A 144,179-nucleotide genomic window follows, 5' to 3' on the forward strand; every position below is an offset into this window, starting at 1 on the left:
GACAAAGATGTTCCAGAGAATTGGCACAGAGTATAGATTTACTGAGATGATTTCTGTATGTTATTGTATCTTGCCGATGCCATTAATTAAACTGAATGTTCTTGGCTAAGGACTATAAGGAGGAGATGTATGATGGATCCTCCTGTCAGAAAGCAGATCTTGAAATCATTTCTGGGAATGGGAGTAACTTCCTGCTATTACTTCGTTGGAAATATACTGATAAGCAGAAAAAAGGGATCCGCGATAACTTTATGATTTGCAGGGCTAGAAAAAAAATGTTTTGGATTTAGGAAAACCAACAACACACCAAAGCCTTCATCTTGTTTGAATGGGTCTTCTTATCTGCTCTCTTTAGGCAGTTCTAACATGTGAAATTATATTTAAAAAGTAGTTTTATTTATTATTCCCCCAACCTTTCTCCTTAATGGTTATTTTAATTAACTTTTTGGTGTCTGATTTCTTAAATAGAAGAACCAACATATCTTCATTGATTGCGTCATCCACTATAGTTTTAGCATAAGATAACAGAAAACAATTGTTGTCTTGGATTTTTTTTAAAAAAAATACTGTGCCAAATTTAAGTTCTTGGTTTGGAGATATTAAAGGGACATTGACAAAGAGCAATAATCAAATAATCATTTCCACTAGAGAAAAATGCTCATACTTTTTAGAACATTTACCAAGAAGCATGGGTATTGAGGAAGCAGTAGGGTTTTTCCTCTGATTTGAAGATATGTTTTAGTTATTATTTTTAGATGGCTTTGATTACTTGATTCTAGTAAAATTGAACAGTTAACCTGATTTAAAATTTAAATAAGAACATATTTATATATGTTTGATTTAGTGGTTGCTACATTTAAGATTTCATGACAGGGTCACATGTCAGTTAGGGTGCTATATATATCTATAATTAAAATTAACTATTTTTTTGTTATTGTAGGCTTTAAAATTGGAATTTTTATGGCTTCTCCAGGTTTTTTTCCAATGTTGTAAAAAAAATTCTCATGATGAGATGTCTATTTGTTTTCTTGCCTCCTCAAGATTCTTTTTTATCCATTCTTTGTTTAAAGTATCTATAAGCTGCTTCAGATAAATTGCTATCCCAACTTCCACAATTATTTCAAATTTATAATTACTTTATTTTAATTGAGTTTCCTTTTATTTTGAAGAAAGTTGTTTGGTTAATTCATGTTATTTCCATATTGTTTTGGTACATTTCAGTTGATGTCTCTTTTGTTGTCATATTTGAATTTTATTTAATTATTTTAAGTATTTTAAGTTTATTTATGTATTCTCATTTATTTTCATTTTGTTCTCCATTTTTAATACTCCATATACCCCACCACCTGTCCTGGCAGCGATATTCCAAAGGATCTTTGTCCTCTGTACAGGCCCGGTGAATGGGAAGATCTTGCCTCTGAGAAGGACACCAATCCTTTCAGTAAATTTAAATCCATGAACAAAGAAAAGAAGCAACAGAAACCAGACAGTTCTGTTGCTCCTAATTCCAGACCAATAAAATATTCAGACAAAGAAGAGGCTTCAGACTTCAAAGTCCTGATGCCTTCTGAAAGTCCTCCCCTACTCACATCTGGATCTGTAGAAACACCAAAGGACTCTGTTACTCCTGAGTCTTTAGAACAGGTGAAAACTTATACTGCAGAATGTTCTGCATCAAATATAACTTTGGAGTTAACCAAAGACAATTCCCTTCTGGAAGAAGATGGCTTTATTGAGGTAGACAAGACTTCATTGCAGATTGATAGTAAAGTAGATTGCAGAGATGCTGGATCAGTTGATCTTCACATGGATCATTGCAAAACAATAAAGGAGGTTCAGTTGCAAGCAAGTAACAAAGACAATTATGAGCAACCAGTGACAGATTCATCTGGGGTAAAACATAAGCTCTCTAAGAATGATCTACATCTAGACACCTGTGAAAAGCTGGATGCGATGCCTGAAGTGAACAAGGGTGGAAGTTCACCAGCCAATAATATAGAGATTAACTTGGATGCAAGCAAAGAAGTGAATAAAGACAAGCTGATTGAATTTTATCTCAATCATGATAAAGATGAACCATCACCTATTGATTACTTGTCTAAGGATGAAGCCAAGGAAGAAATGAACAATATGCCTGTGGGCATAGACCTCAGGCTTAGCTCTTCAAAATCCCAATCTACTGAAGTTCTTACTGACAAAAAGGAAGGACTTGAATCCTGCTCTGTTGTAAGAAATGAGCCTTTGTTGGAAGCTGGCCCAGTAGCAGCAGAGAAAAAAACATGTGAAGGTTTAGATACTCCTTTTTTGACAACTCACCTAGATAAGAACTCTGAAGTCAGACTGTGGTTGTTGAAGAGAGTCCAAGTACCCATTGAAGGTAAGCCCTTTTGCCATATTTGTTAATATTTCTTTTAATCTAAATTCCAGTTTTTACTTTGTATGCCTTCCTTATAAAGTGAATATTTTTTGATTCAGCCTGATATCCATTCTGTACATATAAATCTTTTGCTGCATCATTAATTAATCAAAATTGGGCCTGGGGACGATTCAACACTAAACTTGCTTAGCATTCAAAAACTTCTATTATATCGCACAATCATGTTTTTCTTATGTTAAACTCTAATTCTCTCTGTCTTAAGGCTAACCAAGTACCCAGAAGATAACTGTTCAGTTATTCAGGCTTTGAAATGTTCCTTAAAAGACTGATTCTGCTATTTCAAATTGTTTACTTTTATTGTTAGACCTATGGATAATGGCCAAAACAGTTGTTGAATGTAAAGTTTGTTGCAAAATCAAAATCAGAAGCACACACAGGTGACTAATTCAGCTAGATTCAATAACTTCCTTATAAACATTATATGTATATAGACAGCAGAGAACAGTTAGTTTCATTTCAGCAAATTTCAGAGTGGAGAGTACAGATTTCAGAGTGCATAGAGTGCAGAGTGGGCTGAATCATGCCTAGCCTTAAGCTAAAGTTACGATTTCGATTCTCTGCACTATGTAACACAAATTTTGTTCCCAGCTTTTAAATATTATATTCCAGTTGCTTATGTCTAAAAAAATTAAAAATTGCTTGCATTCATCATAAACTTCGCTTTTGAGACCACGGCAGCGAAAATTATGCATTTTTACTATAGAAACAGACAATTTTGCATCTTCTCATTCATCTAATAAGTTCCATTGCTTGAGTCTTGATGTCAGAAGATCAGTGTTGGACTTGGTGAGACCAAGGTCTCTGATCAGATCATTGAGGTCTTTTTGATTAGGGTAGTATGGCTTCCGCTCCTCCTCTGCATATGAAGAGAAATCGTGGTCTTCAACGTCTTCCTCGGTGTCTGACCTGCTGCTTTCTTTGGAAGGTGGTGTAGCTCTGTCTGGAGGTGTTGGTACGGGAAGTTCAGGGCAGTGTGGTACTGGGGCAATAGATGAAGGAATGTCAGGATACGTTACAGGCGATGCATTTTTGCCAGTGCGACGTTTGGAAGGGTCCACCATGCAGAAGTAGCAATTTGTTGAGTGATCAGTCGGTTCATGCCAAATTCTTGGGATAGCAAAATGCATGGCTCTCTTCTCTCCCCCGTACCAACCTATAAGCAAACAAAATAAAATTTGGATTGAGAATTTGATTTAGACCTATTTCACACTAATGACTATGATATTTACAATATTAACACAGTTAATCTGCTATTTAAGAGAGTAGGATTTATCCACTTACCTTCAAGAGTTTTCTTGCAGTGCTCACATGTGAAATGAGGAGCCCATGGTTTGTCTTGGTCACCAACAGGCATGCTGAAGTATACTTTGTAGGCCTCACACATCTTAGCAGATGTTTCCACAGAGTACTTTTTTGCTCTTGTCTTTATAAACTGGCCACATATGTAGTAAAATGTGTCTGCTGGATGTATGCAACCTCATGATGCCATCTAAATTGACTCAGTTGCTGTGTACTGTAAGGAAAAAGGATGTCTCTCCAAACTTGATAAAAATGGTCTTTATTCCATGCAGTATTAAAGTACAAGAGTGTACTGAGGATTCAGCAGAGCAAGATTGATCACCCAGTACCAGAGTAACATACAATACTGTATATACATTTACATTCCTAAGCTCCTCCTGTAATGGGTGTGGTGTGAAGTATGAATACTGTCCTTATCAGAATCTGAATAGATATTGAATTCACACCTGTCTGTCTAGGTCAATTCCCCTTTGTCTGTGATGGCCATTGCCCACTTACTATGCAATCCCAATCAATTAGATCCTGTCTCTCCATCTCTCAAGAAGGGCTATAGTGGCCCTATATAACTTGTAGTTATACGGCTACCTACAATTCGGTACAGTCCCAGAAAGTTCTAGATAATTCTGGACAGTTCTAGAAACTTCTTGATAGTTCTCACAATTACAGAAGCTTCTTAAGTATCTTGAAATATTGCGAATATCCTTAAAAACAGAGCAATTTCAAAATATCATTATGCTGATCACAAAAGCAAAGTTTACAGGGAATAATAACTTTTTTCTATTCATTTAAGGTACAAGCAATCAGGAAAACACACTTAACAACTGGGAACAATTTTTTTTTTGAAAATTGTTACATACTCAGAAGTGTTCAAATTTCCATTGGCTGACTTAGTTGCTATGCCTATTCATTGGTTTACCTTGTTACCACTAGCTCTCCCAGTTCATGTATATCTTAACAGAATGTGTTACTGCTTGCTTATTTCTCTGACTATACCGTGTTCCCTTGATTTTCGTGGGGGCTGCGTCCCGAGACTGCCCGCGAAAGTTGAATTTCCATGAAGTAGAGATGCGGAAGTAAATACACTATTTTTGGCTATGAACAGTGTCACAAGCCTTCCCTTAACACTTTAAACCCCTAAATTGCAATTTCCAATTCCCCTAGAAACTGTTTAGATTATTACTCACCATGTTTATTTATTAATGTTTACTAAAAATAAATATTTATTAAAGGCAGACGAATGTTTGGCGATGACACATGACAGGAAAAACCGTGATATAGGGGAAAAACCTGCGAAGTATTTTTTAATTAATATTTTTGAAAAAACGTGGTATAGACTTTTCGCAAAGTTCGAAACCGCGAAAATTGAGGGAATACTGTACAGTATACCTATGATGAGTTCTTAGTGCTCTAATTTCTAGGCTTGTCATGACAATACCTTTTTCCAAGATCTTGCTGTGAAACACAAATATATGATCAATGGTGGGTTGCTCCTGGTTTGGCCTAGTGTTTAAAACCGGTAACAGAAAACTCGGTCATTAAAATGTGCTAAGTAAAACATCAACAGTATGAAATAAAGAATAGCATATGGCAGATTAAAGCTTAATGATCTAACTGCCAAAAGTTTTTTAAGTATAAAAACTTTCATAACAAAAGAGCAAAGATAGAATTCAACTAATTTCTCTCAACAGGGAGCTAAGACTTAAAATATTGACCATTGAGATAGCATTTATATTTTCTATTATTTTTTTAAAAAATTAGAAATTTTTGCAGTTTTATTGATTAGCAACATAATGTTATGCAGGAGAACTGGGTAATATGATTTATTATCAAACTTATTGGTATTTCTATGTAAGTATTTGTTATTAATCTGTTGTCTTGGTTATTTTGTGACTGGACAATCTCTTGAATTCAGATATGCTTCCTTCAAAAGAGGAAAAAAGCAAGACCCCACCAATGTTTTTGTGCATCAAAGTGGGCACACCTATGAGAAAGACTTTCATTTCTCAGTCAGCTGTGATGGATCAACAATATCATAAAAGACGAAAGCAACCGGAATATTGGTTTGCTGTCCCTCGAGAAAGGTATGTTCAAGGTCTTTATGAAATGCTTCTTGGATCCTTTTCAAAGTGTGTATGAGTGTGTGTGTTTTCAGAAACCTAGTGACCATCTATCAAATACATGCTTCTTCAGATGAAGTCATCTAAAATAAACTTGAATAGTCATTTGTCCTTGGGAAAAAAATGATAATTTCCCCCTTCTTGAGAACATTCAGGCTAAAGAGCTGTGGTGGTGCAGTGGTTAGAATGCAGTAATACAGGGCCGACTCACTGCCCATTCCAGGAATTCGATTCTGAGCAGCTTATGGTTGACTCAGTCTTCCATCCTTCCAAGGTCGATAAAATGAAGACCCAGATTATTGGTGGCAATATTCTGACTCTGTAAACAGCTTATATCAGGGTTGTCAATCTCAATTTCATTGAGTGCTATATCAGGATTGTGTAGGATCTCTGGGACGGGGCATGGCCAAGGGGGCATGGCCAGTTTGACATCACTCGTGTCGGGGGTACCCAAGCATTCTGCCAATAAAAACGGGCTCCTGAGGTCTGTTTTTGGCTGTGATGGCTTCCTGCAACCCTCTGCCAGTGAAAATGGAGCTTGGGAGGGCCTCTACAGCCCTTGTGAGGTCCGTTTTTGGCTACAACAGCATCCTGCAACCCTCTGCTAGTGAAAACGGAGCTCAACTTCCACTGGTAGAGGCACCGTAGGCTGATCCTTCACTGTTTCCAGGGTGGCCCTGTGGACTTGATCTAAGTACCTCATGGGCCAGATCTGTCCCACGGGCCTTGAGTTTGACACTACTGGCTTACAGAGAGCTGTAACGCGCTGTGAAGTCTAAATGCTATTGCTATTACCATTTCTGTAATGCTGTCCAACATTTCCATTGATGTGTTTCATATTTCAATTGTCATCGAAGAATTATTCAAAAGTGTTATTTGGTAATACAGTGGTATCGCTACTTAAGAACTTAATTTGTTCCGTGACCAGATTCTTAAGTAAGTTTGTAAGTAGAAGCAATTTTTCCCATAGGAATCAATGTAAAAGTAAATAATGCATGCAAACCCATTAGGAAAGAAATAAAAGCTCGGAATTTGGGTGGGAGGAAGAGAAGGAAGAAGAGGAGGACAGTCACTGCCAAAGGAAGTGAGGTGAGGGGAATCAAAAAAATCCAAAACTTTGAGACTTAAAAAAAAAAGATGGACTCTGAGGTGGCAAGGAGGAGCACGCGCCTCCCATACACCCGGCGCTAGGCTGCCTCCCATACATTATGCCAGGGAGAGAAACCCAGGCGGGCGAGAGGCAGAACCTCCCGCTCCTTTGACTGAAAGGCGACTGCTGCTGCTGCTACCTGCTTCCTCTTCCTTCCCATGCTAAAGTGCTTCCCACTCCTTTCGCTCGCTCGCTTTGTAGCCGGCACCTTTCCTTCACTGTAGTGACTCCATGGGTTGGCTGAAGCCGAGTTGATCCGGCTGGGGAAAAGTGCCCCCTTTTGCCTTTCCGCACCCAGATGCTCCGGCAGGCAACCTCGCGCCAGGTGTGTGGGAGGCAGCGCGAGGGAGTCACCACAGCAAAGTGGTTTATTCCCTCTCCAAGCGCCCAGAGAAAGGAAAACGCTCCTTTTGCTCTGGGCTGCTCAGAGCGAAGGGAGCATCTCTTTTCTCTGTCCGCTGGTAGAGGTTTATTCCCGCTCCAAGAATCCAGAGAAAGGAACATGCTTTGTTTGCTCAGGAGTCCGAAAGCCTCTCTAAGTGCCACCAAAAGGCTCCTCTGACAGTCCAGAAAAGCCTGAGATGACCGGGATTAAAGGGGGGATGGCAAAAACCTGGCCGGGCCTTCGTGCCGCTCTCAAATTTCCTGGGAAATTTTTCTAGGCTCAGGTTCTTAAGTAGAAAATGGTTCTTAAGAAGAGGCAAAAAAATCTTGAACACCCGGTTCTTATCTAGAAACGTTCTTACATAGAGGCGTTCTTAGGTAGAGGTACCACTGTATATGTCATCTCTTAGTGTGTTACATTAAACATGTCTTGTGTTACATGTCAGAATACCCACTTGATGAAATCCTGCAAATGGACTTTTCATAATGAACGTTCGTTTGTTAGTCTTTAGGAGGTTTCCTGAGCGTTGTCATTTTTTTCTTCAGTATAGCTTGTACTCTGGAAATGTCTTAGTTAGCTGACAAGTTTGCAGGTTAGATGACTTACGTTGCAATGACGTGCAGTATGTCCTAACTGCCTGCTGGATGTTTTTGCCCTGTTTGTGACTTTAGACATGTAGCACAATAGTACTGCATCAGCTCAGGTCATGAAACTGCATTGAACAGTGGCTTGACCACTCTTGAACCGTGATTGTGAAATAGGCATCCTTATGAAGGAATGTTCCTTATCTGTTTGCACGTACCTTGAGGGGTAGTAATCGTTAAAGACTTATGCTTTATAAGGGCTTGTGTTCAAATATTTCTGTTGACCCAGTTATACAGCTGAGTGAAGATCCTTCATTGTGTTTCTTGTAATGGGAAATGTTAACAGCATTGCAGAGTGAGTATAAATATTTTGCTTTATGCTATATTTGCATGTGCTTGCGGTAAAGTGGTTTATGGTTCTTCTTTGGTTATCACTCTGTATGAAGCTTTAAAAGTATTGAAACATAGAAATTGCTACAAATGCTTTTAAAGGGTGGAGTAATATTTATTTTTGTACCTTCAAGCCAGTCTTAGCTTCTGGTGGTTGCCTGGACAAGTCCTTGCAGTTTTCTTGACAAGATTTCAGAAGTGATTTGCCATTGCCTTTTGCTTCCTAGGGCTGAGAGAGAGTGACTGGCCCAAGCTAGCTTTGTGTCTAAGGTGGAATTAGGAACCTCTAGGACAGTGATTTTCAACCTTTTTTGAGCCGCGGCACATTTTTTACATTTACGAAACCCTGGGGCACATTGAGCGGGGGGAGGGTGGGCTCATTCTCTTCCTCCCTTTTGCTCTATTTCTCACTCCCTCTTTCTCTCCCTTCCTACTTTCTCTCTCCATCCCTCTTTCTTTCTCTTCCTTCCTTCCCCTCTTTTTTGCTCTCTTTCTCTCTCCCTCCCTACCTCCCTCTATGTCTTTCTCTCCTTCCCTCCCTCTCTTTCTCTCTCTATTGCTTTCTTTCTTCCTCTTTCTCTCTCTTGCTTTCTTTCTCTTGTTCTCTTTCTCTCTCTCTTGCTTTCTCTCTCTCTCTTGTTCTCTTTCTCTCTCTCTCTTGCTTTCTTTCTCTCTCTGAGCTTCGCGGCACACCTGACCATGTCTCACGGCACACTAGTGTGCCACTGCACACTGGTTGAAAAACACTGCTCTAGGAACCTTCCCTATTTCCCTAGTTCATCTCAGAAATAAAACGTACACCGTATCCAAGCTCCATAAATATTACTTTAGGCGCCAATTTGATGTGCCTTAACTACCACATCAAATTGGCGCCTAAAGTAATATTTATGGAGCTTAGATACGGTGTACATTTTATTTCTGAGATGAACTAATGCATTTTATTTAAAAGTTGCAGTTTTCAGCCTGTGCCAATTTTCTTTCGATCATGCAGTTTATATATTCTCAACAAGGAATACAGCCTTTCTTTTATGCTCCTGGTTGAACATTAGAACATTCTGTTAAAGAGTGGGCTAAACAAAAATAGGATAAACTAAACTAAACACATTTGCATAGGGGTGGTATATGGAAAATACCGGTATATAGCGACATGAAGATATAATAGAGATATAATAGAGATTAAAGAGTGGGCAAATATCAAAGATTAAAACTACAGATGAGCTAATTTATAAATGTGAACTATATCAACTATAATATAAAATTACTTAAAATTAACAATCTTTATCAATATGATAAAATTACAATATGCCAAATGATAAGGTCGTAAACATTTATACGATACGATATGGACCACTGAACAAAATATAGTAAGATTACAGCAAGAATAAGATAGTGAAGAGAGAACAAGGATATCTATCTTGTTTTTAAACTGTTTGTAAGTTTCTCTTCTTTCTGTTTCTTTTCTTATGAAATGACTCTATATGTATATCTGTAACGATACTATAAACTTTTGTATTTCTTTTCTAAATAAAAAAATTAAAAAGAAATTAAATCAAGTGTGGGACAATGTGCATTGCTGAAACCCTTAGAGTAGTATGGAACAGCACAAGCGCAGAGATCTTCAGACTTGGCAAGTTTAAGATTTGTGGACTTCCAACACCCAGAATTCTCCAGCCAGCTATTGAGTCAAAATCCACAAGTCTTAAAATTGCCAAGATTGGGAGTCCTTTAGTCATTGCAGTTTCATTAATGTAATATATGACCTGATAAGGATGACCTTGCAGGGTCTTTTAAAGTTACTGGTAATATCAGGGCATTTTAAAGTACGCATCCATGTACACTTGTGCTTTAAACATGTGCCTAAGAGAAAAGTTGTATCAGAATTATCCTCTTACTTTTCATTATAATTTTAATTACATTTATTATATCAATTTCTATTATTTCTGCCGCATGAATCCCAGCGACCAGTTAGGTCCCACAGAGTTGGCCTTCTCCAGGTCCCGTCGACTAAACAATGTCGTCTGGCAGGACCCAGGGGAAGAGCCTTCTCTGTGGCAGCCCCGACCCTCTGGAACCAACTCCCCCCGGATATCAGAGTTGCCCCACCCTCCTTGCCTTTTGTAAGCTCCTCAAAACCCACCTCTGTCATCAGGCACGGGGGAATTGAAATTTTCCCTTCCCCCTAGGCTTATAGAATTTATACATGGTATGTTTGTATGTATGATTGGTTCTTTAAATGGGGGGGGGGGGGGTTAGATTATTTTTAATATTAGATTTGTTTACATTGTCTTTTTATTGTTGTTAGGCGCCCCGAGTCTGCGGAGAGGGGCGGCATACAAATCTGATTAATAAATAAATCATGTGTTGTTTTTTTTAAGCAAAACAAGTACAACAGTGCTCAACTATTACAACACCTAACAGGAATTAAAACAACTGTAAAATAAAACTCTTATAGAAACGGTATTACAAAAACAGAAGCCAATTAAAGGCTGGCGGTTCAGAAAAACACCACAATTGATAAGAAAATTAGTTAATAAGATAATATTAAGGAATGTCTTAGTAGCAGTTGGCTGCATTTTTATCACTCTCATTCTTTTGGGTTTATAACTGCAGGGGTCAAGGCTAACTGCCCCAAACATTGAAACTAAATCCATATTTTTGGGAGATGTCTCGTTGCTGACTGTTTCATGCAAAAGTGATATCCTGCTGGGTTTACATTGGCTATTTTGTGTTGCTGGGCAAAACAAGGCCCTGTGCTTTCTTATCGCCTGGCATAAGCCTTGGTGAAGCTTATTTGTGTACAAATATTAGTGTTAGGAGAGAGTCTGTGTAAAGGTTGGCAGTCCAGGTCATTTGGTTGTTTTGACTGCTTAGTATTTCTAACCTGAAAGCCTTTGATCATGATAATCATGTTAAGTTAAGCTTTGGGAATTGAATGAGGGATAAAGTTTCATCTTGGGCCAATCTAAAGCACAATGTCACTCTATTACAAAACTTTATTGGAAATTGGTTTTTGTGTTTCTATTGCTTTCATGTAGGATTTTAGCTCCCCTTATTCACTGCTATCAAATTTAGTTAGCAGCTCAGTTAAGGAGTGTGCAGAACGGCCCTTGAGTTATCAAGGACGTATAAATATAAACAAACAAACAAACAAATAAATAAATTAGTGTTTATTTTAAAAATAGCACAGTCGAATTAAACAATCCAGTCATACGCATTCAAATCAGTCAATATCTCTCAATATAATAACAATATTACAAGCCTGTTTTTGTCTTACATATCAAATATACATTACAGTTTACATAGTGACATACATCAACTAGCACAGAGTTTACTGCATCAGTTATGGTGAATCAGCAGAAAGAACAGAGAGCAGAGAGAGAAAATCATGCTTTCTGGCTTCCTCATGGAACTTGCAACATTACCTCTTAAAGCTGTAGTACTTCAATATATATAAACATTGTTAGCTTGTTTATATATTGCAAACCCAACTGTCTTGCACATAGTACTAACAACAGCTGCAAAGAATTACAATATTTATAGTTGGTCAACTTTACCGGTTGTCTTTCCCACAATCTCTCTGGGCTGATAGTTTTCTTTTCCAGAAAATCTGTCCTTTAAATGGGCTGACCACTGTCTGTCAAACTTAAGTTATTCATTCTTTAGATATACTGTAGTGTTATTTCTGCAAAACTGCATGGCTTTAATTGATGAAGAAATTAGTAGAAATTACATTATCAGAATATATTAGTTTACTTGTGCGCTAATATGGCACTTCACTATTGATGTTTATAGAGATGATATTTTCTGTACCAAAACCCACAACTCCTAGCCTTGAGTAACCACTATTCATAGGAGAGACCAAAATGTACTTGGAGGAGGGAAGAGATATACTGTATGTTTGCTTGTTGGCTGATGGCTGGAGCTAGGATGCTCTATCCCGAATATGATTTCATCTTGTATTGCAAGAAACCAGGAACTGTCATTTCTCAGCAGCTGTTGGTCATCAGCCAATAAAAAAGACTAGCTTTAAAGCTCATGAATAAAATTCCAAATGATGGCTCTGGTAGCATTATCTTCTTTAGACAGATGCTAAACTTCATAAGCAATTAAGTAAATATGCATCCTCAGATTATTGTTTTTAAAGCTCTTAACTTTTTATTTTGACAGGGTAGATCATCTGTATACCTTTTTTGTACAGTGGTCTCCAGATGTATACGGCAAAGATGCTAAGGATCAGGGTTTTGTGGTGGTGGAAAAGGAGGAGCTTGACATGATAGACAATTTCTTCAGTGAACCTTCAACAAAAAGCTGGGAGGTGAGTGTTTTGTTACTTGAATTTGGAATCATCTGAGACTGCACAGTAGATTAAAAGCCACTTTTTCGTTCCAACGTTCAAAATGTTAATTAATCTCCATTTTACAAGATTACTGAAATATCTTTTGCTTAGTGGATGAATATTCCCAGAGCCAAAAGTAAGAGTTCCCTGTCACATATTGTTCAATTTAAAGACAGGAGTTTATCAAATAAAGGAGTTTATCAAATGAAACTAATATTATGGTAGTTTCATTTGGGAAAATGTTCTCCTGCCCCACCAAATTTCCTCAGTTTTCTTTCAAACTTATTATTCTTGCTCTTTGATCAGTTACCATGTTTCCCTGAAAACAATAGGTTTTTGTAGCTCCAAGACCATAATTTATTTTACCTTTTATTATATAAATCTCTAAACCTCCTGCATCCTAGTCATATAACATAGGTATATCTAAGACTGGATATCTACTTTCCTCTTTGTTTTTTCTTATTAATAAAGCATTATATTGAAACTTTGATTGACCCAAAGCATGATGGGTAGCAAAGGAAAATGCCCATTAGCACATCTGGTGACAGTATACAGTGGTACCTCAAGATACGAACCCCCTCATCTTACGAACAACTCGAGATACGAACCCGGGGTTCAGAAAAAAATTGCCTCTTCTTACGAACTTTTTTCGTGTTACGAACGCCAAACCCGAACTTCCGGGTTCGGCGTTCGGGAGGCTGCTGGGAAGCCCCCCGGCTGTTTTAAAAGGTGACAGCTGGGCGGCGGGGCGGGGTTTGGCGTTCGTAACATGAAAAAAGTTCGTAAGAAGAGGCAAATTTTTTCTGAACCGTTCGGAGGCTGCTGGGAAGCTGCCCGGCTGTTTTAAAAGGTCACAGCCGGGCTGGGGGGCTTCCCAGCAACCTCCCGAACCCCGAACATTTGCCGAACTTCCAGGTTCGGGGTTCGGGAAGTTGCTGGGAAGCCCCCCAGCACGGCTGTCACCTTTTAAAACAGCCGCACGGCTTCCCAGCAGCCTCCCGAACCCCGAACCTGGAAGTTCGGCAAAAGTTCGGGGTTCGGGAGGTTGCTGGGAAGCCCCCCAGCCCGGCTGTGACCTTTTAAAACAGCCGGGCGGCTTCCCAGCAGCTTCCCAAAGCCGAACGCCAAAGCCGAACTTCCGCATTCGGCGTTCGGAGGCTGCTGGGAAGCCACACGGCTGTTTTAAAAGGTCACAGCCGGGCTGGGGGGCTTCCCAGCAACCTCCCGAACCCCGAACACGGAAGTTCGGCCCCCCAGCCCGGCTGTCACCTTTTAAAACAGCCGGGCGGCTTCCCAGCAGCCTCCCGAAGCCGAACGCCAAACCCGAACTTCCGCGTTCGGCGGCTGCTGGGAAACCCCGCCGCCCGGCTGTCACCTTTTAAAACAGCCTGGGGGCTTCTCGGTGGCCTCCCGAACGCCGAACCCGGAAGTTCGGGTTTGGCGTTCGGGAGGTCCCTGAGAAGCCCCCAGGCTGTTTTAAAAGGTGACAGCCGGGCGGCAGCGTTTTTTTTGTGGGGTTTTTTTTGGTTGCACGGATTAATTGACTTTACATTGTTTCCTATGGGAAACAATGTTTCGTCTTACGAACCTTTCGTCTTACGAACCTCCCCCTGGAACCAATTAGGTTCGTAAGATGAGGTATGACTGTAGTTGTATGAAAGCTTGTGACATATGAAAAGTAGACAACATAAATTAACAAGTGAATTGAAAGAAAAATAGGTATCTCTTCAACTGATGAATATAAGAGCAAGAGGAAATAGAATGTAATGAAAGTTTTCTGATTTGCAGAGTGGTGATTGCACATGAATGGAAGTGAAATTTAATTATGAATTAACAGGTAATAGGAAAGTATGGTGTTACCTAGGTTGTATATGATTATGAAAATAGCATAGTTAGTGGTAGTTGTATGTTACGCTCTAACGAATTAAAAAGAAATAGTGAAAACAAACATGAGATTGGAAAAACTGTTCAACTTTCTTAATGAATGTGATCTGAGAGAGAGCACAATATTTTATTAGATGATATGAATTGTTGAGTGAGAATGAGATGAGAAAGTATGGAAAAAGTTATTCAGAAGCTGAAACATGAATGTAGGTTGCTAAGCTCTCTCCTTTGCTCATTCTGTTGGGTAGAATTAAGTCATAACTTTAGTATCATAACTTTGATCAGTTACTCTAAACGGTATAAACCATCATCAAAATCCAGGCAGATTTTTCTTCTTTTTTGTGTATAATTGCTGTCTGATTTAGAGTTGTTTTAGTTTAAGGCAGGAGTGTCAAACTCGATTTCATTGAGGGCCACATCAGGGTTGTGTTCGACCTCATGGTGATGGTGGGGACATGGCCAGGGGGGCGTGGCCAGATTGACATCACTCATGTAGGGAGTGCCTGTGATAGCTTGAATATTCTGCCAATGAAAATGGGCTCTCGAGGTCTGTTTCCAGGTGTGACTCCCGAGTTCTATTTTCAGCTGCCTCCTGGAACTCTCTGCCAGCAAAAACAAAACTTAGGAGGGCTGCACACGGACCTCCCAAGCTCCATTTTCGCTGATAGAGACACCACAGGCAAGTCCCTTGCTGTTTCCAGGGCAGTCGCACAGACCACATCCAAAGACCCTGAGGGCTGCCTCCAGCCTGCGGGCCTTGAGTTTGACACCCCTGGTTTAAGGTATTAGAATTAACTTATATTTGCTAAGAATAGATGGGGTTAGTTTTGCATGTAGATACTGTACTTGGATGTTGTCATAAATAGGTATATGGACAAATTAGGAAAAGAGGAACCTTTTCACATGCCCTCTAGTTGTGTTGGCCCCCAACCAACATCCCTAACCTGAAAATATATTTTAAGGTACTTAGTATAACTAGTAATGTTGCAAAGCTGAAACTTACAAGGTTTTCTTGCATCTTCCAGACACTTAAAATATAGTTTTTCTGTCAACATATTGCAAACAAGGTATAATCCTTTCTCCAGGATGGAGCCTAGCAACAATCAAAGTTAGCAAATACAAAGTAGGGTGGTTAAAATTACATAGAGCAATAAAAGCAATATGTGCCTTTATATTTTTATGGCCACAACAAAGTCCTACATTATAAAATTCTAAAATGTAGGCTTGATATCTCTGCTGTCTTAATTTTGCTAATAAGATTTACAATAAAACTATTGTTTTTTTAACTTTACTATCTTCCATTCTCACAACCACTTTTATAATCAGTTATTCTTATCAAGAAAACCATATGGATTATTCATGAAGTTACCTGGAGTTAAGTATATAAGGAGATTCTCAGTCATGTAGGTTGATGTTATCCTTGAATACTTTTGTTTCTCATCCAAGAACCTTCTTCACTTCAGAACTTAAGAAGCTTCTTGGATGGTAAGTGAAACGTGTTCAAAGAAAAAAAAAAGAAAGTCTAATTATGTCTTGAAAAATCACCTTTGGGACACACGGAGTTAAGTTTGACTCAAATGAAAATTGACTCAACAACAACAAAATTACATTGATTGCCCATATATAAGAGCTCCAGTTGAACAAAAAAGCCATACTTTTTGTTTTATAAAATCTAAATTCCTGATGAAGGTCTTAGCCAGGCAGATGCTGATTGTTATATTATTGATAGCAACTAAAGTTTGTGGAACAAAGCCCCAATTCTTGGGGAAAAACCCTTCTTTATGTGTATGAAGAATGTTGAAAATTAACTTAGTACAGTATCTTTTATCACTTTGTGTTATTGTTTTATTATTGTTTCCTATAGGAGTAGTAGAGTACATTAGTTAATTTTAAGCCAGGTATTTTATTCAGAATACTGTAAAATTTGTGGGGAAAATGTAGTTTAAACAAACCTCAACATAGCCTGATTTGTGAACTAGAAACATTGGTTTATTTCTTTGCAAATAAGGCTGTTTCAGCTGAAGAAGCAATGGTTTCTAATTTTGACCTATTAAATTACAAACTACTGCACCTATAATAAGCCACAGCCAAGGCTATTAACTGGTTTGAAGAAAACAGCCAAAAATCAAGCAACATATAGCAGCATACCGATCAATTATGATTAAGTTTAATTACTTTGATGTCTGGATACAATCTGCAATTTTGTAGGGATTTTTATATTGTAGGGAAGTTCATAAATGTGATCAAGAACATTTCTGTAGTTGTCAAGAAAATAATTTATCTTAAATACTGCTAGGTTTCCTTCAATATACCTAAATTTTATTGTACTTCTATTGTCAACTGGTGAACCCACCACCAATTGTAATGGTTTATCTTATTTTGTTTTTACTTTATTTTAATGTTTTTGTTTGGTCAGTCACCATAATAAAAAATATTCATACAGTAACCAGTACATTAATCAGTACAGTAATCATATAGCCTGTTCAAGTAGATGGTTTTGAAGAGTAATATCAGTAATAAATCAATGAGACACTATTATATTACATATTCCCATTGTAGCTTCTTGGAATGGTAATAAGTATGCCTGGTCTTCACAAATCAGAGGATGAAAATAAATTTCAAAATAATAATCAAGATATGATCCGTAAATTAGCTGCAACAGCTGCCTTAGTACCTTTCTATGGCAGTTCTGTTGAATTTAAGGTTGCCAGGTTACTCTTTCTGATATGCGGGGGAAAACGAAAGTTATTTCTTCAAGGAAGTATAGATTGCATGCTTTCATTCTTTCTCCAAGCAAGTAGCAGCAGTTTCTTTTTGTGAGCAGAGGTTGAAACTAGGAAAGGAACGAAAGCTAAAAAAATGAGAGTGAAGGGAATGGCTTTGGATTTTCAAATTCTGTATTGTGCTAGGCCTGAGGAGGAACAGGAACCTTTTGTGCAGGTATGAAAATCTGCTGAAACCTTTCTGACTTTTCCCCTAGTTCTTTTGTTCATTAGCAACAAACACCGGACTAAAGGCACTGGAAAGAGTTGTAAGTTCAAGTGCAGAAAGGAAAGGCAATTTCAGAAGATGTTTACTGACTTGTTTAGCACGTGCTTGAGAATGTTAAGTTGATTTGCATATCACATTTTTCAGGAAAGGCAGCTTATTTGGGTTCATGCTACATGCTTCTTGATTTCTTTCTTTTGAATGTTTGAATCAATCCTGTTGGGATTAGTAGAATTTAAAGTTTTGTCATTGAGTATACAGCCAGTTTCAAAATGTATTCCTAATCCCGATTATTTTCATTCTTTAATTTTCCTATTTTTACCTAATTATGAAGTATTTTTTATGTATGTTCTTTTGATCATTGTTTTATTTTTAGTTGAGGACTAGAATTACCTTTAACCTAAAATCGATTCTGTCTTTGAAATGCAATTGCTTAAAATTGGTTCATATTTTTTCCAGAAGATATATTAACTCCCTTTTTGTTCTTATATCCTGCTTTTCTAATTATTTTATATTAATATTTTGATCACTATAGTTGATTATAACTGATGTTATTACTCATATAATTCATTGTGAGAAAAACACTGCAGTTCCCCAATATTGAGAAACTTTAATGATAAATTAAAACAATTGATTAAAAATAATGACAGTTTATGTTTCAAACTTGAAATGAAACTTACATTGTAGAATAGAATACAGTACTTTATTGGCCAAGTGTGATTGGACACAGAAGGAATTTGTCTTGGTACATATGCTTTCAGTGTTGGATGACAGTATAGAATAAATTAGCATCTGATCTAATTATATGAATGGAATACATGTTGATTAATACCACAACCTTACCTTTTAAGGCATCTTATTCTGGATTAGTCTCATCTAGTAATTCAAAAAAGCTTTACAGCATTGTCAAGAAATGATACCATGACAATCAGATACTCGCATGTCAATTGACAATATTTGGTGATATTAGACAGTGTCCTTGTTTAGTTCACATCCTATGTCTTGTATTCAATGGCAAAAATTGATCTAGTAATGTTATAAAGCTAATAAAGCTAACAATATTTTATTTAAATATTTTAAATTTAGAAACGTGCCTGAATGTTCTCTTCATAGCCATATTTGAAATGAAGTACTGTATTTTAAATGGCACATGCATAGTACAATTTTAAAATATTAACCTTAAATATTTCTTTTAAATGTTTGTTTGTGTAAACTGGTTCCCTTATTCACGGAATTACTTGTTCACTGCTTACATAATTGTTTAGTTCAAACTAAACTAAACATAATTGTTTAGTTCAGGTAAAACTGCTGTTGCTAAAAAGAAAGAAAATTGTCTAAAGAGATGAACAATTTAAATTATTTTATAGAAGTTCTTATGTTTAATTATATCACGTAAACACAATTAAAGATATGGATGCTCTCTATGGCTGAAAATCGAGTTACTGTATTTCCTTTCCTTAGCTCAAAGTTTTTGATACTTGCAGGCTTCCTGATTTCCTTTTTTTTGATACTTGCAGGCTTCCTGAATTTCTTTACATGTTTACAGAACTACTGGGGTTAGCAAGCCATTGTGCCAACTGACAGCTTGTTACAACTTCATTAAATTTTGTCATAATTTATTTCTAAAGGTTTTTATGAGTGCTGTCAGGATCTCTACAACAAAACAATCCTTTGTGCTTCAGCAGTGGCACATTTGAGGTTATTTTTCTTAATACTGTGTAGCAGTATTTCCCAACCTCAGCACATGAATAGGTATGGGCTTGAACTCCCAAAATTCCAATACCAGCCTGTTTCCGAGAGCTCAAGTCCATGCCTGTTCAATTTACTGAAGTGGAGAAGTTGAGAAACCCTGCTGCCTAGAATATATTTTCTCCTTTATCAACTTTTCACCAACCATTATGAAAGCTGTAAAAATGTTTTCATCTGTCTAGATTATAACTGTAGAAGAGGCAAAACGCCGACAGAGTGTCTGCAGCTACTGTGAAGATGATGTTGAAGATGATGCTTTGCCTACCTTAAAAAATGAAAGCGCACTTTTAGAAAACATGCATGTGGAACAGGTAAAACGCTGACCATGGAGTTGGAGTTGTTATTGTCTTTTTCATGGCAGTTTGAAATTCAAGATGGGGTAGCTTTGTTAGTTTGGGCTTCAAGGGTCTTCTTTAAAAGCAACTTGTTTATTATGGCACATGGTTTTAAGATAGCCTCTAAAATGGAGTGTAGCCCACAAATAAATAATACGTTTGTTAGTTTTAAAATGCCTCCAGCTTTAAAAAAAAAAACTCCAAATAGAGCTTGAACACTTGTTGTTTTTGCTGCCCCAACACTGTACCTATAACAATACTTTGAATCCAGGATGTATAATCAGGTCACCCGAAGATGTTAAAAAAGTCCCTTTATTCACAGAAAGACAACTGAATATATATAGCAAGTAAACTATAGAAAGAAAATAACAAGAGTCATCCCTGAAAGAGATGCCACCAATATATAACAAATTATTTTTTATTAAGGATAGCTATCTAGCAAAGACATCTGTTAACTAATCAGTCCTCTTAAAGGTAAAAAAAAAGAGATCATAGGCCATATCCTCCCTTCAGTGCCTCACTGTAAAGCAACTAGATTTGCTGTCTTACCGTATATTAAAATGGACTTCCTGCATGCTTTGTGCCTAATCCAAATTTTTTGAGGCTTTCTATATTAACTTCAGATGCAATTTTAGTCACTGCTGTAGCTTTAATCTCACCTAAGATTCCTCCAGTTTTGAGACTCCCTGGCATAAGATCAAGGCCTCTTTCTCTTTTCTAGAAGCCAGAATTCTGTTTCAAGGATAATGGGGTAGACAGTTTTTCTAAATTCATGATTGCCTTTTGTTTGAAAATGCAGCATCAAATCCAAGGTGTCATATTTTAAATGAAAAAAATTGGACTTTTTGATCCAGTAGGAAGGTTATACTCTATACTGCACTGCACTGCACTGCACTACACATTTGTTTGTTCACTCACTCACTCACTCACTCACTCACTCACTCATTCATTCATTCGATTTCTATGCTGCCCTTCTCCTGAGACTCAGGGTGGCTTACAACATGTTAGAAATCTATATCAAACTATATGGTAAAACCCCACAGTTAAAACTAAACAAACAGACTCACACACCACATATCTGACCTTCATTCATTGGGCGGGGTAAGATGTCAAAGTTTCAATGACCCAAAGCCGGCTGGCAGAGATGGGTCTTCAAAGCTTTGCAGAAAGTAAGGAGAGTGGGGGCAGTACAAATCTCTAGGGGAGAGCTCGTTCCAAAGAGCCAGGGCAGCCACAGAGAAGGCCCTTCCTCTAGGCCCCGCCAAACAAAATTGTCTGGCTGACGGGACCAGGAGAAGGCCGACCCTGTGGGCCCTGACAAGTTGCTGGGATGTATGAGACAGAAAACGGTCCTGTAAGTAACCTGGTACTATGCCATGTAGTACTAGTAATCCTTACTGCCTAATTCAACACCAGATGATGTTATCCCTCACTCGTGATAGTTATTACATGTTGTCCTTACTGTGCATCAGTGAATATAAGGTAGACTATTTACAACAAATTTACTCATAAATACCTGACAAATTTTCAAGAACAGCATTTTATTTTCTGTTCTAGCTTGCTCAGTCCCTCCCAGCTCGAGTGCAGGGATATCCATGGAAGCTTGTCTACAGTACACAAGAGCATGGAACCAGCTTGAAAACTCTGTACCGTAAATTATCTTCTCTTGATAGTCCAGTTTTATTAGTCATCAGAGACATGGACAACCAGGTAGCTCCTTTGCTCTCTTCCCAGAATTTTCTTTTATATTGCTGCATATCTCCCTCCCTCCCCCCCCTCTTATTTTATATGTATCAGATTTTGTATTTTTTAAAAAGATTTCGGCTATTAGAAGGCTGGATTTATCTAATTTAGCCCTTTTAGCCAAAATCTTTAAAACAAATTGTTATATGAAAATCCTGTAAGTTTCTCACTGTAAAAACTATTTACATTGATTTATTGGTAGGTTTCTTTTGCTACTGCAGGCTCCATACTGTTACTTTGTGTCTATGCTAATTGGGAATGATGTAATTTTAAAAGTTGCCAAGTCTGATTCACAAGGTGACATGAAAAATTCTGGTGTAATTTACATGTAAAAATACAGAGAGATGAAGCTAACAATTTACAAGCTCTTGGTTTCTGATAGTTTAGTATTCATATCTACTATATTTAGTATTCAAACTGCGGCCATGTGACATACAGTATAATTTTTTATTTGTGCACTTAGTATAATGGCCATAAATATGTTCTTATTTCAACAATAAAATTATATTGTTTTACATATTATTTTGGCAGATATTTGGAGCATACGCAACTCATGCTTTCAAACTTAGTGATCACTATTATGGTACCGGAGAAACTTTTCTATACACATTCAATCCTGTTTTCAAGGTATGTTTCTGGATACAGAAAGCTTTTATATGTTAACAATGTGATTTACTTGTGCTAAAAGTTTGAAGGTGTGTGTGCATATGTGTTTCTGTATGTTTAGTTTTAATTTGGCAAGCTCTTTGAATATAATATTAGTTTGTGAGCAAAGAGTGCTGGGCTGATTCAGGATTAGTCAAACACTTGTTTGTTTACTTGCATATTAAACTTCTATAGCTGCCTATCTCAGAAACTGACTCTAGGTAATAAACAATCATAAACCAATTAAAAGCAATTAAAGTACAGTACAAAAGCAAAATATATGGCAGCGAAGAATAATGATCATTATGGAGGAAATGGGTCCTTCACACATTTGTGTTCCTAGGCCGATGCATACATCTAGGTCTTCTATGCCTTGTGAAATGCCAGCAGGGATGGGGTTATGGGGACCTGGTATACCCAGCAGCTGTCTTGCACACAACCAAGTATATATATCTTGTAAACTATGGGGGAGGAGGGGGAAGACACTCAGCTGGGTGTGGCAGATCCTATGGAGTGCAGAGCAGCGAGGGAAGTGGAACTTTAGCAATACCATTTAGATTTATATACCGCTTTACAGGGCTTTTACTGCCCTCTCTAAGCGGTGTACAGAGTCAGCATATTTCCCCCAACAATCTGGATCTTTATTTTACCCACATCAGAAGGCTGGAAGGCTTAGTGAAGCTTGAGCCTGGTGAGATTCAAACTGCCAAATTGCAGGCATCCAGCAGTCAGCAGAAGTATGCTGTAGTACTGCATTCTAACCACTGCACCACCATGGCTCTACATCTTTACATAATTTATTTATTTATTTAAAAAATTTTTAATGCCGCCTTTCTTCTTAGACTCAGGGCGGCTTACAACATGTTAGCAATAGCACTTTTTAAAAAATAGAGCCAGCATATTGCCCCCACAATCCGGGTCCTCATTTTACCCACCTCGGAAGGATGGAAGGGTGGGTCAACCTTGAGCCGGTGATGAGATTTGAACCACTGACCTGCAGATATAGCAGTCAGCTTTAGTGGCCTGCAGTACTGCACTCTACCCACTGTGCCACCTCGGCTCTAAATGTTGCTGACATGGTTGGCCATGGTGTGAGTGATGAGATGCATTTCTCAGTGGCAGTGGAAATGTTGGGGCTGAAGTTGAGCGCTGTGGACAGGGAGCCAAAAGGCTATATATTGTGTGGAAATTGATGGATAGGAAAGATTGCAGTACCTCTGTGGTTGTAAGTGCTTGTGAGCTGCCAAGCACCCAGATTTTGATGACGTGACTATAGGAACATTGCAGTGGCTGTAATTTCAGGCACAGGTTGTAAATTCTTTTTTTCCAGCATCGTTGTAATTTTGAACTGTTGCTGGATGAATGGTCATAGGGTTGAGGATTATCTATAGAATTAGTTCATCTGTTGGGTTTCTTCTTTTATCTCTAAACATGCTAACATGTTACCACAGAGGTGCTGCAACTTGCTGGAACTTTGAACATCATTTGTAATACCACTAGTTGAGCAACGTTGTAACTTTGAATGGTTGCTGAATGAGTGGTTGTAAGCCGAGGACTATGTGTAAGTTCTCTTTCTTGTTTTGTTCGTCTTGATCTAATCAAACAATGTGCACATTGCTTTGCCAGCACAATCTCCCGGATGTTAATATTAATGCCTTATTTCCCATAGGATTTTAAGTGGAGTGGAGAAAACACCTATTTTATCAATGGAGATGTCACTTATTTAGAACTTGGTGGTGGAGAGTAAGTTATTTACATTTCTGAAATTATGAATCGTATTGGTGAGAACTGTGTGTTTCCAGCCAACTATGCTTCAAAAATGATTTTTTTTCTAAGAGACCAATTAATAAAGCTTTGGTTGGGTGCATATGTATAGCTTTTGGTTAACAACAGTAATATGTATTGGGATTTCCTTTGGTAAGCAATGTGGTCATAAAGCACAATGCATTGCTTGGTGATAACAATCCCAGCAATCCGTGTTGCCCTCATTAACTAAATTCCACCTGCCATTAAATGAAGATTCACCCTTATCCAAGCCATTCTAAGCTTGATTCCTCCCAGCCCAAAACCTTGGCAAGGAAAAGGACTGCTTCTTGTTTAAGTCTCCCACCTGCCTATTTAACCTGCCATCTTTGCCTTTTTACAAATAGAAATAGAATTCTTTATTGGCCAAGTGTGATTGGACACACAAGGGATTTGTCTCCAGCTCATAAGCTCTCAGTGTACCTACAAGCAATAATGCATAAATCATGATCATAGTCATCGTAAAAATACATTCATCATAAATCATTACACACAACACTTAGTGATAGTCATAGGATACTAAATAATAAGTGTAAATCATACTGGGATACAATATAAATTGTAAGATACAAGCAACAAAGATATCGCCATAAGAAGATGAGATAGATTATAGGAAACATTACTATTGGTAAGATAGAAAAATGATAGCAAGATAGAAAAATGTGGGTTAGACAACATCGCCACCAGATGGATTTGTGATACTAGTATCTCAGTATTCTTTGTGATATCTCAATATCACAAAGAAGAGGGAGTCAAGCTATTCTCCAAAGCACCTGAGGCAGGAAAAGAAGCAATGGGTGGAAACTAATCAAAGAGAGAAACAACCTGGAACTAAGAAAAAAAATTCCTGACAATTAGAACAATTAATCAGTAGAACAGCTTGCCTCCAAAAGTTGTAAATTCTCCAATATTGGAAGCTTTTAATAAAAGATTGGACAACCATTTGTCTGAAATGGTATAGGGCTTTCTGCCTTAATAGGTGGTTGGAGTAGAAGACCTCCAACTCTGTTATTCTATTATATACTAAATATGAGAAGAAGAATATAATACAGCCTTACTAGATAGTTTGACAGTGTTGTGGGAACTAGTTGTTTAGCTGAGTGATGGCATGTGGCGGAAAAACTCTCTGTGTCTAGTTGTTCTGGTGTGCAATTCCCTATAGCAGTGATAGTGAACCTATGGCACACATGCCACAGGCGGCACGTGGAGCCATATCTGAGGGCACATGAGGTGTTGCCCTAAGTCAGCTCATGTGTGCGCTGGCCAGCTGGTTTTCTGCCTTCTTTTCGGCTGTTTTTTCTGCCCTATCTCTGCCCTATAATATCATCTTGAGGGCAGAAGTTGAAACAGTTTATGTCCAGGATGTGAAGGGTCTGTAGATATTTTCACAGCCCTCTTTTTGGCTCTATATTGCAATACAGGTCCTCAATGGAAGGCAGGTTGGTAGCAATTGTTTTTCCTGTAGTTCTAATTCTGCATTGAAGTCTGCGTCTGTCTTCTTCGGTGGCCGTGCCAAACCAGACAGTTATAGAGGTGCAAAGGACAGACTCAACAATTCCTCTGTAGAACTGAATCAGTAGCTCTTTGGGCAGTTTGAGCTTTCTGAATTAGCTCAAGAAGAACATTCTTGTGCTTTTTTTTTGATGATGTTTCTAATTTTAACTGTTTTTTTAAAAAAACACGTTGCTTAGCAGCATTCCTCAAAGAAGCATTTATAGAAGTGAAGTAAATGCCTGGGGCCTTCAGTAGTCTTCGGGTGATCGTCCCCGGGCCTCTATTTCAGTCCCATTGCCGCTGCCACCAAGTCTGACTTCCAACTCTATCAAAGCTAGCTACTCCAGCATCACATAGCAAAGTCCCACTAGGTCCCTTCTCCCTGCACTCTGCAGGACCTACCACACCAGAGGAACTGCAGAGAAGGGTGGCATAGAAATCCAACCAACCAAATAAATAAATAACTCCCAGAATTCCCCAGCCAGCAAGCTGGGGGTGGGTGGGTTCTGGGAGTTGAAGCCCACCAGTCTTAAAGTTGCCAAGGTTGGCGATCAAAGGAGGCCTGGTGCAGTGGTGCCTGGCTGAAACTGCTGAATTCTAATTCAGTCCCAGCATTACTGTTGCTACAGAGGAGATCTGCTGCAGGGTGGGGAATAAAGCAGAGATGGAGGAGAGATACGTGCCTGGGAAGTTGAAATGCCCTTGCATTTGTAACTATGGGCAGGCTGCCGCAATGACCTGCATTTTGATCACAGAATGCATGCCTGTAATTTTGGGGAATGGGAGAGTACCATTCATACAATCCTGCCTTAACTTCAAATAGTTGCTTTGTTAACAGTTAATAGTTGTTAATAGTTTGTTAATAGTTGCTTTGTTCCCGAACACCATCACTCTACTAAACAAATAATTCCCTCAACACTGTCAGACTTTTTACTGAATCTGCACTTCTATTTCTACTAGTTTCTCTCATCATTCCTATCATCCTTTTCCTCCCACTTAGGACTGTATGACTGTAACTTGTTGCTTGTATCCTAAGATTTTTATTAATCTGGATTGTTTCTTCATTGCTTATTTGACTGCTATGACAATCATTAAGTGTTGTACCACATGATTCTTGATAAATGTATCTTTTTCTTTTATGTACACTGAGAGCATATGCACCAAGCCAAATTCCTTGGCCAATAAAATTATATTCTATTCTAAACAAGGACTAGCTGCAGTTCCTGCTTTTCATTGACAGATAAATACCCAATGGATTCAGATTCTGTTCTTTTGATTAAGTAGTCCAGACATTCGAATAAAAAAATCAAATATGCTTGCCTCGTTCTATTGACATTAGAAGTCTATTTGGCTTATTGATAGGGTTCCATATGTTTACATATAGAACAATATTTTAAAGTTTACATATTATTCCTTTAAAAAAAATAATGCTTGCTTTCAAAGAAAACTTGTTTTTGGTTAAAAATTAACAGCAGAAATCATCAAATGTATTTTTGTGCTCATTCTACTTGAAGAAGTTTAGTGCTTATTGGTCTTACTAACATAACTGAAACATTAAAATGCAAAACAAATGTTTTTTGATGCACTTTTGCCTATAACAAATGAAACTTTCTAGTTAATTTTATTTTCTTTTACAGTGGCAAATTTGGATTATGGTTAGATGCTGATTTATATCATGGTCGGAGCAACTCTTGCAACACATTCAACAATGATATCCTGTCTAAAAAAGAAGACTTTGTTGTACAGGATCTGGAAGTATGGGGTTTTGAATGATCTTGTTGCCTTAAACAAATGGACTTTGTTTTCCTGAGCACCCAGTGGACATCAAAAAGTGGAATGTAATTGCTTTGCCATAGAATAGCCTTGGAAGATAGGCTGGTCCAATGGTTATACAAGATTGAGGAACAAAAGGGAGAGATTGGTTTATACTAAAGAAGGCAACTTAGTTAATAACTTATTCTTGTCCTGCTACCATTTCTGCAGTATGGATGCAAGATGTTTATGGAAGACAATTGTGATGTGTGTGTGTATATATGAGCTTGTTTAAAACAGTATCATTTTTTTTGTAATTGTGAAAGAATACTGTGGAAAAACATAGAGCTGTATAGTATATTCTCTGCGTATTTTTATTCAGTGAAAGTGAAAACCAAAAAGAGAGAATAGTTGCATTACCAAATTCTACAGTGGTAGTTTACTTGACAAAGTAGTAATTGTGTATGCAGCACTTAAAGATATTTTTAAGTATATTTATTGGTTGTAAAGTATATTACTAGGCCCATTTTCCTTTTAGTATTTCAAATGTCAGAATTCCTAGAAAGATTTATCATTTGAAGTAATATTTTAAAACTGGTGGAAAAAAATGATTTCTTAAGTGTTTTTATATTTTGTTTTTTAATTTTGTAAAAACATCTTAGTCATTAGTTGCAAGGATCTTGTTTTTTGACAGAACACATTATTCTGGATTATTTAATACAGGTGCATCGCTAGTGCCCTTTGTTATTCTTTCAATTGGAGGATATGTTGAGAGAGAAAGATAGGGAAATCCTGTTTTTTAATTGGTTGCCAGGATAGATATGACTTTGGATAATGAAGTCTAGTTTAAAGCACAAAGTGAACTTTTGAGTAATTGCTTGCAAATTACTTAAAACCTTTGCTAGAAAAAACATTAGTACCATGTAGTCCTTGCTTTCACTTTTCAAATGAAAAATTGGATTACCTGAATATGTTCAATATTTTGTTTTTTAAGCAAAAGAATTATATTTTTTTCTAGTTAAAAAACCCTATTTGGACCACATTTACATATAACTGAACATGTAGTTGGAGACATAGCTGAGAATATTCATTCCTTTGATAGAATTGGGCTACAAATTAATCCAAAATGTTTTTCTGTTCATTTGCTTCTCTCTATTGTAAATTCTATTTCTAAAGTGTACAGGTATAGCAGAAGATTTGGGGTTGTTAACATTTCTTTTTAAAAAAGTCAAATTGAGTTGTCATATGAGTAGGGATTTTTTTTAAAAAAAGTGTACTTCTGTACTAGTGTTGATCCTACTCTTTGTGATGTTTTAGATACTTTCACCAAGCATCTGTGTAAAATCAATCTAGTCTGTCAGCTTGTTATTAAAGCTTGGTGCTCTTCAGCAATGTTGCAACATTCACAACATTATTTTCAGCTAACGTGGGAATAATCAGGAGTAGACATAAATATATTAGAATCGGTCTAAGATTGATGAAATTGTGTTTTCATTTTCACTTTATATGAACTGAGTAGATTGCAAAAAATAATTGTACTTTTCTGTTACCTTTTATGTGCAGAAATTAAAAGGAATTTAGCAATTGAATCTTAAGCTTACTGTATAATTTACTACCTGATACAGTAAAGTGTTTACAAAATTGTGTACATAATCACCTAGGGCAAAGACACATTGGTTTTGGAGTATGTAGTTGCAAAGGAAAATATGTTGGTAACAGAAGCTTGCTGCAGCATGTACATGTAGCAGAGTAAATTGCATCTATCACAGGTACTGTACAAACTTAATTCCGGCACAGAAATAATAGCCTTGGATTTTAGCCTTATGATATATGCTATGACCTGGGACAATAGCTTTTTGCATTTCTTTCCAATAGGTATTCTAACCATCCATTTTACTGATAGATCACAACTATTACAATGAGCTGCTATTACCTAACACATTGAAACACTTTAGGATGATCGAAAGATGGTTTTACTAAAAGATGGGGCATTTGCACATTTCAAGCAAAAGATTTTTCATACTTCAACTATCCCAGTCACATTACTTGCAATTTATTCACTATAGTTGTCAGAAACATGTTATATATTCCAAACTGTTGTCCTATCAAAATTCTACGATCCTTCAAAAACTATGGATATTGAATATATGTAATGCAGTGCTACCGCAACATTTTCAAATAAAGGAATTAAGCATTTCTGTGTATTTATCTTGAACTTTTTTCTCTCCTCTCCCTAGATATTTAAACATCTCCACAAAATCCCACATTCTACCTTGTTTCTTCCAAAAATGTGGATTGAAGGTGTATTTTGTGGATGTACAGGGTGCGTTCCAAAAGTAATGCATTTTTTTAAAAAAAAGTAATTTATTGAACATATTTGTACAGACACTTAAAATTCTTCAAAGTACTGTCCTTGGGCCTCTACACATTTTTTCCAGTGACTCTGCCATGTCCGGTACGCGCCCTGGAAGGCGTCTTCGGGGACCTCTCCCGAGGTCTTCGTCACAGCTGATTGGATCTCTTCTATGGATGAAAAACAGGTTCCTTTCAGGGCTGGGAACAAAAAGAAGTCTGCTGGGGTGACGTCAGGACTATAGTGGGGGGCAATGTTCCCTCTAATTTTTTTCCGGTGTGGGTGGAAAATTATAGTGTCTGAGCGGCAGTCCCTTTGGGACTGGGCGGCATAGAAGTATAAATAAACAAACAAACAAACAAACAAATAAATAAATAAGAAAAAAATTCCCTTCTTTTTTATTAAAAGAAATTAATAATAAAACAAAACCAAAATCTATTACAGTACTATTATTACTATCTTCTCTTTTTCCATCCCTGTCTCCTCCCCCCCTTGTGTGTGTGAGCTATTGGAAATGGTTCAAGAGTTCACACACACACACACACACACACACACACACACACAAACGGCTGAGTTTTTTTTTCTTTGTTATTATTTGGGTGTTTTTTACCATATGCTTTAAATCAAGAGTCATTTCTCTCTCTTTCTCATTCTCTCTCCCCCTCTTGCGCTCTCTCTCTTTTTCTCACTTTCTCTGTCCCTCTCTTTCTATCTCTCTCCCCCTCTTTCTCTCTCTTTCTGTTTTCTTTCTCTCTTCCTCTCGCTCTTTCTATCTCTCTTGCTTTCTTTCTCTTCTCTCTCTTGCTATCTCTCTCTCCCCCCTCTTTCTTTCTTTCTCTCTCACTTCTCCCGCGGCGGTGGCTGCAGCTTCTCCTCCTCCACTTCTGCGCTCCCAGCCAGGGGGCTGCGAGAGGGTTTTCTCCGCGCGCTTCAGGAATGCCCCGCCCCACCCCCTTTCGCAGCCCCTTCGCTGGGAGCGCTTTCCTCCTGAGCTTTCAGCAAGGGGGCTGCAGTAGAGGCAGGGCAGGCGTTCCCGAAGAACTCAGAGAAAGCGCTCCGAGAGAGAGAGGGAGAAGGAGATTTCTCTCTCCCTCTCTCTCTTTCAGCGAGGGGGCTGCGAGAGCGCTTTCTCCGAGTTCTTCGGGAACGCCTGCCCTGCCTCTACTGCAGCCCCCTTGCTGAAAGCTCGGGAGGAAAGCGCTCCCAGCGAAGGGGCTGCGAGAGGAGTGGGGCGGGCATTCCTGAAGCGCGCAGAGAAAACTCTCTGTCGTAGCCCCCTGGCTGGGAGCGCAGGAGGCGGAGGAGGAGGAGAGGGGGTGGATCAGGTGGGCGGGGGGCAGGGCCGAGAGGCCAGGGGCGCGAGGGGGCCAGAGACATGGTGGGGAGGCAGGGGCGGCCGCGGCTCCCTTTCCTTTTACTGCCGGCGCCTCCTCCCCCCGCGGGCTGGCAGGGGGATGGGGAGCGTGCGCCCGTGGAAAAGAGCGTGCATGGGGGTATTTGGGGGTGCGCGCCTGCTCACGGGCGCAGCTTATGGGGAACGGTGGGGGGGGGTGGCAGTATTGGCACCTGGTTTGGCCAGGAACTCGCGGACTCATAGTGCGCTGTGGCAAGGCACGTTTTTCGTCCATAGAAGGGATCTAAGGGAATCTTTATGCTCCATGCTCCAGTGAGGGTTCCCTCTGGCACAATTGCCAGGCTCTGTACAGGTGAATGTGACTTCAATTTGACATTGGTAATGCGTAATGAATGGGGGACTGGTCAACAGAAGATCTATCTGTATGTTTGAACCATATGAATTACATTAAAGTTAGATTTGGTGGACCTGTAGGTACACCTATGTACAATTTAAGATTTTACAAACTACAGGTAGTCCTCGATTTACAACACTTTGTTTAGTGACTGTACAAAGTTACAATGGAAGAAGGTGACTTATGACCATTTTTCAGTTAGGACCTTTCCAGTATCACCATAATCATGTGATCAAAATTCAGATGCTTGACTCATATTTATATCCCAAGGTCACAACCTTCAACCTGATAAGCAAAGTCAATGGGAAAGCCAGATTCACTTAACAACCAGGTTATCAACTGCAGTGATTCACTTAACAATTGAGGCAAGAAAGGTTGTAAAATAGAGCAAAATTCACTTAAACAGATGTCTCACTTAACAACAGAAATTTTGGGCTGAATTGTGAGTTGATCCCAAAGTTGAGAACTACTTGTATAGCTAGCTTTTTCTTGGACTCTTGGGTTTCAGCAGGTTCTGACCAGTTCTGGAGAACTGGTAGTGGAAATTTTGAATACTTCAGAGAACTGGTAAATACCACCTCTAACTGGCCTGTCCCCATCTATTCTCTGCCTCCTAAGTCCCAGCTGATCAGGAGGAAATGGAGAATTTGCAGTAACCTTCCCCTGGATTGGGGAGAGAATGGAGATTTTACAGTATCCTTCCCTTGCCTGCTCACCAATCCACACCACGCCTACGTTTGAATCCCACCATCTACCCTAGCTGGTTTATCAAATCTAGTCTGAAGGCGGTAATAATTGATTAATTTGAAGATGTTGATTGGCTGATAAATAAGCTAAGAAAATGCATTTTGCAAAATAAGGCCACTTGTATCATGTCAAAGTTACCAGGATATATATCCTTACCAATGATGATCAAGGTTAATATGGCCCCTTGGCATAGCAAGACACCCTACCTTCTTAGTTATCCTCTTCAAGCAAAAGTGAGAAAATTTCATTTATATCTTGAACTGGAGAGAACGTAAAGCCAGAGGATTCAACAGAACTTGGGCTGCAAGCTTACAATGTTCAGCTATTTCTGTACATTGTAAATGAAGACAGGTGACTGCTGGAATTCCTCCTCAATCTGTTTATTCTTTTCATGCTGTTCAATGTCTTTAAATATATTTAACCTCGCAAATTTAACTAACCCAAATACACGCATTTATAGATCAGAGCTCCTTTCATGAGTTGCTGGATGTATTTACCCAATTAAAGTAAAACGCCACAAGTATCTTTTAGCGGTACTTGGAAGTAATTGAATGCTCTTGCAGCAGCTTCACCAGCTGTCAAAATATAAATCGGGGGCAGAAGAATTGTGAATTGTTCCAGCACACATGAGAAATAAAGAAAAAATCCTTCCTTCCTTCCTTCCTTCCTTCCTTCCTTCCCTCCCTCCCTCCTTCCTTTGTCAAAACGTGTACAAGATAACAAAAAACGTGTACAAGATAACACAAAAACGTGTACAAGATAAACAAAAATTAGGTATAGGTAAATCTGGACAATAGAACAGTATAGGGATGGTAGGCACGATGATGCGCTTATGCATACCCTTTACAGACCTCTTAGGAATGGGGCGAAGTTGACTGTAGACAGTCTAAGGTTAAAGTTTTTGAGGTTTAGGGTAGAAATCAGAGTCAGGTAGTGCATTCCAGGCATTGACATTTTGTTGCTGAAGTCATATTTTCTGCAGACGAGTTTCGAGCAGTTTACTTTTAAGTTTGAAATTTTGAAACTATTGTGTGCACGTGTGTTGTTGTGGTTGAAGCTGAAGTATTAATTGATAGGTAGGACATTGTGGTAGATGATTTTATGAACTACATTTAGATCAGACAGAAGGTGACGTAGCTCTAAGTTATCTAAGTCCAAAATTTCAAGTATGGTGGAATAAGGTATTCTGTTGCGAGGAAGAGGAATGGAGGATTCTTCTTGTGCAGTATTTCTGGACTCTCTCAATTGTATTAATGTTCCAGACAGGTGAGCTGTATTCAAGAATTGGTCAGGCAAATGTTTTGTATGCTCTGGTTAGCAGTGGAATTTCTTTCTTTCTTTCTTTCTTTCTTTCTTTCTTTCTTTCTTTCTTTCTTTCTTTCTTTCTTTCTTTCTTTCTTTCTTCCTTCCTTCCTTCCTTCCTTCCGTCTTTCTTTCCCCAACTCCAGTGGATTTGGGAAGGAATGACATTTGGGGAGGAGGGGAAGTGAAGGGAAGATTCTGGTTCTGAGCGGTTCTGTCAAAAGTAAAACCAGCAGCTGAAGCACCAGCGGGCTTACGGTCCCTGTCACTCTACACTCTTTACAGGGGTCGCGTCTAGCTGAAAAAGACTCACACCCAAATATTGATGATAGACTCACAACCAATTAGTCAATATTGCATAATCAAATTAATTAATCTACCAATAATTGATAGTAATGCATAATGACAGCAAACATTAATCCTAATGTTTCTCTATTATTAGTACAAATATCATGTATACAAACATTGTTATAGAAACATAGAAGATTGATGGCAGAAAAAGACCTCATGGTCCATCTAATCTGCCCTTATGCTATTTCCTGTATTTTATCTTAGGGTGGATATGTTTATCCCAGGCATGTTTAAATTTAGTTACTGTGGATTTACCAACCAGGTCTGCTGGAAGTTTGTTCCAAGCATCTACTACTGTTTCGGTAAAATAATAATTATATATATATACTATATTTATAATAGATATATATTCGTATAATGGTTATATCTTTGTATACTACCAATACGTACTTGAGAAAACAAATAAAATAAAGTACACTGCTCAAAAAAATAAAAGGAACACTTAAACAACTCCAAGTAAATCAAACTTGTGTGAAATCAAACTGTCCACTTAGGAAGCAACACTGATTGACAATCAATTCCACATGCTGTTGTGCACATTCAACTTTGTGCAGAACGAAGTATTCAATGAGAATATTTCATTCATTCAGATATAGTGTTCCCTTTATTTTTTTTGAGCAGTATCATAAAAATATAAATTCAGCAAAGCGGGGTTTTTGATCGCTGCCTCAGGTTCGCAGGCCCAATCAAGCGCAGCTTCCAGGGGCCGCCTCTTTGCCTTCCTTTCATAGGCCGGCGAGGCGTCGCCGCGTTGACGGAGGGCGGAGGCAGGGAACTGGGTTTGCCGCTGACCGGCCACGGGCTCCGCTTAGAGCCTCCTTCTATTTTTTTTGCCCCCGGGTCGCTGACCGAACGGCTGGCCCTGCTCGAAACAAGGCGCTCAGAATGGCCGGGGAGCAAGGAGGGAGTTCGGGCTCGTCTCCCGCCGTGACGCCGATAGCCGGCTCCGGCGGGGCGGGAGAAGACGACGGAGGCGGCGGCGGCGGCGGCGGCTACGACAGCAAGTGCATTTTCTGCCGAATCACTCACGGGGAGGAAACCGGCACTGAGCTGCTGCCTTGCGAGGTGAGGAGAAGCGGGAGGAGGTGCCGCAACCTCCCCTTCCGTCCGTGTGGAGAGTCACAGGGCACCGGCTGCCTTTTGACCGCTTAGGTCACCTTGCGCTGAGGGAGTGAGGAGGGGGCGCTGCTTGCCGGCGGCTCCCCTTGGAAGGCAGAAACCGCACCCAGGGGGAGCAACCGAAAGGGACCGTCTCCCCTCCGCTCCTGGTTTTTCCTTGCCACAGAAGGGGAGACTCCAGGCAAAGGAGAGCGGTAGCCCCCCCCCCCTCCGCCCATTAAGGGAACCACAGGACACTTCCCCCCTTTTTCCCCACCCATAGTCCACCGGTGGGGAACTTGCCGGAGATCAGAGGGCGCGGCAGTGTCTGTCATCGTCCCCTGACCTGGACATTGTGGTGGGAAATGGAGCTTTTAGTGGACCTGGAATTAGCTGTCTGAAGTCATGGGCATCGGCAGACCGGCTGGATCGTTTTAAAGGGAGGATTACAGATCTCTGGCTACTGCATGGACGGCCTGTTCGCTATTTCCTGAGTCCATAGGCAGCATGCCTGAAATAGAAGTAGAATAGGAATGCGAATAGGAATAGAATTAGGAATAGAAATACCCTCCACAACTAGAGAGAATACCCTATGACAGTGTTTCCCAATCTTGGCAACTTGAAGATATCTGGACCAACTCCCAGAATTCCCCAGCCAGCGAATGCTGGCTGGGGAATTCTGGGAGTTAAAGTCCAAATATCTTCAAGTTGCCAAGGTTGGGAAACACTACCATACGTAACTAGAGAGAATACCCTACGCAACTAGACACAATACCCTACCAAACTTACAATCCTAACTTTAGAATGCTTAGAACTACGCCGTCTTAAACACGACCTAAGCATAGCCCATAAAATCATCTGCTACAATGTTCTTCCTGTCAATGACCATTTCGGCTTCAACCACAGGAACGCACGAGCTCACAACAGATACAAACGTAAAGTAAACCACTCTAAACCCGACTGCAGGAAATACGACTTTAGTAGCCGAGTAGTTGATGCATGGAACTCACTACCAGACTCTGTAGTATCATCACCTAACCTCCAAAACTTTATCCTTAGATTATCCATTGTTGACCTCCTAAGAGGTCAGTAAGGGGCGTGCATCAGTGCACCAGAGTGCCTTCCGTCTCCTGTCCTAATATTTCTCTTTTACTAGTAACATGTATATAAATATTATATCTTTGTGTGTCATCAATATGTATGTGACAAGACAAATAAAACAAGTAAATAAATAAATAAATAATAAAATAGAAATAGGAAAGGAATAGAATTAGGAATAGAATTAGGACAAATTAGGACTAGGCTAGAATAGAATAGAATAGAATAATTTATTGGCCAAGTGTGATTGGACACACAAGCAATTTGGTGCATATGCTCTCAGTGTACATAAAAGAAAATTATACATTTGTCAAGAATCATGAGGTACAACACTTAATTATTGTCACAGGGGTCAAATAAGCAATCAGGAAACAACATTAATCATAAGGATACAAGCAACAAGTTACAATCATAAGTGGGAGGAGATGGGTGATAGGAACCATGAGAAGACTAATTAGTAATAGTAATGCAGCCTTAGTGAATAGTTTGACAATGTTGAGGGAAAATATTTGTTTAGCAGAGTGATGGCGTTGGGGGGGGAAAACTGTTCTTGTGTCTACTTGTCTTGGTATGCAGTGCTCTATAGCAACATTTTGAGGGTAGGAGTTGAAACAATTTATGTCCAGGATGTGAGTGGATCCATAATCTTACCATAAGTCTGTAAGTGTTGGGAAACCGCAGCGAAGGGGTTGCTGCCTTCCAGCCCATGCATTTGGACGCTTTCCAAATGCATCCTAATGACTACTGTGGGGCACACAAAATATTGAACCAAATAGCCCTGTGTTTGGCCTGGACCTGATCCATTTGGAATCTTTCAATGCACTTCGCTTCTGCCCGCCCGCCTACCTGTCTGCTCTCTTGTTGGATAGTGCAACAATTACAGGACTGGCCATAGAAAACATTCAACTATTATCTCCTCGCTCCAGAAATAAACACTATTTTGGGCAGAGGGTATGGGAAGTGGTTTGCCATTGCCTGCTTCCCAGAGCTGAGAGAGAGTGGCTGGCTCAAGGTATCCAAGCTGACTTTGTGCCTAAAGCAGAAGCTAAAACTCATGGCTGTCCTGTTTCTTAGCCCGATGTATTCACACCACTACAATGAACTATCCCTAGGAGAAAATTTTGGAGGTTTATAAAAATGTGTTGTTTGAATCCCAACCAAAGTTACACAAACGAGCGGGATGTTTATAAAACCTTGGTTTGGAAGCACCCAGCATAGTGATGGCAAACTATTTTTGGTTTGGGTGATAAAAGAGTACATGCGTGCGTTATAGTGGTCACACGGGTACCTACACCCATAATGCAATGCCCTCTCCCGTACATACACACTGTCCCTGCGCTCCCCCAACGCATGTGCCCAACCTCTACTCAGCTTCCGGTAGGCTTGTTGGGCAGTTTTTCACTTTCTCCAGGATTCAGAAAAGCTTCCTGAAGCCTGGGAAGGGTGAAAAATGGCTCAATGGGCCAATTGGAAGTTCAGAAACAAAGCAGAAGTACAGCTGCCCTACTACTTACCAAGCTTTGCACACCTTGGCCCATTTCTTTTCCAGCTGGCAATGGTTTCCTGAAGGCCTCTAGCTGATAACATAACTCCGGATTAATCCGGAGCTCTGTTATCAGCTACAGACAGGGGTGGGCTGCTGCCCGGATGGTGGGGGGGATGCAGTGAGGTAGAGTGAGGAGAGCTGTAGAGGCCTTTCCTGAAGGTGTCTCTAGCCAATAACAGAGCTCCGGAGTGATCTGGAGCTCTTTTATTGGCTACAGACAGGGGTGGGCTGTGCCTGGATAGTGTTCTGTCTGGGTTCCCCCAGACCTCAACACCAACTGGAAAAAACAGCCAGACACTCTGGTAAAAGCCAAAAGTATTTTATAACTGGAAAAAATAAGCACAGAGGAAAACCTGTTCTTCCCAACAGACAGGATATAATACGGTACAGCAGGGTCCTGATGTCCAGTCAATACAGCAAGCTTCTTGCTGGCACCCCCCCCCCCCAAGGTTTCAATAGTCAAAGGCACAAACCAGGATTCCAAGACGCCAAAGTTCACAGTCAGGTCCCACGACTCTCAAAGATAAAACTCCACAAGCCAGGAAGGGTGGGTCTGCCTTTTAGCCTTTCCCAAGAGCACCACACCCAAACCCAGCTGTTGCCACTTTAATGCTGAAAGTATTTAGCCAATTGATTCCGTCTCTGAGTAGCTCTTCGTTGTCGCAGATCAATTATGGCTTGTGCACTTTCCTCTAAGGAATCCAGGCTGCTTGCTGGGGAGAGCTCCCCCTGGTGGGACTCTGGCTGTCCTCCCTCTTCTTCAGCCTGGGATTCCTCCTCCTCGTCTGTCTGCACCTCCTGTTCCTCAGCCTCTCCCTCTGAGCTGGAAACCGACAGAAGGTCAGCCGTTCCCGGAGGGGCCTCAGACGGAACCACAACAGATAGTGGGGGGAATGCAGTGAGGTAGAGTGAGGAGAGCTGTAGAGGCCTTTCCTGAAGGCCTTTCCTGAAGGCCTCTCTAGCTGATAACAGAGTTCCGGAGTGATCTGGAGCTCTTTTATTGGCTACAGACGGGGTGGGCTGTGCCTGGATGGTGGGGGGAATGCAGTGAGGTAGAGTGAGGAGAGCTGTAGAGGCCTTTCCTGAAGGCCTTTCCTGAAGGCCTCTCTAGCCGATAACAGAGTTCCGGAGTGATCTGGAGCTCTTTTATTGGCTACAGACGGGGTGGGCTGTGCCTGGATGGTGGGGGGAATGCAGTGAGGTAGAGTGAGGAGAGCTGTAGAGGCCTTTCCTGAAGGCCTTTCCTGAAGGCCTCTCTAGCCGATAACAGAGTTCCGGAGTGATCTGGAGCTCTTTTATTGGCTACAGACAGGGGTGGGCTGCTGCCCGGATGGTGGGGGGGATGCAGTGAGGTAGGGAAAATGGAGCTGCACCCCAGAGCACCCAATTTGCATTGAAAGATGTTGAAAGAAAATGCAGGGCATTCTGCATAAGCCACGCCCACAGTGTGGTAGTAAAAATTTTGGTAGCCCTTCACTGACTACAGAGACTTCAGGAAAGCATTGCCAGCTGCATTAGAAATGGGCCAAAGTGTGGGAGGCCTGGCTGCAACTGTCCAAAGGCAAAGAAGTTTCTGAAGACCTCTGACAGTGAAAAGGAGGCTGGGGATGAGCACGCAAGTGAACTACCAGTTGGCCCATTGGCCGTTTTAACCATCCCCAGGCTTCAAGAGGCTTTCCTGAAACCTGGAGAGAGTGAAAACAGCCGAAAAGAAGGCTGGCCAGTATGCACATCCGCGCTGGAGCGGACATAAGGCAAACCTTGTGTGCCCTCATATGGCTGTACTACCATGTAGGTGGCACATGGAGGTTCGTCATCACTGACTTAGCATCTCTCAGCTTTAAACAATAGTCCAGATTTAGTGGTGGATTTTGTATTTCATGACTACAGTAGACACTGAATTTTATATTTCATGGTTACAGAATATATGTACACATACCACATATCCACATACACATATCCACATACACATATGCTGAGAAAGATTAAGAGCATTGGAGAATGCTAGGGCTTATTTATACAGTATTAGAGTTTCACACAATATTGGCATAGGGTGGTTGATTTCCTCAAAAAGGTGAAATTTAGGAGTGAAAACATGATTCATTTGTGTTAACAAATTTCTGTCTTGTCATTTCTTCCTATTTTTTGACATCAGCTGACTTGCAACTTAGAAATGTGTTGTCCTAATTCCCTTATATTTCTTAATGCAGCCATCTGTCACTGGTTTTGACTTGTGTCTTTTTCTTTTGTGCCTGTCTGCTTATCTAGGGTAAATGGATATTAATAATTAAGCTTGATGTGGTGATACAGTTCAAAATGTAAGCTTTTACTGGAATCTTTGGTGCTCTCTGAGCTTGATGATTTGCAGAAGATTCTTTACCTAAGTACAGTATGTAGCATCAATAATTACTCCTTAGAAGGAGGAAATTACATCTTCACCCAAACTTGCAGGACAATCTACTGCATATAAACAAATCCAATACTAAACAACTAAAAACCCTTATTGTAAAAACCAAACATCCCTACAAACAAACATAACATGCATAAATTGTAAAGGCCTAGGGGGAAAGAATATCTCTGTTCCCCCATGCCTGACGGCAGAGATGGGTTTTAAGGAGCTTAAAAAAGGCAAGGAGGGTGGGGACAATTCTAATCTCCGGGGGGAGTTGGTTCCAGAGGGCCGGGGCCGCCACAGAGAAGGCTTTTCCCCTGGGCCCTGCCAAACGACATTATTTTGTTGATGGGACCCGGAGAAGGCCCACTTTGTGGGACCTAACCGGTCGCTGGGATTCATGCGGCAGAAGGTGGCCTGGTAGATACCCTGGTCCGGTGCCATGAAGGGCTTTATAGGTGATGACCAACACTTTGAATTGTGTACGGAAACTGATCAGCAACCAATGCAGATTGCGGAGTGTTGGTGTTACATGGGTATTTTTAGGAAAGCCCATGATAGCTCTCGCAGCTGCATTCTGCACGATCTGAAGTTACTTAAAGTTAAAGATGTACTACTTTAATCAATAAAGTAGTTGCATCCAAATGGGAGTGCCTGTGCTATGCTAAAACCGTAGCTGTTGGTTTGCTTGAGAATCAATTTAAGGAAACATTCTTCATGAATATTGCAAATGGGAAATAAGACAAAGTACGTATTTGATCAACACTTGCATTTTCTCAGGAAGAATGATATTTCCAGCAGCTCCAGATGAAGCTGTTTCTTTCACGACTTGCAGTTTGTCGGCAAGGCAATTTCAATAACACAATTTTTTTTTTCAAATATTCCATTAGTATGAAGATTTGGTATGCTTCCGAGATATCAGACCAGGAGCGCCTCATCATTATTTAGTGTTACCAAAGAACCACATTGGAAATTGCAAGACTCTTAAGAGTGAGCATATACCATTAGGTAAGTGGAAAATCTATTAATATTGGCACGAAAAAAAGGAGAAAATCTATATAGCTATAAGTCAACATTGAGTTGATAGTACATAATCAATCTCAAATTCTTATTATTAGTTTACAGCTCTCCACATACAGTATATGAGTGGGCTAAGAGCAAGATTAGATCTCAGTATTACGAGATCTCAAAAGCTGAATGTATTACCAAATATTAAAAATTATCCATTGTAACCAAGACCACCTGCACCATCTCCATTGTGGTATGGGTGTGTGGTGGATTGTAGTCTGGATTCCCAGGAGGGAAGGGCTTCATTCTAGAGGACCAAAGAGGCAGTAAAGTATGGAAAGTTTAATCAGGGGAAAAAGAATTAAAACAGTTGCTCCCCAGTGATTCCCACAGTGTATCTTTAGTGATGCAAATACCATATTTTTGGACTATAAGACACACCCTTTTCCTCCCTAAAAGAGGCTGATAATTTGCATGTGTCTTATACTCTGAGTGTAGCTTTTTTTTTTAGCCCTAACTAGCTGCTAACAATTTTCCCAGCTCTTACCTTGTAGGCTCTTTCACTGTTTCTCTCTGCGAAGAATGTTTTCCAAGCCCTAAGTCTTTGCAGGGTTTTTTCATTGCTCTAACTTGCTCCAAATAAATTTCTTTCCAGCCCTAACCAGGTGCTAACGATGCTCCCAGCTCTTACTGGCTTGCAAGATCTTTCATTGTTACTCTCTGTGAATAATGTTTTCCAAACTCTGTCTTTGTAGGGGTTTTTTCCCCATTCTCTACTTGCTCCAAATGTTTCTTTTCAGCCCTAACCAGATGCTCACAATGTTCCCAGCTCTAACAGGCTTGCAAGCTCTTTCATTGTTACTTTCTGCAAAGATATTTTTCAAAGCCCTAAGACTTTTCAGGGTTTTTTTTCATTGCTTCTAACTTGCTCTGAATAAGTTTCTTCCCAGCCCTGACCAGGTGCTAACAATGTTCCCAGCTCTTACCAGCTTGCAAGCTCTTTCATTGTTACTCTCTGCAAAGAATGTTTTCAAAACCCTACGTCTTTGCAGGTTTTTTGCCCATTGGTCTAACTTGCTCCAAATGTTTCTTTCCAGCCCTAACCAGGTGCTAACAATGTTCCTAACTCTTACCTGCTTGCAAGTTCTTTTATTGTTACTCTCTGTGAAGACTGTTTTCCAAGCCCTAAGTCTTTGCAAGGTTTTTTCCATTGCTGTACTTGCTCTGAATGTTTCTTTCCAGGTACTAATGATGTTACCAGCTTTTATTAGCTTGCAAGCTCTTTCATTGTTACTGTCTCCGAATAAAGTTTTTTTTTAAGCCCTAACCAGGAGATAAAATAATGTACTGGCTAAGGATGCTAGCCAGATGAATACCTGGTGAGCAGATTCTTTTCCCTATTTTCCTCCCCCAAAACTAAGGGGTGTCTTATATTCAGGTGCGTCTTATACTCCAAAAAATACGGCAGTTGCTTAGTTTGGCACGATTTCTGTCTGTAGAGGAACAATAAAGGAATTGCTCAGAAATAACTTCATGTGTGTTTTTTTTAATTTTGGTAGCCTGACGGGTTTAGAAATTGAGAATATTGCAAACATGTCTTTTGGAGCTGGAGACACGTTTGAACAGATGGCAGCATATGGTAGCTTTATTCATAGAATTGCTGCTATGCGAGGAATAGAAATCACAAATTATTCATTTATTATGAGCTAAAATGATTTCTCTACATATTCTAAAATGATTTCTCTACATATTCTAAAATGATTTCTCTACATATTCTAAAATGATTTCTCTAGATTTCAGTGGTACTATTGTGAGATCCAAAAGCGTCTGTATAAATAAATAGGCAAGTACTTTGCAGAATGCTGTCTTTTTACTCAATTTTTGAATTAAATTCATCTTTTAAAATGCATAGAAAGTCAGGTGGGATAAGAAGCCTAGTTGGCATCAGTGGAATCTGATTTGAGTCACCATATGCCCATTTCTTTTGCAGAATCAGGCTGGGCTCACACTTGTTAATAAATGATGTTGTGTTGAATAATATATGGGTGCATGTATGTTTTTAGAAGTATGACATCTCCCCCCCCCCCTCGATACTCACATTTAAGCATGCTTCTTACCCTTACTGCAAGGATAAATTAATGTTGCTTTGCACTTTTTCTACGCCTCACTAAAAATACACTTTGTTCCACACTCCAATCTGCTTTTATTCTACTTGAATGGATTTCATGATTCTGTTGTTTCTTGATGCATATTGGTATGCATAGTTTTATTTAACCTGGTAATTTTTAAAATAAATAATTTGTCCTTTTTAAAATGAGGGTTGGTTAACGTGTACTTGGATACAAACATATATAAATAAATTAATTTGTGAAATGTTAAAAACATAACCCAGTTGTTTAAGGTGGCCTCAGAATGGGGAGGGGGAGTGTTATTTAAAAATAATTTCCAGATAAGTTAAACAGGAGTTAGCGATACATATCTGAAGCAGTGGTTGAACGTCAGAAATCTAATTTTTCTCCTGTTCTCTATCTTATTTTGACAGTGGAAAGAATGATAGCAGTTGGAAAAGCTATCCTTCAGTGGAGTAAATGCACTGACTTGGACGATATAAGGTATACCTTCAGAATGATATATATATATATATATATTATGCTGTGCTATTACATAAATGGCAAGATAAACATAAAAGTAATCATCATTTTACAACTCTAATGGAGCCTGTTTTAAACTTGTGATGGTCATAAACCAGATCAGTTCTGGTTTTGTGACCTCTTTTGTGGTGGCTGCTAAGTGAACAGGACAGTCGTAAAGTGATTATTAAGTGAGCCCAATATTTGTTATGGCATGATTTTGCCAAAAACTGGGTGCTGGATTTTAACAAACCATTGTAAAATGTAGTTGCGTAACCAGATTATAAACGTGTTTGGGTTGCTGAGTACCCAGTTTGGTCAAGTGAACTTCGAATCTGGTTGTAAGCAGTCTAAAAGTAGATATGTCATAACTTACCAGTCATAAGTGGAGGACTCTATGTATGCTGTATGATTGCATTATAGGAATTACTATTGGAGCTAAACGTCTATAGAGATTCTCAGTCATCCAGGTCATGGTTGTTAGGAAGCAACTGGACTTTCTTGTTTTTTCTTTCGAAGATGTTTCGCTTCTCATATAAAAAGCTTCTTCATCTCTAATGGAAGGATTTATATTCCATTCAGACAGCTGGTGATCTGCATTCTTTTAGAGCAGGGGTTTCAAACTCAAGGCCTGCGGGCCGGATCTGGCCTGCGGGGGGCTTAGATAGGGCTGCTCTGGAAAGGACCAGCCTGCGGTGCATCTGCCAGTGAAAACGGAGTTTGGGAGGGCTGCACCCCTGACACGAGTGACATTGAGCTGGCTACACCCACCGTGGCCACGCCCCCGAGGTCAAACACAACTCTGCTGTGGCCTTGAATTGATACGAGTTTGACACCTCTCTTTTAGAGGGTTTTTAAATCTCCGAAGTGCTTCAGCGAGCCTCAGAATGGATGCAGATTACCAGCTGTCTTCAAGGAAAATATAAATTATTCCATTCCCTACCATCCTGCAAGAGCTGAAAAAAACCTCTTGGAAGCGAAGCGAAACATCTTAATAATAATAATAATAATAATAATAATAATAATAATAATAATAATAATAATTTATTAGATTTGTATGCCGCCTCTCTCCGAAGACTCGGGGCGGCTCACAACAATAATAAAAACAATATTATAGCAAAACAAATCTAATATTAAAAAAGAAGCATATAAAACCCTATCATATTTAAAAACCAAACAACACATACATACCAAACATAAAATATAAAGAGCCTGGGGGAAAGGTGTCTCAACTCCCCCATGCCTGGTGGTATAGATGGGCCTTGAGTAGTTTACGAAAGACAAGGAGGGTGGGGGAAGTTCTAATCTCTGGGGGGAGTTGATTCCAGGGGGCTGGGGCCGCCACAGAGAAGGCTCTTGCTCCGGGGCCCGCCAAACGACATTGTTTAGTCGACGAGACCCGGAGAAGGCCAACTCTGTGGGACCTTATCGGTCACTGGGATGCGTGCGGTACCAGGCGGTTCTGGAGATACTCTGATCCAATGCCATGTCCAATGCCAAGAAAAAGAAAGTCCAACTGCCTCCAGGAAAAGCACCTTTGACATTGCTTTTGGAATTTGGAATAAAGAATTTGGTATTGGGGGAGTACAGATACGCCCCATGATAATCCAGTTTACAAAACTTTATTTCCAAATGTACACTGCTCAAAAAAATAAAGGGAACACTTAAACAACACAAGAGGGGCGGCATACAAATCTAATAAATTAATAAAATAAATAAATAATTCCAAATAAATCAAACTTCTGTGAAATCAAACTGTCCACTTAGGAAGCAACACTGATTGACAATCAATTCCACATGCTGTTGTGCAAATTCAACTTTGTACAGAACTAAGTATTCAATGAGAATATTTCATTGTTTCAGATCTAGGTTGTGTTATTTGAGTGTTCCCTTTATTTTTTTGAGCAGTATATATATTTTAGGCACTTTCAAAAGCTTTGCTTTAAAGTTTAATTGAAAACACGAGAAAAGCTAGTGCTAATTGCGTATCTTATCCCAGACGTCAAGTGCACTGAGACAGCAACTACTTTATGGATTTGTGTTTAAGCATCTGCCAGGTAGTAATGGGAACTCATGAAGTACAAAAGAAAAAACACAGTTCTGACTCAACCATAAAAACCAATAGAGTAAATCAAATTAAAGATGCTATTTTCTGTTTGCCGAGTGCATAAAGGTGCCCTGAGTGTCCTTGCTAAGTTGTAATCTTTTCTTCACCGACATTTGGTCAGCAAAACCGAAACAGTTTTCCAGTGCAATTCCAAATGAAAATAAATTGAGCAATTATTAGTATGAACAATATCCGTAAAGTGCTGTAGATTATAAAAAGTTTGGAAAGAACTAGTTTGTTGCTTGGAATAAGCTAAACAATTTAGCCTTTGTGGAAAACATGAGGAGCTGCATGGAATTTCCTACTGATTCTGTCACATTGCTGCAAAGATTCAAATGCTTAGTTTGCCTTGATTATGGATCCTTGTTTTATGCATCTAAATTGTTGCTGCCACATCTGTTTTTCTAGGATGGGCTTTCACTGGCCTCCCTTCTGCTCCATAGCTCACTTGCACCTTCATGTCTTGGCTCCAGCTAGTCAGCTGGGATTCTTGTCCCGGATGATATACCGAATCAATTCCTATTGGTTCATCACAGTAAGTTAATTTCACTATTAATTCAGTGACTTTTATTGCTGCTGTTAGAAAAGCTGTTGAATAATTTCATGATAAATCTGCAGGTTTGTCCTCACACTGTTGATTAATGGATACTTGAAGATACAGTGATACCTCGTCTTACAAACTCCTCGTCATACAAACTTTTCGAGATACAAACCCGGGGTTTAAGATTTTTTTGCCTCTTCTTCCAAACTATTTTCACCTTACCCAAGCCGCCGCCACTGAGATGCCCCGCTTCCGGACTTCTGTTGCCAGCGAAGCGCCCATTTTTGCACTGCTGGGATTCCCCTGCAGCATCACAAAAATACGGAAGTCCGGAGGTGGGGTTTCCCATGGAAGGAAGCCTCAGGGGAATCCCAGCAGTGTAAAAATGGGTGCTTTGGCTGGGTTTTGGGCTTGCACGCATTAATCACTTTCCCATTGATTCCTATGGGAAACATTGTTTCATCTTACAAACTTTTCACCTTACAAACCTCATCCCGGAACCAATTAAGTTCGTAAGCTCTCACTGGAAATGAATTGCCATCCTTTATGGGCCCAGTGCTATTCCTGATTTATACTTCTCAGGAATATTGTAAATTTATCCTAATCTTGTACCTCATAGGCCTTTGCATTATTTTGAAGGTAAAATGTGTTTTGAAATACATGGTGTTCATGTAGCCCTTATCTTTAAAGCAGCTGTACCTTTTCCTGAGTTAACAAGACTACTGTCCACAATTGCCCCTGATCCTGTAGAAAAGAACTGCTGACAACTGCAACATGTGCATTGGGAAGCACCTTCTTCAATTTCCACACTGTAGACAGCAGAGGAGTTAAACCCACGTTGTCACGTCACGTATCACAACTTTTCCCCCCTTCGCTAAACTGGGGGTGGACGAGACGCATCCAGCCCAGGGGCGATGAGTTTGGGACCCCTGCTGTAGAGCCCTATTAATTATAATTCCATTTGATTTTATACTTCCCATTGAATTACATCACAAGTATCCCTCTTAGTTTATCAATAGCTATTTGACAATTGCTTGTATTCGCTAGCATATTTTTAACCTCAGCGATTCAAACTTGTCCATGGATTGAGTCATTTGGAGAAAACTTTAATAGTCTCTAATTTGGACAACAAATGGTCTGTTGCATCCAAAGATTGATAATTACTGAATTTGGTACTGAAATTATCCCCATCCTTCTTTTAGAGCCTGCTATCATTATAACTGAGTCAGTGTCAGAATATACCTGACTCCATGAGGTTAAGCCAGGGTGTTCAATAAAATATCCTTAATTTATATTTTTGGGGTACGATGGCTCAGTGGTTAAAGACACTGACCTTGTTAGCTGGAAAGCTGACAGCCCAGGTTCAAGACAGGACTGCTGTGAACTCCTGTTACTTTCCCACACTCCTGCCCATCTAGCAGTTCAAAAACATACACATGCAAGTAGATAAATAGGTACCATTTTGATGGGAAGGGAACAGAGGTTTATATGCCTTGACATATAGTAATACTGGTCACATAACCACAGAAATGTCTTCAGACAATGTTGGCTCCCTCAGTTAAGAAAAAGAAATAAGCATGACTTCCTAGTTGAACATGACTGGGCATGTTTACATTTAATTTACATTTAAGTATATTATTCTAGTCAAATATCCGTTACAGACCAATTAGTAAACAAAGATATAAATACTGTATTAACAAATGACTAAAATAAATCTTAATTGGTTTGATTAATATACTACTCAAAATGTAACCAGAATAATGGGGAGCAATCCATTTGACTGACTTAGGGTATAATCAAATTTTTAATTCATGTTGCAAGGTGCTAAATTATTTTTCCTAAACTATTGTGATATTTTGGGAAATAGATGCTTTTCGTTCATTTCAGTAGGAGTAAATCAGGCACAAGAGTCAGTTTGGTGTAATGGTTAAGACACGAGGCTAGAAACCAGAAGACTGGGAGTTCTAGTCCCCCCTTAGGTGCAAAGCCTCCTAAGTGACCTTGGAGCGGTCATCCTCTCAGTCCTTGGAAGGAGGCAGTGGGAAACCACTTCTGAAGAACCCTTTCAGGAAAACTGTAGGAACTTGCCCTGGCAGCCTCTGAAAATTGTACATGATTGAACAGAAGGGGAAAAAAGGCACATGATATCTTAGTTCAGAAGATTTTACTTAACAACTGAAATAGCAAAAGGAAAACAAATCTCACAAGACAGGAGTGTGAAAAAGAAAATTAAGCATCCAAACCAGCTCAATTGCATTAGAGAAGCTAAACTTTTCAAAATACGACTCTCAAGTATAAATTTAATGTGAAATAAACATAATCATACCGTATCAGCATATTCCACAAAATACATTTCTTTAAAAATGTACCAATACTGAACTTGATCAGTTAGCTATCTGCGGTTTTTACTGAAGAAGTCTCGTTCAGAAAAATTATCCTAAAAACCTGGAGGAAGAAGCTGCTAGCTGCAGTTCAGCAGTTCGAATCTCACCAGGCTCAAGGTTGACTCAGCCTTCCATCCTTCTGAGGTCGGTTAAAATGAGGACCCAGATTGTTGAGGGTGATATGCTGACCCTGTAAACTGTTTAGAGAAGGTTGTAAAAGCACTGAAGCGGTATATAAGTCTAGGTTCTATTGCTATGTTTTTTTTAGATCCATACTTGTTTCCATTAAAAAGAAAGAGAACTTTCATTTACAAAAGGCTTTTGATTCAGTAGAACGTTTTCATCAGCGAAATAGGGAAAATGTAATTTTCCCTGTATAGACAGATGACTTTCTAAGGGAACATAGAAAATGACTCTAGGCAATGGAGAGAACAGTGTAATCAGCTATATTTTTGCTAGAGAAGCAGAAATACGCATTGCGTGCTTCCAATAGCAGTACTACATTCTAACTTTTAATTTTTTATTCATACTATTGGAGTTCATATTGTTTTTCATCTACCCTAGAATCTGAAACAAATTCCTAATTTCATTTAAGTTTTTCAAGTTCTTTCAAAGAAAGATGATGATGATGCATGAAGTCTGTAACCTGATTACCCTTAACAAGGTTAATAAAGTAATACATGTGGAATACATTATCCAAACCAGACTCTTGGAAAATGCCAAAGTTAAATGTTTTTTAAAGGCAACATTTGCAAGGTCACCACCTCCTTATGTTTTATATTTTTCAAAAGATTCAGTAATCTCATAAGGATCCCTTGACTAAGTAAAAGAGGAGACAAGCTGAAAACAGGGTGTCTAGAGGGAAAGCATTTTGAAATTTCCTGACATTTCCATGTAACGTGCGATCTAATTAAGGCGCGTCTTAGATGACGTCATACTTTTATTTTACTGAAAGAGTAGTAAATCCTTGGAACAAACTTCCAGCAGAAACGGCTGGTAAATCCACAGTAACTGAATTTAAACATGCCTGGGATAAACATATATCCATTGTAAGATAAAATACAGGAAATAGTATAAGGGCAGACTAGATGGACCATGAGGTCTTTTTCTGCCGTCAGTCTTCTATGTTTCTATACTAAACAGCTAAACTATGGAGAAATATCAGTAGCTGAGGAAGCAAGTTGTTGCCACAGTTATGCTCATTTTTGCTTGACTCTGCCAGGCAGCGCAATCTGTTGGGTTTTAACATGATTTCCCCCCCTGACTTTTAAACATTTTAATAGTTTGTTTCCCCCCACTGATTTATTCCATTTGTTTCACAAATTCCCCGATGATTCCGATATTTCCCAAACCACCAATTTCCCTGATAATTCCCCGATTTCCCTGTTTTCTATATTTGCTGGACACCCTGTGAAAAGGGTTAGTGAAAAGGGTTATATGTATGCTCCGTCACCCACTGGGTAGGAATCTGGATTAAGGCCAGTAGGTGCTGCTTAATTATATGAATTAGTTCCTTCCTGGCTGTCTCAATAGATCTGCTTTGTAAATGTGTTTGGGAACAATCTTATGTTCTTTGACAAAATACTGTATAATTTCTGGAAGGTATTAATAAGCCATGTGTTTTTCTTCTTGAACAGGCTGAGCAGCTAATGGAACGGCTGAAAGCTGAAAGCACTACAAGTTGAGGGAAGCCTGCCTCTGAATTGTACCATCTTTCTGACCTTTGAATAAAGATTAAAGGATTGGATGTAGTTGATAACATGCTAGACAACTACTGAATTTGCTGCTATATAGTATTTGAACTAATTGTTAACCAACACTACATTAAATTTCTCAGGCAAATATCTGAATGCAAGAACGAATAAGAACACAAATACCTATCTGTTCAAACGAACCCTTGAAAACTTATGAGATGCCATTAAAATCTGATAACTGTATCTGACTGACTGTTTTTGTCTTAATGCAAGGTTTGTGCCTATACAATACATTCCTGATCTTTTTAGTATTGTCTTGGTGCTATGCTCTTATCACTTCAAGTGTACATGATTATAGGCACAGGGTGGCTAACAAGCCATTGTCCAGAGTATGATTTACTCTGTACTTTCAATGTAAAACTTTAGTTGGCACATTGGATTAGAATAAGAATATGTGTTTGAATGTGAAGAGTTTTAAATAATTTTAGTATTTAAATGCATGTATTAAGATAGTTAGGGAGTAATAAAGCATTTTAAAATCATGCAATAGTTCGTTTGGACTTGGGGGTCTACCATAAAATATCAAATTATTCAATGTGGGTCTTGGATTAACATTTATGTTTGTCAAGGATGCAGAAACCGTAGATTCTGTTGAATCTAGCATGAAATGACTTCCAAACATTTACTTTTTAAATGATATAGGCAGGTATTCACATAGATCTGTTACAGAAAAATGATTTTAAGTACGCACTGACATTGTGTGTTTTAAAAGCATGCAGTAGACTAGTATTCAGAGAATGCCAAAAGTAATCCATGTCCTGTTTTTTTATGGTTTTGTTATTCGAAAGGTAGCATGCATTAATTTTATGACGACTCCTAACTGCTTATAAAAGCTATTGAAAAGATTTATTCAATTTATTGTTGAGGGTGATGGATAAACATGTTTAATCATGTTCAAATGTTAATGTGCTAAAAATAAAGAGAGACTGCTCTGGTTAATTTATGTGATGGAACTGTGAAACATATAACTTAATATGTTATGAAAAGGAAACCTTTAATAAAATTTGTTACCCATAGATCTCTTGAATATTTTTGTTGAACAGTTGAATTTAAAAATATTGATTTACATGTGTTATTAGATTTCTTCAAAAAATATGCATTTTGTTTAACATCAGGGTCATAGTCATACCAGTATTTATCATCTGAATGCTAGTACTGTATATATACTACTAAAGCAAAGATTTGTATTCAGCATATATGTTTCAGGCTACCAGCTCTTAAATATGGTATTTGTAATGAAGAGGAATTATTACTATTTTCAAACAAGTCTTAATTACCCTCTTACACAACAAGGGGACACAATCTGAAGTTAGTTGGGGGAAAGATCAAAAGCAACATGAGAAAATATTATTTTACTGAAAGAGTAGTAGATCCTTGGAACAAACTTCCAGCAGATGTGGTAGATAAATCCACAGTAACTGAATATAAACATGCCTGGGATAAACATATATCCATCCTAAGATAAAATACAGAAAACAGTATAAGGGCAGACTAGATGGATCATGAGGTCTTTTTCTGCCGTCAGACTTCTATGTTTCTATCTGTGTGATAATCACTTCTAGGTTTTTTTTCATTTGCAGTTTGAACAACACATCTCATAAAATGTACTAAATTGTTTTCAACCATATATTGGACGAAATTCCTTTAATAAGTACATATTTCTTGTTGTGAAATGACCAAGTCTTTGAAAACATAATTTCATTTTATGACAATTGCTTCCCTATGTTCTAAGCCAGGCAGTTGTTTTGATGTTTCAAGAGCATTAACAGATTTCTGAATTCATCATGAAGTAGCTGGATAATCTTTATCTTGCTCAAACAAGGTAATAACTACACTATCATCTTTTCCTTGCCAAAGCATTTCACCTTCAAAGTCAACCAGGCCATGCTTCCTTGCTCTTAAGAGGACACCTACTAGTTTATTGGATATAGTCACATACCTATCAAAGAGCTGTTTAAATGTTATTCTCACTTGCCCATCCTGTTCCCTCTTTCCAGTGTTACGTATAATTAAGCATAGTTCTTCCACTTCTTTGCCTATATGTACACATGCATCTTTTCCTCTCTGCTCAGTTTTGGAGCCTTCAGGTGGTCTTCCATAAGTGGGATCCCCTTTCTCAGTGCGTAAGGTTACTTGGTTGCCATCGCTAAATGGGTTTCGTTCCTGATAAGCCACACGATCCTTGGACCAGGTCTGCCAGTTTCTTGCAAGTTGTCCAACAATGCCGTGACAACTTCTTGCTTCTATGGTATTTTGCTTTTTGCTTTCTTCCATAAAACAGCTTTTAGGGCATATAAAGAGGAGGATGGAATCTGGATTTGAAAAAGCAAATGGTAAAAAAAAACTTATTACAATAGATACTACCAAAAGTATTTTGCAGGATATTCTATAAAAATATTTTTTTAAAAAATCTTTCAAAAGCCCTAACTTTTTACTATTGTTAAATCTAAGGAATCACAATGCTTGATCAGAAAGAACATAATGTATGCTAGATTGTATACAGTGATTCATCAGTCCAAATTATTTTATAAATGTATGTTTTATGATGTGAAAAACAAAATTAGATAACTTGTATACGGTTGGATTGAATGATTTATATTTAAAAAAAATAAATCCTGTTTGAGTTTGAGAGAGAGAGAGAGACAGAGACAGAGAGAGAGACAGAGACATCATGGTGACCGATGAGCCATAATACTTTTTAAAGATTTAAAACAGCATCTAGCTTCACAAACCTTGTGATTCCATCTCTAGACTTTCCATTGTATTTATTCGTTCAATTTCTATAGTAACCCAACTGAAACAAGTGACTCTGGGTGGCTTACAATTCTAAAATTGTAAAACAATTAAAAAAATACCCAATAAGAGTAAAAACATCCACAAAATAAATTGTTCATAATTTCAGGCATATCATTTAACCCAAAGAAGTATAAATCAGCTAAACCCTAAGCTGCAATATCAGTTACTGTATTCCCACAGTGGCTTTTTCAGGAGGCAACCAGACTTTCTGATTTTTCTTTGAAGATTTGTTTGACTTCTCATCTAGAAGCTTCCTTAAATCTGAAGAAGCTTCTTAGATGAGAAGCAAAAGGGTTTTTTTTGAAGAAAAACCAGAAAGCCCTGTTGCTTCTTAAAAAGAAGCATCAGTGGGATAAACATTGACCCGGATGCCTGAGAATCTCCATAGACATGTAAAATCAGTTCCATGGAAGTGACACTATGTTTGAGAGAAATGATAGCAAGGCTACTTCAATTTTCTGAAATTTAGGTTACTGTGTTTTCCCAAAAATAAAACCCTGTCTTATATATTGCTCCAAAAAATAAAAATAAAATAAAGGGAACACTTAAACAACACAATATAAATCAAATCAAACTTCTATGTAAATCAAACTTCTATGAAATCAAACTGTCCACTTAGAAAGCAACACTGATTGACAATCAATTTCAAATGTTGTCAGCACATTCAACTTTGTACAGAACAAAATATTCAATAAGAATATTTCATTCATTCAGATCTAGGATGTGTTATTTGAGTGGTTCCCTTTAATTTTTTGAGCAGTATATATTTTTTTGAACCCTGAAATAAGCATTTGGCCTTATTGCCATGCACCCAAAAGCCCGATTGGGCTTATTTTATAGAAACAGAGAAGATTGACTTCAGAAAAAGACCTCATGGTCCATCTAGTCTGTCCTTATGCTATTTCCTGTATTTTATCTTAGGATGGATATATGTTTATCCCAGGCATGTTAGATAGGTCAGTCGATGACAGAGATAGATAGATAGATAGATAGATAGATAGATAGATAGATAGATAGATAGATAAGGGGCGTACATAAGTGCACCAGAGTGCCTACCGTCCCCTGTCCTATTGTCTCTCCTATATCTCATATATTTTCTCTTCTATACCTATATCTTTTTCTGCTATTCACTCATAGTTATATTTCACTCCTTTATTTTCTCCTCTACTCCCCCTTTAATAGTTTAGAACTAAATTTAAAAGTTTAGAACTAAGACGCCTTAAACAAGATCTAAGTATTGCCCACAAGCTCATATGCTGCAACTTCCTGCCTGTCGGCGACTACTTCAGCTTCAACCACAACAACACAAGAGCACACAACAGATTTAAACTTAATATTAACCGCTCCAAACTTGACTGTAAAAAATATGACTTCAGTAACCGAGTTGTCGATTACCGGACTCCATAGTGTCATCCCCAAACCCCCAACACTTTACCCTTAGATTATCTACGGTTGAGCTATCCAGATTCCTAAGAGGTCAGTAAGGGGCGAGTACAAGTGCAATAGAGTGCCTTCCGTCCCCTGTCCTATTGCTCTCCTATATCTCCTATTCCTTTCTTCTATTCCTATATCTCTTCTTCTATTCTTTCATTGATATGTTCTATTACTATACCTTCTTTTCTATTATTTCTTAGATATATTTTACTATGAGTATCTCCTCTATAACCTTCATCATGTATTTTACAATGTGTATATAGATATATACCCACTAAAACCCTCACTGTGTATTGGACAAAATAAATAAATAAATAAATAAATTACATACATACATACATACATACATACATACATACATACATACATACATACATTCTACCTGATTATATCCTCTATAACCCTCATTGTGTATTATTGTGTATTGGACAAAACAAATTAAAAAAATAGATAGATAGATAGATAGATAGATAGATAGATAGATAGATAGATAGATAGATAGATAGGGACGGATGGATGGATAGATAGATAGAAGGATGGATGGAGAGAGAGAGAAATTCTTTAGTACTTACTTATCCCGCTGGGGAACTTCTCTTCCAGAAAGGAATCAATTCTTGCCTTTGAAGCACTGCAATATTTGACTTCAAGCTACAAACATCCTGCTTGGACTGAAAATAGTTGACCAATCAGAGAAGATCCATCCCATTATTTCTTGCTACAGGGCGGCGCTCCCATCCCGCTGCCTAACGCCTTCTTAAGGTGGAGCGAATGCTCAACATTTTAATTGTGTTATTATCCTATTATATCCGGCTACTAGCATCCTAAAGAAAATGTGTGGGGTTTTGGGGGAGGCGGGGGGAACCTCCGGCTCATCTACGGGCCCCCGATTTTCTAAGTAGATCTTGTTCACCGATCCGCCCATCCCGAGGGAACAATTTTCACCGAACGGGACAAAGAAGCTAGTCCTCTCGTTCCTCAGCAAAAGCTACAAGCCTCCATCGGTTCACCATAAATATTTGCAGATCGCGAAGACCCCTTTTCCTACCGGCGCTTGTTTCTTTATTCGTCCTGCTACAGCCGAACCTATTGGAAAAAAAATGCAAGTACTAGTTAGTTAGTTAGTCAGTTAGTTGGTTGGTTTATTGATTGGATTTATATGTCGCCCCTCTCCGGAGTTATCCTCACCGTCATTGCCTTTGCTCAGAATAGAATAGAATAGAATAGAATAGAATAGAAACTAGAACAGAATAAATAGTAGCAATTCGCTGTATGCAACGAGATTTCATTTTAATGTATGCCTATTACAGTATTGTACATACAATGTGACAGTAAAGTTAGTCTAAGCCTTCCCCACCATTCCCATCGGTAAAAAACCTGCACTTCTCTTCCCCAAGTCCGGCCGCTTCCATCACCCCGCTTTCCTCCTTTTCCCCCCCGCCTTGACTCCGCCCCTCCTGCTCCACGCGCGCGCGTACGGCCGCCTCTAAGAAGCGCGAGCCGGGGGACCATGGCGGCCTATAGGCAGTATTTGCTGCTCTTAGCGCAGCAGAACGTAGAATTTCGGTTGCCGGTGAGTCCGAGGTGCGGGGCGCGCGCGCGGCCTTTCTGCGCCCCCTTGGAATTGCCCCGGGACTGAGCGCGCGCCAGGCTCGCGCGCCCGCGGATCTATGGCAAACCCTGCCTCGGTTTCGGCGCCGTAATGAATTGTTTTTGCGTTTACCCCGGCGCTGCACAAGGGAATCGGGGGGGGGGGGGGACTCGCAACCTTGGGTTGTTGTTGGCTCCCCCCCCCCCCCCCCAAACGAATAAAATGGGGTCGTGTAGACCTTTGCTAGTCCTACCCTGGCACGGTGACGCTCCAGGCTGCGGGTTTCCTACTACCGGTAGGAGCCGTGTGAGCATTTCCCTAAGCTGCCAAAACAACAACAACATTCACTTCAAAGAAGAGAGACGTCCAAGCAATCGTAAAAGAGAGAATTATTATGAGAATTTGTGAGAATTCTCATAATAGGAGAATTTTTGTTATGAGGTTATGACAATTGTTCTAAGAATTTGTGATGAGTATTTATGTTTGCTCAAAGTTATAGTGTAGCCCATAGCATTTGAGCATAGCTTCAGTTTTAAGGGGGATTTTTATTAATGTTGTTATAGAATAGAGTAGAATAGAATAGAATTCTTTATTGGCCAAGTGTGTTTGGAAACACAAGGAATTTGTCTTTGGTGTACAGTATATGCTCTCAATGTACATAGAAGAAAAGATACATTTGTCAAGAATCATGTTATTTATTAGTGTGTACTTTCCAGGGGTCAACAATTACCTATCACAACAATCTGTCCCTACCCTGGCCTTTCAGATTTTACTAGGCAGGATGCCTGTTTGCTGTAACATATCAATACAAAAGTATACTTTGGAAAGGGAGAGAAAGGAAGAGTTGGATAGAATTTCAAGGAAGGCACATACGCTTTACAACTTCTTTTGTGCAGATTTCAATAATAATAATAATAATAATAATAATAATAATAATAATAATAATAGGGAGATTGTGATCCCGCTATATAGAGCGCTGGTGAGACCACATTTGGAATACTGTGTTCAGTTCTGGAGACCTCACTTACGAAAAGATATTGACAAAATTGAACGGGTCCAAAGACGAGCTACAAGAATGGTGGAAGGTCTTAAGCATAAAACGTATCAGGAAAGACTTAATGAACTCAATCTGTATAGTCTGGAGGACAGAAGGAAAAGGGGAGACATGATCGAAACATTTAAATATGTCAAAGGGTAAATAAGGTTCAGGAGGGAAGTGTTTTTAATAGGAAAGTGAACACAAGAACAAGGGGACACAATCTGAAGTTAGTTGGGGGAAAGCAACGTGAGAAAATATTATTTGACTGAAACATTAGTAGATCCTTGGAACAAACTTCCAGCAGACGTGGTTGGTAAATCCACAGTAACTGAATTTAAACATGCCTGGGATAAACATATATCCATCCTAAGATAAAATACAAAAAATAGTATAAGGGCAGACTAGATGGATCATGAGGTCTTTTTCTGCCGTCAGTCTTCTATGTTTCTATGTTTCTAATAATAATAATAATTTATTAGATTTGTATGCCGCCCCTCTCCGAAGACTCGGGGCGGCTCATAACTTGAGGACAAGAACCTCCATCCCATCTGATTCACTTTTCTGGTCCGTGTAAAAGACTGATCCATACTTGAGAACCAGTTTGATGTAATTGTTAAAAGAGATCAGATCATGGAGTCTCTAAGATCTACTCCTGCCTTAGGCACAGAATCAATGACCTTGGGCCAATCATTCTTTAAGAAAGGGGCAGTGGTAAACACCCAGGAAAAATCTTGCCAAGAAAACTGCTGGTACATGTCTAGGCAGAATGCTTTCTGCTTAGGTTGGGCCAATTACCATATTGGGAGGGGAGAATAGATGTGGAAGTGTAAATGCTACCTGTTGAGAAAGCAATAAATTTTCTTACCACCGCATCCACTGTGTCTTTCCCATCAGCACGGCATGGGAAACATTCTACTCCCCGTGCTTCACTTCATTCTCATTCACTCAAATGCTTCTTTCCCTGCTCCACTTGACTTAATGTCAGGTTCGGAGACTTGAAATACGGCCTTGCCTTCTCTTCTTTTTCCTGCCAAGGTGCCACTTATAAACCCAAGTGGTTGGGTTTGTTGTTTTCAGTTCTCAAAAGTCATGCTCATAGAAAGGGAAACAGTTGTCTATTTTGCTTCTGTGTGTTTATACTACCAGGGGATAAGATGTAAATATTTTAAGGGGCCTCCTTTATTCCCATCCTTACAATGAAAGGAAGTACCGATAATATTTGGCTGTACTTACTCTGGAAGGGATGGGAGTAGAAAGCAATTGTGACAACTAGCATTTTGAGTTTTCCAGTATGACTGACTGACTGACTGACTGACTGACTGACTGACTGACTTACTTACTTACTTACTTACTTACTTACTAACTAATTAATTAATTAGATTTGTATGTCGCCCCTCTCCGTAGACTCAGGGCGGCTCACAACACAATAAAACAGTTCATGACAAATCTAATAATTTACAATTTAAAATATTTAAAAAACCCCATTATTAAGCAGACATACATACAAGCATACCATTCCAGGCTTGGAAAGGTTCCTGCAATTTTCTGGGCAAGATTTCAGACTTCCCATTTCTACCTTCCTAGGCAAGGGAGAAAGTGACTGGCACAAAGGCACCCCGTTGATTTTGTGCCTAAGGTGGGTCTAAAACTCACGATCTCCTAATTTCTAGTGGTACCTTCATTGTTACACCAAACTGGCTCTCCTGACTTCTTAAAGAAGTCAGCCATAAGTTGTATTTTTTACAGGATAAAGAATACTATTAAAATATTTTAGGGTGTTTATTAAAATGTTATTTTAAAAATGATTTATTGTATCTTACTTTCTTCTAGGAAATAAAGTCTTTGCTTTCCCTCTGTGATGGAAGGTTCAGCAGTTCACAAGAACTAAGATTAAAGGTAAGAATGGATCGAAGATGAAATGTATTTTTCATGAGATTGTTTTGTGAAATGAATATTTTATTTTGCAGATCAAGCATTTATTTCAAAAAGCTTCATTTTGTTAAGTTGTCTAGAAAAATAATAAAGCAGTCTTAAAAAAAAAAAGTCTTATAAATAGAACATTCTATAGATATTTATAGTTATTCTTACCTCCTTGCATCCAGATTCAGCAGCTGATCAGCACAAGAAAATAAAATTTTACCTCTGCCTCTTGCCTCTTTGCAGCTAAAGTTGTACTTTAGTTTCACTTTCATTTTGGCAGGTGAGTTGAGACTCAGGAAGCTGATAATGAGCTGCTTGGCTTAACAGGCTCTGTTCTATTTGCTGCAAGGAGGTAAATTGCTGGGAGGCAGAAGCCAAAGGGTTGGGGTGGCTGGTGGGTGGGGCTACATTTGATGTATAAGACGCACCCCTTTTTTCACCCTCTTTTGGGTCTTATACTTCAAAAATACGGTACATCACTTTTTTCAGTGCTATTGCAGCTTTGAACTATCACTAAACAAATGTTTGTAAGTTGATAACTACCTGTACTTCAACTCCTGCAACATACCTGTTCCTCTGTACCTCTTCCCAGGATTTTTTGGGGTTTAATTTCAAATCTCGTCCAAATTTTGGGTCACATTAAAATATTGCATGTGTCAGTTTCCAGATCACTGTTGACTAAAATAAGTGAGCAAAGCAAGCAAGGAAAAAAAAAGAGCATTTTGTTTCCAATGTGCACTGGAAATATATTTTTCTACATTTCATCTTCATTTCATCACATTTTTAAACATGTGTTCAACTACCCGCCCTTCCCTCTACGTTTCCTAATTTGTATCATGGCAACTGCCACCAATATATCTTGCTGGAGATTTAAATAGCATTTTCCAACAAAGCATCGTACATCATCTGCTCTTCTTTGGTAATCAATTGACTTTTCCCTAAGGAAAGCTGAAGATACACTCCAGAGCTTTGCTGTCCTTAGTAACAGCAGTTTAGGCCTGATGCGACAGAGTTGCTAATTAAAGGAAGAGCACCAAATAAGTATTGTGAACAGCAAGATTGAAACTCTCCAATGGCAGAGATCATGAACAGTACAATCTGTCCCCCTCTCCATAAATGGAAGGTACAGTTGAACATGTAGCATCATCTGCTTTATATTTTTCTCTTCTCATGTTCAATTGCATCTGCCCCTTCCGAATCAATGGAGGAGGGTGGCAATGTGGAAACATGAATAAAAACATAAGAGGAGGAGTTAAGTAGTTGTCGTAAGTGTAATCATTAGGAGGAGAGAAGGGTAAGATACTTAGGCTTGCACATAGTTGCAAATTTTGGTTATACATTCATTCACGTTCAATATGCTTTTTGATTCTAAAAACAACCAATGTGTGATAGTTCGTGTCCTGCACAAATAGTTATGGACTCAGAGGACGCAGAGATTGTGGAGGGATGAGGCAGGCGTCCTGTATTCCTGCCATCTGAGAGTGACAGTGAAATTGATGAGGGGTCAGGGTCAGAACAACCAAGGCCTTCTGCACTTCCTGGCATTAGTTAGTCAGCACTTCCTGCTAGGAATGATTTAGCATTTTCTGTGCTGAGTGACTTAGAGGAAGAGGAGGAGCTTCCTCTAGATGCCAGAGTTCGGAGGGCATCTAGGAGACACGAATGGAGGAGATTGACCCATGAGTAGTATTTCTGGCTATGGGTAATGCCCTCACACTATTTAAGGATGAGGCGTGCTCCACCTTGTTGCAGAAAACAACATCATTCATTTCAGAATCATCTCACCTTGACTCTTGAATTAAGTTTGCATTTTAAAAGAGCACATTCTTAGCTTTGCTAATGAGCTTCAGTGTTCCAGTTACTTTGTGAGAACTACACCTTGGAACTCTTGCTGCAGCTAGTAATTATTACCTAATAATAATTATTAGCTTGTTATAATTATTTATCTTCGCTCTGGGATTTTGGCCAACTGATAAAGACTTTGCTAGATTTGCTTCTCTCTTTGAAAAGCCTCTTAAAAGACTCTTTCAATACTGGGACTTCTGTAAATATAAATCCTTTTATTTGTTAGGCAATTTATGTGCATTTTATTATTGGGGTTCAGCACTAAGACAGAACACAATGCCACACAGCAAATGGAATGGAATGGATGGTTGAACCATCACACTTTCATAATGAGAGTAGAAAGAAGTTTAATTTTTCATTCTTGGGAATATTATTTTTTGGGGTTGATATTTGCTGGCCACTGGATTAACTGAATGGAAATACAGGTTTTAAAAATAAAAGCGGTGATGTTATTCACAGCTGAGTATCTTTGTTGGTGCAAGCTGAAAATTAACATTAAAAATCAGCTTCTGTACTCAAAACAGGAAAGATAAATGGTAACCACATATTTTCATAAAAAATTATTAATAATAATTTATTAGATTTGTATGCCGCCCCTCTCCGAAGACTCAGGCAGGCTCACAACAATAATAAAACAGTGTGACAATGTAAACAAATCTAATATTAAAAAAAGCGTCTAAAACCACATCATTTAAAAAACCATCATTTTGATGGAAACATTTTTTCATGCCCTACGTAAGATGTGAAAATGGGGAATATACTGCAGAGTAGATTATCTAGCTTTAATAAATCTTTAAATTACCTGTCTCATATAAACTGTGCCTATCTTATCCAAGGCACAAAAAATTTCTTGCTGAAAATCCCATATAGTTTATCCCCATCTCCCCACCACCACTGCCTACCTCCCCACCGCCATAGATTACCCCCACTCTCCCACGCCTATAGAAGCTCATTAAAACTTGGTTGCTTCGGAAAACCTTTGGGACCTGAATACTCCAGAGTGCCTTCTGTCAGGTTGCTATATTAATTATAACGCTTGCCTACTATAATTATATGTTATATTTCCATTATTACAGTATTGCACTGGCTGTGGCTGCTCCTTCGCAATATCACTTATTGTAGTTTTGATGGAAACATTTTTATAAATGCTCCATAAAACACATATGAAAAAAAGAAAGAAAATAAAGTAATGGAAAGAAAAGGTTGTAGTTGCCTAAATAGTGATGTTGATTTGCAATGTTGTTTCCTGTAATAACTGCTGGGTTTTTTCCCTGACTTCAGAGCCCGTTTTGGATTCTTGACTTGCCTTCTGAAGAGGTAGCTGGAAAACTAATGAAGCGAACAGTATGTGCAAAGTAAGGACTGATGTTGTTAAAAAAATAACAATAAGAGAAGGAGAATGTCCCTGCTTCCCTTTTGCATTAATTCAATTCAATTCAATTTATTAGATTTGTATGCCTCCCTTCTGCAAAAACTCGGGGCGGCTCACAGAATAAGTATAAAACAAAGCATATGGAACAAAACTAATATATTTTAAAAAGTACAAATAAAATCCCTATATAACACTCAGTCAGACAATCCAATCGAATGACACCATACATCACATTTATTGCGAGTCTACAGAGAGGGGCGGCATACAAATCTGATAAATAAATAAATAAAATAAATATTGGTCAGAGGGGCAAGGTCTAATTGTCCCAAGCCTGGCAACATAGATGAGTCTTAAGACTCTTGCTGAAGGCGAGGAGGGTGAGGGCAGTATGAATCTCTGGGGGGAGCTGATTCTAGAGGGCTGGAGCCCCTACAGAGAAGGCTCTTCCCCTAGGCCCCACCAAATGACATTGTCTGGGATATATGAGGTTCCCTTTTTCTCCAGCACAGGTAGAAATCTCCCTCCCTCTTTCCCTACCATTGCCAATAAAACTTTGACTAGTTTATGAATTGTAGTGTTGGTGTGTCCTGTCTTAGTTGGCCTCTCTAGGATGCATTTACTTACTTACTTACTTACTTACTTACTTACTTACTTACTTACTTACTTACTTTCCTAAGCCACCCTTCTTCAGTGGACTCAGGGCAGCGTACAAGATAAAAACGATTACAAAATTTAAAAGCTGTTAACATTAAAAAAAACTATTCAACCAAAATTCATCTGATACAGCAAACATACTAAGAGCCGGAGCAGAGTTTTCATGCTCAACAGCCCCAGGCCTGCCTGTAAAGGCGTGTTTTTAAAGCCTTTCGAAAGACCAGGAGGGTGGGGGCAGTGCAAATCTCGTGGGAGTTGATTCCAGAGGACCAGAACCACCACAGAGAAGGCCCTTCCCTCAGTCCCTCCAATCGGCACGGCTTAACTGACGGGACCTGGAAAAGGCCGCTGGGGTACATGAGGCAGGAGATGGTCCCGTAAGTACTCTGGTCCTAAAGCCATGGAGGGCTTTAAATTTACATGTGTGTCAAAAAAGAGAGAAAATATTTATTTCTAGGCATGAAATTAAGCGATTTCAGGTTTGTTTTCTGATGGTGTGACACAAGGAATTTTTGTCTTGCGTTCTTTATTTGTGTCCCTTTGAATAAGTACCATTAAAATGACTTGAAGTTGTATAGAAGCAATATTGGAAATTTTATTCATCTCTGCTGCAAAGCCACTGGAAGTAAATACATGATCCTTATTTTGTAGACTTTTGAGAGATTGAGTCTCCGGATGTATACTAAATTTGCTGCTGGTCATTTGGGAGTTGTAACATCAGAATCAGATGTAACCTGCATGAGATACTCTTTAGCCTGTACAGAGAGCTGTCAAAAGGGATTGAATCTTGGCACACTTACTTTTCAACATCTCTATTAACCCCATAGCTAGGACTTCAGATGCAATGCCACAATGTCTACCTTGTTTAATGGAGCAAACAATCACAATCCTTTTGTATGGCGGAGATGCAGTGTTTTTCTCCTATCCAAATTGGACTTAGGACAAGGCTGTCCTAAAGTACTCTTGGAACTAGGCTGTCCTTAGTACCTAAGTACACTTGCAAGGTGGATGCTAGCTGTTGCTCTTAAGCTTTGCTCCCTCTTTTTCCACTATATTCTACTGTCTCTTGGTTACCAGCAAATCAGATTAGTTCCACATCAGCAGCAAATCCTTATCAACAAGAATTAGGCTTACAAACCAATAAAAATATTATAGTAGGAGGCCCTGCTGTTTCCTTTCTCTTCCTGACTTCCCTAATGTAGGATGACATTTAAAAAATAAAATTCATTGTGGTCATATTGTCAGTATAATCAGATTGACTTATAAATATTCCCTGGAAATATGTCTTTGCCCTTGTGAATCAAGAATGATAGAAAATAATGGCCATTTCTTATGCTTTATTGTACTATAGATTTTTTGACACATCAAGTGCATTACATCTTTTCTGTTGCATTTTTCTAATACATCAGAGGAATTTTATGACCGCTGTTCATGAAAGACAATGCTGATGTATATAACATAATAATCTTTGGAGTCTATCTTGAGGTAACACCTAGTCCATCATTATGGCCAGGAGTGGGTTCTACTTACCTTCGCCACCTGTTTGCATTGCAATGTTTCATGCGATCGCTATGCTTGCGTGCATGCTTGCGTCCCCTCATACAATTTTGCTTTTGCACATACTCAGTAACTAGAATCAGCCTGAAACATAGCTGAGAAGCTGATCAACTGGAAGAGCCCTTTTTCCAGCAGCAGCAGAGGGGAAAACCCCAAATAGTAAAAAATTCAGAAAAAAAAAGCCAAAAAAGGATGGTGACACAAACAGACCAGCACCGACCGAACTGTAATGAATCTGTAATGCCATCATGACATCACCAGCCACCATGACATCACCATGATGACATCATCACCACTACCGTTTTGGGTTATCAGATTTGAATTGGGAGGAACTCACCCTTGATTATGGTCATCTTTTATATTGTCAGTTGATCTCAACTTTAATTTTATTTTGCCCATATTATCACAGTTTTAAGCAATGAGTGTCTATATGTGAATATAATGTATATTTGTGTATGAATCCGTATATATATTTGTAATCCCAGCATGAATCCCAGCGACCGGTTAGGTCCCACAGAGTTGGCCTTCTCTGGGTCCTGTCGACTAAACAATTTGTCGGGACCCAGGAGAAGAGCCTTCTCTGTGGTGGCCCCGACCCTCTGGAACCAGCCCCCCCCCAGAGATCAGAACTGCCCCCACCCTCCTTGCCTTTCGTAAAGTTCTTAAGACCCATCTCTGCCGTCAGGCATGGGGGAACTGAGACATCTCCCCCGGGCCTATACAGTTTATACATGGTATGTTTGTGTGTATGTTTGCTTTTAATAATGGGGTTTTTAGTGTTTTTTAAATTATTAGATTTGTTCTTACATTGTCTTTGTTATTGTTGTGAGCTGTCCCGAGTCTACGGAAAGGGGCGGCATACAAATCTAAATAATAATAATAATAATAATAATAATAATAATAATAATAATTCTCTGCGGTTCCTTCTTTCCTCATGATTCATCAGGAAAGCTGAAACCGGAGGAGTCCCGGCAGACGGGGTGAGCTCTTTCATCCTCGCACTGGAGCAGACCCCGACCTCCATGACCGGTCACAGATAGCGGGCGGGCTGGATGTGGCCCACAGGTCGCCCCTTGCCCATGTCTGATCTAAGTAGCCACCAGCTTCTCCTGAATTCCATCGATCCTTAACCACCACCAAAACAGTGCTAACTGTTAGTTAAGTAGATTCCTGTGCATAGGCATGACTAATAATAAATAAGTGTAATTGGAACATCACATATGATCTTGGTCTTTTGTGCCTGACACACAAGTATGAGTTTCTCCCAGTTCAGACCAGATTACCTGAATCATTTAGTGATCCACTGGTGATGTGACGATGGGGTCACGAATCCGGTTGGGGCTGTGGTGGTCTGGACACCGCCATCTTTTTTGGGGGGGGGGAATTTTTGCTGAATTTCTCTGTGTTTGGAGGGCTTTTCCTCTTGCTGCTTGAAAATAAGCCCGCCCACCCCTGGGTTAATACTAACCTTTATTTCTTCGCCCTGATCAGCTCGTCAGTTGTGGCGCAGCAGGTGGAGTGCTGTATTGCGGGCCACTAAAGCTGACTAGATCTGCAGGTCAGTGGTTCAAATCTCACCACCGGCTCAAGGTTGACTCAGCCTTCCATCCTTCCGACGTGGGTAAAATGAGGACCCGGATTGTGGGGGCAATAGGCTGGCTCTGTTAAAAAGTGCTATTGCTAACATGTTATAAACCGCCCTGAGTCTAAGGAGAAGGGTGGCATAAAAAAATTGAATGAATGAATGAATGAAATAAATAAATAAATAAATAAATAAATAAATAAATAAATCCTAACTGAGCATGCACGGAAGTGAAATACGGCGATACATGGGTGAGCTGAGCGAGCAATATGAACCGGTGGCAAAGGTAAGTGGAACCCTGCTGACACATAGTTTTATAAACATACTACATGCGTTTGGCTATGAAGAAATATTATCTATATATCTTTTAAAGTAAATTTATAAATTTGCAATAACCACATTTGTAGAGAGAGTGGCGGCTTTCAATCAAACTAGGATAAAAATTCATTCATTCATTCATTCATTCATTCATTCATTCATTCATTCATTCATTCATTCATTCATTAGATTTGTATGCCGCCCCTCTTTGCAGACTCGGGGCGGCTATGTTCTTGAATTGTTCTTGAATACCTGTATTTATTTTCTTTTAGATCAATATTTGAGCTGTGGGGTCATGGGAAATCTATAGAAGAACTGCATTCTTCACTGAAGAATTATCCGGTAGAGAAAATGGTTAGTATAAAATTCTAAAATGTTTCATTAAATATGTGTTATGTACCCTATGGTGAACACATATTTAATGAAAAAGTGGCATGCGTGCCGGAGCCATCTCTCGGGCATGCCAACTGTCGCCCACGGCTCTTTTGGGCTCCAGCGCGCACATACACGCTGGTCAGCTGGTGTTTGTGCTTGTGGGAGTACCAGAAACTGGAAGAACAGCTTCCTGGTGTGCATGCATATGGCTAGAACTGAGCTTCTGTTTTCTAGCATGCGCATGCACACTGGCCAGCTGCATGCGCACCAGAAACTGGAAGACCAGATGACCGGCGTGCATACACATGCCAGAAACCGGAGGCTCAGCTTCCTGGTGTGTGTATGTGTGCTGGGGAATTGCTGTTCCGGTTTCCGGCACTCCCACGTGTGTGAACTGGGGAGCTGCTCTTCCTTTTTTCGGTGCTTCCCTATGTGTGAGCGCACTCCCTTTTCAGCACTAGGTGCCAAAAAGGTCCTCCAACACTGCCCTGTATCATAATCAAAACTGTTTTGCTTTATTTTAGGCGCCGTATTTACAGTCCAACCTCACTTACAAAATAATAGTCCACGCTTTCAACAAAACGTTAACACAAGAAGAGAAGATTGAAAGAATAGATGTAAGTAATAGTTTAGTCCTTCTATTGCTTAAATATCTGTTATTTTATAATATTGCAGAGGGAAACATGACACAAGTATATACATTGCAGCATTTATGACATTGCTTTGGAGAGCTAACATTCTTTTGTTGTAAACATAAATCACAATTGCCTCTGTCCTGTCTTGTAATACCTGGCACATAGCTGAGTTGTCTTTGTTCATTCATTCAGTGGGGTCACATTGCAAAGCCTTCATGTGCTTAAGAATTCATTTCATGCCTCCACGTGTATTCTGAGGGCCTCATGATACAGTCACATTTCTCTCTCTCGTGAATGAACTATGAAAGGCAAATTTACTTGTACCTAGAATTTAAGACTTTAATAATTAAATTATATAACTAATTAATTAAAAATTAAATTCATAAAAATTAATTTATTTAGCTTTATTGGGTTTTGTTTCTTAATTTTATAAATTGTATAAAATAAAATGTGTTTAGATTTGTTTTGCTGTTGTGTTGTACAAATATGCTAAATAAATACCATCATAAGTTGTAACCTAGACTCCTCGACATCACTGCCCTCTGTTGGTTTCCTATTAAAATATAATTAGCTTTAAAGTCTTCCTAGCCCGAGGCTCAGTATTCTTCAAGTAGAGTCAAAGTCTTCCACTTGTTGTTTTTTCAAGTCAGTAATAAGATCATTGTTTACTTTCTGCCTTGTCTTTTTTCAGACTGTGTCATATTATATCATAAGACACACCAGCAATGAATGATCTTTGGGTCTCAGGCAATGGCCCAGCTCTCCATTGCCCAGCTCTCCAAAGCACTCTGTCGTTGCTTTGCTAAAATTTGGTGATAATATGACCAAATTTCTGTGGCAAGATCTGATATGTTTTTCTTTAAGGATCGGCATGATACTTTTGGTGATCCCAAATCACTATTTATGGGGAGGAGGGATTTGGTGGATTTGCTTCTTAGATGTTTCCTGTTTCCATTAACACTCTGAAACATAATATAAAACAAAAGAAGGACTAAGTAATTTAATCCCCTACATTCTGGAGAGATCGCTAGATGTCCTCTTACAACTTTTGGGAAGCGTGCAGTGCACTGCTTTAGCCTCCCACCTTGTAGATTTATGAAATAATCTCTTTATAAAGCCTGTCAACATTCTTCATTTCTTCTCACTTCAGATAGAATAAAAATAGCCTTAATATTTGGTTGTGCAATTGTATTAGATATGATATATTCAAGGTGGCAACTACAGCCATCCACCGTCTTTAAATTTTGCAACTCCCATCCCTCCAACACACTCAGAGATTCAGTTTTGCTTAAGGAAGTAATTGTATAGAAATAGTAAGATGTGTAGGAATAATAACGTATTGCGTTTCAAAATGGAAAAAATAAATGTTCAAGTAGCTAGCCAGAAATTACAAGCCAGCAGATGTGACTCTACTTACTTTCGAGGTGTGTATGAACAGTTAGTTTTGTATGTTTTGCAACTCCAACCTAGAAAATCCTGAACGTTGGGAGAAGAAGGGAAAGGATTCGAATTTGGCATGCTGCATACGTTTGCTTGGCAAAATCACTGGATGGACCTCCTATCGGGGTGAAATTCAGAAAGTTTTGTCCGGTTCTGGAGAACCGATAAATTTTGAGTAGTTCGGAGAAACCAGCAAATACCACCTCTGGCTGGCCCCAGAGTGGGGAGGGAATGCCAAGCCCCCCAAGCCACACCCACGGAACTGGCAGTGAAATTTTTTGAATTTCACCCTTGCCTCCTATTGAGAATCATGGCTCATGTTCCATGTCTAATGGTGAATCCTGGACATGAATACAGGAAATGAGTACAAGTAAATGGGGACAGTAAGACAGGGACGATAGGCAAGCTTGTGTGCTTATTCATGCCCATTACAGACCTTTTGGGAATGGGATGAGGTTGATGAGTTTAAAATTAAAGTTGTGAGAGTTGGAGGATATTACAACAGTGCATTCCAGGCATTGACCACTGTTGCTGAAGTCATATTTTCTGTAACAGATTGGAGTGGTTTACCTTAAGTGTGTGTCTATTATTTGCCCGTGTATTATGTATGGCGGTTGAAGCTGAAGTAGTTGTATTAACAACTACTAATTAATAATACACTATTAATGATAATTAATAATACGCCTAATTAAATTAAGCGTATTAACCCTCTACAGTTTTGTTTTTAAAAAACACATAGAGCTCAAGGCTAAATTGACTATATGCTCGATGAAAAACACAGAAACATAGAAGATTGACGGCAGAAAAAGGCCTCAAGATCCATCTAGTCTGCCCTTATACTATTTCTTGTATTTTCTCTTAGGATGGATATATGTTTATCCTAGGCATGTTTAAATTCAGTTACTGTGGATTTACCAACCATGTCTGCTGGAAGTTTATTCCAAGCATCTACTAGTCAGTCAAATAATATTTTGTCACGTTGCTTCTAATCTTTACCCCAACTAACCTCAGGTTGTGCCCCCTTGTTCTTGTGTTCACTTTCCTATTAAAAATACTTCTCTCCTGAACCTTATTTAGCCATATTTAAATATTTTTTAAAAATCAAACTTTTTAAAAATGTATCTTCCATCAAGAATACATAATACAACTGATGTATTTAGGTTTAAATAGAGCAATGGTGCTATATTTTTTTTTAAAAAAATTATCTTTCTTCATTAACTTTAAAAAAATAATCTTCTGGTTTAAAAATAGTACATAGTTAATGTTTTGCCTTCAATTATCTGTGGTATACCTATTGTAAAAGTAAGGAGAATATTGCATATAAGGATAAACAATATCACACATATAGTATTATTGATTAATGCATTGTTTCCAATTCTTCCCTCCTTCTCTCCCAATCCCCTCACACCTTGTAGTCTTTGCAGTTTTTACCATTTAAAGGACATGTAGATTTAAATAAACCAGATCATACATTTTGGTTTCTAGAAGATTATGGAATTTATCTAGGCAAGAGTACAGAACAGCCTATTAGCTTGTACTTTGGAAGATGGGTGAGTAATGTACTACATTAATAATGAAATTATCACTTTTTAAAACAACAAAACAGCCATGGCAGATTGGCAGATTGTAATATGAAAGAAGTAAATGTTGAAGAGTATGACTTTATGGATGAAATAAAAGGAAATAGATGAATTATGTGCCTCAGAATTGTTAAAGCTGTCAGATCTGCCTCAGTTCAGAACCCAAGAAAGAACCTCCCCTGACACCATTGAAGAGGTACTTTTACCGAGTTTTGAAATGATAGCAGTGAAAGAAAAGATCTGAGCCAAAAGTCGTGAAAGTTACTTATTGAACGTTTCTCCAAATCCCCCCCTCCCCAGAGACCCAGACTGAATGTCCAATCTACATTCCACATTGTGCAGTTTAGGGGCACATCTTCAGGTGTTTTAGTCCATCTGGATTTCTAAGATGGTTGGCCTTGACTGGGTGTAAACAATTCCATTCAGCAGCACAATAATTTTGGAGAGCAAACCTCCCTTTTAGTTTACATGGGTCTTCATCACACCAGCACAGTTTCCAAACTCCAATGCCACCCACCACCACCGCTGCCACCATTACTATGGCAGCTGATAGCAAGCAAGCATCAAAGGGAAACCCCATGCTAGAGATCGGGCTGACAAAAGCTTAGATAAGTGCCCTCTTTTATAATTTTCAAGTTAGTATTGAACTCGATTGTTTTGAAAAGTAAAATAATATTCTGGATGGGAAAGCATATTAAAAATGCTGTTTTTAATGTGTTCAACATGGTAATTGGATAAAAACTGCACACTTGTGTTTTTAAAAATCATTTTGTGTTTTCCTATGTTTTAGACGTTCTTGGTAACCAAAATAAACCTTTCTTGTTCTTTTTCTCTCATTATGTTCCCAAACATTATTACACAGATTGCTAATGGACAAAGGGACCTTATTGAATCCTACAGTGTTAAAAAAAGACATTTTATAGGGAACACGAGCATGCATTCCGGCTTGGCTTTTATCATGGCAAACCATGCAAAAGTAAAACCGAACAATATTGTGTTCGATCCTTTTGTGGGAACAGGTATCACCTCCTCTATTTCCTCTCTTCCAAACTTTATCAAGGAAAAAAAATACATGAACTGTTTTATATTTATAATTTCTTTTTTCTTTTTAATTTCACTAAACTTATCTGACTATCTCCCAAGATTTTCGATAGAAGAATTTGCTTTGGGAAATAGGCAGTTTCTACAGACCTTTGGCATTCTAGGTGTTGCTAAACAATTCCCCAGTAGCTCCAGCTAGTATGGAAGTGCTGAAGCATATTGTGTGCTATGTTCTTTCTAATTTTTTTCGGGGTGGGCGGAAAAGTATAGTGTCTGAGCAGCAGTCCCCTTGGGACTGGGCGGCATAGAAGTATAAATAAATAAATATATAAGAAAAAATCCCTTCTTTTTTTAAAAAATAAATTAATAATAAAACAAAACCAAAATCTATTATTATTAATAAAAACAGGTGAGGGCTGGGTTTTTTTCCTCTGTCATTATTTAACTGCTTTTACCATGTGCTTTAAATCAAGAGTCACTTCTCTGTTTCTCTCTTTCCTGTCATTCTCTGTCTCAATTCTCTCTCTCTTGTTCTCTTTCTCTCTCTCTCTCTTTCTTGCTTTCTCTCTCTCTCACTCTTTTTCTTGTTTTCTTTCTCTCATTCTTTCTCTCTTGTTTTCTCTCTCTCTTGCTTTCTCTCTCTCTCTCACACTCTTTCTTTTTCTCTCTCCTGCTATCTCTCTTTCCGTCTCTCCTCCCTCTTTCTCTCTCTCTCTCACTTTCTTTCTATCTCGCTATGTCTGTTGCTCTCTTTCTCTCTCTCTCTCTCTTGTTCTCTCTTTCTCTCTCTTCCTTTCTTCTCTGCGGAGGCCAACAAAGGTTTTTATTTTGAATGGCAGGGGGATGGGGAGTGTGCGTGCACGCACCCCCGACATTCCAAATCACCTTTGCCTGCCTCCACTGAGAGAAGAACACCCGCCACGCCTCTCGGTGAAGGGACTGTGAGAGGGGTGGGGCGGGCGTTCTCGAAGCAGCTAGCAGCCAGATCAGGAGGATAAGAAGCCGCAGCCACCAGCGCCGCTGCAGCCACCACTGCGGGAGGAGCCATGCCCCAAGGCGGGAAGCGGAGGAGGAGAAAGGGATGGAACGGGCGGGTGGGCAGGGGGCAGCGGCGAGAAGCCAGGGGCGCGAGGGGGCCGGAGGTGCTGCGGGGGCAGCCACAGCTCTTTGCGCGGCCTTGGAAAAGGGTGCATGGGGGGATGTGCAGGGAGGGGTGTTTTGGGATGTGCGGGCGCGCACCTTAGAGCAGTGATTTTCAACCTTTTTTGAGCCGCGGCACATTTTTTACATTTACAAAATTCTGGGGCACACCACCAACCAAAATGACACAAATCTAATAAATAAATAAATAAATACATACATACATACATACATACATACATACATACATACATACATAACCCCCTCATATATACAATCCCATGTAACATCCCCTTATAAATACCTGTACAGTCAATCATCAATCATCCCTCCTGAAATTTATACCACTGTCTCATTTCTGGGTACTTCTCCTGTCTTTCCCCCTTTTCTCTCTCATGTTTCTCATTTCTCTCTCTTCCTCCCTTTTCCCCTCATTCCTTCTCTCCCTCCCTTTCTCTCTCTTTCCTTTCTCTCATTCCCTTTCTCTCTATCCTTTCTATCTCTCACTTGTTCTTTCTCTCCCTCCCTTTCTGTCTCTTTCCTTTCTCTCATTCCCTCTTTGTCTCCTGGGGCTGACTGCGCCTGCCCTCCACCCCCCACCGCGGAGGGAAAGCATTTGGCATCGGCACCGCCAACCCCCCCTCCACGAGCAGCAAAAGCCTCAGCGATGGAGCCGAAAGGCAAACGGCGCGATCCGTCACTTAGGCTTTTGCTGCTCCTGGAGCGGGGGGGAGGATTTTCTCCTCCCCCCCCGGCAGCCAAACGTCGCTGAGGCTTTGGGCATCAGCGCCTTCCCCTCCACGAGCAGCAAAAGCCTCAGCGACGGAGCCGAAAGGCAAACGGCGTGCCCCGTCGCTGAGGCTCTTGCTGCTCGTAGAGGGGTGGCGCTGATGCTCCCTCTCGCCGCCCCCATCTCCCCGCGACCGCCTGGGGCCGCTGCAGCCGGCACGCTTCCGCTCCCACCGCCAGTGCCCTCCCGCCGGGCCCAAAGGACACTTGCTGCCGACGCCAGGAAACTCCAGCTGGGCGGGGCGCTGCCGGTGCCTCCGAGCTCCCACTCGCAGCTGTCCCCCGGCTCCTGCCTGATGCCGCGGTTTCTGGCGCTCTCCTGCTGGGCCCCAAAGAAGGAAGGCAGGAAAAAGGAGGCACGAAGAATGAAGCTCTCCTTTTTCCCGCCTTCCTTCTTTGGGGCCCAGCAGGAGAGCGCCAGAAACCGCGGCAATGGGCAGGAACCGGGGGACAGCTGCGAGTGGGAGCTCGGAGGCACCGGCAGCGCCCTGTCCAGCTGGAGCTTCCCTAGGAGCTTGGCGGCACACCTGACTGTGTCTCGCTGGGAAACGCTGCCTTAGAGGTTACATTGATTGTGAGTGGGAGTTAACACTGAGATTGGGTACTTGGGCACAGGTTTCCCTTCCTGCTGGTAAACAAAGTTACACAGATGCAGTATATATTATCCAGATATAATTATGCAACATCCTCAGTAATCTAAATGTGACATTCCCTAGGCTCATGCCTTCTTGATAAAAACTCCAAAAACTTTAGCCCTGGTGTGTCATCATTATAACCATACCGGATAACTGCTTACAATTTGCAAACTACAAAAAACAAATCAGCTTAATTATTTTTATTTATTCAGCTTCTGTTGCAATTGATATCAGAAGCTGTAGCATCAGTCATATACCCTGGAAGTAATTCAAGAATACCTGCTTGATGATCAACTAAAATCTCAGCAGTGATTCATCCAGAAGGAAAAAAGAAACAAGGATAGTTTATACTTATGCCCTATTATGGTTCAGTCCAGAAATCCTATTCATTTGAACTGAAGAAAACTGGTTTATAGAATATTTTGGGAAGGTATGCAGATGTATAGGACTCAGGAGCTGGTGGGTTTATGCAGAAGGGATTTGGAGATGAGAAAGATAGGAAGAAATGCTAGCAAGTGAATTAAAGAATGACCCATTAAGGAGCAACTTGGAAAAGGGATTACAATTGCATAGTTCCGAGATTGAAGCAAATATGAAAAAGAAACTCAAGGTAATCCTGTTTTGATTTCGTATATTTTGTATAAGACAGGACAAAGAAAATACTTGGAGAAGCTTTCATAATTGATGTCAGCCCTTCAAGTTCAAGAAGCAAATTCTAGAAATATTCTAGAAATATTACTCTGTTGTTATAGGGTACAAATATTGATTCTTGAAAGCTACTTGCAAGTTTTCTTCTATCCATCTTGTACTAAATAAAATAAAGACAGGGTCGTTTTGAGTTTCTTTCTCATGTTTGTTTCAATTTCTTGACTATGTAATTACTACTCCAAGTTCCTCCTTTATAGCTCATCTTTCCTGCTTTTAATGGCTGTTTCAAACCTTCCCCAAGGTCATTTTTAAATTCCTTTATAGTCTATAATTTGATACTGCAACATTATTCTTTGTGCACTAAAGTGTATGAAAGAATTCCCTTCAGGATTCATATGATCAAGGAAGCTATTTGTGTGCCCTTTGTTCTGAACAAATTTAAGATTTTATATGAAGTTAAACATAGATCTTTTAAAAAATTGCTGTTCTCTATAAACAATGCTATTTCTTACCTGACTCCAAATATTCTTTCAGTTAGTTGGTTTTCTTGAATAAAACAGTAGAGGGCGCTTGTGTCACACATATGAGATGCACTTGGTATGGTATGAGGTAAACTGGTTCACAATGAGCTATGCGCTAAGTAGCAATAGACTAATTTTGCTATAAATACAATTTAAATATTAATATTTAAAACAATTTGCACTAGTGAGAAAAGGTGAGACTTCTGGCAGTAGAAATAAACATTCATGGCCTGAAGGTTGCTGAAAACAATTGTCAAAAATTATTTCTGTGTGAGGATGACAGTAGCCTATGCTACACAAACAAGGCAAAATATTCATGCATTCCAAGAATGTTGAGAATATTTTTATAAAGTCATGCTCCACCCTACTGTGGAATATTTTGTGAATTATAATAAGCACATTTTTGTTTCTTTTCTTTGGCTTGCAGGTGGACTTCTTATAGCTTCTGCCCACTTTGGAGCATATGTCTGTGGCACAGATATAGATTATAATATAGTGCATGGGTTGGGTATGTCCTTTTCATTATTTACTAGTGCAAATTAATTAATTATATAAGATAAGGTTGTCCCAAAACAGCTCCTGAACCCAGGAAATTTATCAGACAGTAGTAATTACATACAGCTTCACATGGTGTTCCTCATAGTGAGCTATAAGACAGTTTTAATGTCAAAATAAAATGCAATTGGATTTTACTCCTGATCGTTCAAGGAAGAGAATGCCTTTCTTCAGATTAATTTTTCAGTCATATGGAGATTTAAGTGGCTGTTTGCAAAATGGAATGATGGTTGACTAGAGGATGTAATCAACGTGTGTGTATAAAATCCTAGCCACAAATTGAGAGTCTTGGGTTGATTTCCTTATAATCTAATATAATTGATTTAGGTAGTCATCATTTGTTTTCTTTTCTAGTAATGACAGTGGGTTTTTTCTCACGAGACACAGTAAGAGCTGTATGTTGTCCAGAGTCGCTTGGTATCTATCTCATTAAAGAGAAGAGATGAATTCTAGTTTTGGGTGCTGTCCAGAAATCCTGCAAAGAGCAAATGGGAATCAACTTCCCTTTTTTATTTATTCAGATGTTTCAAGCCAACCTAAAGTATAATAATAGCTTTAAGGGCTCTGCTATTTTAAATGAAATATAGGTAGTGCTTGGCTTAACAAAGACAATTGGGACTAGAATTGACATTACTAAGCTATGTAGCCCTAAAGTGTGATGTTAAATGATCATGTTGCTTAACAAAATTAGTTCTGACAGTTCCAGTTGCTAGAGTTAACCAAGGACTATGTAAGTGGTTAAGCGAGGACTTGACTTCAATTTCCGATTTGGTGCCAGCCCCCCATTGACTTTGCTTAAGGGAAATCGGAAATTGCAATCACATGACTGCAAGCTCACTGCAACTTTGTATTTGCAAGCCAGGCACTGAGTGCCCAGATCACAGTAATTTGATTGTGTGTCCCTTGTGATGATTGGACCCCTAAGGGAGTCATCAGTCTCCCTTGTTCAGCACTGCTGTAAGTTTGAACAGTCACTGAAAGAACAGAAGTAACCTGAGCATTACTTGTAGGAAATGCTACCATGCAAGTTTTTGTTTTCTTTTAAAACTTACTGAACAGTTGTGACTATTTTTTATGAATTAGGTGGTATCATTATTGACATTTCCTAGTGATCAATTTAAGGCAGAGAGAAATAGTCTTCCCAAATGTTATTCAGTTGAATGGAATACAGTGTTCCCTTGATTTTCGTGGGTTCGAACTTCGCAAATAACCTATACCACGGTTTAAAAAAAATAAAAATAAAAAATAATAATAATAATATAATTTATTAGATTTGTATGCCGCCCCTCTCCGAAGACTTAAATATTAATTAAAAAATACTTCATGGTTTTTTCCTATACCACGGTTTTTCCCACCCGATGACGTCATATGTCATCGCCAAACTAATAAATTTTGCAAATAAATAACAAAAAAAAAAATTATTGTTAATAAATAATTATGTTTATAAATATCAGGATCACTAAGTGTCTTATTCAATGGTGAGTACCAGTAATAATGGTGAGTTAAGGGAATGGGAAATGGTAATTTAGGGGTTTAAAGTGTTAAGGGAAGGCTTGTGATACTGTCCATAGCCAAAAATGGTGTATTTACTTCCGCATCTCTACTTTGCGGAAATTCGACTTTCGCGGGCGTTCTCGGAACGCATCCCCCGCGAAAATCGAGGGAACACTGTATAAATGAATTGCTGACAAAAGAAACATTGGGGAATTATTTTAATCTCACCATGATTTTTTTTCACCCCCCTTTGTCATTGCTCTAAGGCAAAGCTAGTAGAAAGAATCAAAAGTGGAGAGGACCTGATGAAAATATCAGAGCCAACCTTCGGCAGTACGGTTTGGAGAAATACTACCTTGACATATTTGTTTCTGATGCATCAAAGCCCATATGGAGGAAAGGAGTGCAGTTTGATGCAATCATTACAGACCGTAAGTTAAGATGCAAAACCTGACATAGCAATAATTTCATGAATGCAGGTGATGAGAAAATGGAAATACCATAAGCTTGTTATAGAGATTGATGTGCATGACGAAATATGAGAATAGGAACATTTGGACTTTTTAAAATATGCTATTGAAAACGATTGAAAATTATTGACTATTGAACTCAAGTATGCATTATTTTGTCTAATAGTATTAGAAACGTGCCTCAGTATTTTGGCAACATTACAGTACCGCGTACAAGCTTATTTGAATGAGTAAGTAAGCATTTGCTATCATTATATCCTTCCTTCAAAAAAAAAAAAAAGGTAGTACATGTGAAGCTTTGTAATTTCAAATGTAATGCTGGTACCTGGAATTTCCATAAGCAAACAGAGAAGAATTCTAAGTGTGTGCATTGCAAAATATAATGGTTTCTCCTTTACAGTAGTTGGTATTAAGTTCTGCATTGCTTTTACGACCAAGTCACGATCATTTCCAGTGAATATAAATTATTCATGGCTTACAAATATTAATGGAATGCTGCATTGTTTATACATATGTTATATGGTGTATTGTCTTGTTGCCTCCCATCTTTCTTTGTTTCTAGAGTAATACCATATGCCAAAGTTTTCCTGCCTTTTCATATTGGACTTGTTTTTTTTTAATTAGGATTAGTTAGAAAAACTCCAGTAATAAGCTAAATATTTTAAATACCTCTTTGCTATGAATGATTATGTAATCTAGGAAACGTGATTTGGTTGGAAAAATAATACAGAATTTAACACCATACCAACTAAATATTTACATGGACTAAATAATATAAAATTAGTATTGTCCCTTTTTTGGTTTAAATTGAACCTATTTAATTCTATTACTTGTTGAAACATTGTGAATTTCATAAAAGTAACAAAATCCCATTTTTATGCTTACTTTAAATCCACACTTTTAAATGAACCAGTATTTAAAAGGTATGAATTATAGCACTATTTAGAGAAAAATAGTTTATTTCCCTCAGAGCAAAAGTATAAATTTATGCTTTAATACATTGTAAAATGTATTAATCACTTCAAAAAATATTTTCCATAGTATAGGAAAACCTAAAGTATCCTTCAGCCAAGTACGTATATTAATAATACAGCATTTAGAAGAGAAGGGTGGCACGTACATCTAATAAAACAACTATTTAAATGTGAAGATGGACTAAATATTAAACGTACTTTAAAGTAAAGTAAGAGTAGTTTTACAGCAGTGTCGAAGTGTGAACAATTAAAATTGTACAATTTAAATGCTGAATTAAATGTAAAAACAAAACACTGCGAAGATCCCAAATGCTGTGAAAGCTGTCTGGAAAAGGAGACAAGGGGAAGTTGCCCACAGATATTTGGAATGACAGCCTCCCATAGGTTTGAGTGCCAGGAGCCAAGGGAGACAATTTTTGTTCTCACCAGAATTGAAACTTTTAAAACTGATTTTAATTCAGCTGAACTCACTTTTTAATAACAGTAAAAAATGTTCAATTTAACCACTTTATGGCTACATCACAGGCTTTCAAAATGGCAAGCTTCATTTGACATCTGATAAGTTTTACTTTTTTTAGATTTAGGAAATTTTGAACATATATTGTGATACATAGAAAATATAGTTGTCGGCTATGAATAAATTAACTGTCTTGAAATGGCCCTGGGTTGGGCCTAGAGGCAAAAAGTAGCTGTGACGTTCCTTCAATATACCAGGGTGATCCGACATAAAAAATCATATAGCCCCTCCCTGGTACATAGCTGAAGGGATCAGGTCTGGTGGCTCAGCTGTTAATTCTCTGCCTTACAAGGCAGAAGCTGCCAGATCAAATCCCAGTAAGGGTGTGGCTAGCTGATGAGGCCAGAACAAGGCCGAAATGGTGCCATCCTAGTCTCCCTTAATTTTAAAATTTCAGCAAAAAACATGTGATATATATATATATGGCCAAAAAAAGATTTAAAGAAATTTTGAATGGATTTGAATACCAGCGAGATTTGGAATATTGGTTATTTTTGTGATAAGATTTGAAAAATACAAGTATAATTAAATAATTATATTTGTGGGAAAATGTACTACAAATTGGGGAAAGGATCTGGACATAAAACAGCTGCAACAAGAAATCCTGGATGATGCCATTTTAAGGAATTTACAAAATAGGCTGGTGAAAGCTTCAAAGGCCCCTCTTGAATGCCAAGGATTGATGAAAGATAAAATCTTGTTATTACCATTGGAATGATTTAAAGGCTAATGCTGCAAAGAGAAAAAAGGAGAAATAGAAAAATGGAGTATTTATTCATGGATAAACTATTTGTTTGATATTTCTGGTAACTTCTAATGGATTTTGCTGAACCAGAACTGAAAAAATGACAATTTCTGGGTTATGAATGCATTAAAGTTTAAGAGAGAAGAGTTGTTATTTGTGACTTTTAAAAGAAGGTGAAAAGTTACTATAGCAGCTTACAGTTGGTGTGATGGAAGTTGGAAGCCATTTTATTATTGTTTTTGTTGCCTTTTTTTCTTTTTTTCCTTTTTCTTTTTTCTGTACATTTAAAATTTTGTATTGTCCATTTTGTTGCGTCCTTCCAACCTAAAACTATTATCGCTTGGGCACTTTCTATAGCTGCTTCTTTAATTTCTCCAAATTCACCCATTCCCTTGAGATGGCCAAAGCAAGTGACCAGAGTAAAAGATCATTCAGGCCACAGTTGACTGAATAACCTCTTTAAAAAAAAAATTGTATTATGTTCAGATAAAACCAGCTTAGATAGCAGGATCAAATTCAGTGAGCTGAACATTGATTTGAAGAAAAAAGTCAGTGACCAGATACAGGGTAGAACATCAGAATGGATGGGCTAATCAGTATGGTAACACCTGGTTATTTAACTATAAATAGGATTTTATATACAATGGGTCTTCTTTGGGCCCTTGAATGAAGTCTATGTAGTTGGTTCAACAGTTTGATGACAGGCCTTGAATGTATGTATATCTGTTTGTATATTAAGACTGTGGAGAGAATACTTGCTGTTAATGGAGCAGTAGCAGCTAAAATTTCAGTGTTGTGTAAACCAATATGTGTCTTGTATTTATTTTCTTTGTAGCACCATATGGCATTCGGGAAGCCACCAGAAAAATTGGTTCACAGCAGGAAACACCAAAAATGATTGAAAAAAGGTAGGCAGAGCTTGGATTATGAATCACAAATCTGAACAGAAAGCTAGCTGTGGCTGTGAAAACATTTGCTGAATGCTATAATCTTCTGCCAAAGTAGTAACCAATTCAACCATGCTGTTTTTAATTAAAGAGTTTTTATATAGCACTTGCTTGGTTTGTGTATCTCTTGTTCTTTTTGGATAAATTTTGGGATTAGAAATTTATCTAAATTATAGTTCACATATAGAAAATAGTGGCGCATGTTGGTGTAATCTCGGGAAATAGATAAAATGGGCAGAAAAGTTCAGTCACTAATATTAATTAGAGTTCTTCATCTAAATCTTACCAGGTATCATTGTAATTTTGAAGATTGGCAATAACAATTGCTAACATTTTGCGTACATGGAAGAACAGTTTTTCTATCAAGCATGTTTGAATTGTTTACATTTACATGGTTTATATTTATTTATTTATTATTTATTTGTTCGATTTTTATGCCGCCCTTCTCTTTAGACTCAGGGTGGCTTACAACATGTTAGCAATAGCACTTTTTAACAGAGTCAGCCTATTGCCCCCACAATCTGGGTCCTCATTTTACCCACCTCGGAAGGATGGAAGTCTGAGTCAACCTTGAACATATATAGCGAACAGGGCTGTTTTGTTCTTGATAGGGAATGAAACATAGTAATTCTGGACAAGAGTAGTTTTGAGCAGATTTAAGAGTTAATTGGATTTGTATGCCACCCCTCTCCGAGGACTTGGCGTTGAAACCCAGCAGGTTCTGACAGGTTCTGGAGAATCGATAGCCGAAAGTTTGAGTAGTTTGGAGAACTGGCAAATACCCTCTTTAGCTGGCCTCAAAGTGCAATGGAAATGGAGCTTTTGCAATATCCTTCTCCCAGGCGTGGGGTGGGAATGGGGATTTTGCCATATCCTTCCCCTGCCACACCCACCAAGCCATACCACGCCATGCCCACAAAACTGGTAGTAAAAAAATTGGATTTCACCACTGGCTTTGAGAGGTGAGAGCAAACAAAACCATTGCATGTTAAGTGGTATCTAAGGAGATGTGACTATGAGAAGGCAGACAGTGGGTTAAGTCACTCTGAGGCAACAGCAGTAGCTTGTGGAAGAGGATTAAACAAGCATAAAGACCACTTGGAGGACGAGGAGGGGGCGATGCACTCCACTTTTGCCGTATTGAGCCTATTAAATCATTCTGGGATTCTGAGGGTTTTATTTTGGCAAAGACTCAAAAACATTTTGCCAAACCATGGCTGATCTGAAGTAGTTTGGCTGAACTTTTGCAATATAATTGATTATTTGGGGTTCAAAGTAAAATCTATCTTCTGTTTCATCCAAACTCCTATGTATAATTGAGTTTGTAAAGCCAATTCCATATTGGATCTGCATTTTGCGTTTCAGTAAGGCTATGCTTTAAAGAATTGACCAGAAATTGTCAGTTTGTAATCTGTACCAAATATAATCTTGCATCATTTACCTTTTCAAGTCCCATTCCATCTCCCACGGAAGTTTATAAAATTAAATTACCATGTGTTGTTTTAATTTCTATATTACTGCTACAATTTTGCTCTTATAAAGAGTGCCTTAATTTTTAAATTCAAACTTTATATGAGAAACTCTATTTACACTTATTCTTAATAAGACTAAACAGATCAAGCATATTAGCATTTTAAAGGCTAAGAGAAAACTTCAATTCCTGTGAGAGATAATAAATGTTTAGTTTTTGTTCTTACTGTGAAATATCCAAGTATCAATAATTGTTATTAATTACTTTTTAAAATATCTCCCAGCACTGAAAATCACAATCTAGTTTCTTCAAATTATCAACTGAGTGATATAATCTTTGACCTGTTAAAATTTGCGGCAAAGTATTTGGTTCTTGGAGGAAGGTTGGTCTACTGGTTGCCTGTGTACAAACCAGAGTAAGTATCCTATATTACAATAGTTCTCAGATTTTAATATATAGAATATATATTACAATAGTTTCAAATTTTAATATATAGAGAGAATCGATTCTAAAGTCGGTGGGGATATTTTCCCTCTTTGTATATTAAGTTGTTACAAGCACATGGTAACCAGTGAGTACTAAACACTGGATATTTGCTAAATTTTACTGAAAATGAAATCATTTGCATTTATTGATAAATAATTTTCAGCTTGGAAAATGGGTATTAATTACATATGTAACTTATCCTTGTTCTAATAAACTAAGGATAGCAGAAACATATTTCTCAGATTTAGAAAAACAGCTTAGCATTGTATGGACAACTTTTTTTTAAAAAATGCTTCTATTAGGCAGATTTGCAAGAAAAATCCACTTGGTATATTTATACTATTTTAACCAAACTTTTATCTGCAATCTTTCTTTCTTTCTTTCTTTCTTTCTTTCTTTCTTTCTTTCTTTCTTTCTTTCTTTCTTTCATGGATTCTGAAAGCAATTAGCACACATTGTTTCTGGAAAATTTAATAAGGCTATGAACCATGTGGAAGTGTATAGTCTAATTCAGTTTGAATCAACCCCTCTGGCAGTTCTGTTTCAGATTCACATATTACCGTTCATAAGCTCTTTGACTGTTTATTCCTTCCAGATATACAGAAGAGATTATACCTCAGCACCCTTGCCTGAAACTCGTTAGCAACTGTGAGCAGACGCTTTCCAACCACACATCAAGATACCTGATAACCATGGAAAAGGTGAAAGAATTTGAGGTAATTGTTTGGATGGGCTTTCATGCAAGGAAAGAGCTGTCAGCTTTCTCATGGGTTTTTCTACTGCACTGTTGTAAGGTATTTACCATGCCAAGCTATATTTTTAACGCAAGTTTAGAAAGTTTGTGAATGCTTATAAATATCAAAACAGAAAGCCAAAATATTTAATGAACTTAAACACAGGCCAAGAAAGAAATGTTTAGTTTATTTTAATTTTTTTTCTGAAGAATATCTGATGGTTTTTTTTTTAAACCCCCACACGTTTTGTTTTATTTTCTTCACCTTAATTTTCTTCATTTTTCTTGCTTTACTTAAGTGAAGCACATGGACTTCACTTAAAAGGTTATGAGTTTCCCCTATTCTCTGTAAGGGAGGACATCGGTCACAATTTTGGAATATTTTGTGCAATGTGTCGGAGTCTCTCTTTGTTTGGATACATAGACCTGATTCTGATATTCATCTGAATTTATGGTCTTCCCCTCACTCGTTTTAAAAGCATGAAAGTCATCTGAGAGCAGTCTCTAGATAGAGTCTTTAGATACAGTTCCCCGGGCTGCTATATTAATGTGAACTGGTTTCAGCCTATACAATGAAACTTCAAAGAGAATAGGAGGGAAAGGAAGACACCATTCTTCTAGTGGATGTATTAAATTCATACAGTCCTCTGTCTGCACGAATCATGTGGGGAACATCATATGGAGACGTCATTACTAGATGTTGATTATTACCAGCTTTCAGATTTCTTTTTAATATCTTAACATTATTAAAAGAAACCCCAAATTAATCAGAGTGAGAAACAATACAAAAATCCAGTTAAGGCAAGAGAAGAATAATTTACATTTAGTACATTTTGAATTATGCATCACTGAGTAATCTCATTTTAGTAGACAAAGTTAAGCATTTTATTATTTTTATGATAGGGCGATCCTCTTGGTGTCTTCTCAAAAATCATTTCCCCTGACTTCATGGCGAACTCTTTGGCAGCAGTTATATTTTTTTATCGCAATTTCCGACATGAACTTTGAAAACTTAAGTTAGTAAAGTTGTGGCATTTTTATTGCTATGATCAGCAACACTGAAAATATACACATGTGCGTCCCCACACCTACTCTAAGTACTCTATTAACAATAGTCTTTATTGCAGCCCCCCCCCCTTTTAATGTACCAAAAATTTAAGGGACTTCTCCAGTTCTAACATTTGAAATGGATGGGAGTACCATAATTTTGCATTGCTAGAAATAAGCATACATACATCGACAAATATTTTCTAACTACGATGTAGGAAAATTACTTGAAAAACACTTAACCATAAAATAAGAAAATCCTTAAAAGAACTAGAATTGTTTTTTAATTCTTTATTATCTGGACTGAACATCTTGTTTAAAATGTTTTTCCCCCCTGATTCCTAGTATAAATAATACATTAGATAAATGATGTGTATTACATTGCATAAGCTATCTATTGGGACCCAATTTTAAATAAATATGTAACTTTGCACCAATAAATTAGTTTTGGTCATTTAAATTGCTTGCACTGCCGGCAAGAAAATACAGTAACTCTTTTAAGAGAACAGGAAAAACTATTTTAAACATTTCATCTGCATAAAATGGCTTTCCATGCTCAAGTAGGACTTTATGGTGGCAGAATATAGAAAATTAACAAATAGTTGATCTGTAAATATCAAGTTGTATGTATTATTTTTGCAGTTGGTTAAAGGCAATATTATCTTTAAATTATTGATTTCAACTGTAAGATATTTTCATGCCCTAACAGTGTATGTTAAAACATTATTGTTGCATCTACCTAACACAATAAGGACATATTAGTCACACTATTGTAGCTTTTTCATCATACCATAGGTAGCATATTAACAAAAACCCGTTAAAAATCTTAAATCCGTTAACCAGTCATAGTTCAGAGATTAACATTTAATCTTAAGATTTATGACAAATAAATAAAGATTTTTAAAAAAAAAAAATCCTTTGACTTCCAGAGGGGAAAAATAGCATTAAACCTGACAGGTGTCAATGCAGTAATTCCAAGGAACAGGATTCCATCATAATATTTAGTTTTTGCTGTGATGATGGTGTCTTCTAAACATTTTCCGTATGTTGAATCCATTAACCAGTCCCAATCCACTCTCTAATCCATCCTCTTAATTGTATTTGATCAGCATATCAGCTTGTAACCTTATGTTAGTAATGTAGGATAAACATTTATGTTTGTTAGAATTAGCGTTGGTAGCATTTTACTGTAACATCAGGGTATGCATTCTTGTGATAATGTATATTGTAAGCAAACTGATGTTGAAAATGTTATCTGTACTGCTACTGTTCAGATCAGTATGCACAAGTGCTTATTATTAAGGGAGCAAATGCATTAAAATCTTGAGATAGGTTGAATCTTTTTATGCTCATTGAATCTTTTAATTCTCAAAGATTTACTTGCATAATTTTTATTCAGCTAACTTTAAATTTCTCAATATGAATGCTTTCAAAATGTACATTTGCAGCCTATCCTATGAACTTTTGGTTTGCAGAGTAAAATACATGCTAAAAACACCTATTTGTTAATTCACTTTTAGTTGGTTAAGGACTGCTATCTTAAGCAATCTTGATATATATATATATATATATACACACAGATATATGAAGATATATTTATATATATCTCTTTTCTGATTTATTTTTCTCTTTGTGCGTTTAAGTTAGAAGAAAAAAGTTTCTAAAGGAGGGAATACACAAATGTAACGCTCACCTAGATCTGAACTTTAACAAACAATAATTTATTAAATTGAGGCCAATGTCTTCAGATATGTGGTGTTCCCAACGTAACTTTATAAGCGTGCACTAATATGTTTGATTGGAGAAATACTTCCCACTAACAGGCCCTTATATTTTCATTATGCATTTACTAATACAATTAATTCTGCTTTGTATTTTGGCTCACCTTAAAGATTTCACAGCAACTAATAATGTACAAAATAAGTAAACTATCAACAGGACATTAAACAACTTAACCAGCATACAAAATACAGGAAGTATCATAGGTCTCCCTCTGGACATTGTAAACTCTAGAGTGGGGTAGAATAGGGTGTCAGTTAAAATGACTGGTTGACATCCAATTCATATATCTGGATATATCATACAAGTCTTCTCATGATGAAAATGATTGGCAGGTATGCTCAAGCAGGAAATCCATTTTCTTATTGATACTCCCATCATCCTCATCAGCTGAATTTTGCAGGAATCAGCAACCAGATATTTTAGAAAAATGAAGAGCAGGTTAAGAATTAATATTGTTGCCATAATTTAGCAATTGAGCTCTTTCAGCATGTCAAGACGTAGTAAAGCGTGGTTCATGTCTTCGCTTTGTCTTTTATTCCCATATAGGAGGATGACTATAATTCTCACATATTGGATAGCCAGTATCTGCAATACAAATGTCATGATTCCTTTCGTGAGAAATATTTCTGTGGAGTGGCGAAGAGGATTGCCAAGGAAAAGAAAGACAGCCAAAAGTAATCTGTTTGGAAAGGAAAAAATGAAAACAAGGAACGCACAAGGCTTGTATTTGGCTATTAGAACATCTGGACCTCTACATTATGTAGAAGCTTCAGAGAACAAATACTGTTTTTAATTTTTTTAAAAACTCAAAGCAAAAACCACAACATAAGTGAAGGACAGTTCTTTTTCATTAACTTTGTTTATACCAGATTATTGCACAAGAATTTTGTTGACCTTTATTTAATTTATTTTAAGACTTCAAGTTCTAATGATAATTGATTACAACCTTTATCACTATTAGCCTTTCAGTCTATTACCTCTAGCAAAAATTAAGACTATTGCTTGGCTTTTTTTTTTAGCTGTGAACATCTGGAAGTTTTAGGAATAATACAATGGTATTTTGGTTACCATTTTTTAAAAACTGTTGTGAAGATCTGTTTCATTTTCCTTTATTCTTTTGTAACTGCCATACAATAAATTCAGAAAAGTTTGTTCTGAATTTTAAAATTATATTGTCTGTCGCAGCAATTATCATTTCTTACTGCCATTTCTAGAGCCAATACGCCCTCTTCCTTCCTGCCAAGGATCCAGTGTGGTATTATACATCTGAAGCACATCTGTATCTTGGATCCACTATCACTTTAAATAAGCTTTGGTGTTGCTGCTGTTGGTATTTGTGTGCTATTGTTAAAATTTATTTATTTATTTATTTATTTAAATTTATATGCGGCCCAACTCTCGAAGGACTCTAGGTGGCTTATAACAAAGACATCTAAAAAACAGTTAAGGGAACAGTTAAAACCCCTTTCTAAAAAACATTCATATCTTTTGTGGCCGTATCTAAAAGATGTATCATTTGCTCAATGGCCACAGGCCTGGTGGCAGAGCAGGTCTTTAAGGCTTTCCAGAAGGCCAGTAGGGTGGGGGCAGTACAGATCTCAGGAGGGAACTGGTTCCAGAAAGCCAGTGCCGCCACATATAATGCCCTCCCCCGCGGCCCTGCAATCGGGCCATTGGGCCAGATTACTTGTGGCACCGCCCTCTGCCGTACGAATCTCAGTGACTGGTTATGTCCCACAGAGTTGACCTTCTCCAGGTCCCGTCAACCAGACAATGTCGCTTGGCGGGGCCTAGGGGAAGAGCTTTCTCTGTGGGGGGCCTGGCCCGCTGGAATCAACTCCCCCCGGAGATACGCATTGCCCCCACCCTCCTTAAGAGTCTTAAGACTCATTTATGTTGCCAGGCTTGGAACAATTAGATTTAAGGCCTCCTGGCTGATGAATGTTGTGAGTGGCTGAGGTCTGAGTGTGTGCGATTGATTTTTAAAATATTAGGGATTTTAGGTTAGATATTTAGCTAATTAACTGGATTTACCATTGAGTCCTCGGAGAGGGGTGGCATACAAATCTAATAAATAATAATAATTATAATGATGATGATGATAATAATAATAATAATAATAATATTTTATTGTTTTTCATTATATGTTGTAAGCTGCCCTGAGTCTTTGGAGAGGGATGGCATAGAAATCCAATAAATAAATAAATAAACAGACACTGCTTAGCCGATGGGACCTGGAGAGGGCCGACCCTGTGGGCCCTTATCGGTTGTTGGGAGCTGTATGGCAGGCGGCGGTCCCAAAGATAGTCTGGCCCTAAGCCATGTAGGGATTTATAGGTGATAACCAACACCTGGAATTGTGTCCAGAGACTGATTGGGAGCCAGTGCAGCTCACGGAGTGTTGGTATAATGTGGGTGTACCTAGGTGCACCCACAACAACTTGTGCGCCTGCATTGTGGACTAGTTGTAGTCTCCAAACTCTTTTCAAGGGTAGCCCCATATAGAGCGCGTTGCAGTAGTTGAGCCGTAAGGTGATAAGGGCATGGGTGACTGTGAGAAGAGCCTCCTGATCTAAATAGATTCACAACTGGTGTTCCAGGGGAATCTGTGCAAAGGTCCCCCTGGCTACAGCTGAAAGATGTTCCAATCTCAGCTGTGGCTCTAGGAGGACTCCCAAGTTGCGTGGGGGGGATAATCTCCTCCCCCTCCGAACCAAGAAAGGGGAGTCGGTATAGTCCTTTGGAGGCAATAACCACAGCCACTCAGTCTTGTCGTGGTTGAGATTGAGCCTCTTAACTCCCATCCATACCCTCACAGCCTCCAGGCACCAGCACATTACATCTACTGCTTCGCTGAACTGATATGAGGTGGAGATGTACAACTGAGTATAATCAGCATATTGCTGGTACTTCACCTTGTGCCGTCAGATGATCTCACCCAGTGGTTTCATGTAAATGTTAAATAGTAGAAGCGATGGTACCAAACCATGTGACACCCCACAAAGGAGGGTCCTAGGGGTTGATCTCTGTCCTAACTAGCATCAACTGTAACCGGCTGGAGAGATAAGAGGAGAACCACTACAACACAGTACCCCCCACTCCCAACTCCCCTAGTTGTCCCGTAAGGATACCATGGTCAATAGCATCAAAAGCCGTTGAGAGGTCAATAAGCACCAAGATAGAGTAGTGACCTCATCCTGGGCTCACCAGAGATCATCCATCAGCATGACCAAAGCATTTTCTGTGCTGTAGCTGGGCCTGAAGCCAGATTGAAAAGAGTATAGATAATCAGTTTCATCAAATGAAATAGGAACTGGAGCGCCACCACTTTCTCCAGAACCTTACCCACAAAAGCCAGGTTGGAAACGGGACGAAAGTTCTTTAACTCAGCTGGTTCCAGGGTAGGCTTCTTGAGGAGGGGCATCACAACCGCTTCCTTTAATGGTTGCAGGAAAGACCCCTCACTCGAGGCATTGACCAAAGCTTGCAACCAGCCTCTTGTTACTTCCTGCTAGCCAAAACCAGCCCTGAGCGACACGAGTCCAATAAGCAAGTGGAGCAACTTCCAGCTCCCATAGCTTTGTCCACTTCCTCAGGAGTGACAGGATTAAACTCGTCCCACACAATGGGACCAAAACCTACCCCTTACCCAATCAGAGTCCAGGTCCATCTGAATCTGGGCGACTTTATTCGTTAGAAACTGAACAAATTCTTTAGCTCTACCCTGCAAGGGCTCCTTCCGCTCTCTCCATCTTAAGGGGGAAACGTGTCACCCTAAAAAGGGCGGCTAAACACAAATCTGTGTGTTCTGTCGGGCTCTCTGGTAGAATCCTCCCAAAAATTCACAGGTACAAATTTTAGACACACGTTTGAAAATTCAAAACAATGTTCTTTAAAATGAAATCAGCACACAAAAGGTCAAAGTCAGTAAAGCAGTCACGAAACACAACGATCAGATAATCCTCCACAATGGCCAAACCCACAGGCTGCTATTTATAGCAGCCTCACTAATTACCACAGCCCCACCCAACCACAGGTGGCCTCATTTTCTTTGATAATAATCTCTCAGTTGTTGTTGCCTATGCATCGCTCTCCGCATGCGTGGCTGTATCATTAACTCTTGTTCTGAATCCAAGGAGGAGTTAGATAATTGATCTCCTTCTGAGCTGTCTGCCAGACTCCCCTCCTCCCTGTCACTCATGTCTTCTTGGTCAGAGGAGCTTTCATCAGCAGATTCCACCGGGGGCAAAACAGGCCTGCAGCATGTGGATGTCTCCCCCACATCCACAGTCCTTGGGGCAGGAGCTGGGCCAGAGCTAACCACAACACTGTGGACGCAATAAGGGGGAAAATGTGAACATTTTTCCGCCCGTATCACCACTGGATAAGTTCTAAAAAAATGCTCTTAACAGTGTTTGATCAGATCCAGATTTACTGGTTCTTCAAGATGAATTGTTATGGTCATCGTTGCTTTTCCCTTTTGTTTGTTAATCGGTTTTATGCCACTGTAGGAAGGCAGGTTGTGACTATTAGAAATAATGAAGTCTCTCTTCTATTAACTGATCTATGCCAAATGTGTTTCCTCTGTTCTTTCTTAAATATCATTAATTGACCCCTGCCCTTATTTGCATAATTTCTAGCTTGGGTGTGTGTAAGATATTCAACACTCACATTTGGCAATCCTGCATTTGTGATGATCATAGACTTGTTAAAGGATTTTTGTTTTTAGCAATGGATTCTGTGATAAGTTCATAATACTGTGTTAAGCTTCTCAGAAATTATGTAAATTTAAAAAACCAACTTTTTAGAAAACACAAATACTCGATGCAGTGGGAATAGGCAAGTATAAGAAATGGGAGGGAAAGTCTCAATCTGTTGTTGCCAAATGCTTGGTGATTGAAATTATTATTATTTTATTATTATTTATTAGATTTGTATGCCGCCCCTCTCCGCAGACTCGGGGCGGCTCACAACAGTGATAAAACAATATACAATAACAAATCTAATATTAACAAATCTAACATTAAATCTAATGGTTATATAGAAACATAGAAGACTGACGGCAGAAAAAGACCTCATGATCCATCTAGTCTGCCCTTATACTATTTTCTGTATTTTATCTTAGGATGGATATATGTTTATCCCAGGCATGTTTAAATTCAGTTACTGTGGATTTATCTACCATGTCTGCTGGAAGTTTGTTCCAAGGATCTACTACTTTTTCAGTAAAATAATATTTTCTCATGTTGCTTTTGATCTTTCCCCCAACTAACTTCAGATTGTGTCCCCTTGTTCTTGTGTTCACTTTCCTATTAACAACACTTCCCTCCTGGACCTTATTTAACCCTTTAACATATTTAAATGTTTCGATCATGTCCCCCCTTTTCCTTCTGTCCTCCAGACTATACAGATTGAGTTCATTAAGTCTTTCCTGATACGTTTTATGCTTAAGACCTTCCACCATTCTTGGAGCCCGTCTTTGGACCCGTTCAATTTTGTCAATATCTTTTTGTAGGTGAGGTCTCCAGAACTGAACACAGTATTCCAAATGTGGTCTCATCAGCACTCTATATAGCGGGATCATAATCTCCCTCTTCCTGCTTGTTATACCTCTAGCTATGCAGCCAAGCATCCTACTTGCTTTCCCTACCACCTGACTTCACTGTTCACCCATTTTCAGACTGTCAGAAATCACTACCCCTAAATCCTTTTCTTCTGAAGTTTTTGCTAACACAGAACTGCCAATACAATACTCAGATTGAGGATTCCTTTTCCCCAAGTGCATTATTTTACATTTGGAAACATTAAACTGCAGTTTCCATTGCTTTGACCATTTATCTAGTAAAGCTAAATCATTTACCATATTACAGACGCCTAAAATGAAATAATGAGATTGCCACTTGAGGATTACCCTTCCCCCCACACCACTGCCGAGAAAACCCCCTCCCTGCCACCACTTCTCATACAGTTTGTTTCTAAAACCAGCAGATACCTGAGACAAGGGTGCCCCCTTGCAAGTTTTCTATGACCTCTTGTCTCTCTCAAAGATGGATTGGCTTTTTCCTTGCCAGAAATGGGTCACTTGCTTTGGCAGCAAGAGATTGTTTTGGCTCCTAAGAGCCAAGCTGACTCCAAGCTGTGTTAAATTCCAGTGCCTAGCCCCTGGTAGAGACAGTTTATTCAAAAGCCTTTTCTGAAGATGCTTCGGGGTGCTTTGAATTGTTTTCCCAGCATTTAAGACATTATTTTGACTTATTATTTTCTTTCATGCCAGCTTTTACATTGCCATGGTAGGCAAGAAGGAGAAAAAAATTGCTATGTTGTTTTTTTAGCAAGGCAATGTATATACTACTATATACATTGTACATGCAATGTATACATAATGTTCCAATATTGGAGAACACTTGCCACAAACAAGAGGGGAGCAACCTATTCTCTAAAGCAGTGTTTCCCAACCTTGGCAACTTGAAGATATTTGGACTTCAACTCCCAGAATTCCTCAGCCAGCATTCTCTGGCTGGGGAATTCTGGGAGTTGAAGTCCAAATATCTTCAAGTTGCCAAAGTTGGGAAACACTGCTCTAAAGCTTCTGATGGCAAGACAAGAAGCAATGGATGGAGTCTAAACAAAAAGGGAATCAATCTAGAACAAAGGGGAAATTTCTTGACTGAGCAAAAAATTAATGAGTGGACGGCTTGTTTCCAGAAGTTGTGGGTGCTGTCTATCACTTGAGATTTTTAAGAAGAGGTTGAACAGCCATCTGTTATTCAGTTACTTGATTGATGTGAGATGGGATGCTGCAAAGGTTATAACTAAAAAGGTGGTCATAAGTCATTTTTTCCAGTGCTGTTGTAACGTTGAACGGAATGAAAATGAAGTTAATCTATTTCATCAAATTCTTTGAAAATGAGAAATCATGCTCTAGGCAAGGTGGTTTTTAAGTAGAGATCAATTGACTAGCATATTCCTACAGTTTTAAATCTGAACATAATTTTTTCAGTATTCCTAGATATGGAGCCAGTAAGGGTTTATTATTCATTCGATTCAGCATTCAGATTTAAATATATATATATTTCAGGAATATTGGTGTTTTGCAGAATTAATATGACAAATCTCAGCTTGAGCTTGTTAACTACCCCAATTTTGACCAGGGAATGACCTTCCCAAAATTGAAGGGCTGTTGAATTTACAAGATGCTATTACACAATTTTTTTTAATCACCCCGGGGGCAAATATTCCTCTTTTAAAAGGGAGGAAATTTAATACACTTTTACCAGTGTATGAACATTATCGAATAGACAAAAATATGGAAGGTTTCATAAGTAAGTCAGGATTTGAAATCAATTTTTAAATTTTTTTTACTGCTAGTGCCAAGAGTCTTCTGCTGTCTCTTATTTTTAACACTTGTATTTCTTATATTTGGCAAAAAAAATCATCCCAGCTGTGACTTGGCCAAAACGCTTTCCTGAAATTCCTACTAATTTGGATTAAAGTCGATGTTTGAAAGCCTCAAACTGCAATGCTGGCAAGCAAACTGCTGAGGCCCCACTACTTCTTCCAAACTCTTATCTGCTGAGGCATTTAAAATGACCCAAGAGAATGGTGAAATCTAGCTTGTTTCTTTCCACAGAGAACTGCCATTAGCAGACCAGGATTAGTAGGTGGAGCTCAATTTTTAATCTTTCCACTACTACTTCTAGCTCCCAAGCTTCCTCTTCAAGCTGTTCCAGAAGGTTGGAAGAATTCTCTTGTATTTGGAATTCTAATGTAATGATTAAAAAAGAATTGAAGCTACACTTACTATTTATTTAAAATTGATTTGCCAGAATAGAAACATAGAAACATAGAAGTCTGATGGCAGAAAAAGACCTCATGGTCCATCTAGTCTGCCCTTATACTATTTTCTGTATTTTATCTTAGGATGGATATATGTTTATCCCAGGCATGTTTAAATTCAGTTACTGTGGATTTATCTACCACATCTGCTGGAAGTTTGTTCCAAGGATCTACTACTCTTTCAGTAAAATAATATTTTCTCATGTTGCTTTTGATCTTTCCCCCAACTAACTTCAGATTTTGTCCCCTTGTTCTTGTGTTCACTTTCCTATTAAAAACACTTCTCTCCTGGACCTTATTTAACCCTTTAACATATTTAAATGTTTTGATCATGTCCCCCCTTTTCCTTCTGTCCTTCTGAATCATGTATATTTATCATCTACGTGGTTTAAAAAAAAATACCTCTGATAAAGCTGTATCTCTTACATTGTATTTTTATTGATTTTTAAGTAATTGATTTTCAAATATTTTACACATTTTCCATCAAAATAAAGAATAATTAACGTCACTTTTGGTTTCATACAAGACTTTTTAGGGAGTTTGCATGGAAGATTGTTCCACCCAACCCGTCCCAGTTGGCTTCCTATATTTCTGCTGTGGAAGCAGGAAAAAGAAAGAAGAAGCAGCTGTAAACTTTCCTAATTCAGCAGCAAAATAAATCATCCAGGCAAATAAATGACCTTGATGAATAGTTTGTTTTCATTTCAGCTAAGAAGTTTGTAGGAACCATCTAAAATGACTTCCAATGTTGCCTCTTGCCCATTTGTGTAAGACTTGCATTCTACATCTTGAAATTAAAAAAATGGCTATTTTGCTTTTGAGTATGTTAACAGTTGCCATGCCAAAAGATTGTTCATCTATATACACTGAATGAATTGCTTGGTTGGATAACTGGCCTCCATGTCTTGTTTATATTAAGTTAAAAGAAAAACTCAGTGCTGAAGTCTTGAAGGGCGAAAGCCAAGTAGTCTCTTCATGCTTTAGTTCTTTATGTGTAGTTAAATATTGTACCCAAGATAGAGTTCTGTGTAATTGTGCAGCAATATTAGAAATTAAGAATGCTTTCAGAAATAGAAGTGCTAATAGTTTATTTTTATTATTTAGCAAAATGCAAAGTAATGAACAAAAGACAAATCCAAATCAAATCAATATTTGCTATAATTACTTCAAAACAGCATCAATTCTTCTTCTATTTCTGAACAAAGTTGGCAAGTCTCCTTCAACCTTGTTCTTAACATCTTGGAGAACTAACCACAGACATTATCTGGATGTAGACTGACTCAAATTCTTCCGTCATGAAATCCCAAATAGACTTGATAATGTTGAGATCATGGATCTGTGGTGGCCAAACCATCACTTCCAAGACTACTACTACTTTTTATGCTGAAGATAATTCTTAATTATTCTTAATTAAGCCGCCCCAAGTCTTAGGAGAGGGGCGGCATACAAATCTAATAAATAATAATAATAATAATAATAATAATAATAATAATAATTATTATTATTATTATTATTATTATTATTATTATTGACATTGATTGCATGTTTGACACCATTGCCCTTCTGCAGAATAGATTTGGGGCCATCACATGCTTCCCTGATGGTATGGCATGATGGATAGGTATCTGCCTCTATTTCCCAGCATTGAGGACACCATTGATCTTGCCCAGATCTCCAACCCCATTTGAATTTTTCTGCATCCCAGTTCCTGTGTTTTTATGTGTAGTTGAATTGTTTACACATAGGTGGTGTGGCTTTTGAGCCACAGTTCTTCTATGAATGCCACTTCTGGACAGACTTCTCTTTACCATAGATGGGTGAACTTGGGTTCTACTGGTTTCCGCCAGTTCTGTATTGAGGCACTACTGGACATCTGATTTTGAAGAGATGTAAGCATGATGTGTCCTTCATTTGATGCATTAAGTTTCCTTGGCCAATTACTGCATCTATGGTGATGAGTTTTGCTCATTTCTTTGTGCTTCTTCAAAAGAGCTTGAATAGCACATCTTGAAATCCCAGTCCATTTTGACACCTTTGCCTGGGAGAAGCATTGCTGATGCAGTTTTATTTTGCTCAGTTTTGCCATGGTGTATGACCTGTGACATACAACTGTCTTCTACAATCTCACCCTAGTGGCATAATTTGGCCGTTCCTCACCCAGTTTTAAGCCTCTTACACAGCTGTTTCTGTTAATTTTGGTAATAAAATAATGACTGTTTCAACCAACACATGAAATTGATCATTAGCACTTGGTATAATTAGTTAATCATACACCTGATTCATCCTGCAAAACCTCCAACTTTTTGTGCAAGTGTAAGAATTGATGTTGTCTTGAAGGCAAAGGGGGATCACACCAAATATTGATTTGATTTCAATTTCTCTTATGTTCATTTACTTTCCATTTTGTTAATTGATAAAAATAGACTATTAACATTTCAATTTCTGAAAATATTCTTAATTTTCAGCATTTTTGCACAACTGCCTAACATTTTTGTACAGTACTGTATATCAGGGATTTGGTACCTTTCAATGTTTGAGCTTCTATGCCATGTTATAAAAGGTTTTTTAAACTTGTTTTTAACAAAGGGATGGATTGTGACATATTAGGATGCAGTTTTAAATTAAAATATATTTTTAAAATTATATTAGAGTTTTTAATTCTTTTTTAGCCATATTAATTGGATTTTTAGATGTATTGTTATGTTGTTCTCATATGTCTTGAGCCGCCCCGAGTCCTCGGAGAGGGTCGGCATGCAAATCCAATAAATAAATAATAAATTAAATAATAAATAAAGTCATCTTAAACTCTTAGAACCAGTTCTCTTTTGGAATGGTGTAGAAAGGAGCAAAAAAGAAAGAAATGGCAGATTTCCTTGGAGATATTATGAGTCGCAATTCCTTCACTTATTTCATCAGCTATGCAGTTTCTAATTATGACTTCATTTTCAGTTCTATACTCCAAAAGGTAAACAAAAATGTTCAGACTGTTTAATATTTTCAAATTGTGCATTCATAAATGTGAATTCTGGTTTAGTTTACTTTGATCCTTCTTTACTTTTGAATTACCATTGGGCTGAAAATGTAAACATCAGATTTCTTTGCTTGTGGAAGTATCCACCTATGACTACCTAACCTGTCTTACATCAACTTCGAAGCCTTTTTGCCACCAAAACATCTCCAGACCAGCTACACAGCACAGCTGGTTCTGCATGGAAGCAAGCTGTCAAAGAGTTTAGGTACAAACAAGACAAATGTCGATTAGAGAGCATCCTAAGGCCACAATGTCATGATGACAAAAGATATATCTTTAATGTTAGAGGCGAGCTTTGATACAAATTGGCCTTATCTTTGTTTTCATGGATTTCTTTAAATTTTTGCTTATGTAATTTGAGAGATAAACGTTGTGGAATATTTAGATATTTTTGGATGTAAAAAATCTGGGACACAGAAAACAGTATGTGGTTGGTGTCCGTAGCAACATTATTCTGAAATGGGGAAAAGTACCACATCAATGAGGAAATACGGTTGTGAATCAGTAAGAGTCTGACCATCAGGAAATTCTCCCAACTGCTGATGGTGTACACTGATCCTGGGTTTTTGCCATTGGTTTTAACCCGAGGAGTGCAGAAAATTAAACTGTTCTCAGGTAGAAGGCAACTGAAATTTAAAAGTGTTGATGCAGATTTTCAGCCCTGCAAACTATAATTAGTCTAGGTGCTAGACGTCACTGCCTTACAGAAGTAATGCTACACAACCAGGGCTCCTAATCAACCAGAATATTTTAATCACATGTATCTTAATGTGATAGATGATGGATGGATGGATGGATGGATGGATGGATGGATGGATGGATGGATAGATAGATAGATAGATAGATAGATAGATAGATAGATAGATAGATAGATAGATAGATAGAAAATATAAGATTGCGCTGAAATGGATATGATGACAAAACGGTTAAACAACCAAGAGGAATCAGAATTTTTTTGTGATTTGGAATAAAGTGTATACAGTGAACCCTCGAGTTTCGTGTCCTCGAGCATCGCGAAAGGGCTATTTCGCGAGTTTTCAACCCGGAAGTAAACTCCACCATCTGCGCATGCGTGCCTTTTTTTCGATGGCCACGCATGCGTAGATGGTGGAGTTCCCCAGCTGGGAAGTTGGGCGGCTTCCCTGGGTCTTCCCCCTCTTGCCCCGGTAAGACCCCAGCGGCAGCGCGAGCAACGGCGTGGGCGGGCGGCACGCGCGGGGACACCCCAGCTCCGCTCCCCAGCTGGGAAGCGGCCCCAGCAACAGCGTGGGCGGGCGGTGCGCGCGCGCTTGGGGAAACCCCAGCTCTGCTCCCCAGCTGGGAAGCGGCCCCAGCAACGCGCGCGCGCTTGGGGAAACCCCAGCTCCGCTCCCCAGCTGGGAAGCGGCCCCAGCAACAGCGTGGGCGGGCGGTGCGCGCGCGCGCGCTTGGGGACACCCCAGCTCCGCTCCCCAGCTGGGAAGCGGCCCCAGCAACAGCGTGGGCGGGCGGGCGGTGCGCGCGCGCTTGGGGACACTCCAGCTCCGCTCCCCAGCTGGGAAGCGGCCCCAGCAACAGCGTGGGCGGGCGGGCGGCACGCGCGCGGGGAAACCCCAGGCGCGAGCAACGGGGTGGGCGGGCGAAGGGCGGGCGGCGGTGGAAGTAAAAACACCATCTGCGCATGCTCAGATGGTGTTTTTACTTCCGCACCGCTACTTCGCGAAAAATCGATCATCGCTTGGGGTCCTGGAACGGAACCCTCGCGATGATCGAGGGACCACTGTATATGGATAAATAAGAAGAAGTAAAAGTAAAACTTATGTGAGAACTGTAGAAGTATTGTTATGATTTAAATCTTGTGTTTTATTCTGTTTATATATATGAAGGTTTCTTTTATATAAGGTTAAAATAAAATTTCTTCTTTTCACTCAAATATGTCGATTTAAGGTATTAACAATGTATTCTTTTTTCTGTATGGAAATTTGACTTCTAGAATAAGAGGGGAAACTGCAACCCTAAATTGTGTGTTTGTCAGTTTGTGATTTTTACGAAAAATTAATAAAGTTGATTTTTAAAAAAAAGATAGATAGATGATAGATAGATAGATAGATAGATAGATAGATAGATAGGTAGATATCTCTAAACTACATCTACAGCAGCACGAAGCTTACAACTTCAGCTTGATGATGGTGAATGTGATTTCACCGAAACGTCGCATAGACACTCAAAATATTACATGGGGCAAAACCCGAACTCAGAACAATCTACACAGATAGATAGATAGATAGACAGACAGACAGACAGACAGACAGACAGACAGACAGACAGACAGACAGATGAAAAAGATGGAAAGAAATGTTGCACTGGTCATTTCTTTAAAGTCAGCTCTAGCACTTCATTCTACAAATGCAATGGTATTCTGAGAGGTTTATTTATTTTGAAATTCTTTACTTATTGAGTGACTTGAGAATGGTATCTTTTGTATTTCTCTTTCAGGTGTATTTGGCCAAACTGAAAACCTAGAGTAGTGTTGACACCTTGCTTTTTGTAAAAGAATAGGCCCTTCAGAGCTACTTTTGTCTCTCAGCAGAACTCTTGACAAGGTGTGGATAAAAAGCCCACAACACCTCAGAAGGCCTGAGATAAATTTTTTTTCCACCAAATTCACTGCCACTGTCTAAGAATGGCAAATGAAGAATGAAGTCCTTGCGCATATGCAGTGCAGATTAATTTCAAAGTTCTTTTTTATTTGTTCTTCAGAAAATAATTCCCCCCTCTATGATGAGTGATACTGTTTGCTAAAGGTGAGAGGTAAGACTATATTGTATTTCTGACTGGTTGAATTGTCTGTCCTGATTGCAAATATTTTGTTTTCAAGTTGATATTGAATTACGGAAAGAGGAGAATATTTGTAGCTCAGGGTTGAAATGAGTCCTTGGTGCTCTTTGAGCTTGAAGAAAACTAAGATCAGAGACCACTAAGGACCTCCCCCCCTCCATATTGAATTTCCAGATTTCCATATACAATAATAATGATATAATATATGAAAAGTGGCTTATTTATAATGAAATACCAAATAAAATGCTTAAATAAATAATTCAAGTTAAAATTGTTACAATCTAGTACTTCTGGAAGCCAAGTGGGATAGAAAGATAATACTTTCTTTTTTCACATCTCTAACTGGAAAATTATGAGAGCCTTCCACACTCAACATTCAGATGGCTAATTGAATACATTACAGCTTACAACTAGTGTAAATTATTTGACCGTAAGATGGAAATTGACTCCATCTAGCCGTCTGCCATGAACTCTCAAAAGGATATAGGTAGGTAAAAGAATCTTATTGTTGTTCTCAGTGAATACTGAATATGCGGTCTGCAGGATAGAAGAAACATGGAATAAAACCATTATCATTATCACCTACTATCCTGTTTCACCAAAAATAAGACAGCGTCTTATATTAATTTTTGCTCCCAAAGATGTGCTATGTCTTATTTTCAGGGGGGTGTCTTATTTTTTTTTTTCAATGAAGAAGTATTCACATTTATTGCTGAACAAAAAAATAACATTTATTATATACTGTACAGTAGTTGTCATCACAAACCAGCATAACCAGACAAACTGTGAATCCTATCAAGAATTTCTTGCTATTACCGTACCATTATTTCCATGTACAACTACAGTAATAACTCTAGATACGAGCTGCTCTACATGCGAGTATTTCAAGATACGAGCCACGAGGGGAGGGACATTTCTGTTCCAGTCCCGAGCTCAAATTCGGGATATCAGCCGAGCGTCCACTAGGTGGCGCAAGAATCCTTGCTTTTGGTTATCTCGGAGGGGCAAAACAACGTCTAAAGCGATTTGTTCCAGATATGAGTTGCCTTGACATACAAGCTCCCTTCTGGAACGAATTATGCTTGTATCTAGGGGTACTACTGTATTATACTTTCTTCAAATATATGTTATTTCTGTTCTGTTCGGGAATGCTGCGAAACGAAACGTCTCCTACGTCTTACTTTTGGGGGATGCCTTATATTAGGCAATTCTACGAAACCTCTCCTATGTCTTACTTTTGGGGGTGACTTATTTTCGGGGAAACAGGGTAGTAGATAAAATAAAAAAATGTGGCAGCATCAAAACCAGATGGATTTGTAGCCCTCAATGGAACTGCATCTACATGGAGGGAAGTATGCAATGCGGTACCCCAACGCTCTATTTTAGGCCCAGTACTCTTCAAAATCTTCATCAGTGATTTGGACGAGGGGATGGACAGGGAACACATCAAATTTGCAGATGACACCAAGCTAGCAGGAATAGCCATCACTCCAGCTTAACATTCAGAAGGATCTTGACAGACTTGAACATTGGATGCTACCTAAAAAATGAAATTCAGTGGTGAAAAAATTAAGATTCTACATTTAGGCAAGAAAAACAAAATGTACAGGTATAATATATGTGGTACCTTGCTCAATAGTACTAATTGTGACAGGATCTTTGAGTCCTAGTGGACAACCATTTAAATATGAGCCAGCAATGTGCAGCAGCTGCCAAAAAGCTAACAGTTCTAAGCTGCATAAATAGAGGAATAGAATCAAGATCACGTGAAGTGTTATTATAATGCCTTGGTAAGGCCACCCTTGGAATACTGCATCCAGTTTTGGTCACCATGATATAAAAAAAAAGATATGGAGACTAGAAAAAGTGTAGAGAAGAGTAACAAAGATGCTTAGGGGACTGGAGGCTAAAACATGAAGAGCGATTGCAGGAACTGGGTATGTCTAGTTTAATGAAAAGAAGGATCAGCAAAGTTCCAATATCTCAGAGGCTATCACAAAGAAGAGAAAGTCAAATTATTCTTCAAAGCACCTGAGGGTAGGACAAGAAGCAATGGGTGGAAACTAATCAAGGAGAGAAGCAACCTAGAACTAAGAAATTTCCTGACAGAACAGTTAATCAGTGGAACAGCTTGCCTCCAGAAGTTGTGAATGCTCCAACACTGAAAGTTTTTAAGAAGATGTTGGATAACCATTTGTCTGAAGTGGTGTAGGGTTTCCTGCCTAGGCAGAGGGTTGCATTAGAAGACATCCAAGTTGCCTTTCAACCCTGTTATTCTGATATGCATGAATATTGGCTTATCTTAAAGCCCCCATTTTTGGTCAGATATAAATGGAATGAAGATTGAGGTGGAGGTGGAAAATTAAAAATGCTATTTTTCTGAGTCTCCTGGACTGAATGTTTTACAGGTGTGGTATGGTGGAAACAGTGCCATACAGACAGCTGCTTATTCAGGTAAATTACATAGCTTTCAGATCCAGGGGTTTTATTTTCCATTCATGATTAAATTTCCTTTTCCAGAAATGCAAATGGTTTTCGCTAAGAAAAATATAAAACTTTATATTAATGAGGAATTTGAAAATAACAGAAGGTACTTGTGATAATTTTTTTGCAGTTTGACTAGTTTGAAATGTCATATCTACTTTTGATTTAACTTTTATATGATTCGATTTTAATTTTCCTAAATTGTAGGAAAATATTTAAGATAACTTTTTTAAAAAAAAATAATATCTTGATTGTAATCCCAGAATTCTAGTCTGAAAGATATTTTTAAAAAAGACTACACAAATGAGCCTATATTTGTGTTTTTGGTTTTCATAGATAATTATTCAGGTGAAACACAATTATGACTCTATTCTGATTTAATTAAAGCAACAAACAAAATACTTCATCATATTTTTTTTTGAAGGTCAGGACTGACATGGTTTGTGTGTTTTGAACTAATTACTGTATTTTTGGAGTATAAGATGCACCGTCCCCTCCCCATAAAAGAGAGTGAAAATTTGGGTGCGTCTTATACACCGAATAACCCCACCCAGCCTCTCAAATGGAGGTTTCACAGGCTGGAAAAATGCCTCGGAAACAGATGTTTCATAGGATGAAAAAGCAAGGCATGGAGCTCACAACCAATGAACTGTTGCTAAAGTTTACCTCTGGGAACAGCTGATTGAGGGGATTCAGGGAGGCCATCAAACCCCCAATCAATTTGTTCTCCTTATTTTCCTTCCCATAAACATAAGGTGTGTCTTATAGTCTGAAAAATATTGTAATTATTTGACCTATTTTGGTTAAGACACATTTATTACTTATCTTCATGCTTATGAATCATGAGTTTAGAATACTTTCAGAACATTGTACAGTGGTACCTCTACCTAAGGACGCCTCTATTTACAAACTTTTCTAGATAAGAACTGGATGTTCAAGATTTTTCTTGCCTTTTCTCAAGAACCATTTTCCACTTAGAAACCCGAGCCTCCGAAACTGCAACCAGAAAAGTCAGGGAGAAGCCTCCCTGGGGCCTCTCTAGGAATCTCCTGGGAGATAACAGGGCCGGAAAAGGTGGGGAGAAGCCTCTGTGGGGCCTCTCTAGGAATCTCCTAGAAGGAAACAGGGCCGGAAAAGACAGGGAGAAGCCTCCGTGGGGCCTCTCTAGGAATCTCCTGGGAGGAAACGGCTTCCACCCTCCCTGTGGTTTCCCCAATTGCACACATTATTTGCTTTTACATTGATTCCTATGGGGAAAAATGCTTCTTCTTACAAACTTTTCTACTTAAGAACCTGACCACAGAACGAATTAAATTAGTAAGTAGAAGTAGCACTGTATATGAAATGCCAATTCAATTCAAATTATTCTCTGTCCGAATCTTGTATTTCTTGTGAACTTGCTGAATTTTGATGGAGAAAGTATTTGTTCTCACCTTCATATATTATTGGCAAAATAAAAGTTTGTTAAGGTTACTCCAAATTTTCCTGGAATTGGGTAGATTTAATGAACCCAATAAATAAAATTACAATAAATGAAATTGATGTGGAAAATTATTTATAATACCATTGTGTGGATGACACTGATGCTGAAAAGCAGCAAGAGAAACAAAATATTAGTGATCTTCCCATTGATAATCATTAAATGAGAGATGTTTTTGCCAACCAAATATTGTCTTTTAAAAAAACTACAATTCTTACTATTTTATGGCATTTATAGCATTTTCTGACACTAGGCTTTATGCTGGATAGTGTGACTTAGTTTGACTGGTGCCTTTGCAGTTGACAACCATAAAAAAGAAGTCACCCATTATGATTTAGAACTGGTTTCAATAAAAAGACTGGATGGTCTTTGAGATTCTGCTTTTCACATCACACCAAGCTCATGTTGCTAATAAATGATGTTAGGAATAAAACAAATCATTGCTAAAGTTTCATCTTGTGGAGCTGACAGTTACTAGTCTGTGCTGAATGTTTGGAAAGTTTTCAAGAAAATCATGATGCACAGCATGGTTCTTAATGCTGTGAACATCATACCTATCAGCAACTATTTTTAAAACAAAGTGCAATTGCAGGATAAAGAGATGTTTGATTTAAGAAGGTGCCGATAGGTCATAAATCAAGGACTGCCTCTATTACAATGTTTGTTATTATTCAATTATATATTTTTTAATTAATTAATTAATTAAACTGCCTGGAATCTCTCCATGTTGCGGGAAGATGAATACTGCAAATAAATAAACAAATATTCAAATTGAATTACGGTAAATTATTAGTCTGCTTTATTGTCCAATCATAATTATTTATTATTACCCTATTTTACAAAGTGGCCGCCACTACTGCCTAAACCAAACCTAGGCAAAGGGCGGCCCGGGGGCCGGATGCGGCCCGCCCACTGTCTGTGACCGTCCCGTGGAGATTGGAAGGAAGAAAGGAAGGAGAAATGGAGGGAGGAAGGAAGGAAGGAAGGAAGGAAATAAATGAATGAAGGAAGGAGAAATAGAGGAAAGAAGGAAGGAAGGAAGGAAGGAGAAATAGAGGAAGGAAGGAGAAATGGAGGGTGGAAAGAAGGAAGGAGAAGTTCTTTTTCCATGCCCTTTTGCAAAAGTCCACTAAATGCTCATTTTTAAATTGTTCATTGGTTTCATTGGCCTTTCCAAGAAATGTAAAGCAACCCCCCCACCCCACCTCTCAAGGGAAAAAAGGGGAGGAGGAGGAGGAGGAAGAAGAGGAATTCAAAGCTACGTTCAGGCAAAGCCTCCACTATGTTTTCTCAACTGACAATGTAGGCCAGTTGAAGAGAGGCAGCTGAAAGGAATATTTTGAAAGAGAAATGAAGAACTGCCCAAAAGCAGAAAAAGGCAGAGAAAATCAGAGAGACAGAAGCTTCTCTCCATCTGGAGAAGGAAGGAAGGAAGGAAGGAAGGCAAAATTCAATTCAATTCAATTTATTAGATTTGTATGCCGCCCCTCTCCGAAGACTCGGGGCGGCTAATGGAGGGAACAAGGAAGTAAGGAAGGAAGGGGTGGGCAATTAATTTATAATTATAATATAATTATAATATAATATAATATAATAAACTCAGTTCTACCCAATAATATACAGTATTGGGTAGAACTGAGTTAATTATATTAATCCGGCCCTCTAAAACCATCCCAATTTCTCATGCGGCCCCATGGCAAAATTAATTGCCCACCCCTGGCCTAAACCCTCTTCAGGTGCCCTCTCCAGAATCTGAGCAGGAGCCCCAAAAGCAAAACGTCCCCCTTTCCAGCCACCACTGTCTGTTGGCCTAATTCCCGATACAATTTTCAGAGCCGCCTGCCCTCATGAAAATGTGGGGTGGTGGTGGTTTTAGGCTGATTCCAAGCACCCCTGATCTCCCATTACCGGGAACAGTGTTGTTCAGGCTGTTATGGTAGGTACTATTTTGGCTTCTGCCAAAAAGTGCATCGTGTTTCAGGCATTGTGTTTCAGGTGGCGGATCCGTCCAAGAGAAAAGAGAAGTATGCGGAGAAGGAGGAGAAAGCTGTGCGGCTCTGCAATGTGCATTGGGGAATCCAGGAGAAAAGCATATTTAGGTGGCAGCGCTGGCTGGAACTGGCTGCCATCTGAAATGTGATGCACTTTTTTGGCCACTGCGTGCCTTGCTTTTGGAATGGGGAGGAAAGTGTTTTTAGGCAGCAGACCCATGATCCCCTTCCCAATTCCAAAAATGGGGCGCGTGGAGGCAAAAAAAATAAAAAGTGCATTGCCTTTCAGGCAGCATCTGTTTCCAGCCAGTGCTGTCATCTGAAAATGCTTTCTTCTCCAGTTCCCTAGTGCACATTTCAGAACTGTGCCGCCTCCATCTCTGCAGACTCACCTTTTCTCCCCCCCTGGGCCAGGAGCAGAAGCCAACTGCCCTCTGCCTGGGTCATCTGGAGAAAGAGCAGGCAGAGTGACTAGCCACCTTGCCTTACAACTCCTGTGCAGCGTCTGCTTTGCCACCAAGTTACGACTTCCGCACATCCCTGGGCCGCTTGCGGAATCAGGCTCTGACAGAGGCAGCAAAGACATATGGGACTTGCTGGGAATCCCAGCACTATGTTTACGAGATGGCAGCATCCAGGAGGACTGTAGTGCTGCATCTCTATCAGACCTTGCTGCACGAAAGCAAGGCTATAGGTTTGTTTTCCTTGTTTCTTTGTTTTCCCTCCCCAAAACTAAGGTGCATCTTATACTCTGAAAAATACAGTATTTTCCCCCCAAGATTAAACTAGTCTTCTGAAATCTAGGCCCAGCCAAATTTGTAGCTAGAAATCTAGGCCCAGCCAAACTTGTAGCTAGAAATCTCAGAAACCCAATATATAGAATTTCTTTCATTTTGTTGTGCATTGCTTAGCTACAAGACAGATTTTTAATAATGCCAAACAGTACACATTTAGCTGACAATCATTCAAAATATTTGACAATGGTAATCATTTAACAGCAGTGATGGGCTACCAAAAATTTTACCACCACACTGTGGGTGTAGGCTTATGCATTTTGTTTCAACATCTTTCAGTGCACATTTTTGCTACCGGAACTGCGTTCCTGGCCGTTCCCGTAGGAGCCCATCACTGTGTAACAGTATTTTAAAGGGGTGGAGTTTTTTTTTTAAATGGCTGGAGAAATTATAGTAGGTATTGAGGGTATAAGTAGGCAATCCGCTGATCTCCAGATAGTTTGGACTACAGTTCCCCAACACCGAGTATTGATCCTATTGGGCATATGGGAATACCAGGTCATCATATGTGAGTACCAAATATATATAGGGCATCAGGTTGACTAATGTTTTTTGGTATCTGGGATCCCATCTCCAAAGCAATGATGACATCAGTGATGAGGTACAAGGAAGGGTGAATGCAGCCTGGATACCTTGTCAAGGACTCACTGGTGTGCTATGTGACAGATGAATGCCAACCCGTCTCAGATCTAAGATTTACACAACAACCATCTGTCCAGTTGCACTGTATGGCACATAATGTTTGGCAGCAACACCAGGGGCCAAAAGCTATCTCCATGCCATGGAAATGCAAATGTTTCATTGGATATCGGGCATCTCCCTTCTTGACCACATCCCAAATGACACCATTCAACAGCATTGGCACCAATTATAGACAAGATGATGTCTTGTCCTGGTATGGACATGTCCAGAGGGCAGCACCTTCCACAGCACAGTTGCCAAGACTGCCTACCAACTAGAAGTCAATGGACTGTAACCTCAAACACAATGGACAAAACAGAGATGGCAAGACATCATCAACAAAGATATGCAAGCTGCAGACCTATGCCCTGGAGACATAGTTGACCGTGCAAAGTGGCGTTCAATGATCCAAAAAATGGACCCTGCAGCTATGGGAAAACCCTAGGAAGAAGGAGAAAAGGTTGACTAGTGTGCTTGTTAATACTCTAAGAAATACAGTGAATTTATTTCTCCATATAATAGTTTTGGGCTTCTGTAGATAAGATCAACTTCCATTGGAGTTGGTGTTTGAGATACCTTAAATTCACCCTCTCTGTAGTCCAGATTTGTTTACCAACCCCTGCTTTGCTTCTTTCACTGTGAAATTGGATCAGGCATAACTGGGAAGACTCCAAAGAACAACATCTTGAAATGGCTAAAAACAACCAGGAAGCAGAGCGCTGCTACCATTCGGTAAGTTGCCCAGATCTGACGTCTATGCAGTTTTGAAATCTACAGCTTGTAAATGACCTTGAGTCCAAACCCCAAAGCATCATCTCCCCTTGTGGAAAAAAGAAAACCCAAACCCTTTGCTAGAAGCCCTGGAGGCTACTACCAGTAGCATGCTTAGTAGATGACGGTCTCACTTTTCACATGTATTTGTGATTTGTTGGGAACTTCCTGGATCCAAATTCATGTGGCAAATTTGTTACACATTTTGGACTTTTAAAGTAATCTTTCAGACCCTTTGGATTTCCCTCTGAAGGAAAGTCAGCCCAATTGTTTTTCCTCTCTTAGTTGGTAGAAACATTTTTTTTGAGGCGGTTTGCTGCTTTAGTTGCTGAATTTATTTCTAATGTGGTTAATTTAGTTCAGACTGATGTGTTTTATTTGGTGAGTTTTAATTATAGTCTTCTTGCTTTATTGTTTCTTGCTTTGAGTGCCATTTGTGCATTTTGTGCATAAACTGAGCAGCATATTTGGCATACAGCTACCATAGTGGTTTGGAAGTTTTTTAAAAAATAGATTTTTCAGAAAACTGAATTCCCCACTTTTGTTTAGTCAGAGGACACAAATCTGCTAAATGATTTTGACTGTTGATATATATCATTAGACGAAAGTAAGAAAGTAGTATAAACCTAGAATGGACATAGTGTAAAAGTTATGATATTCAAACCACTTTCCCTAATGTAGTTAATCTGTACTCTTCATGAAAGGTACTTTTTCAAACATTAGGCAGAAGTCTAGTAGTTGGGTAAGGCAGGAAAACGTCATCTCTCAGTGAACACACAAAAATGCCTAATTTCTTTTGTTGTATGGTGCCAACCTCACATATTGCATGTGTAGTATTCCTGATTTGGAAACCTAATGCACTGCATTGAAAAATATATCTCATTACAAAATATATTTGATTTACTAACGTGTTAGATAAACTACTAGCTGATAACGTCCCGAGAACTAGAGTTTTAACTTGAAATGACTCACCAGTCCACTGAAGCACTTTATTTGATGTCTTTAATAAATATTCTTGATATTACAAAAACAACTTTACATTGATAATCATTTTTCATTGACTTTTAAGTGCAGAGAAATAAGAACATAAGCATAAGAACATAAGTCCACCGGGGTTCAGCAGCCTGTTCTCACAATAGACAACCAGCTGCACAAAGACGTTTCCAGGAGTGATGTCCTCCAGAGGCAGAGATTAACATCAAAGCTAATTGCCATTGATCTCTGAAAATTTCATAAATTGGTCCATTCCTTTTTTGAAGCCAGCCAAGCTGGTTGTTTTGACTCAGGTAGCATAGGCAGATGCAGGCACAAATAAAGTCCTTTATTGCACTGTTATTCTGTGACAGGTGGCCCTACAACTGCTGGTAAAGCTCCACCCCAAACTTTTCTGATAAAGCTCCACCCCAAACTTTTCCAAAGGCAGCACACCCAGTCGCAAAAACTATATTCCATAGTCACTAGAGCCGATTCACAAAGCAAGGAAGATAAGTCCGGAGTCCATAAACAAGTTTCAGAGTCCACATGGCAGAAACAGGATCCAAAGTCAAAGAAGCAGAGTTCTTGAAGGTCGAGAAAGTGTGTGTCGCAGCAAACAATTGTTCCCAATGAAGGCACCCTCCCCTGGCCTCTGGTTACATCAGTCTGTGCCAGGTGAGGAGCCTGGGACAGCATTGTCCTCATTCCCTGGACTCTCCAGACATTCTGGGAGAGATGTGCCATCCCTGTTGGATGATCCCAGTTTCTACTTTTCCTTCTCTGAACTGGGATTTGATGGGGCCATGACACTGGTAGTCACTACCCCATTGATGAGGTGAGAACAGTTGCTAGTTTCTGAAGTCTAATTCACATTTGGAGTAATTCTCTCATAATTTAGGAGTTAGGAAGGAGATATCCATCATTTGGCCAAGCAGTAGAAACAAGATTCTTGCACAAAGACTTGCTAACATGAACATTGAGGAAATCCTGAATATTTAACTTGATTGATTGATTGATTGGATTTATCGGTTTCCGGTCACAATTCAAAGTGTTGGTAATGACCTTTAAAGCCCTTCATGGCATTGGACCAGAATACCTCCGGAACCGCCTTCTACCGCACGAATCCCAGCGGCCGATGAGGTCCCACAGAGTTGGCCTTCTCTGGGTCCCGTCGACCAAACAATGTCGTTTGGCGGGACCCAGGGGAAGAGCCTTCTCTGTGGCGGCCCCGGCCCTCTGGAATCAACTTCTCCCGGAGATTAGAACGGCCCCCACCCTCCTTGTCTTTCGCAAGTTATTCAAGGCCCACCTATATCGCCAGGCATGGGCGAATTAAGACATCTCCCCCAGGCTTTCTTATATTTTATGTTTGGTATGTATGTGCGGTCTGGTTTTTAAATAGTTGGGGGTTTTTAATATAATTTTATTATTCAATTTGTTCCATTATTATACTGTTTTTATTATTGTTGTGAGCCGCCCCGAGTCTTCGGAGATATATGCAGCAGCAGGAACAATAGTTGTTTAGTACATAGAAATATTCGAAAAGTCCTCTTCTATCAAACTAAAGATGATGTTAGTTCAAAAATTCTGCTTTCTACCATGGCTACTCGGATGTCTCTGAGATGTTTCTTATAATAAAATGTTTTGTGGACGTTGTTCTGAGTATCTGGACCTGTGCCACTGTCAGTCCTACCAGGTAGACAAGGCATATTTGCTAATTCTATTTTATTGTAAGGTTATATTAACTGAATCTTGGAAATATTATTTTCCTCCCGTCTTTATCTCTGAGAAATTAGAGTCTCTTTTGAGCCTTTTGCCCTGTCCTCTATCCAGATGTAGACTATGCTGTTTCTTATGTGGCCATTCCCTAGGCAACGTCTGGGTCTGCTCTCCCAAGGTCATTCCCACATGCCATTACAGCCTTTAGACAGAAGTGGAAATTTGTGGTCCCTTAGAAGTTGCTGAACCACAATCTGTAAATATGTCATACTTAGTCAACCTGGAATTGTGGGGAGTTATTGCTTTGACACAAGAACCTCAAAATCTAATCACATTTGATAATCTTGCAAGATTTCAGCTATTCAAAACAATTTTATCATTTACACTTTAAATTATTTTAAGTTTTCAGGCAACATTTGGAGTAGTTACATGCGATTATAGTGTGCTGTTACTAACTGTCCATGATTGTAGCTGGATTGGAACCAATAGTTATATTAAAAGATCCATTTAAAAATGTGGGAACTATATGAAATCCTCCCATTCTGCTGTATAAAGTCATTTGCTTGGTGGTAAAATCCATTTTACTTTGTGTTTTAGCCGATAAAGTGACTTCATGATGGAACCCGAAAATATCTGGTTTTCAATCTCCATGATCATTTGCTAACCACATTGGGGATAAACTAGCTGACGCAGATTGGAATGTAGGATAGAGAGGAAACCTGTTCTGGCTTTTATTAATGGAAAACTCTGGAGACCAGTGGTAGCAATTAGTTAATTTCTTTCTCATGCAAAAGCAATTAGAACGCAGCAGTCATTCACTGAAAATAAGTCTTTAATTTATCTCCTGTAATTATCACTCATCTTTTTGACACATGGTTCCAATTTTTTATGAGAAAGTTTGCATGTTTGAATCAATTTTGACTAGTGTTCCATTTGTTCCTTCTACTGAAGAAAGGGCTCAGGTTTCTACTGGGATAGAGTCAGCATAGTTTTCTTTCACAAAAGTTAATAAATCAAGGAGATATTCTAACTGTTGGGTCACTATTACTATGTAGACACACCCAGTTACAAATCTTTCAGACAGGTTTGTGACTATATTGGCAGGTAGGCATTGCACAGAGAATATTCTTGGGAGACAGAAAACTATGAGTAGGTATAAATTCTTATGCAAGTCTTTTAGGTGTCCAATTTTAGGTGTCCAGTTTGAGATACTGTATATTGCAAAAGGGCAGAATTACAAAAGATACTTTATGAAAGACCATGTCTCTAAGGCTAACCTGTTTCTACTCCTGCCAAATTAATTTTGTCAGAAGCTTCCTGGAAAAACAATTATGGTATAATGAGATGCTGCAGCTTAACATGTTTATAATTTTCAAAGTATTAAACACCCTTCCATGTTTTTTCTCTAACATCATCTTTGCCTGCAAGCTGTATTTTTACAAGAACAGTCTGGATATCATTTCTATTTGAATATTTCTTATGCCTATAAGAAGATCTCGATTCTACCCACTGCACTATCTATAAAAATCTTTTAAAATACAAAATAATAAACCTATAGTTATATTTATTATATTGATTTTAAAAAGGGATTATCTACCAACTGTGAGTGGATACAATTCCCCCATCAGTATTTGAGATTAAAAGCATACTAAGAGTTTAATAATAACAGGGAACTAGAATCATAAATAAAATCATATATAGTAATAATAAAGAAGACATCTCATCTCATAAAGAATTTCATGATCCAAGAGGAAATTACAGCAATTCAATGCCCTTGGCTTGATGGAACAGCAAGATTTTCATCAATTTTTTAAAAGAAAGGTTGGGATGGACTAGGTATAGTGGGAATGCCATTGGAAAGTTACATTTATACGGGTCCTGAAGCTGAACGGAGAGGACATATGACAAACCTTCCCTTCTTGAATTTTTTTGGGCAGGCAAATGTTACTGGAAGAAGATACTCAGTTTTCTCAGAAGATACTCAGAAACCATGAAGTGATTTACAAGAGACAGCCAATATCTTGAATTGCACCCAGAAGCTAATTGCAAATATTGAAGCTCTTGGAGTAGCAGTACAGTTGCCTTCTGGCACATCCATCATTTAATGAATAGCTACATTGTGGACCAGTGTAGCTTCTGAATGCTCTTGAAGGGCAGCTTGATATTAGGGCATTGAAATATTAAATGTCATCCAAATGACCATATGAACTTGTTTAATAAATAAAATATTGAGCAAGGAATAAGACAGTCTATGATGTCCCCTTGGTGCCTAAAGTATTAGCAGGGAAATTCTTGTGGTAACATTAGTGAGTATGTTGTTTGGTGATTTGTATATACATGTGCTTTTTATGTCAATGACGCTATATTATTGGCCGATAACCCAAATGATTTGCAGGTAATATACAATGATAAACATGGAGCTAAAATTAACGTATTCAAGTCCAATGTAATTGTGTTCAACAAAGAAAATGAATAATTGACAGTTAAACATATATGGTGGAAAAATAGAACAATAAATGAATTTATGTAGCTTTATGTAGAAAACCCAATTGGATATTATAAAAATAATCTTATCCTCAAAAAAAGGAGACTCCAAAACCCGATAAATTACTACTTCATCTACTAATTTCTATGATCCACAAACTCTTCATATGTATAATAATGATTGGAGAAACAATGGAATGAGCATCAGTCCAAGGAGCAAGCTGGTTTTCACAATGGCTGTGCAGCCATTAATCAAAATTTAAGATAGTTCATGTTTTTATATTATTTTACATGGGAAGACTATTTCTGTTAGAGAATTAGCTAAATGTTGGAGTGAGGGAGATTTTTTTTCTTTTCTCTTTCCCTTTCTACGTAAATAATGATGAATGTGTGATTTATAGAATGTTAAATATTGAAGATCTATTTGGGGGGAGGTTGTTTCTTTTTCTTTCTTTGTTTCTGTTTTTAAAGTTTAGTAAAGTTTAGAGGGTCTTAATGCCTCTTTTATTGCATCCCAGGCATATATTGGTCTTTTTTTTTTTTACCAATTGCATCACACTAGTTGGCCGCATTCATCTGATGGTCCACTAGGACTCCTAGGTCATTTTTCACATGCAGGTCTTCCAAATCCTGTAGCTGTGTATTAGATATGTTTTTCTACCTTACATTTATCACCAATCAACATCATCCTGTTTGATTTGGCCCAGTGTTCAAACTTGTCAAGATCATTTTGCTCCTTATTCACTCACTTCAGAGAAATCCTTTTGCCCAGAAAAATCAGATTTTCTAAGAAATGTATCTTAAAATAGTCTTGCTTTGAGTTAAGCAATCTTATATCTAGTTCTTCCTCCCTTTGCCCCTTTATTTGTAGCCCGCTGACATCAGGAGCAAAGGATGGTCCTAAATCTTTGCTTCTGATTAGACTCGTGACATCTTGATTCAGTCTCATCTGGCTGAGATTCAAAAATGAACTTTCTTCTCTGCGGTGTTGTCATTTTAAGACTTATAATTGGGAAAATTATTTTCCTTTTTTGACCCTTGTAGCTTGGGGAAAGCTTGCACAGCACTTTGTTTCTAAATTATGTCTGCTGGTATTCTGGAAGGACATTATTATCCTGGTTTGAGTGTGCTCTAACTTTCTCAGTTGCAAGTGGAAATAATGGTGATTCGTGTCTTTGTATTTTCCATCAAAAGGTGAGGGGATCTCCAGAAATCTTTTTCTGTGTTAGGCAGACTGTTTCTTGTGGACTTTCAAAAACATCCATGGTAGGTGTTGAGTCCTCATACTGAAGAGTCATGAGGTAAGTTTAGTGACAACAGCTCTTTATCAGTATACCGCAGTATTTCTCAATTATTTTCTGTTACAGCCTCCCGGAAGAAGTAAACATTTCGTCCCCCCAACTCTCCGCCAGGATGTTTGTTTGCAATTTTCAGCATGTTTTCATTGACAAAACTCAAGAAATAAAGGTGAGTGTTAACCCGGAGGTGGGCGGGAGGGCTCTTTTTCATGTCACGGAAGAGGAGAAGCCGTCAAAAACAGAAAAATTCATGAAAAATTCATGATAAAAGATGGCGGCACCCAAAACCCAGCACTGACTGAACTGGATCCGTGATGCCATCTTTACATCACAAGCAGGTCACTAACGATTTGGGTGATCTGGTCTGAACCGGGAGGAATACTTCAGATCGTGCAGAATGCAGCTGCGAGAGCAATCATGGGCTTCCCAAGGCATGCCCATGTTACACCAACACTCCGCAGTCTGCATTGGTTGCCGATCAATTTCCGGTCACAATTCAAAATGTTGGTTATGACCTATAAAGCCCTTCATGGCATCGGAGAAGAATATCTCTGGGACTGCCTTCTGCTGCACGAATCCCAGCGACCGGTTAGGTCCCACAGAGTTGGCCTTCTCCGGGTCCCGTCGACTAAACAATGTCATTTGGTGGGACCCAGGAGAAGAGCCTTCTATGTGGCAGCCCTGACCCTCTGGAACCAGTTCCCCCCAGATATCAGAGTTGCCCCCACCCTCCTTGCCTTTCGCAAGCTCCTTAAAACCCACCTCTGTCGTCAGGCATGGGGGAACTGAAATTTTTTCCCTTCTCCCTAGGCTTATAGAATTTATACATGGTATGCTTGTTTGTATGATTGGTCTCTTAAATAGGGGTTTTTAGATTATTTTTTAATATTAGATTTGTTACATTGTTTTTTTTATTGTTGTTAGCCGAGTCTTCGGAGAGGGGCGGCATACAAATAAAATAAAATAAAATAAAATAAAATAAAATAAAATAAAATAAAATAAAATAAAATAAAATAAAATAAAATAAAATAAAATAAAATAAATAAAATAAAATAAAATAAAATAAAATAAAATAAAATAAAATAAAATAAAATAAAATAAAATAAAATAAAATAAAATAAAATAAAATAAAATAAAATAAAATAAAATAAAATAAAATAAAATAAAATAAAATAAAATAAAATAAAATAAAATAAAATAAAATAAAATAAAATAAAATAAAATAAAATAAAATAAAATAAAATAAAATAAAATAAAATAAAATAAAATAAAATAAAAAATAAAATAAATAAAAAAATAAAATAAAATAAAATAAAATAAAATAAATAGTTAAACAAACAAACAAACAAACAAACAAACAAACAAACAAACACATCCCAGATGGAAGAAAACCGGAAGTTTGCTGAGAGGGGAGAGGTTTAGTGGCTGTTTCCTCTTTCCATGTCTACAGCCTAATCCTTTCCCTAGTAATACAGGTACGGCTCATATTAATATTTGAGAAAGACTGAAGAATAATGGAACAGTACAAAAGCCAGTTGCAAGCAGGAACTGAACTGCATAAATCACTGTGTTCAGTATCTCTAGTATCATCCTTATCTACTTGTTTTAATAAGATTCCTTTTTGCTAGTGGAAGAAAAACAATCTTATACAGTTGTACTATTAAGAGATCGCAGCAAATATATGTATATATGCTTTCACTGTTGATTTCATTTTGTTATTACTTTCTACAATAATCTGTAACAAATAGAAATAAAATTGAATGGACTCAACTAAGTTGAAACAGGACCCTGTGCTCTTTTATGTGGTGCAATTTTCTATGGAATGATATGAACGCTATTTCCCATATGGCTCAGTGCAGGCCATCTGCCTGTTGTTAACTATTAATTACATAAAATAATTTATGTACTTATTTAAAAGATTTTTACAGCTACCTGTAATATAACTACAATCTTGGGCAGTCACAAGATTGTGAAAAGTAGCAATGTCTTCCCCCCCCACCCCCAACAATCAAAAGAAAAACTTATGGTATGCCATCTTGCTGGGCTCCAGCTTCAACTTCTCCTAGTACTTGTGGGAGGAGTCCGCTCTTTAAGGCCTCCCAGAGGCAGAAATATAGAGAAAGTGGATTTCTTCAAAGCCTGCTAAGTTTCAACAGTCTAGCAAGTGATGGCAAACTTTTTTTTGGTTCGGGCGCCCAAAAGACGGGGGCATGGGATACAATACAGCAAGCGAGATCACTATGCTGGATTTTGTATTTCATCACCAGTCAGGCGCTTTCCAAACACCTAGGACTGCGTGATGTAGCGGCGAATTATGTGTGCGGATCCCAGTAAAGCAGCCTTTTGCAATTGACAGATGGAGATTTTGTCAATTCCAATGGTTTTCAAATGTCCGCTGAGATCCTTTGGCACTGCGCCCAGTGTGCCAAGTACCACTGGGACCACTTTCACTGGCTTATGCCAGAGTCGTTGCAGCTTAATTTTTAGATCTTCATATTTCACTAATTTATCTAGCTCAGTGATTTTCAACCTTTTTTGAGCCGCGGCACATTTTTTACATTTACGAAACCCTGGGGCACATTGAGTGGGGCGGGGGGGGGGAGGGCTAAAAAAAGTTTGGACAAAAAAATTCTCTCTCTTCCTCCCTTTCGCTCTATTTCTCCCTCTTTCTCTCCCTTCCTTCCTCTTTCTTTCTCTCTCTCCATCCCTCTTTCTTTCTCTTCCTTCCTCTCTTTTTTGCTCTCTTTCTCTCTCTCTCCCTCCCTACCTACCTCCATGTCTTTCTCTCTCTCTCTCCTTCCCTCCCTCTCTTTCTCTCTATCTCCTTCCCTCCCTCTCTTCCTCTCTCTTTCTTTCTTTCTCTCTCTTCCTCTCTCTTGCTTTCTTTCTCTTGTTCTCTCTCTCTCTCTCTTTCTTTCTCTCTCTCTTGTTCTCTTTCTCTCTCTCTTTCTTTCTTTCTTTCTCTCTCTCTCTCTTGTTCTCTCTCTTGTTCTCTTTCTTTCTCTCTCTCTCTTTCTTTCTCTCTCTCTCTCTTGCTTTCTTTCTCTTTCTTTCTCTGTCTCTTGCTTTATTTCTCTCTCTGAGCTTCGCGGCACACCTGACCATGTCTCACGGCACACTAGTGTGCCGCGGCACACTGGTTGAAAAACACTGATCTAGCTGCTTCTCCTCAATTCTGCTGTCCATTATTATTATTATTATTATTATTATTATTATTATTAATTAGATTTGTATGCTGCCCCTCTCCAGAGACTCGGAGCTGCTCACAACAACAAAACAGTACAAATCCAATGATTAAAACAATTAAAAAACCCTTAATCTAAAAAGCAATCATTTGTGGCTGTAAGGACTCTTTTATGAAGGAACCCCTGCTGCAGCAGCCAGACCTGTGTTGACCATTTGTCGTGGAGACCGACGCTTCTGAGGTCGCCGTCAGCGCTGTACTGATCCAGGCTCGGCTGGATGGCAGGACTCTCTTCCCGTGCGCCTACCACTCTTGCAAGCTCACGCCCTCGGAACGGGACTACACAATCTGGGAGAAAGAATGGTTGCTGTTAAGTCTGCCTTCGAGATGTGGTGGCTTCCAGTGTTGGAGCGTTCACGGCTTCTGGGGGCAAGCTGTTCCACGGGTTAATTGTTCTCACTGTGGAGCAGCTTGCCACTGGGGGAGTGCGAATGCTCCAACACTGCAGTCAGAAATAGTCCATTTGCCAAATTCTGATTGAACCGGCAATCCCGGTTTTTTGCTATCCCAGGCTTCAGAGCCTTTCTAGGAGCCTGGGGAGGGCAAAAATGGCCTCTATGCCCCAGAGGCCCTTTGGAGGCCGGAAATGACCCATTTGCTAAATAGAATGTTTCCAGCCTTTGGAGGACTTCTGGAGTGGAGGCAAGCCGTTTTCGCCTCCCAGGCTCCTAGAAAGGCTCTGGACCTTTTGGAGAGCAAAACAATGGGCCTTCCCCATCCCCTCTGGAAGCTGAAAACAGGCTGTTTCCTGACTCCTAGTGGGCCCAGAAGGCCCAAAAACCAGCTGGTTGGCATGTGCACATGCACCGGTCCGGAACACGCATGGCTACCGATACCACACTGCATTCCACTTGTGGCATGCATGCCATAGGTTCACCATCACAGGTCTAGCAGTTCACAGGGTATATCTATAGTTATGTAGATAGTTGCTTTAGTCTAGTAAGATTCTATCAATAGGTAAACAACAATAAATAAACTATTTGGAAGTGACTCCATGTGTCATTCTTTGTTTTTGGGCCTGACATCTCCAGCTCAAGGTTGACTCATCCTTCCATCCTTCCGAGGTGAGTAAAATGAGGACCTGGATTTTGGGGGCAATACGCTGGCTCTGTTAAAAAGTGCTATTGCTAACATGTTGTAAGCCGCCCTGAGTCTAAGGAGAAGGGCGGCATAAAAAATTGAATGAATGAATGAATGAATGGATGGATGGATGGATGGATGGATGGATGGATGGATAAATAAATAAATAAATAAATAAATAAATAAATAAATAAAAAAAACATTTGAGCCCATAGACACGACACACTGCAGGTGCCTGGAGCTCTATTTATGCTCTCCCAACCAATATCAATAGAAATTGGCCTCTGAGGAAAGAGGAGAACCAATGTAGTTAGAAAAGATTTACAGACCAAATACTTACCTATTAAAAAAAAAAACACAAGCCAAGGGAACTTGTTTTATTAAAACATAAATTTCTTGCTGAAGATCAGAAATTCATATTCGGATGTAAAGTGAACAGAGACTTCTGCATTTATTATCTATTTTTAACCTATTGTAAGAGAAATGTTAACATGGTTCCAAGTTCTAAAAAATATTGATACAATTAAAACAATGCAAAATGTACATGGTAACATAAAAAGATACTTCAATATAAAATACTATTGAAAGAGGTGATGAATACAATTTTATGTGTTGTAGAAAAGCTTGAGTTGAGTTGTAGAAAAGCTGTAGCTCTTTCCAACACATCAAAGGCAATTTTTCCTAATCACTTTGAAGCAAATTCAGTCCCCATGGCAAGGTTTCCTTCCCTGGCTATGATACATTTCTGTCAGAAATACTTAAACTTGAATAGCTGAATTGCTTCTGTATTCTCTGATTAAAAATGACACAGCAATCAATAATAATGTTAAGCTAGAATAATGTTAATAAAATTAGTTACAAAGTGTCTGATTTATATTACTAATAGCATCACAACTACTGGGATGTTTTTAGAATGTCACAATGTTTCTTCCCACACAGGAGCCTCGGTGGCGCAGTGGCTAGAGTGCTACTTCTGCTGATCATTGGCTGCAAGCAGTTTGGCAGATTGAATCTCAGTAGGCTCAAGGTTGACTCAGCCTCATCTTTCTAAGGTCAGTAAAATGAGGACTCAGATTGTTAGGAGCAATATGCTTACTCTCTGTAAATGGCTTAGAGAGGGCTGTAAAGCACTGTGAAGTTGTATAGAACAGCGTTTCCCAACCTTGGTAACTTGAAGTTATCTGGACTTCAACTCCCAGAATTCCCCAGCCAGCATTCACTGGCTGTGGAATTCTGGGAGTTGAAGTCCAAATTTTATTTCTTTATTTATCTCCGGAGACTCGGGGCGACTAACAGCAATAATAAGACAGCGTATAACAATAATCCAATACTAAAAACAATTAAAACCCATTATAATAAAAAACCAAACATACATACAGACATACCGTGCATAAAATTGTAAAGGCCTGGGGGAAAAGAGTATCTCAATTCCCCCATGCCAAACTTGGGAAACACTGGTATAGAAGTCAAAATGCTAAATCACAATATTATTGACTTAGGTAGCAAGTCATAATGGTGTTAACATTGATTCGTACATTGATCTTCATTTACCTATTCTTTGAAGACCTGTTAGAAACATGCACAAAATACAGTGGCTTGTATCTTGGCAAACCAAGATTACCATGATCATGGGAGACTATAATGTGGCTGTTACACTGGTGTTTAGTAGGATACTGGGTAAAATTCAAAGTGCTGGTTAAAATTTGGTTAGTCCAAATAGCCTAGGTCATGATGGTGAACCTTTTTTTTCTTTGGGTGCCAAAAGAGCGTGCGTGCACGCTATCATACACGAGCAAGTGCCCGCACCCATAATTCAATGCCTGGGGAGGGCAAAAACAGCTTTTCCTGCCCCCTGGAGGCCAGAAACTGCCTGTTTCCCAACTTCTAGTGGGCCCAGTAGGCTCGTATTTCGCCCTACATAGGCTCCAAAGGCTTCCCTGGAGCTCGAGGAAGGTAAAAACATCCTCCCCCATCCCCCTGGAGGCTCTGGAAGCCAAAAAGGCCCTCCCGGAGCTTTTGTGTGAGCTAAAAATCAGATGACCAGCAACGGTTCGTGTGCCTGCAGATATTGCTCCATGTGCCACCTATGGCACCCGTGCCATAGGTTCGCCATCACCGGCCTGGGTACATGTAGAGGCTTCTCTAAGTAGAATACGATCCGTCTGACTTGCCCAGTGCATACACGTTGGCAAACGTTTTTGGCAATTCCCCAGTTTCATGAAGTGAAAAAGGTTGCGGCTCCCACCATTGCTTAGTCATGGCCCCTGTGCTTAGGAATAGCTTCTTTCTCAAAATCAGATTAACATCCTCTTTACTGTCCTTCCAAAAAATTGAGTTGTTCCAGATGGCGATTAAACACTAGTTGCCATTTGCACTTATTTATTAGTCTCATATTTATGAATAATCCTCTTTTTATATTTTATTTCTGTCGTTATAACAGCTGAGTTATATGCCTTTACAGATATAAACTGCTGGAAGCATGTATAAAATATGGCAGGATGTCAGTGCAGTCAACCGACAAGTAATAAAAGGCGACTCAGGCTGGCTGGCTGGCTGAATCTGCATCTGTTCACCACTTTCAAGGAAGTATTTCCTCCAGTTTCCCCAGGAATTGAACCAATCAGATGCTGACCTTGAGGGGTGTTCAGCCACTAAGTTTTTTTCAGCATGCCTACTGACTGATGAACTAAAATGCAACCTACACATGTCAACTGAGAATGAAATCCCTCTCAGGTTTGTTTGTTTGTTTGTTTGTTTGTTTATTTGTTTGTCTGCCTGCCTGCCTGCCTATTTATTTATTTATTTATTTACTTACTTACTTACTTACTTACTTACTTACTTACTTATTTATTTATTTGATTTATTTTTCTGCCGCCCTTCTCCATAGACTCAGGGCGGCTTACAACATGTTAGCAATAGCACTTTTTAACAGAGCCAGCATATTGCCCCCACAATCCGGGTCCTCATTTTACCCACCTCGGAAGGATGGAAGGCTGAGTCAACCTTGAGCCGGTGATGACATTTGAACCGCTGACCTTCAGATCTGCAGTCAGCTTCAGTGGCCTGCAGTACAGCACTCTACCTGCTGCGCCATCCTGGCTCTGAATAAGATTGCAGTGTAAATCTTTAAACCTGCATACGCTGAAGTGGACATCAGGAGATCAATTTTACAAGGGCATAATTGAGAGCATTTTAACAAACGGCATCCCTGTTTGGTTTGGTGGCTGCAGTGCCTCAGAGAGAAAGTCCATTCAGAAAGTGGTGAGGATAGCGGAAAAGAGTATAGGAAGCTCGCTTCCTATTATTCAGGACACTGCTTATAAGTGCTTAGAGCTCAAAGCATTGTTAGAGACATCCACTTCACAGTCTGTTCCTGTTGCTCCTCTCTAGGTGGAGATTTCAAAATACTTCTGGCAGGATTACCATATTCTGTAACAGCTTTGTTCCCTGCGCCATCCATCTGGCAAACTTGCAAGGATTTAGGGTTGCAGGTTTAATTTTTAAATCCTTACAGTATTAAATTGCAATTCTAATTGTAAATTATTGTGTAGAAGAAGGGTGCCAACCTTATATGTGAGAGGATTTGCTTAAGACTGCTTGGAAGAACTTTGATGGAATAAGCATTATAAATTTGATGGCATAAGCATTATAAGGTTATAATAATTATAACGAGCCGGGGTGGCGCAGCAGGTAGAGTGCTGTACTGCAGGCCACTGAAGCTGACTTGTAGATCTGAAGATCAGCAGTTCAAATCTCATCACCTGCTCAAGGTTGACTCAGCCTTCCATCCTTACGAGGTGGGTAAAATGAGGACCCGGATTGTGGGGGCAATAGCCTAGCTCTGTTAAAAAAGGGCTTGCTAACATGCTGTAAGCCGCCCTGAGTCTAAGGAGAAGGGCGGCATAAAAATTTGAATAAATAAATAAATAAATAAATTTCATTTTCATTCCCTCAACACTGTCAGACTTTTTACTAAATCTGCACTTCTATTCTACTAGTTTTTCTCATCATTCCTATCATCCTTTTCCTCCCACTTAGGACTGTATGACTGTAACTCGTTGCTTGTATCCTAAGATTTGTATTAATATTGATTGTTTCTTCATTGCTTATTTGACCCCTATGACAATCACTAAGTGTTGTACCACATGATTCTTGACAAATGTATCTTTTTCTTTTATGTACGCTGAGAGCATCTGCACCAAGACAAATTCCTTGTGTGTCCAATCACACTTGGCCAATAAAATTCTATTCTATTCTATTCTGTTTTCTAATCATATTGTAATACCTTCATGCTAAGTCTACACTGCAGCCTCCGTATAGAGAGATGTGCTGAGTGGAACCTTTCTCCCTCCTCTCTTCCTCTCTTGTCTTCAGACATAAAGAATATGTCTGAATTCTCCTCATTTCCTGGTACATGAGAAATATGGCGTGGTTAAAAAACAAAAAAAGCTAGCTTCTGAAGACACTGGGTGAATTCCTGCTTTCAGAGCTGCTGTCAACACATCATGATCTTGTGGCAAAGGCCTGTGCCTCAGAAATAATATTTTGGAGGACCTGCTTGTTTTTCGTAGAAAAGATATGAACGATCCAAGACACAAAATTAATATATTACCCTTCTCCTCTATCATAGCCTATAATTTTTCTAGCAGCGATAACACTTTAAAATGTTTGAAGACTTAGAACTTGCAAAGTACAGAGTTTATTTTTTAATAACCACAAATACTCCAGTCAGCACATACAATTCTTATTCTGTTCTGTACATCTTGTCTACTTGTAATAGCCTCATAATTTAAGAGGCTCAGAATATTGTTTTGATAATCTTTCCTCTTGCTCCTTAGTTTAATTAAGGACTTGTGGCACGTATGATATCAAAGAATGGTTTTACTACTTTTTTAAAGTATTGCTGGAACAGTTATACAAATTCAGAGCCTCCTGCTGTCATCTTCAAACAACATAGAGGGCTTAAGCATTCTTGGCTGTTTTTTTTTACTTGGCTGCAGCTTTAATTCAGCTGGAATCATTTGAGCTGCTTCTCTTTTTAGAAAACCAGAGGAGTTTTAATTGCAGACGGGATGTATATAAAGAAATAAGGTAAATAAGAATGAAAATCAAAATGTTTTAACACAGTTGACATGGCCTACTCTTCCTTTGTATGCATCCAGCTAGGTCAGGAAAAACCAAACTTTTGCCATTTTAAGGAACACAGCTGGATAGGAAACAAAAAAGGATAAGGAATTTTATTTCACCTACATTTTATATCACCTTATTCATTTTTCTCTGTCTCATTCTAAAGATACAAGCTAAATCCTGCTTTTTCAGACTTTGGTGATATAATTTGCAGCTATATAAAAGACACCTGCGATGTGAAGGTGTCTTTTATGCAGTTATATTATTGGAACACAATAAATTTCCATTATTATTACTATTATTATTACTATTACTATTACTATTGTTGTGATTCAGCCTGAGGCTGCTCAGGGACCAGCTGTGTCTCTGCTGGCTCCATGCCTGGAGGAGGATGACACGCAGAGGAGGGGGCTGAACAGTCGGACGGGGAAGAGGAAAGTCAGGAATGGGACGAAGGAGAACAGCATGAGAGCCCCGGGGGGGGGGGGGGCTCTCCCCAGCCAGTAACTTGGAGTCATTAGGTGATGACGCACAAGCTGTCATTGACATGAGACAGAGACGTTCAGATCAAAGAAAGGAGCAGTTAAAGAGATATTTTCACCATTGAAGTAGAAACAGCTGGGTTTGGGTGTGGTACTCATCAGCAGGGTTTAAAAGGCAGGCAAGCCCTTTAAGCCATGTGGAGTGTTATCAGCTTGGCGTGGCGTTATCCTGTCTTGTTTCTCGGCATCTCTGTTCCTGGCTTGTGGCCCAGCAGCTTTGGAAGATCCGTGGAAGGTATAGGTCTGCTATCTACAGCTTTGGCTTGGCAGCAAGAATTCTGTATTGCTGCATGGACTTTTGGCCTTCGTGGATATATCTGAAGATACAGCATTTTCCTGTTTGTAAGGACATTTTCTGTTACCTGTGTTTTTCTTGGATTTTATAAAACTGACTTTGCCTTTTACCAGTGTGTCTGGCTTCTCTTTTTGGGTTGGTATTGGCTTCTGGAGTGACCCAGACAGAACAACTATTACTATTACTATTACTATTACTATTACTATTACTATTACTATTATTATTATTATTATTATTATTATTATTATTATTATTATTATGTCAATACAACACAGCAAACGAGATCACTATGCTGGATTTCATATTTCATCACCCGTCGTGCGCTTCCCAAGCACCTAAGACTGCGTGATGTAGCGGGGAATTATGTTTGCCGATCCCAGTAAAGCGGCCTTTTGCAATTGACATATGGAGATTTTGTCAATTCCGATGGTTTTCAAATGTCCGCTGAGATCCTTTGGCATTGCACCCAGCGTGCCAAGTACCACTGGGACCACTTTCACTGGCTTATGCCAGAGTCGTTGTAGCTCGATTTTTAGATCTTCATATTTCACTAATTTCTCTAACTGCTTCTCCTCAATTCTGCTGTCCCCTGGGATTGCGATGTCGATGATCTATACTTTCTTTTTCTCCACAATCAGGATGTCTGTTGTGTTATGCTTCAGAATTCGGTCAGTCGGAAGTCAGAAGTCCCACAGTAGTTTTGTTTGCTCATTTTTGACCACTTTTTCGGGCTTATGATCCCACCAGTTCTTTGCCACTGGTAAATGGTAGTTCTGGCACAAGTTCCAGTGTATCATCCGTGCCACAGCATCATGTCTATGCTTGTAGTCAATCTGTGCGATCTTTTTGCAACAGCTGAGTATGTGATCGATTGTTTCATCTGTTTCTTTACAGAGTCTGCACTTTGGATCATCTGTTGATTTTTCAATTCTGGCTTTGACAGCATTTGTTCTAATGGCCTGTTCTTGTGCTGCCAGTATTAGTCCTTCTGTCTCCTTTTTGAGTGTTCCACTTGTAAGCCATGACCAGGTCTTTTCTTTATCCACTTTGCCTTCAATCTTCTCCAAGAACTGGCCATGCAATGCTTTGTTCTGCCAACTGTCCATACGACATTGAGTTACAGTTGTTGTTGTTGTTGTTATTATTATTATTATTATTATTATTATTATTATTATTATTATTAATTAGATTTGTATGCCGCCCCTCTTCGTAGACTCAGCTTGAATATAAGGACAGTTCTCTATGAAATTGCTCCCTGGTAGGATAATTAGCTTTCCTAAATTGGCCAGGACAGTCCTGGCCAGAGGTGGGTTTCTCCCAGTTTGGATTGGTTCTATAGAACCATTGGTGCCTGGGTCGTTAGAACAGGCAGTAACCCAGGCCTGCCATGTCCCTGAACCAGTTCTTTCAGTGGCACCATAGGTGCCGCCATCTTGTTTTTCTTCTGCACATGCTCGGAAGCTTTTTAAAGCACTGCACATGTGTACGCATGAAGCATGCATGCAACAGGCAATGTGCTCGTACCTGTGCCAACTCCAACCTCCTGCACCTGCACGGCGCGTCCCTGAGTGAACCAGCAGTGAAGAAAACCAGAACCCACCCCTGGTCCTGGTTATAGGGAGAGATATTTTAAAGGTGCCAGACAAACTTCTGAAACTCAGAATATATCTCAGTTTCCATGAGCCCCTTGTAGCGGGGCAGGAGTAGCATCAGAAACAGCTACAAGCTCATGGAATACTGTCTTTGTCACTTATTATCTCTGGGCTGGACTATCCTCATCTTTGGAATGTTACAGAGTCAAATTAATAAATATGCAAATTTATACAAACTAATGGATGTCTAGATTTTAAGAAAAACCGGTCATCCTTCTCTTTGGGTTTCTGAAATGTCTTTCTAATTGACAAGTCCCAATTGCCAGAAAGGCTCTGTTTTCCACTGCTGGATTCTATTAGAAGGAGAGGGATTCACTTTGGAAAGACAGCCGTTCGGGCCTTTTCAAACTTGCTGCTTGCCTTACTTTTTGCTCCAGCCATTGCTTAGAAAACGCCCAAGCATTCTGTCTGTTTTCAAACTGGAGACTTGGCATATATAAAATTCCTTAATATTGCAGCTCTGGGGAAGCATTTCTTAGAAGCCATTTCTTAGTCCACTTCTAAGTAGACACACGGAGAGGATTGCATTGCAAGATTGCAAATGAATTATAGTATGAATGTAAATCATGTGTCATCTTGTAATGTCAAGAGATCAAAGTTTGCTGTTTACAAAAAGTAACTTTAGAAACTATGAAGGAACATTGGTTTCCATTCTGACATTCTTACTTAAAGACAACAAATTCAAAGGAGGCAAAGAAGTAAAGTTTATTGAAAAATTCATTCTCCCAGGAGAAATACAAATTCATTTAAAAAGGCAGTGTTCATTATTTTCAATACACTACCACTATTTCATTAGGATTTATCCTATTTTTAGTTTTGAGACAGATAATGGAAGTATGGTATTATTCTGAATTTTTGTAGTATCCCACATTAAGATATACTTGTTTACAAATGTTGTTTAATTGAAAGAATCCCAGCTAGAGATTTTTGTTAGAAATAAAGTATCATAGAAAACACTTTTTGAAAGATGTGTATTCTATATCATTAAAATATTTCAATAAAATTTCCCTATGATTATGAAATGCTCATTTTTTGATCATATTCAATTTGTATAGCTTTTCAACATGGAGAGGATTTATATCTGTAAATTGTTCACCAGAGTTTTTACTGAATATAATTTGTTGGCAAATAAACATGAACAAAATATATTTCAATTTCAAGGCAATTCCGAGTAGAAAATAAAGTTGTCATTTTCAATTTGTTTCCTTGTATGGAAGAGAAAAGAATACATTTTAAATCTGGATAGCATTTCCTAGAATCTCCTTTTGAATTGGCAAAACAGCAGTAGTGGAAAAATGAAGCAAAGATGAATGGTTTAAACAGATAAATAATATTTCTGCATAAACATCCAGACTAACACTAAGTGGCAGCAAAAGACATGGAAAAACTAGATTTTTACATCCATATAGGGTGCCTTTAACCATACTACAAAACATTGGGAAAAAATACTATCCTTACAAATTTTAACAGAAAAGTTGATCATGGCATATGATATATGTAAGGTTAGGCTTGAGCACAACCAAATGTTATTCTCACCTGAATGTGCCCATGTCACACCAACATTCCGCAGTCTGCATTGGTTGCCGATCAGTTTCCGGTCACAATTCAAAGTGTTGGTTATGACCTATAAAGCCCTTCATGGCACCGGACCAGAATATCTCCGGGACCGCCTTCTGCCGCACGAATCCCAGCGACCAGTTAGGTCCCACAGAGTTGGCCTTCTCCGGGTCCCATCAACTAAACAATGTCGTTTGGCGGGACCCAGGGGAAGAGCCTTCTCTGTGGCGGCCCCGACCCTTTGGAATCAACTCCCCCCAGATATCAGAGTTGCCCCCACCCTCCTAGCCTTTCGTAAGCTCCTTAAAACCCACCTCTGTCGTCAGGCATGGGGGAATTGACATGTTCCTTCCCCCTAGGCTTATAAAATTTGTGTATGGTATGCTAGTGTGTATGATTGGTTTTTAACTTGTGGTGTTCTTAAAATTAATTTAATATTGGATTTGTCTTGTATTGCTGTTGCTGTGAGCCGCCCCGAGTCTGCGGAGAGGGGCGGCATACAAATCTGATTAAACTAAACTAAACTACAGAGATCACTACATTCAGAGGTAGTATTCAGCCAGTTCTAGCGAACCTGTAATGAAAATTTTGAGTAGTTTGGAAAACTGGCAAATACCACCTATGGCTACCCGTGTCCCATATTTATTTGTTGCCTCCTGAATCCCAGCTGATCAGCTGTTTAGTTTAGTTTAGTTTAGTTTTATTGGATTTATATGCCGCCCCTCTCCGAAAACTCGGGGCAGCTAACAGCAATCATAAACAATATACAGTAATAATCCAATACTAAAAGCGAATTAAAAAACCCCTTAATATAAAAAACCAAATAGACATACAAGCATACCATACATACAATTGTAAAGGCCCAGGGGGAGAAGGAATCTTAATTCCCCCATGCCTGGCGGCAGAGGTGGGTTTTAAGTAGCTTGCGAAAGGCAAGGAGGGTGGAGGCAATTCTAATCTCTGGGGGGAGTTGGTTCCAGAGGGTCGGAGCCGCCACAGTAACCTTTCCCAGGAGTGGAGAGGGAATGGACATTTTACAGTATCCTTCCCCTGGAGTGAGATGGAAATGGAGATTTTGCAATATCCTTCCGCCAGGATTGTGATGGAATGGAGATTTTATAGTATCCTTCCCCTGGAGTGAGTTGGAAATTTAGATTTTGTAATATCCTTCTGCTGCCGCACCCACCACGCCATGCCCACAGAACCAGTAGAATTTTTTTTTAATCTCACTGCTGATTACATTGACAGTCTCAAAATGGGTGAGCAGTGTGGTCGGGTGGTAGGAAAAGCAAGTAGGATGCTTGGCTGCATAGCTAGAGGTATAACAAGCAGGAAGAGGGAGATTGTGATCCCCTTATATAGAGCGCTGGTGAGATCACATTTGGAATACTGTGTTCAGTTCTGGAGACCTCACCTAAAAAAGATATTGACAAAATTGAACGGATCCAAATACGGGCTACAAGAATGGTGGAAGGTCTTAAGCATAAAACGTATCAGGAAAGGCTTAATGAACTCAATCTGTATAGTCTGGAGAACAGAAGGAAAAGGGGGGACATGATCGAAACATTTAAAAATTTTAAAGGGTTAAATAAGGTTCAGGAGGGAAGTGTTTTTAATAGGAAAGTGAACACAAGAACAAGGGGACACAATCTGAAGTTAGTTGGGGGAAAGATCAAAAGCAACATGAGAAAATATTATTTTACTGAAAGAGTAGTATATCCTTGGAACAAACTTCCAGCAGACGTGGTTGGTAAATCCACAGTAACTGAATTTAAACATGCCTGGGATAAACATATATCCATTGTAAGATAAAATACAGGAAATAGTATAAGGGCAGACTGGATGGACCAGGTCTTTTTCTGCCATCAGTCTTCTATGTTTCTAAGTGATGAGGAATTTGCAATCCCAATGATATTATGAGGTGTACAGTTTATTTATTTATCAAATTTAGAGATTACTTGTCTCATTCACAGAGGGACTCTGGTATAATTTTGGTACAATTCTCACCCCTCAAGATTCCTACCCTTCAAGAATTGCTATCAATAACAGGGAAGTTATCAGAATTATATGATCTTCTGGAAAAGAAGATAACAATTTATTTATTTATTTATTTATTTATTTATTTATTTAGTTAGTTAGTTAGTTAGTTAGTTAGTTAGTTAGTTAGTTAGTTAGTCCAATACACAATGAGGGTTTTAGTGGGTATACATATCAATATACACATAGTAAAATGCATGATGAAGGTTATAGAGGAGATACTCATAGTAAAATATATCTAAGAAATAATAGAAAAGAAGATATAGGAATAAAATATATCAATGAAAGAATAGAAGAAGAGATATAGGAGTAGAGGAAAGGTATAGGAGATATAGGAGAGCAATAGGACAGGGGACGGAAGGCACTCTATTGCACTTGTACTCGCCCCTTACTGACCTCTTAGGAATCTGGATAGGTCAACTGTAGATAATCTAAGGGTAAAGTGTTGGGGGTTTGGGGATGACACTATGGAGTCCGGTAATGAGTTCCACACTTACAACAATATATATATATATATTGTATATATCTATATTGTTGTAAGCCACCTTGAATCCTTTGGGATTGGGTGGCACTAGCTGGGAGATTGCTATGAATAAAATAAATAAATAATAAATCAATAAATATGTTTCTAGATGAGCTCCTCACCAAGCTGTTGGGATAGAACAGAAAGAAAATGACTGACACTTATGATCTCGTTAGATTAAAGCCAAAAGGACATCCAATCGATAATGTAGCCAAGACTCAGAAGTGAAATTTGATATTGCAAAGACATATTTTATTATTTATTTATTTATTTTGTCCAATACACAATGAGGGTTTTAGTGGGTGTATATATATATATATATATATATATATATATATATATATATATATATATATATATCAAGAATAGTCCTAAAAATGAAAGAGTAGAAGAAGAGATATAGGAATAGAAGAAAGGTATAGGAGATATAGGAGAGCAATAGGACAGGGGACAGAAGGCACTCTAGTGCATTTGTACTCGCCCCTTACTGACCTCTTAGGAATCTGGATAGGTCAACCGTAGATAATCTAAGGGTAAAGTGTTGGGCGTTTGGGGATGACACTCTGGAGTCCGGTAATGAGTTCCACACTTTGACAACTCGGTTACTGAAGTCATATTTTTTACAGTCAAGTTTGGAGCGCTTAATATTAAGTTTAAATCTGTTGTGTGCTCTTGTATTGTTGTGGTTGAAGCTGAAGTAGTTACCGACAGGCAGGACCTTGCAGCATATGATCTTGTGGGCAATACTTAGATCTTGTTTAAGGCGTCTTAGTTCTAAGCTTTCTAGACCCAGGATTGAAAGTCTAGTCTCGCAGAGTATTCTATTTCAAGTGGAGGAGTGAAGGGCTCTTCTGGTGAAGTATCTCTGGACATTTTAAGGTGATACAGATGAGCTGTATTTGAGGATGGGTCTGGCAAAAGTTTTGTAAGTTCTGGTAAGTAGTGTGAGATTGCCAGAGCAGAAGCTACGTAGGATTAGGTTTACAACTCTTGAAGCCTTCTTGGCTATGTGGTTGCAGTGGGTTTTGGCACTTAAATCTTTTGTTATTAGTATACCGAGGTCTTTAACCAAGTGGGGATTATCTGTGATAATTTGCTTATGAAGTTCGTATTTGGAGTTCAGATTCTTCTTCAACTAGCATTTGCTAGTTGAGATTTAGAGTTGCCATGTGTTAGACCACTCAGAAACAGAGTTCAGGTCTTGGAATAGAACCCTTGGAATGTTGCCACCATAAAGGCAAACTTCTTAGGTATCTTGGATAATGACATTCCTATGTTAACAAATTTTACTATTGTCCTTCCATTGCTATTTGATAATAATGAAGTCTTAATGATGCTGAAGCTTAAATATTTTGGCCCCATAATGAAGGGACGAAAATCTTTGTAGAACAGTGTGATGCTTGGAAAAATCCAAATATGTAGGGAAAAAAGCTAGCTAAAGACAAAAAGGCTAGATGCTATCCTTAATACCAAGAGAAACAATTGTTGACAGACAACCTTGGTGAACTGTCATTCATCAGAATCAATGGAATGAATAAACAATGACAAAGCTAGTGTAGCCCAATATTGCTGTTACTACTCACCACAAAATCTTTTTTTATTTTATAAGGCCAGGGCACAGTGGAATGTTGACACATACTCCTTTAATTGTTTTTACTTGAAGAAAATATTATTTCCACCACAAAATGATATTCATTCACAAACTATGTACACAATTATTTAATTAAGACCCTGGATTAGTGTCTGAAACTAACAATTATGCCGCTGATTGTGGATTTTCTATTTTTGCAGGCAAAGAAAGTATAAAATGAAGCCAGACTGAGCTCATTTTACTCAGTAATCTTAATTTTCTATATACTTTTTCATCAGGGTAGAATCCAGGCCCTGCCAGTTAACATTTCTTGTATGACTTTAAGAATAGAAAAGGTTTATTCTCCATTCTAATCCCACCCACAAATGATTGAAGCAAAGCTGAATACTGGATTTCCTTCTTTCAAGTTATATTAATACTGTAATCCAAAACTTAGAAAAACTGGGGACATTCCATTAGTATTTCATAATTTTTATAATTATTTTTCTTTTTTTAACATTTACTATTTTTCAATAAACTAAATTACTTAAACACCGAGTGATGATATTAGATTAGATTAGATTTATTGGATTTATATGCCGCCCCTCTCCGCAAACTCGGTGCGGCTCACAACAATAATAAAAACAGTACATAATAACAAATCCAATGCCCACCAATCTAATTACAGTTTAAAATTCATAAATTCATAAAACAATCCCAATGTATATAAAAACAGACACACAGTCAATCAATCAATGGCAAAACAACATGGGCAAGGGGGAGATGTTTAGTTCCCCCATGCCTGACCGCAGAGGTGGGTCTTAAGGAGTTTACGAAAGGCAGGGAGGGTGGGGACAATCCTAATCTCAGGGGGGAGCTGGTTCCAGAGGGTCGGGGCCCCCACAGAGAAGGCTCTTCCCCTGGGTCCCGCCAGACGGCATTGTTTAGTTGACGGGACCTGGAGAAGGCCGACTCTGTGGGACCTAACCGGTCGCTGGGATTCGTGCAGCAGAAGGCGGTCCCGAAGATATTCTGGTCCGGTGCCATGAAGGGCTTTGTAGGTCATAACCAGCACTTTGAATTGTGACCGGAAACTGATCGGCAACCAATGCAGACTGCGGAGTGTTGGAGTGATATGGGCATACTTAGAGACGCCCATAATTGCTCTCGCAGCTGCATTCTGCACGATCTGAAGTTTCCGAACACTTTTCAAAGGTAGCCCCATGTAGAGAGCGTTACAGTAGTCGAGCCTCGAGGTGATGAGGGCATGAGTGACTGTGAGCAATGACTCCCGGTCCAAATAGGGCCGCAACTGGCGCACCAGGCGAACCTGGGCAAATGCCCCCCTCGCCACAGCTGAAAGGTGTTTCTCTAATTTGAGCTGTGGATCGAGGAGGATGCCCAAGTTGCAGACCCTCTCTGAGGGGGTCAATAATTCCCCCCCCAGGGTAATGGACGGACAGATAGAATTGTCCTTGGGAGGCAAAACCCACAGCCACTCCATCTTGTCTGGGTTGAGTTTGAGTTTGTTGACACCCATCCAGGCCCCAACAGCCTCCAGGCACCGGCACATCACTTCCACTGCTTCGTTGACTGGACATGGGGTGGAGATGTACAACTGGGTATCATCGGCGTATTGATGATACCTCACCCCATGCCCTTTGATGATCTCACCCAGCAGTTTCATGTAGATATTAAATAGCAGGGGGGGGAGGACTGACCCCTGAGGCACCCCACAAGGGAGAAACCTAGAGGTCTACCTCTGACCCCCCACTAACACCAACTGCGACCGACCGGAGATGTAGGAGGAGAACCACTGAAGAACAGTGCCTCCCACTCCCAACCCCTCCAGCCGGCGCAGAAGGATACCATGGTCGATGGTATCGAAAGCCGCTGAGAGGTCAAGGAGCACCAGGACAGAGGACAAGCCCCTGTCCCGGGCCCGCCAGAGATCATCCATCAACGCGACCAAAGCAGTTTCCGTGCTGTAGCCGGGCCTGAATCCAGACTGTTCAGGACCTAGATAATCGGCTTCTTCCAAGGACCGCTGGAGTTGGAGTGCCACCACCTTCTCAACAACCTTCCCCATGAAGGGAAGGTTGGAGACTGGACGGTAGTTATTAAGCACAGCTGGGTCCAGGGAAGGCTTCTTGAGGAGGGGGCGCACAAGTGCCTCCTTATAAAGGGGCGGAAAGGACCACCTCCCCAAGGAGGCGTTGACAATCTCCTGGACCCAGCTCCGTGTCACCCCCCGACTGGCCGAAACCAGCCAAGAGGGACATGGATCCAGTAAACAGGTGGCGGAACTCACAGCTCCAATGGCCTTGTCCACTTCATCAGGTGTCATCAAGTCAAACTCCTCCCAGACAGATGGACAAAGACGTTTAGCCCCAGTCACCTCGACTGACTCGTTGTCAGTCGACTCTGTTTTACAATTGGAGTCGAGGTCCGCTCGGATCCGAGCGATTTTATCAGCAAAAAACGTGTTAAAATCCTCGGCACTACTCTGCAAGGGCTCCCCAACTCCCCTCTGATTAAGAAGGGAGCGGGTTACCCTAAACAGGGCGGCCGGGCGGGATTCCGCTGATGCAATCAAGGCGGCATGATACGTGCATCTTGCCACCTTGAGCGCCACTTTGTAAGTCTTAATATGAGCTCTTACAAGTGTTCGGTCGGATTCGGACTTACTCTTCCTCCATCGCTTCTCTAGACGTCTCTTCTGGCGCTTCAACACCCGGAGCTCCTCGTTGAACCATGGAGCTCTACGGGGTCTAGTGCCACGGAGAGGTCGCAACGGCGCAATCCGGTCAAGAGCCTCCACTGCAGCCTTGTTCCAGGCCTCAGCAAGAGACTCTGCCGAACTGTGGATGAGTGTATCTGGAATAACCCCAAGCACCTTGCAGGTAATCCTACACCTATAGCTAGGACCAAAATTTCTATTGCTTAGCAAGGAGGTTGTTAATTGAATTGTGCTCAATTTTATGAACTTTTTTGCAACAATTGTTAAGTAAATCTCTGCAGTTGTTAAGTGAATTATATGATCTCTAAATGAATCTGGCTTTCCCCATTGGGTTTCCTTATCAAAAACTGGCTGGGAAAGTCATTAAGTGATCATGTAACTCAAGGACACTGCAACCATCATAATACATGCTGGTTGCCGATCAATCTGTATTTCGATTATATAACTCTGAGGATGCTGTGGAGGATGTAAATGCAAGGACTGGTCATAAGTCACTTTTTTCAATGCTCTTGCTATTTTGAACAGTCATATACCACCTATTATCCATTTGGACAAACAAAATAGAAGTAGATTTTCACATGCTTTGATAAAAACTTGTTATAATGCATTGGGGGGATTATGTTATACAGTGATCCCTCGATTATCGCGAGGGTTCCGTTCCAAGACCCCTCGCGATAATTGATTTTTCGCGATGTAGAGTTGCGGAAGTAAAAACACCATCTGCGCATGCGTGCCCTTTTTCCATGGCCGCGCATGCGCAGATGGTGGAGTTTGCGTGGGCGGCGGGGAAACCCGGATCTTCGGATCTTCGTCTGCTCGCTGCTGCTGCGGCTCCCCAGCAGCTGATCTGCTCGGCGGCAGCAGCGAGCAGACGAAGATCCGGGTTTCCCTGCCGCCCAAGCAAAGGGGAAAGCCCGATTTGGCTCCTCGCTGCTGCCGCCGAGCATATCAGCTGCTGGGCGGCCGCAGCAGCAGCGAGCAGACGAAGATCCGGGTTTCCCTGCCGCCCACGCAAAGGGGAAACCCCGGCTCCTCGCTGATGCCCCCGCTCGCCCGCCCGCCGCCCGCCGCCCGCCGCCCGCCAGCAAGAGGGGGAGAGATAGAGAAAGAGAGAGAAGGAAAGAAAGAGATGAGAGAGGGAGGAAGAGAGTGTGAGAGAGGAAGAAGCAAGATAGAGAAAGAGAGAGAGAAAGAAAGATGAGAAAGGAAGGAAGAGAGTGACGTCATCGGGTGGGAAAAATCGCGATATAGCGTTTCACGAAGATCGAGATCGTGAAACTCGAGGGATCACTGTATATATATACTCATATATTAAATATGAGCCGGGATGGCGCAGCAGGTAGAGTGCTGTACTGCAGGCCACTGAAGCTAACTTGTAGATATGAAGGTTAGCGATTCAAATCTCATCACCGGCTCAAGGTTGACTCAACCTTCCATCCTTCCAAGGTGGGTAAAATGAGGCCCCATTTGTTGGTTGAGATTTGAAGTTGCCACTTGTTTGACCATTCTGACCTTCACTTAGGGTGGCATTACTATCTCTGGGATGAAAAGCTGACAACCCATAAATACTTCTCCAATCACATGATTAGGAAATCGCTTATTTACACTTGGAAAAAAATTAAACATAAACTTTATAAAGGAATTCCCATCTGGTACGCCCCTTTAGAAGCCTATGTTCATCCTAATTTACACAAAAGAAACAATATAATAAGATATAAAGATACAGTGATCCTTCGGTTAGCGCGGGGGTTACGTTCCAAGACCTCCCGCGCTAACCGATTTCCGCGTTATACTGGATGCGGAAGTAAAAAACCTTCTGCGCATGCGCGCCCTGGCCGCACATGCGCAGAAGGTGGAGCGACGCAAATTCGGAGGCTGGCAATGCAATGGTGATTTTTCCGGGCTCCTTGCCGCTACCCCCCGCCCGCCCGATTCGCCCCGCTCACCGTCATTCTTAAAAGCTCTGAAGGACGAAAGGAATGGAGAATTGCCAGAGCGCCATGAGAACAACAAACTGGAGGATGTGGATGGTGAACCGCGGGCCGCCTCGCCTACGCTCTCCGGACTGGCGGCGGCTGAAAGAGAGTCCAACCCGAGGGGCGCCGGGCCGAGAAGCGGCGACGCGGGCTGGCCGGCCCGAGGCGCCTCGACCCCGCGTCCTCCCCTCTGCTTTCCGCGGCGTTTGGTCTCGCCCGCGCCTCCGCTCCCTGCCATGTTCCTTGCCGCCGCCCCCCTCCCCTTCCTCCCGCTCTGTATTTACAATGGGGCGAGGTTCCGCAATCCCCTCTTCGGGCTTTTTAAAGAGAGAAGGGCGGAGTCTTTTCCGGACCTATTCGAAGCGGTGGGAGGGAAAGGAGAGAAAGACGCGTACCCGCCGATTCCCTCCAGCGGAGGGATACGGACTTTGGACCTTCGCCTTCCGCCCGCTCTCCCGACAGGCACTAAACTTGCACGGCCGGCGCCGGGGAGAAGTTGCAAGTTTAGTGCCTGTCGGGAGAGCGGGCGGAAGGCGCGAGGATTTCCCGGCTGGCTCGCGCGGGAGCCCCCTTCAGGAGTTGCTGCCGCCGCTCCGCAACCCGCTCGCGGCACCCCCTCAGGTCGCCGCCCCGATGCGGCCGCAGTAAAGCGCGGGGGAGGCAGGCTGCTGCGCCGCCACCCTCCAGGAGACGCGGGGCCCGACCCCCCCAACCGCCCCCAGGCGAGCTTAAGAGAGGCAGCGGCGGAAACAACAGCCAGCAGCAACAGCAGCAGCCCCCGCCGCCGCGGAGGGTCTCCAACGTGGGCTCCCTGCTGCTCCCCCCTCGGCTCCCCCCCTTACCAGCCCCGCTGCGGAAGGCTCCATTCTGTTCCCTGCCGGCCCGATTGAGCGGCCGGCGGTCTCCATTCAGGGAACAGAATAAAAAAAAATTTTTTAAAAAAAAAATTTTTTTTTTTAAATAATATTTTAATATTTTATTTTTTAAATAATATTTTTTGAAAAACCGCGTTGCAGCGTTTCGCGCTAATCGAGAACGCGCAAGTCGAGGGACCACTGTATTCTAAATCCAAATGGGGCTATTAGAACAAGGCTAGAACTAGAAAATCTTGGTCAAAAAGTGGAATGGTGGGAATACCTACAGATTCAAACTAAATTTAACAAAGATAAAAATAAAACCGGGATAAGCAAAAATGCCCTGCTAGATAAGCTATGTACAGGCCCCCAAGATCAGCTAATCAAATTTTTTTACTGTTACTTAAACTACAATGAACTGGACAACTTTAGCACAAAAATTAATGTCAAAAAATGGAATTTGGACCTTAAAAATGAGATTAAAGAGGTGGAATGGCAAATACTCTGGAGTAGGAACTATAAATTGACTATTGCCACATCCTATAAAGAAAATCTAGTCAAAATGTTTTACTGATGGCATATTACCCCAATTAAGCTAACCAAATTAAATAATAAACTCTCACCAAATTGTTGGAAATGTCAACAAGAAGTGGGCACCTATTTCCACCTATGGTGGCAATGTACAAAAGCCAAATTATATTGGAACAAAATTGGAATTTGGATTGATGAAATACTAAACCTATCACTAGACAAAACTCCTGAATGTTTTTTATTGGGCATAATCAGACAAAATCTATCGAAACCCCAAGTACACTTAATTATTCACTTAACAACGGCAGCAAGACTAACTTATGCGCAGTGGTGGAAAAATGATGAGCTACCCCCAAATGAAGTAATAATTAAAAAAATAATATACTGCGCAGAAATGTCGAAACTGACTATACTAGTTAGAAACGAATCATTGGCTACGTTTAATAATTGTTGGGACCCTTTTTATAATTGGTTAGAAAGCAAAAGCGAGAACAACAGGCTACAAGATTGAAATGTCAGACATAACCTTGAACTGTTACAAGTCTGGTATAAAGCAACTTTTTATCTAATATAATAACATGAGATTTTATATATATTTGGATATGAACTTTATTATTATTTGTTAATTTCTCTGCAATTTGTTTATTTCAACTCTTGCATTTAACATTCTAGATAAACTATTCGAATCACGGTAATGAGCAAATATAACTGAATCTAGTTTTCGTTTTGAATACAACTCCCCTGTATATTCGCCGATACTTTTATCCTTACTACCTGTTTGGATTTTGTTTGTTTGCTTTGTTTTTTCGTATTTTATGTTTTATGTTTTGTATTGTACTATATGTTGTATTATACGATGTACATGTTTCAATTTTAATAATAAAATTTATAAAAAATTTTTTAAAAAAGAATTTCTTTTTGAATGGTAATAGCATAGAATAGTTTTACATAATCAGCAAAAAGAACCCAGTTGCGTATAATTGCAAAGGTCAATTATATAAAGTATAAAATGTATTGGCCCTAAAATGCTGCCTTACCCAGGCCTGTCCCTTGAGCAAGGCAATAGAACAGGAACCTCATGTTAATGAGCTGTTGCTTTAAAGCAGTGTTTCCCAACCTTGGCAACTTGAAGATGTTTAGACGTCAACTGGCTGGCTGGGGAAATCTGGGAGTTGAAGTCCAAATATATTCAAGTTGCCAAGGTTGGGAAACACTGCTTTAAAGGAGCTGGACTATTACATTTAATACCAGTTAACAGGGATCTATTAATAGGGATTCCTAAGAGGTCAGTAAGGGGCGTATATAAGCGCACTAGAGTGCCTTCCATCCCCTGTCCTATAGTCTCTCCCATATCTCATATTTCTTCTCTACTATATCCTCTATAACCTTCATTGTGTATTATTGTGTAGTGGACAAAATAAATAAATAAAAAATAAAATAAAAAATAAATGTTAATAATGTGCTTCACAATGAGTGAACATAAATTGTATAGGCCTAGGGGGAAGGAATATTTCAATTGACCCATGCATCACGATAGAGGTGGGTTTTAAGGAGCTTACGAAAGGCGAGGAGGGTGGGGGCAATTCTGATTTCTGGGGGGAGCTGGTTCCAGAGGGCTGGGGCCACCACAGAGAAGGTTCTTCCCCTGGCCCCCGCCAAACGACATTGTTTAATTGACGGGACCTGGAGAAGGCCCACTCTGTGGGACCTAACTGGTCGCTGGGATTCATGCGGCAGAAGGCAGTCCCGGAGATATCTCCCTTAGCAACAGAAATGTTGGACTCAGTTGTAATTCTAAGTCAAATACTACCTACATGTTTTTGCTGATAAGTGAAAAGGAAGGGAGCTTGTTATAGATCTATTTCGACTTTGTTATGGTCTCATCAAACAGACATACCCTTACTAGGATTTGAACCTGTAGTGTGCTGCATGCAAGGCAGGATATTAACCTCTATGCTATGGGTTTGCCTCTGAATCAGGTATTCATTCATTTCATTCATTCATTCATTCATTCATTCATTCATTCATTCATTCATTCATTCATTTTCTCTCTGTCTCTCTGTCTCTCTATCTCTCACACACAAATAGTTAAAATAAATTTATTGTTAAAACAAAAAGAAACAGTGAAACATTTGATTTCACAGTCTTGACATTTGATGAGAAAATGAGAAATAACATTGTATTCCACTGAGTTAGCATTCAGGTAGGAATGTCCAAAGTGCCTCACATAGGATTACGAATGCATTAAATTAGGCAGTTCAGAAATCTAATGGAACAGCCTTTGTGATCAAAGTACTTCCTTAAGGCCATGCCACTAGTCATGTTGCAGTTTAAACTGAGTATTAAGGCTTAGTATTACACTCGTTTGCTTAAGGCATTTTGATGGATTCAAATTAAAGTCAACTGTCAAGGGTAGTACTCATGCCATATGCTAAAAACATCACAACAAATTTGCTGACCATATTAAGGAGGAAAAAAAGTCACATATGGGAATAATAATTTCCCTTTGAAAATCACATAGCAACGTTAATATAAAGCCATCCTGCTCTATTAATAATGCACCCATTTTGTAAAAAGACACCATTAATTTGGGGAAAGGGCCAAAGGAATTACAATAGAACATTTTAGAAATATGAAATGTTGAAATATGCCTATTGACAAATTCTTCCCCCTTTTTGAAAACTTATACCAGATTTTAGCTCTGAGTGAAATTGCTCTGAGGTACCAAAAATGTAGGACAGTTAAAGTATGGCATCACCTATCAAGCCAAGTTCACGGAAGCATTGAGTGCATGATTAACTGTTGATTTTTTTCTCAGCAGAAATTCATTATCTTCTTGTTTTCATAATTATTGTTGCTATGAACATAATTATAATCAGCTGGACTAGAGTAGGCAATGTGCAACCTTTTAGTACTGCATTTAAGAAGTTACTTCCTTTTTTTTAACGCACAAAATAACAGAGATTTTTCAGATTTTTAGCCACATTTTTTTTAAAGAAACCCATAAAGTGGCCAATGCATTTACCACATGGTTGAGCTCTATGAAAAAAGTTTGCTTCAGCACTTCCCTGACTTACCATTTGAGGAAGGATGGAGTCTACAAAACCCTATGAGTCCAGCAATGTTAGTCTGTGGCAGATGACAGTTCATTGCCTGTTTGCACCAAACACTTGTGTTGTACTGTAAAGAGTTCACTTTTACCCATACTTTTGAGTTCAGAAGATCCTTCCCTTAGTTTAGTGTTGCTTCTAATGCTATTGAAAAACAAGCATGACTGTTTGAAAGGCTACTTTGCCCATTATGAAACTGATCAAATCTTCAGAATATAAATTTTTTGTTATAGGTTTGGTCTGAGGAATAAATCTATTTATAAAGCCCTACAGGGCATAGGACCAGATTATCTCCAAGACTGCCTTCTGCCGCACGAATCCCAGCGACCGGTGAGGTCCCACAGAGTTGGTCTCCTTAGGGTCCCATTGACCAAACAATGTTGGCTGGCGGGACCTAAGGGAAGAGCCTTCTCTGTGGGGGCCCTGGCCCTCTGGAATCAGCTCCCCTCCAGAGATTCGTACTGCCCCTACCCTCCTTGCCTTCTGAAAAAGTTTAAAAACTCATCTTTGATGCCAGGCCTGGGGTTCCTTAGACCTTTTATTTATTTATTTGTTTGTTTTTTTGTTTGTTTATTTAAATTTGTATGCCGCCCCTCTCCATAGACTCGGGGTGGCTCACCGCAGTGATAGAAACAATGTACAATACAAATCTAATAATACGAAGTTAAAAACCCATAATTTAAAAAAACATGCACCTTCCCCCATGACTGATGAATGCTTAGTTTGACTGCTGAATGAATGCTATTGATAGTTTTTAATTAGAATTTTAATTGTTTTTAAGGTATAATTGGATTGTTATTATTGTTTTCTCTTTTCTGTACATGCTGTGAACTGCCCCGAGTCCTCGGAGAGGGGCGGCATATAAATCCAATAAAATAAAATAAATAAATAAATAAATTTTCTGTTTGCTCCAAAGTTATGGAAAGGCAATCACTTGATGGGAGTATTTGATGGGAGTATTCAAATTCCCATCTCTCCCTTCTTTAATAATAACTATTATTATTATTATTATTATTATTATTATTATTATTATTATTATTATTATTATTATTGTTGTTGTTGTTGTTGTTGTTGTTGTTGTTGTTATTTCACAATTCAAGTTTGGTTTTTATTTTTTTCCTGCTTTGTTTTCTAATGCCATCCCCCAAGTTAACTGCTCATTTGAGTAGAAAGATGGGCTTAAATTTTAGATTAAAAACTAACAAATCATAACACATCAACCTAATCATTGTGGCATGTAAACTGTGGTTGGTGGCTTTAATGTTATATACAAATCAGATCTATATCATTTGTTAAAAACATACTTATAAGAAACAATAGCTTGATGTTATGTGTTAACAACCATGTAATAAATGTTGCTCTGGTTGGTTTGATTTATGAAAGTAAACAGATTGCCTTATGCTTTGTTCTTTTTAAAAACTTGTTCTTTAAAACATCATTTAGCAAACATAAGTCTTCTTTCCTAGTTTTTCCTCTTGTGAGCAATGCCTGGTGTTTGTCAGAAATGTGGTCATGTTTGTATAAAATGCTAGTTTTGTACTGGGGTTCTCCCTTCTATGTAATCCTTAAAGGTTTCAGTTAGTACTTGCTTGGTTATATCTTTACTTTTGGCACAGTATCCCTTTCTGTGTTTTAGTTTCCCAGTACTTGAGATATTTTTTTACAAGGACAGAGATTAGGTAAGGTACAGAGGGACCTTGGTAGAAGAGTTTTCTTTTTTTTAAGTTGCTAATCTGAATTAGATTATTCAGGCCTGCAACTGTGTACTGATTTATCTGGGGCCAGTTTCTGTGAAATCCATAGACCTGAACTTCTAAGTACATTTAAATGGAACTGTGCTATTAATCTTCTTTTAGCCAATAATAATAGTCTGGGGAGCTGGGAGAATAAAAAAGAATGGCTCTTCACCAAGGTGCCAGCTTCTTTTAGAGCTGATAGGAAACTGCTTTTGAAGCCACAGTCACACATTGGATTAAGAATAAACATATTGGAATAATCCCCACTCTTCATCATCTCCCAGAAAAGATTAAAAAATATGAGAGTTTAATGTCACATAAGGTTATTGTTGTGATTCAGCCTGAGGCTGCTCAGGGACCAGCTGTGTCTTTGCTGGCTCCATGCCCGGAGGAGGAGGACAGCGAAGAGGAGGGGGCTGAACAGTCGGACGGGGGAGAGGAAAGTCAGGAATGGGATGAAGGAGAACAGCATGAGAGCCCCGGGGGGGGGGGGGGCTCTCCCCAGCCAGTAGCTTGGAGTCATTAGGTGATGACGCACAAGCCGTCATTGACATGCGACAGAGACGTTCAGATCAAAGAAAGGAGCAATTAAAGAAGTATTATCAGCACTGAATTAGGAACAGCTGGGCTTGGGTGTGGTCCTCCTTAGCAGGGTTTAAAAGGCAGGCAAGCCCTTGAAGCCATGTGGAGTGTTATCAATTGGAGTTACGGTGTCCTGCTTTGTTCTCGACATCTCTGTTCCTGGCTTGTGACCCAGCAATTTGGAAGACCCGTAGGAGGTGTAGGTCTGCTATCTACAGCCTCGTCTTGGCAGCAAGAATCCTGTATTGCTGCATGGACTTTTGCCTTCGTGGATATATCTGAAGATACAGCGTTTTTCTGTTTGTAAGGACATTTTCTGTTACCTGTGTTTTTCTTGAATTTTATAAAACTGCCTTTGCCTTTTACCGGTGTGTCTGGATTC

The 144,179-nt window shown here is 39.3% G+C and overlaps 3 protein-coding genes and 1 long non-coding RNA gene across 4 annotated transcripts; 3 read left to right on the forward strand and 1 right to left on the reverse strand.

Annotated features, from left to right (window-relative positions):
• The first annotated feature begins 17,303 nt into the window (after positions 1 to 17,303).
• Positions 17,304 to 29,287, forward strand: LOC139157090 (nuclear receptor coactivator 7-like). The gene is made up of 6 exons (XM_070733459.1): positions 17,304 to 17,522; positions 19,502 to 19,630; positions 21,212 to 21,364; positions 21,929 to 22,024; positions 23,712 to 23,785; positions 26,977 to 29,287. The coding sequence occupies exons 1-6, from the start codon at positions 17,442 to 17,444 to the stop codon at positions 27,110 to 27,112; spliced, it is 669 nt and encodes a 222-aa protein (XP_070589560.1). The 5' UTR covers positions 17,304 to 17,441; the 3' UTR covers positions 27,113 to 29,287.
• A 5,019-nt stretch (positions 29,288 to 34,306) lies between these two features.
• HINT3 (histidine triad nucleotide binding protein 3) lies at positions 34,307 to 51,166 on the forward strand. Its single transcript, XM_070733461.1, has 5 exons — positions 34,307 to 34,657; positions 40,617 to 40,734; positions 43,277 to 43,346; positions 45,880 to 46,006; positions 50,034 to 51,166. The coding sequence occupies exons 1-5, from the start codon at positions 34,478 to 34,480 to the stop codon at positions 50,079 to 50,081; spliced, it is 543 nt and encodes a 180-aa protein (XP_070589562.1). The 5' UTR covers positions 34,307 to 34,477; the 3' UTR covers positions 50,082 to 51,166.
• Positions 48,165 to 55,463, reverse strand: LOC139157094 (uncharacterized). Its single transcript, XR_011557421.1, has 2 exons — positions 54,953 to 55,463; positions 48,165 to 52,462 (listed from the first exon to the last, which is right to left on the reverse strand). It is a non-coding gene; the product is annotated as an uncharacterized lncRNA (long non-coding RNA).
• Positions 55,464 to 55,846: 383 nt separating this feature from the next.
• On the forward strand, positions 55,847 to 87,450 carry TRMT11 (tRNA methyltransferase 11 homolog). Its single transcript, XM_070733460.1, has 13 exons — positions 55,847 to 55,950; positions 58,838 to 58,903; positions 62,054 to 62,127; positions 66,528 to 66,609; positions 67,155 to 67,247; positions 70,121 to 70,255; positions 71,148 to 71,304; positions 75,487 to 75,567; positions 77,375 to 77,539; positions 80,650 to 80,722; positions 82,516 to 82,647; positions 83,314 to 83,434; positions 86,827 to 87,450. The coding sequence occupies exons 1-13, from the start codon at positions 55,888 to 55,890 to the stop codon at positions 86,956 to 86,958; spliced, it is 1,374 nt and encodes a 457-aa protein (XP_070589561.1). The 5' UTR covers positions 55,847 to 55,887; the 3' UTR covers positions 86,959 to 87,450.
• The last annotated feature ends 56,729 nt before the right edge of the window (positions 87,451 to 144,179 follow it).

Source organism: Erythrolamprus reginae, chromosome 1, assembly GCF_031021105.1.
Source record: "Erythrolamprus reginae isolate rEryReg1 chromosome 1, rEryReg1.hap1, whole genome shotgun sequence".
NCBI classification, from domain to species: Eukaryota; Metazoa; Chordata; class Lepidosauria; order Squamata; family Dipsadidae; genus Erythrolamprus; species Erythrolamprus reginae.

Bases quoted from the DNA above. Each gene is read 5' to 3' on its own strand.
- TRMT11 (XM_070733460.1), top strand. From the start codon at position 55,888: ATGGCGGCCTATAGGCAGTATTTGCTGCTCTTAGCGCAGCAGAACGTA. The intron at 58,904-62,053 runs GTAAGAATGGAT...CCCTGACTTCAG, and splicing joins CACAAGAACTAAGATTAAAG to AGCCCGTTTTGGATTCTTGA. The intron at 75,568-77,374 runs GTATGTCCTTTT...CATTGCTCTAAG, and splicing joins TAATATAGTGCATGGGTTGG to GCAAAGCTAGTAGAAAGAAT.
- HINT3 (XM_070733461.1), top strand. From the start codon at position 34,478: ATGGCCGGGGAGCAAGGAGGGAGTTCGGGCTCGTCTCCCGCCGTGACG. The intron at 40,735-43,276 runs GTAAGTGGAAAA...TTATTTTGACAG, and splicing joins GAGTGAGCATATACCATTAG to TGGAAAGAATGATAGCAGTT. The intron at 43,347-45,879 runs GTATACCTTCAG...CTGTTTTTCTAG, and splicing joins ACTGACTTGGACGATATAAG to GATGGGCTTTCACTGGCCTC.
- LOC139157090 (XM_070733459.1), top strand. From the start codon at position 17,442: ATGAGAGTGAAGGGAATGGCTTTGGATTTTCAAATTCTGTATTGTGCT. The intron at 19,631-21,211 runs GTAAAACGCTGA...TTTCTGTTCTAG, and splicing joins AAAACATGCATGTGGAACAG to CTTGCTCAGTCCCTCCCAGC. The intron at 22,025-23,711 runs GTATGTTTCTGG...TATTTCCCATAG, and splicing joins CATTCAATCCTGTTTTCAAG to GATTTTAAGTGGAGTGGAGA.